This window comes from Trichoplusia ni, chromosome 1 (assembly GCF_003590095.1).
Source record: "Trichoplusia ni isolate ovarian cell line Hi5 chromosome 1, tn1, whole genome shotgun sequence".
NCBI lineage: Eukaryota > Metazoa > Arthropoda > Insecta > Lepidoptera > Noctuidae > Trichoplusia > Trichoplusia ni.
The window spans coordinates 21449451-21577656 of NC_039478.1; the positions used below are offsets into that span (position 1 = coordinate 21449451).

Sequence of the window (128206 nt, forward strand, 5' to 3'; positions counted from 1 at the left end):
TTCGCCTTAGATTTTGAATTTGGAGAGTGCATTCGGTTGTGTGACGTAATTCTTTTATTGAATTTGGATATTTTTATTTAAGATATTATATTACAGGTTTATTAAAAAAAAGACAAATATTAACCTTTTCTTTTTTAAGTCAAATTAATAAACCTTTGGTGCAATAATAATTTGAAATATTTATAAATACGTATTGCTTCTTACGCTTTATTTCACACAAACATTAATTTTATAATACGATTGTATATTTTCAACCCTCTGTTCGGAATGGAAAACACGAGCGTCAATAAAACTCAACGTTTAGTACCTTTGAGGCCGCCATGTTTGTTGTTTCCCGCAAGGAGGTGGAACGTACTCACGGCTTTACAACCGTAGGATTAACAATGCCACTGCATTTTTTAAGAACTATTTGAATTTATGAAAACCGAAGCAGGTCGTGAATTTATTAGAATAAAAAAAGGATTTCTGTTCAAGATTTAATTGTTTAACCAGAAAGACCTCCCTTTGGGGTAAGACAATTAAAAAAAATATTAAAAAAGTAACTTTCTATATTACTGGCTTTGACACACAGTTTTAAACCTAAATAATAATTTAAAAACAATAATAATGCTTCGTCTATTTGTGTGCTGATCAATATTTATTAAGTATGGAATGACAATGGCAGCCGATTACGATCGCGTGCGGCTCATAAAACATTTATTGACAACTGGGAAATCAGTTGCTGGAAGTAACTTTGATAGTATTCACCAATTTTCCGTTTCATTTGAAAGTTTTGGATACATAACTAAATTGATAGCTAGGTTATGTTTGGACTTTTATTTAAATATTAATTTGTTGAAAAAAAAACTTTTAATTTATCTAGATAACAAATCAATTTAGTTGCATTTAAGAGAACGTAAAACACGCTTCTAATTAATTTAATTATTAGTTTGTTCCGAAATAAAAAAAATTATTGATCAAATACATTTACTCATAAGCTTGCTTAATTTACATATCTGCTAAGCAAAAATAAACTTCACAGCGAACGTAGAATAGCTACTCACACATCAGTTAACAACTAATTAACAATCATAAAACTAAAGTTTCATAGCCAAGTTACCCCTAAAAGCCTTCAGAACACCTTTAAACCTTCGCTGTAACTGGATAATACCGGTTACAATAAAATCAATGTGAAGTGCTCTTGACGTGACGCCGTATTGCTGGTTCCGTGGGTACGGTTGTGTGCGGTGATTGAGTACATGTTTTCATGTAGACTAGAATTGAGTTTAGATCTAGAGTTTGATGTGTTTTGATAGTAACTGTCGTGAGAATGATTCATTATTCAATGATGTAACGGTTTACTCACGCGACACGTTCGACTCGCGATCCCGCCGCGTCTGCTCATGATTAAGGACTCCGGTTGGGTCCGAAAGTAGTCGGGCTACCCCGATAAATACGCGTGAGTAAACCGTTACATCATTTAATAGTTTGATGTTTGTTCCTTGTTTTGAGATTTCTTTCGCCAAAGGGTGAATAAGGAACTCTATAGCTAAGGCTCTGTTGTCTTTCCGTCTGTAGGTAGGTATCTAATCTTGTTGCTAGACAGTTCAAATTTTCACAGACTACATATTCACATTGCTGCTAAAATGGCGCATAATTTAAATATAAATATTTGAACGGAACCCTCAGTCTTGCAAGTAAAACTCGCGTTTGACTGTTTTTCTTGGCGCTGTTTCTTGCAAACTTAAGTATTTCGTTAACTTGTATACATGTAAAGAGTGGCAGGTGCTATGCTGTGGAGTTTGTTGCGTGTTGTCTTTTTAATCAACTTTCAAAAAATGCTAATAAATACCTAAAATTGTTGTATTTCGATTTTTCATGACTCTATTTTCAGACCTTACTCGTTACTAATGCGTGTCCCGCTATCACAAATACAACAAGCTCTCGAATAAGATAGAAACGACAAAACATTAATAAAAACGTAGTGTAAAGATCGAAAAGTTTTCTTTACAGCAGTCGGACTGAGATCATTAGACTGTAAAATGTAAAATTCCACATAATAGTTAAATAGCGTATTACAACCTCTTTTCTAATAAAGAGGTACAGAAAACTAAAACACCTGTACCGATCCAGCATTAGAATTTATACTGGCCATTTCTAGCTTTTCACTGAAGAGCAAAGGCCCCACTCCTCCAATTGATCCTAGTCTATGGCTAATAGGAGCCAATTTTGCGAGGAGGAATCGAACACGTCCCGCCATCTCATTATGGGCCTACCGCAGCCAGTAAGGATTTAAGTAGATATCATATAGAAAGCCAATATTTAGATTTTCCTACGTTTTTATACACTCACTTTCTTGTTTCTTTGTCGTTTCGGTTGGATTTTTGTAACTCAAATTTGAGGGATTTCCCGATAAGCTAGCAGGCTGAAATATTTGGTAGCTTTAAACCCGATTACAATGCAATTTACAACTATAAATACACACGCACAATATACACATGTACTTATCAAGACTAACACAAATAGCCTTAGAATTTAGTTCAAAATTTTTACTTTTAACTCACTCAATAAGACGACGAAAATGTATATCGTATACTAGTTGTTGCCCGCGACTTCGTCCGCGTGGTTAGAAGATATAAGTTAGGAATTTTTGAACGAAAGCCCCCGAAGATTAATATTTTTCCCGTTTTTGCCACATTTTCCACTGTATCTTCGCTCCTTTTAGTTGCAGCGTGATGTTATACAGCCTGAAACCTTCCTCGATTAACGGTCTATTGGACGCAAAAAGATTTTTTCAATTTGAACCCTTAGTTCCTGAGATTATCGCGTTCAAACAAACAATCAAACAAACAAATTCTTCAGCCTTATATATTAGTATAGATAAAGTTCCTACACGATACGTGCAATCATTACTGCCTATAATAGTTTATTATTTACGAAAAGGCTCCACCATACGCCATAACAACCACATATTTACTAATAATAGGGTAATAAATACCTTTTTACGGCTAACGGGTGATATTATACTCTACATTACAGCACAAGGTTAGAAGAAAACCATTTTATGTTTCATAAATCTTTGGTAAGAGCCAGTGAGCTTCGTAGCTCGGGAAATCCGGGTTACGATCGTAGACTCGTAGACAACTGCTACGGATGCTACGAGAACGTTACAGAGCTTTTCGTGACTTACGTAAAAGTTTTAAAGAATAGTTCATTTTGTGCTTAGATTATAATATGGCTATAGTTTTCAATATCAGTTTTTGTTAAATAATATGATTTTTATTTACCGTAAGTTACATTTTTTTATTACAGTTCACAGTTTTTTGCATTTCATTTTCAAGCGACGTCAAAAACTAGGTTGTTCTCAAATCGTCTGTTTTTTTTTTGTTGTTTGTTTTTAATTGAGAACTTCTGACTTGATGCACTGATTTTATTGATTCTTTTTTCATTTAAAATGTGATTGCTGTAATTAGGTACTGTAAAAATTCAGTCTTTTATTGGAAGTCGGTTGTAAATTATTGTTAAATAAATAGAAGTAAGTTACTAAAGCGTTTGTGTTATGGAATTCAGATACAACGAAGGTACCACAAACACCTAGACCCGAGACAATGTAGAAATGTGATTTTTTACATTGACCCGACCGGGGATCGAACCCGGGACCTCGGAGCTAGCGACACCTTGAAACCGGTGCGTACGACACTCGACCACGGAGGTCGAGTGTGTGTTGTCAAAACAATATATATATAGAAACAATTACCTATTTAGTTTCATGATTCACACCCAAAAGCCAAGCCAAACATGTGAAATAGGCACATGAAACTTAAAAAAGGACCGTGACCTTTGACACGGCATACTATGACGTCATCATGTTAATATAAAACACAGTCAATTAGTCAGTCAGTATACAGGAGCTTTCATATACAGTGGAGTGCCAACTTAACCTAAATTCCGCCAATCTAGGTCTCAAGGCTTCGACACAGTTAGATTTTGATCAAGTTTCTACAAATTCAGGTCATTTAATTAGATTACGTCTATCATTGCACCCAGACTTTGGACGGGTTAATGAACTATTTTTAATTGCTGGCAAAAAAATATACTTTTAAAACTAGATGAGCAGAAGATCCTTTACATTTAAATAGGCTGCTGGTAGGAAAATATGTTAGCAATGTTAGTGCAGTTGTATTTTCTTTAGTTTTTTTTTAAACTATTGTAGGACAAGTTTATAATGAAAGATTTAAAAAAGGTTTACTCACGTGTATTATACGAGATCGCAAAACTAGTTGGTTTCACGACGCCGCGGCCGCTTCATCTCATGACTCCCGTCGCGCGCTTAGGATCAAAACTGTCTGAAAATCCGGTTAAATACGCGTGACTTCATCATTTTCAAATAATTATAATAACATTCTATTACAGTAAACATTTTGTCGTAGCTGCTTTACAACCAACTTCACATCACTATGGACTATTAAACTAACTCATTCTGTCCAATGTCACTCGGCAAAAGTCCAAAGAAATATAGGCAACCTTTCACTACTTTATATAAGTATATTTTTAAAGCACTTGCCAATTAAACTTCTACAACCTAAGCCTCGGAAGTTTACATTAAAAATGTATGGACAACCATCATGGCGGGCAAACGTCATTAATCACTAATGAATTAGAAATTATATTTTCAAAAGCCTGGTCATTTCTCTTGCTGTTGCTGAGAGTTGCTGGATTGTTATAATTACTTAAGAGCGGTTTATTATCGTATGTTTACTAAAATCGTTCGACTAGTTTCGGATTAAGTTTGTAATCATGAGTCAAACTAGTCGACCGTTCCCAATGATACGTGTGAGTAAACCGTTTTGATGTAATTATGAATCTGACTCACGAAAGTTGTTGTAATAATGTTGGAATATTGTTTCTATATTGGTTTTCTACTACTTCAAGGTAAACTTAACAATTGGTTCTTTCTTTTGTGAAGGCAGTTTGAGGTGATTAACATTACAGCATTATTACGAATAATGTTCGGTCAGTTACGTACCATTGAGGTCGGAATGTTTCATGAGTCATGTGAAAATGTGAAAATAAGTGGTTGGTGGAAATCAAAAAGTTGGTGGAGAAAGGTTATTTTAATGTGAATGGTTGTTTTTTCAATAGATATATTTTTAATAGACTCATTTATTTAAACTTACTAATATTATAAACCCACTAACATCATGAACGTGAAAGTTTATATATATGGAAGGATTTTGTTAGACTTTCAAGCAAAAACCGTTAAGGGATTTGTACGAAATTTGGTACACACATAGTTTATAACCTAGTGAATACATGGGATAATTATTTTATGTTTCCGTGGGATCATATTCGATTTGTAGCGGGCGGAGCCGCCGGCAACAACTAGATTATAATACTGTACGTTAACCTAGAAATAAGTGAAACTCCCCGTGACATAAGGATTGAATTCTTTAGTGTGGGAGATTAAAAAGAAGTTGTAAATAAGATACATTTAGAGCCGAGAGGAAAATATTCTACGTTTGTTTACTTTTACTTCGTTCTGACATACTGTAACGATAACATTGACCTGTTCATCGACATTATCCTAATTTAATCTCTATTTATAAACATAATATTACGCCACCACTAATTTGCTACGAGTCTTTACAAATTCATGAGGAAATACCGTTTATTTTCGGTAAATCAATAACGCTACGGATACCGTAGCACCGTAGCGCCTGACTCATTCGTAGTCCATTTTGGTAAAACATTGGAATGAATCAACTTGTATGTTCTGGTTAAGCAAACCTTTTTTTTATGGATTACTCATTACTCTAGCCTTTTTATTTATTTATTTATTTACACTTCTATACATTAAATGTACAATGGCGGACTTAATGCCTGAGGCATTCTCTGCCAGTCAACCATAGGGTAATGCAGAGATATCAAGAGGTAGGTGTGCCTATAAATAAAGGTAAGGTAATATATATATATCCTAATTAGACATACATACATTTTGCCGGTGAGGTGTAGGTGTTGGTTAAATTAGGTCCAGGTTGATAGAGGTAATAGGTCGCGTCCTCTTTTAAAGTAAAAGTTGGCAAATTAAATACTTCCACTTATAATATACTGGCTGTTTTGACTGCCAGTTTTATGAGTTTGATCAAAGTTCTTAATTGCAGTTTCCCAGAAATGGTTCCGTCGACATGCTTGTCTATTTTAGAAGTCAGTGTCATGGTCACTGGAAAGAGGCGTATGAATAGGGAACGAATAATAAGTAGTTTCGTTCCTATATTTGACATGGACATAAAATTCGAGATCTTTACAAAGGTATTATTAAGGTAAGACAGTTCAAAACATAGATTTACGGAAAAAACATACATTCCAATTTCATCTGCTTTGAACATTTTGACGTTAGCTGAAAAGGCTTTATTCTTTAACTACTTGAACTTAATTTTGCTGTTATTACCCTTGTTGCCTGAGCTCATGTGATCCGACTGAAAGTCATCTATACCTAAAAGTCCATAAGATTTTCATCAATAAATCCCGCCGCGTCAGCTCATGATTAAGGACTCCGGTTGGGTCCGAAACTAGTCGAGAACCCCCGATAAATACGCGTGAGTAAACCGTTACATCATTGAATAATGAATCAGTCTCACGATAGTTATTATAAAAATAAGTGGAGAGTATAAGACAAAAAATTACTCACAGATAAAGCCTCTAGTGCAAAGTCACGTGCAAAATACATCACCTTGACCGTAACTTTCGAGAAGGATTATATTACATACATTATTAACCGTTAAGCAGTGTACTTACATGCAAAACCGAACATAGGATACATCGATGACATTGTCAAGTAAATATCATCCCTATGACAACGGAATAAGGTGGTAAGGTATAGTGTATCATACATGGTATTAAATGTTAGTAACCCTGAAACTTGTAAGGAATCGGCATTGATGAGATCGATAGCTACCTATGAGTCATGGTAAATTACCCAGGCTTTATACGGACCTACTGCCCCAAGTGTAAATATAATTTCTCTCTCGACTTACTTCATTTAATTTTTTGCCTTTTCAGCTGCTAATGGGAACCAGAAAATGGGCTGAGCAACAGTGGGTCGGAGGATTGGTTTTAAATGATCATCCTTATGTTTATTGTTATCCACAAATAATGTCTGGTTTGGAATTCCCTAGGTCCATGTACAAAATTGTGCTATAAAATCGACCATTTTCTTACTATAATTAAGAATGAAGGTCGGGAGATGGCTTTCTCACGAAATTATGCATTTTAATAAATTATTTATGCTTAAAATTATGAAATACTTGTCTCAAAAATGACAGTCTTCTTGTAAACAATATCGTAATGTATTTTTGTCGTGTGTTTCCAGGACGTGGCGTTCATAAACCCAGCGAACGTGGTGTTCGTGTACATGCTGGTGCGCGAGCTGGTGGACGGCGAGCGGATAGCGCGCCCGCAGGAGCTGCAGGCCGTGGTCCTCACCTGCCTCTACCTCTCCTACTCCTACATGGGCAACGAGATCTCCTACCCGCTCAAACCCTTCCTAGTCGAAGACTCTAAAGATAAGTTCTGGGACCGGTGCCTCCTCATCGTGGACCGCCTCTCGTTCAACATGCTCAGGATCAACTCGGAGCCGGGCTTCTTCACTGAAGTGTTCACGGAGCTGAAGGCGTGCGGCAGCGTGGAGAGCCCGGCGGGCGCGCCCCCCGCGCCCCCGCACCCCGCGCCCGCGCCCCCGCTCGCGCTCTCCGCCGCCTGACACACGGAGGTGGCCGTCCTCCGCCTGGCGCTCGCGGACCGCCCCACTCGTGTTTGATGTCGGCTCCTGACAGTCGAAGCTCTTGGTCAATCGTCCTCGGTTTAGCGTTATGAGTAGCGGCACGTATCTCTATACATTTAAACTGCAGAATATGGTTTGAAGTGCGCACTGTTGTTCAACAGTCCACATTTTAAATTCAATCTGATAACATTATGTATGTTACACGTTGCTGTAGTTATTTCCGGCCATAGTGTTAACTTGAGGAGCAACGTAAATATGTTTTCACGTGAATGCATTGTAACTTCCTAGTCATTATTTCACTATTATTTTAAGTAACTTAGTCATTATCTTAGGTGTGAAACCTAAATATCTCATTAGTCATTATATTTTTCATTAACAGCATCTAAGGTGTGGTTGCTCAAAATACGCAAACTAATGAAAATAGTAAAATAATAAAGCCACGATTGACCAAGACTTAAAATGTCATTGCAATAGATTGATGAGTGTCAGGTTTTGTTTATGAATTATGTATTTACTTACATAATTCAGTCTCGAGACGTTGAATTAATCTCGACGGGAGAATGTGATATCTAGAGGCAAACATTTTATTTCAAGACATTTTAGGGTTTGGCAACATCTGATCGACTGTGACTGACTAAAACTGACTAATATATTGTTGAGGACAGCATGACTATATGAAGTTAATGTAGTTTGGAAGGCGCTGTGGTGGAGGACGGCGCAGCTGGCAGGAGGCCGCACCGAGCGCGCCCGCCCCCTCTCGCCCGAGCCAGCGTCGGGACTGTGAGCCGCGGGCCGCCGCGCGACTCGCGACCTAGTTTACGCTGCACTTTATTGTATGTTCGTAATGTTTACGTAGGTAATTGTCTGGTAACGTTAATTTCTCGAGCCGCTGGACCAAGCGGCGATCTAGTCCAATAGAACAGCGGTTAGCTAGTAAGTTAAGAGTTTCGTAACGTAGTGAAATGAACGTATTGCCATATAGTTAGATGATATTAGAGAAATGTCTGGCAGGCGGGAGGGTGCAATAAAGCGGGAACTCCGTCATAATGTAATCCGGTTTAAGCCTTCTATGAAGTGTACGTATTAAATATTGGCCGGCTGTAAGCGGGACGACTCGATTGTTTTATTGAGCCGATGAAATGTATTAATAACAAATAGGTCAAATTTTGCGAAGGAATAAGCGTTTTGTACAGTAAAATTGAGTAAAATAATACAACTAAGTCTTAACCGTTAGAATAGTTTAGACAAATGGACGGCAGGCTTTAGCCTGAGTGGCACTCGGTCCGAGAGACGACGCGAAAACGTTTTCCTGGATGCCAGTCATGTAAGAGATGCCAGAAATGGAAGTGTTGCCAGTATACTTCAATATTGATCGCGAACGAAACTCAAGTTACGATGTTTTTGAGCTTAGTTAACTATTCAAATACAAATCCGGATAATTTTGAGCCCTCGAGGGAAGTCAGGTTCATAATAGGACAGCCTAATCAACGCAACTAGGTAGAGGCCGCAAGGCCACGCCGCCACCGGCCGCACCGAGTGCCGTAGTTAAGATAAATTGTTTAGTCGAGTGAATATCTGAGGGTGTTCAACTGTAAGTATTTAATAATATAAAAAAAAGAAATCTCATAATACGTTCCAAGTCATTAACGATTAGATAAAGGTAGTTGTCTGTGATGTTAATTGAATCTTAGATTTGTGTTTAGTGATGTTCCGTTGTTTTATTTCGTCACAATTGTTGTGTTATTTATTATTATTAATAAGGAAGTTACTAAAGGCAATAATTTATTTTGTTTGGATATTCCTTGAATCTAAGAAGCACGATACGACCGTCTGTATGATATACAAAGTAAAAGAAGTAAACACTAGTATAATATATAATTGGATTGAAATGCTTTTTAAGAGTCGAGTTTTTAAATGGGAAATAATTTGTTGTTGTTTTAAGTTGTTTAAGCATTGCAGTAGACATTACTTTTTTGATCTCTATTACATATAAAGGGTTGAAGTACATTCCAATTACTAGGTACATTTAAGTCAGATAAGGCCAGTAACAATTTAATATCGAATTTCGATGATCTCTCCTAAGATATTAATAGCGTAACTTTGGTATTTGAAGTGTGGATGTGCGTAACATTACTCTGATGGTATACCTGGTCATATACCTCTTCTAACATTATTCATGTAACTCACGTTTGTTAATTAATCTATTGTAAATATACCCAATTATTAAAAAAACTTTCGTATATATAAAATGGTTCTTTTATTTCTTGTGAATATTTTTTTTATCTTGTAAGTTTATAAAGCTTTCCAGTGCCCGGAGCTAGGGTCTTTTTGACCCCAAGCAAAAGGAGAGGTGTTACAAATTTGAAGTGACAGTCTGTTAGTCTGTCTGTGGCATCATAGCTCCCGAGTGGTTTAAGCTATTTTAAGTTTGCTCAAGTGTCCTTAGTCATGTTTCATAAAAATCGGTTGAGCAGTTTAAAAGTTATGGGGTTCAAAGTTGGCAAGAAATAAAAAATGCCTGCAAATATTATGAGATTCTTATGTGACGGAAAAATAAAATGGTTCGAGTTCTACGACCTTTGCATCGTCACCAAATGTGTTAAATTGTGTCTCTCCTTCGAAAGGTATTCCGAAACTTATAGAATATAAATAGATTTGTAATGTAATGGATAAACACTTATTTCAGAGCTCGCACTGCTTTTGGTGAGTATCCTTACAAAAGCGAGCAATCACTTCTGTAGAGTGTGAGAAAGGACGGTGGGAGAGCAATTAAAGTGCTGCTTTTAATGAGGAACAGTTCAAAGCAATTCAGAAGATGAATTATGGTCTGCGGGTAGATAAGTTTAAATTTTACCGCAGATACGAAATGTAAATATGTGAGGAATTTAAAGACTATTTGAGGAGGGTAGGTATTGGATGCCAAATTGAAGCGTACAGTGTAATTTAGGGTATTTGCTGTCAAAAGAAATATAAATTTTAGAAGTAACCTTTCAAAAATATTTAGGTTCCTAAAATAAACCAAAAACCAAAAACAAAACCTGCTGTTAGACTCATAGAAAAGAAGTTGTCTTATTGATTGGCTAACCATATTGTATCCCTCGAATGTTGCTAGAATGATGGAAAATCTACATTTCATCTAAGTTATTTTTACAAAGCTAATTTCTACTCTATTTACAGTTTTACGTCTTACCGTTTCTTTAAAACCTCATATTAGGTTTTGGAACCTAAAAGACAGGAAGGCCAAGCCAACTTGAAACGAGTTTTCTTGATACTGACAAGTGGCATTTGACAATCCGTTGTCAATTTGACACAAAATTGGTTTGCGTTTTCAAATTGTGTATTTTGTTTATTTTTATGAACTTTATTGTATTATAGGTTGAAAAGTAATTAATAATAAGCAGGCGTTTTCAGTCTAACTTAATTTCAAGTCAAGCAGTTATAATTGTAGTAGATATTCTTTATTTTTTTCATATCCTTTTATTTTGCCGGCAAAATGAGTGATTATCCGGACCCCGAGGAAGAATATGAGCTTATGTACGCTGATGAACTGGAAATGCTCAATGAAGACGAAGAACATAATGGTAAAATAACAAATAATTTATTAAGAACAACCAAAAGTACAAACACAAATGGTTTAGGTTACCTATTGCAACTAACTAGATTCAAGTATAACCAACTTGTCATGTATAAACAATCTAAAAATATGCAATTAATTTGCTTTCAATATAGACTATTTTGGGACAGTGCCCAAGAAATATATTTTATTAGTGGAAGGAGTTGACAAACCAAGTTCTGAATCAACTGTTGCTTGAACAACATTAACATGATAAATTATAGAAATTTGCGTGTGAAGCAACAACACCTTTAGGTTCTTTATTAATTTTTGGAATCCTTTATTTCAGAACCAAATATAATCAAGAAAAAGCCCTTACCAGCAAAACGGAGCCTTGATTTCTCAAGTCCAATAGCCAAGAAACCTATACCCAGCAAAATCACTAGCCAACCTACAGAAACTAACCTTACTCCCGACATATCTCTCACTCCAAACTTGCAACCTTTAGAAACTATAGAGGATATACAACCTCCTTCAAGTAAAAGAACAGCAGAGGAACTCTTTGGTGACATCGATGACATAGATTTCAATGAACAGTTGCCAAGTAAAAAACAAAAAACGGACGAAGAAAATGATTTAGACCTTATAGAGAAAATCCTTGAGGGAAGGCGGTTGAAACAGATGTTATTGGAGCCAACTGGAAGAAGTCTTGGTTTCAGGTCTAGTTACAATGCTAAAGAAAATTTGTCATTAGATATACCAAGGTAAGTTTAACATCTGTTCAATTAAGACTATACAGATATGCAAGTAAAAGTGCTAAAGAATAGCTCAAAACTCAGTTGAATCCGCAATGTAACCAATAAATTGCAAATGTATTAATTGCAATTTCTAAAAAAAAAATCTTTTAGGTTGTAAGGCAACTTGAGAGTGGCAACTTGATGGCCATGTATATTAATTTCATTCTGTTATCACCATTCACCACTGAGCTGGTCAAAATTGTCCACTAGCACCACATAAGTCAGAAACCTGCAGAACCCATACTCTAAAAGCAAGATGCAACATTCAAGCTATTCATATAAAATTCCAGATGGGCATTTCTGCCTCTAACAAATGCTGATGGTGACAGAGTGTATGTGAAGCTGGAATCCGAGGAGTCTTGGGACAGTTCTCTAGATATGACTACTGATCAGATCTCCTTGCAGTCAACATATGCCAGTACTTGGGATGAGGCTAGGAAAATTGTAAGTACATATGTTACAAACAATAGTAAATTGTTTGATTATTGAGTAATTATCTAGGAATGAAAGGCAATAAATTTCTGTCTAAAAAGCCAATTAAAATGTAAGTTTTAAAAAGAAACAACTTGTTAAATTGCACATTATTATTATTACTCATAAATATTAATACCTAGTTTAGAACACATATTAGCCAGTATAGCTATAGTTAACACTAAAACCTTTATAATTCCAGTTGGAAACCAAACAAGAGAGACAGTTGGGTCTAGTAGATGATCTCACCCAACCCCTACCTGGTATTAACACCGATATCAATGGTAATGTCTTGTGGGTTGAGAAGTATAAGCCTAAGTCATATGTGGACCTGCTGTCTGACGAGCCAGTTAATAGAGCACTGCTGCATTGGCTACATTTGTGGGATAAGGTAAGAATTATGATTAAAACATAATATTGTTTTAACAAAATAATAAAACTAACTTCAAATCAAAAACTACTTAGTCAAACATGATGAAATTTTAAGGTAAATCTGTAGTGATAAAACTTTTCATAAAAATGTTATTATTATTACTATTTATAGCGAAAGTTTGTCCTAAAAGTTTATAACATTTTCTCACTCTGCCAATGGCGATACCAATTTTCAGATAAAGTAAAATCAAGTCTGCGTTTTGCCAAGTGGCCTGTCCAGCTCCACTGCAATTATCTATACTTGTCATAAATTTGAGTTGAATTTTGGAATGTATTGTATAAGACAAAAAAATCTAAACCAAAATTATTGAAAGACTAAAAACACATTTTCAACAATCCCCAGATAGTATTCAAGAAGGAAGTGAAGACTCTTGAACCGCAGCAGCGTACGACCTTCAGCAAGCGCGCGGGACAGTTCCAGCTCACCAACAAGTGGAGGGGTAAGAAGGAGGCCGAAGTGGAACTGGATGAGGACGGCCGCCCTCACCACAAGGTGGCGCTGCTGTGCGGACCGCCAGGCGTCGGGAAGACTACCTTAGCGCATCTGCTGGCGAAGGTTGCTGGTGAGATGTTATCACGCATATTAGTTACACACAGATGTTAAATATGAATGTTGACAGTATGATAGTCGTATTAAAGAATAAGGAGATGCAGATTGTGTCTTGTTGTCTTTGAATATTAAAAATCGTGCTTTGATGTCGTGTCCTGTTTGAATATGGACATTTTATATTTGAATATGGCTGTTGATGAATTCTGTCTGTGAGTTATAACGTTAAACTAAATTTTTGCGTTTTGCCTTCATTTGATCAATAAAATTGATTAAGTGCTTCTAAATTCAAGCTTGGGGCTATTGGCGTTTTACTATGGTAAAAAAGTTTATTCGTTCTCCATGTAATAATAATATAATCATCAAAGTTACTTCAATATGTGTCTTATGCTTGTCCTCTAGGCTATAGACCGGTGGAGCTGAACGCGTCTGACGAGCGCAGTGCGGACGCCTTCCGCAACGCGCTGCAGAGTGCCACGCTCATGCGCTCTGTACTGGACGCCGAGAAACGACCCAACTGCTTGATACTAGGTTACTGTATTCTATTATTGTTTATTTATTACTTAAAAAAGGTACATTGTATAATGTTTAATCTGGTTTAATGTCTATGAAAACTTTTCGCAGATGTTTTAATTTAGTAGGCTGTAGTAGCCAAGAAGGGAAAGACAAAAAACAGAAATCTTTCGGAAGATGGCAAGCTGGTATGGCTAAATTGCTAGGGGTTTGAGAAAGCCTTAGCTAAAGAGCACACAGTATAGGAATAAGACTATATACAGGGTGTCCTAAAACTCAATGATAATCTGAGACCGGATGAAAGGCCAAGTGATAACAGATCAGGGAAAAATATAAAAAAAAAACCATATCACTCAGTTCAGCGATAAGAGACATTTAAAAAGTTGAAATTCGACATCCCTCGTCGCATTTTTAAGTCCTGTGATCACCAATGTGACAATTTCGCTGTGAGTATTTTAATTCCGGGATCTTCATTAACGATTCTATTATTCGAAACTATAAATTAATGCAATGAAAAAATTTTTTTTTTTTTTATTTCAAGAAATAGAAACAGATTTTTTTCCCTGATCTGTTATCACTTGGCCTTTCATCCGGTCTCAGATTATCGTTGAGTTTTGGGACACCCTGTATAGGAACAAATAAGTTAAACAGATATTGTAAACAAATAAATGCGCATAACGTAAGTCGTTTTTACAAATAAACTAGCTGTTGCCCCCGACTTCGTCCGCGTGGTTAGAAGATATAAGTTATGATTTATATGTTCCCTGTTTTTTCCACATTTTACATTGTATCTTCGCTCCTATTAGTCGTAGCGTGACGGTAAAACCTTTCTCGATGAATGGTCTATTCAACACAAAAAAGATAAAAGATAAAAGACATTTATTTGTAAAACATGAGTATACACAACACAAAAAGAATTTTTCAATTTGAACCAGTAGTTCCTGAGATTAGCGCGTTCATACAAACAGACAAACTCTTCAGCTTTATATATTAGTATAGATAAATATACAGTGTGTCGAAATACCTGAGCCATGCTATAGCTGTAAAATATTACGTGATAGCAAATATTAAAGAATTTCTTTTTATGTTTATGCTAACAGGACGTTCAGTAAGGTATGTGGTGTATTGTATATGGAACTTAATAGTATCTAAGAAATTTTCAGTTTTTTAAGCCGCTACCATTAGAGTATTGTGTACTAATCATTAAGGTCGCATCTTATTTATCACACATAAGGTTTTAATCAAGATTTAATGACCAATTCTCTTGTTCATGCAACCCTTATGCAAATTAATTCTAAAGGGTAAGTGTTAACGAAACGCTAAACCGTTTGTATCTTAATTCCAGATGAAATAGACGGTGCTCCACTACCAACTGTAGAGTTATTGGTCAGATGGTGCACAGCTACTGTGCCTGAAGGCAAGAAGAAAGCTAAGACCCAGCCGCTGAAGAGGCCCATCATCGCGATATGTAATGATTTGTATGCACCTTCACTGAGGCCGCTGAGGTTAGTCAATTGTGAATCTAAATTTTCTTTGATGTAAGAACTGAATTCCGCATTAAGGAATTTAATCCTACTGTCGCGGGCATGCAAGCCACAAGTGCAAAACATCTAAACTCAGGATATGGATTCGTGATTACACAAATTCTTCAGCTACTCGGGGATCGAACCTGCGAAGCGTGCACTGTTCTGGTGACGTTATTCTATTATCGATTAGTTAATATAATATTTGTTGGAAAAAATCTTAAAGTATTTGAAGGTTACATGCAAATTAGATCAATTATGTGTTTTTTGTATGAGTTCCCTACTAATTTTTATTTATATTATTAATGTGAAAGGTTATGTTTATGGATGCATGGATTTTTGTTCCTTTCTTACGCAAAAAATAGTGAATTGAGTTAGTTGGCCATATGTATGGTGGCTATACGTCGTGTTCAGTGGGTTTTGGCGTCGTGACCTCAACCATTCGGCTATCAGTGCAGTCTGATTCGAGTTTTAACATCTACGGCTTTTGCTTACTATTAAAACATCCTTATTGCTGAAGATTATGGTCTATCTACGTTCATGTGGTTGTGTCGTAATGTTCCCAGAGCGGTATCCCTGACGGTCCTGGTGGGCGGCGTGTCCCCGGCGCGGCTGTCGCTGCGCCTGCAGCAGGTGTGCGGCGCGGAGCGGCTGCGGCTGGCGGCGCGCGCGGCGGCGGCGCTGGCGGCGCGCGCGGCGGGGGACGTGCGGGCCGCCATACTGCTGCTCAGCTTCCTCAAGGCCAGGGATAAGGCACAGGTAGCACAAGATTAACACTCTGGCTATACGCTGTGATGACGAAGATAGTGTGATAATGTAGTCAAGAACGGGAACACGTTGCCGAAAGTCGCGAAAATTTAGAGGATTTTGAAAAAAATGTAGGTCACTGGGGTTCAATAAAAGTGTTAATAAGTTGTTTTTGTAAGAGTACGTCTTCATTGTCATCATTGTACCTTGAAGCAAACTTCATTTCCTTTATTTTTTTTTTTGGATCTAGCAAATTAACTAACCCTTGTATATCTTACAAATATATTTTCCTAAACAATAAAGATAATTAAAAAAAAATACTGGTATCATCACCACACCACAGTACATTGCATGACATGTCGCGAGTTCGATCCCCGCGTTCACAACTTTTGTGTCATCTACAAATGCCTGGTCATGTACCTTGAATGTTTGAGGAAATCCTTGTGACATAATGAATTAATTCCATGACAATTCAAAGACTCCAAGAATTTAAAAATATAATTTAAATTTAATCCGCCGCACTATTCACCACATAATTATTGAACCTAATTTCCTCTTACCTGTTTTAGATAACCATGGAAGACGTAGAAAACGCAGCGATAGGCACTAAGGACTGCCACAAGAGCCTCCTACAAGCATTGCAAAGTATATTCACGACCAACGACAGCGATCCGAGCGCCGCGCTCAAAACTATACAGGCTGCTGGCGAATACGACAGGTAAGCTTACATGAGTTAAGAACAAAGTGTGATGATCTAGATTCAGAAATTGCGTAAGATAGAGAGGTCTGGAAGAGAAGGGGGAGGCCTTTGCCCAGCAGTGAGATCTAAAACAAGCTCTATTAAAAAAAGAAGTCAGAACATCATTATGACGGTAAACCTGCCGTGGATTTTAATATGCTGAGATGATGAACATCATTATCCTCGCCACATTTTAAATTCAAAACAAACTAAATTGAAAATTAAAAAGCTATGATCCACAAACAGACAGTCAGACTCACAGCCAGACATATCAATTGAAATTCGTCACTAAAAATGAGTTAAGTAAACATATTGCCTGATCAGTGATCATAACTTAATATAGATTTTTACCAAGTGATATATGTTTTTTTCTCTCCCCAGACTAGCTGACGGTATCTTCGAGAACTACCTGTCGTCCCGCTCGGACGGGCGCCTGCGCGTGTCGTGCGAGGTGTCCTCGTGGCTGCTGCTGCACGACGCGCTGAGCAGCTGGGTGCAGCGACACCAGAACTACAGCGTGTACGCCGCGCTGCCGCTCGTGTTGGCTCGCTGCAGTACACTGCTAGCCTCTAGGACACCTATTAGAGTGAAATTCCCGTTTCAGGCACAAGAGGTTCGTTTTATACGAATATTGTTAGTGTAAAATGTCTAATTAAAAATAGTGCAGTTCGCTAACTCACAACATTAAATAATTTGCTGTTATTTTGTGATATATGTATGCGCTCCAAATAAGCTTAAAAAAGTAACATATCGCACTACAACTTGTGATAAAAAAAAACGATTATCCTACTAAAATTATAAACGCGAAACTTTGGATGTATAGATGTTTGTCATCTTTCACGCAAAAGCCACTGAACGGATTTAGACAAAACTTAGTGAACTAAAATACTTTATATCCAAAATGGGATATTGGGATTTTAACCCCAGTTTTATGTTCACGTGTGATCATTTTCGATTTGTAGCAGGCTATCTTTAATGTCTTCGTTATAGATGTACCGTAAGAAGTTAGAGCTAGAGGGCATAGTGCAGTCGGTCCTGAGCGGCAGTACGCCGTCAGTGTGCAACAACCGCAACGCGCTGCTACTGGATGTGTTGCCGCTGCTGCCGTATCTACTGGCTCCTAATCTCAGAACTGCTAACGTACAGGTATATATTTAAATATTAAGTAAACATTTTGTGGGAATTATACACATTGTATGTAACAAATGTAAATTTGTCTGAGCCCCAATTCTGCTATTTACAATCGCCAATGAATGAATGGGAATTGGATTAAATTGGCACTATTCGTGTTATTCGAAGGGTTTTTCTATCACAATAATTTCAAATTCAATACGGGTCGGAACGCTCACTGTCAAAAAAATGAATGTTCAAGTATTGTGTTGGCAAAACGCTTAAGAGAATAGGAATAGTATCAAATTTAATACCATTACCATCGAAGCCATTGTAAATAGCAGAACCCGGGACTCTGTTATATGTTTTTGAAACATTGATCATGTTCTGGTCAAATTTAAGTAGGTTTAATTTAAGGTGTATTTGATGCATTGATGCATGATGAATGCCTATGCATTGCTGCGCTCCTAATAAATGTGTGAGACGTAAAACGGCGGTTCGGGTTAAGTCTTTAAGATTCTTACACTACTCTCTTCCTTATCCAAGGAGGTGGGTGTCTACATTGGCCCATTACACTTGTAAGGGTCATAATAAAGAGATAGTTGAATTAAAATCATCAAAAAAAAAAGATATCTAAAGTCTTGCCAGGTTTTTAACGACTTACCAACTTCCAATCTGTTCATCATCTACAAGCCCTATAATATTCTAGATTTGCCAACAATAAACCCTGTCGAAAGTTTGTTTGTAAGAGACCTTAAATTACAAATCATGGTGGTTTAAAGACCTTTCTTCATATAATATATTTTGTCCCAGTTATGTAGTGAGAACGAGCGCAAGTCGTTACGCGCGACGGCGGGCGCCATGTGTGACTACGGGCTGCAGTACGTGCAACAGCGGACGCCCGACGGACTGTACGCCTTCGTATTGGAACCACCCATATATAAGGTGGCCTTCTATGGTACGTATGAGAAGTATACTCATGTAAAAATAACTGTAATTGTCTGGTGAAGGAGTTAAATATTACGCAGAAGTCAACATTTGACGAGTACATTGCTTAATTTTTTATGTTTAATTCAGTTCTTTTGAAAATCTGTGTTGTTTCCTGACAAGTATAGTATCGCAGTAGAAACAGGGCTTTAACGGTCTGAGGGCTCAGGATGACACAGTTTTGCATTAAATAAAGTCGTGATATTTGGTATTCGAAATGTCAATAATAAACAAGTGTAACATTTTTCTGACGCTCGATTTAAGAAAATCCATTCACTGTATTCTATCTTCCCTACCCTACCTACCATTTATTTAACTACGCCAACAGTTATATCAATATCATTATAAATGAAATCACGTCTCAAAATACTATTATAAACAATTACATTTGTTTACCAGGTACTGAGGAAAAAGTGCGTCCACCGCCAGCGATAAGGCAGGCAATATCTCGCGAACAACAACTTGAAGTCATCAGACGGAATGAGGAGATGGTAAGTAGTATGAGATGGCTATGGTATAGTTTGTTCATTTCATTATGTCACAAGTGAAATTGGATGGTATTGTCGTGTCATAAGCTTGAAATTTGTGCTACAGGCGGAAACACTGTTAATGATATCGAAGATCAAAATAACTTATTGCATAGTTTAGATACTTAAAAAAGGGAAACAAACTTACATATTTAAGAAATAAACGAATTTTAATACTTATTTTGGTAATCTTTATTGTTTTACATTTGTTTTTAGTCGAGTTTTATTGTAATACAGAGTGTTTACTCAAAAGCAACAAGATTGTTTACCTTTTGTTGGCAGCTCAACAAATGCAGTACAGTCATGTAGAATATAGTTTAAAGTCCTAAGCTAAATAAAATCATTTTCATATTCCTTGAAATAAATACCTACACTGTAAAGTCTAATAGTATAATAATATCGCGTAGCAGTCAGCTACGAAAGCGTAGCACGTCCTTTCGTAGCGCACGCGTAGCTTACAGTATTTATAGGCTACGTCGTTTTTGAGCGATGTGATTGTAACTACTATTTATGTAATATATTTACACATATGTTTTTTTCTGTAGGCTAGCAGAGTACCGAATAAAGGCAAGGCTAGTGACACTCTAAAAGCGACAGTCGATAAGAAGACAGAGTCTACCAGCAAAGATAAAGAAGTTGCGCTACCAAACCATTTACAACGGTTACAGCCCAAAGCCGTAGTCAGAAGTGCACCACAGGTAAGATCATTTTATTATTTTACCTCATTAAGTAAATATTTCATGTACATATTTATTAACTAGCTGTTGCCCGCGACTTCGTCCCCGTGGTTAGAAGATATACCTAAGTTATGATTTATACCTGCCCTGTTTTTTCACATTTTCCATTGTATCTTCGCTCCTATTAGTCGCAGCGTGATGGTTTATAGCCTAAAGCCTTCCTCGATGAATGGTCTATTCAACACAAAAATATTTTTTCGATTTGGACCAGTAGTTCCTGAGATTAGCGCGTTCAAACAAACAAACTCTTCAGCTTTATATATTAGTAAGTATAGAAGTATAGATTCTTCACCAGAAACGGAAATTATTTTCACATAAGTTTTGTACCATTTTTTTTTAATTACCCAATTTAGTCGTATTAGATATACGACTTAATAACCCTGTTTTCAACAGAATGCATTAAAAAAGAGACATTCAGAAATAGAATAAATGACAATTCTATTGTTGAAAATAGAATTGTTATTTACAACGATAATTTATTTGAACATATACATTATCATATAGCGTCAAAAAATTATCATTACACATCTCATCGAATATATTAAACTAGCAATAATAATCACAAACATTTTAATCGAAACCACACCTCAAAAACAAACATCGGCAGAAAAGACGTGTTTAAAGTTCCATTAAGATGCAAAAACAAGTCGACATTCATATCGCAAATCAAAATATCACTCACAATGTCGCGCCTAAGCGAGTTGCGGCTAAAGAACTCGTTACAGTCTGAATAGAGCCCGCGATGAGTTTACACATGCGATGGAATAAATTAGCAGTGTGTGCTCAACGCGATTTGATACTGCTGTAATTGAAAAGACTAGGTTTTAGCCACAAAGATGGGTTTTAGGGAGCTTTTATTATACGTTGTTTAGGGTTTCGTACTCGAAAGGAAAAATGGAACCTTTTTAGGGAGTCCGCTGTCTGTTGGTCCGTTCGTTGCTGTATCGCTTGATACGTGATAGATAGTAGACATTTTCGCAGATAATTGTGTTTTTGCCTTCGATATAACGACTTAAAGTTAAGGTTAGAAGTTAAGCAACGTTTCAAATTTGAGGGTGGGTACTGAAAGAAATATTTGTCACACAGCGCAACGTCAATTTGTTTTTCTCGTTTGTACAGAACCCTCAGAGCCTCAAGTCGGACTCGCACTTAACTATTTGTAGGTGGCTATCCAAGTTAGGTATGTTAGTTTGGTTACCCCAATCTTACAAGATGAATATGAGCTAGTTTGATAGACAATTTTTACTTAGTTTTTTTAATAGTACGCGTGAATAAATCCAACGATAAGTATTACTTATTATGAATATATTATTATTTTGTATTTACTGCCTTTTGCGGTTGTATCAGAAATTGTAAGTTTTAGCAATTTTGGTAAACAATAAACGAGTCTTAATCGCAATATTTCTATTAATCATTACCAAATCAACAATGACTTGAAAATTCTTAAATCATAAAAATAACTCGAAAAACTTTTCAGTCACTTCTCTAAAACACTATTTCTCAAAAATATTTAAATACAACATATTTCTACTACTTACATCTAGCATACAAATACGTTGAATTTGTTGATAGCAAGTAATAGACAGAAGACGGCGCTGGTAGGTGGGAGCTCTCCGCGAATCTCGCTAATTAAAACTGTGTTTGCTAAATCCGCGTCGCGTATTGTGAGAGCGTGAAAGCGCTTCAGACCAACTCGGCATAGACTAGGTGACGGAGAATGGACAGCTTTGGACTCTGTCCAAATGGTAACCCTGAGTGCATCTTAAATTCAATTGTTTGTATTTCGAGAACACATTCAAATCGGACCAGTCGTTTCGAAGGTTTTCAGTATCATACATAACTATAAACTATTATGCATTTTGGTGAATTGAAGACGTCTATTTTATAAGATTTTGACTTTCTAAAGTTTAGAAAAAGAGTATGGAGACACTTGAACTCGGTATGATCTATTGAAACGGTTACCTTAATACTTTACTTTAATTAATGTTATTTATTAATTTATTATAAATAATAAATAAGGAAAACAGTAAGAAACTTCCTACTCGTCTTTTATTCTCACACAAAACTGTTGTTATCCCCATAACTCATTTTAAGAGTCTCCTAGTATTTCACAGGACTGTTTATCGGATATCAAAGTTAAAAGAAACAATACCGATAGTACTAGAATATTTTTAGTTATTTAGAAATCTATCCCACTGTCACGTCTACCCAACCTGTTCACTTTTAAACACGTTCGCAGCGCGAAGTCACGTAATCACAGCAATCTCGGAGCGAGGGCTCGCACAAAAAGAAATAATTAACCCATCCGCGTCGCTGCACTTGTCACGCCGTGTCACGGCTTTTAATGTTGCCCAGTGTCACGCCAGAGGGCTTATATCGCCCATGCATGGTTAGATTAGTTTGGCTGGCTGTATTTGATGTTTGTATAGAGTCCAGATTTATTTACATACAAAACTGGGTGGGTATTTGACTAAAAATACGAATTAGTTCATCAGATAGAATTTCAAAAAATATTTAAAAAGTATTGGAAATAAAAATGAAGATGTTACATTTACGTGTTATATCTTGTGACGTCACTTACCAGTACGCTTTTTACTGACCAGTGACGTTGCTAGTCCCCTCTACAATATGTTTCACTTTCTTATATCTTTAATGCATTTTATCTTCGTATTTTTTAGATATTTTAAATTGAAAATACGTAACCAGTATTTATAGAAACCTGACGGAATAATTCGATTTTTATTAGTCGTATACCCCTTGCGAAAAAAAATGAAGGTCTCTGCAAAAAAATTGAAAATTGAGAAAGGAGCTTACACATTCAGTATACATCATACTCATGTACCTACATACAGTTAAGTTTGTCATGTATATACTTTCATGTATCTCTAAATTAGGACCCTATTTTTTATTTGGCCACACACGGACCTAAACAAGGAAATATCTGTTTTTTTTATAAATAAATAACAAGTACGTTATTTCTTCAGAAAAGTGATAGAAACTTTCAACATTCATCATTCATTCCCCTGCCCTTATCCCAATTATTTTATTTGGGGTCGGCGCAACATGTCATCTTCTTCCATACCTTCCTATCGGCCGTCATCTCACAAGAAACACACTTTACAGCCATATCGTCTTCCACACAATCATTTAAAATGTTTTACTAAATTGTTATTCCGTGAAACCTGGTCGCTACCAAATAACTTGACAATTTCTTTAAAGGCAAAGAATATAATTATGTATTGTGTTAAATACGACCGAAGTTAACGTCATAACTTTTCGAATATTCCTTAAATAACATCCCTCTCGTAAAAGATAGACAAGTTGTTTTCTAATTACGAACCGTCCATTATTTAAAAAGCCCATCACGAAAGAAGCGTAAATCAAAAATTTCATAAGTCCTCAGTGTCAAACAAAAGAGTTGTGTTTTTTATTTGGAGCCACCAAACTAGAGAACTCTTGTTTTGTTATTCGAATTAAAACTACGTGCCAAACTTGATGGTTTTATGGGACCAAATGACAACTGTTGAACTTTTGAATTAAAAAGAATCAACAAAATCAGTTGATCCAGTTCGAAGTTACGTAAATACAAAATTATAAAAACAAAATACAGAAAAAATGAGATCACCTTTTTGAAGTCGGTTAAAAATTAAAGTTTAATATAAGTAGCTGCGGACATATTATTATTTTAATTTGTCATGGACTGTATTAGCTCAGTTGCTTTTCATTTTACCACATGCGTTTCATTCATTAGCCATATCGCACCTCCTTCCTATTAAACACCCCAATCTAAACTAACTGAAGACTGCCTAGCGTCTGACTACCCGTAACGACAGTCACGTGCCTCCCGAAATTCGGCGGAGCTCGTTGTGATAAAGATGGTCATCCATCTACGGACCAACCGCGTCTAACTTAGCTTAACCTGAGATCGATTCACTTATGCGGTTATAGCTTAGCCACGAGCTCCTCAAAACCAAATATACTAAATTAAAAGGTTTTTACCTATCTCCCGTCTTTTTTTAGACTCTACCGCTTTTCTCGTGGCCCCACAATAATGCCCATCATAGTCTGCAGCAAGTTACGTCGATAGCGGCCCGGACAGCCTCCCTTTCGTAAATACAATAACTAATCACAATAAAAGGGTTGCGGCCGTCTCTATTAAAAACTCGCTAAGAATTACATTGAGGGGTCGGTAAAGACTAGCGGATACTTGGATAGAGTTGTTTTTGTTTTAAGTCCATATCGGATAACCGTAAAACGTAAAAAAGCATAATGATTTTGTCTTTGAACTCTTCATACTGCACAGAGATTGAGTTTTCATTGAAAACGTGTCAAATAACGAAAATTTAATTAGTAAGTAAGTGGTAAGTTAGTAGTAAGTGGTTTTTATGTAGCCTAAAAGAATTGCTCAAAACAAACATACAAAGGAAGACAAGCGATGGTTTGTTCAAACTAGAATGTGTTCCAGACGCTAAACTTGTATTTTTAACTAATGCTTGTTCTGAGTCTGGGTGTCTTTGTGCATGTGAACTGTATGTTTGTAAAACCCCCGCGAAACAAGGATTAAATTCCTTATTGCGGGCGTTCTTTAAACAAAAAAAAACTCGCAGTGTACGTTGAACATAATTATTATGATTTCCTTTTGGCTTTCTCTTCGCTAATGGTCTTGCGATTCCGTCGGGGCACGGAATCATTGCATCATTTGCTGTCTATCAGTAAATTAATTATCATTTATTTAAGGCTTTGTTGTCGATCGTATGTTAAGTAATATATTTTCTTATATATTTGCGCATATTCGGAAAACGGTGTTTCCGAATATTTTACCTTTATTATACGTCTTATTACAGGTAGCCGAGTATGCACACATAAACCACTGTGCGCGATATGTCGTGCGATTTATTTTTGTTTAAGTGCTTTAAATATTTGAAAGCCCCAGTGACACATATATTTAATTCCTTATTGCAAAAGTCTTAGTAAAAACGTTGTTGATTATTAGGAGCGACAAATCGTTATCTTTAAGTGATTTTGAAAATACATCAAAGTATTTTTTACATAAGTAAATGTAGTTTTTCAAGTTTAAGTTGTTTATATTGATGCTTTATAGTCTCATTTCCTTTTAAATTCCTGTATTAAATTGCACACACAGAGACAGTTCATTCAGAAAACCTAAAAAAGCTCTATCAAAACCTACCTGGTACTTACGAGCGATCTCTTCTACAATAACAATAAAAATAAAACGCCTTACCTTTTTTAATATAAAAAGCATTTGATTCTCATCCATTTACTGAGCGTAACTGCGCAATAAATACGTTGGCATTAGGCGCCGCGGCGGCTAAGTGCCGCGGTACGTCTGCCCGTACTAATTGCTAACTATCGCTCTTACCCACTTTTGTGGACCTACCTCCATACTGCGAGAACGGGGTAACGGGTAAACTCTCCACTTATTTTAGCTAAAATTGTTCTGCATTTAGAAATGGTATCATTAAGACTTTCGGATTGCATTGGGGCTTTGTCTAGGATCCAATTGTTGAGATTAGGCGATGGTGAAAATATTAAGGTTCTAAATTTTTGCCCGCTGTAAAATTATCTCAAATTGCTGACGTTAGTCTGAAAGCTGTTCAAGCTTAAAATGACCAACTAGCCACGTTTCTCTCCCGCCCACTATGCGGGTTCCATCCAATATAGAGTAGCGATGTAGACGACCTGAGTACGGTTTGATGATGAGACAAACTGAATATACCCCACAACGCCTGGGCAGAAGAAACAATAGGCCTTACAGAAAAACAACAAAAAAGTCAGCTGACACGGCCACATTTGAAAGAATTCCACTAAGAGAAAATTAAGAATGATAAAGGCGAAAATCTAAGTAAGCGCTAAACACTTACAAAATATTTTCCTGTTTGATTTGCTAAACACCGAACATAATAGAGGAACATATAATCCAAAAAATCCCATCCGACTAACGCTTACAACAGCAAGATCCAGCCCATTACAGTGGCGAGCACAAAAATGTGTAACGCCCACCTAATAAATTTACCGGCAGTTAAATCGCGCACGCGACCCAAAGTGGATGGTTAGCCGGGCCGCTGAGTGCTTTGTACGGGTTTATGTTCCGCGATTAGGGCATTTGATGCGATACAATTGTAGCTGCGACAATTAAATGGCATGAAGTATACTCGCTGATTTTAGTTTGTTAGTCTTTGGTTTATGATTTGATTGGACTTCTTTGTTCCTGTTTCAACTTTATGCTTTTGTTTTTTTAGTAGATAGAGATCTTATTGGGTCGCGTGGTCTGAAACTATTTGATTTTACTAATTTAGTATTCAAAAACTTCTAACGAGAATGCATAGCTACCCTCGCCAAAGACTCGGATTAAATTTGTCTAAAACGGTAAAATAAAGGTATTGCGAAGATGTGGTTTTGACATCAAAAGTATCTTTTTTTAAATTCTCTTCTTAAACAAAGAGACAAGCTTTACCCAAAAACTAATCAAAGTAAAGTATAATCCCTATAACAAAATAATCACCATATAACCAGATTCCATTCCCGACTAAAACACAAAAAAATCGCGTTACATTACGTCTGATAACTTATGTCAGACATTAAGCACTCGACTCGGTCGTAATAAAAGCAATAACACTCTGAATAGGAAAGAGTGCCTCTATAATGCGTCGGGTAAACGAATATGCGGGGAAATTGCTCTGGAGCGAACGTAGATGCGATTGAGAGAGGCCGGATACTGGCAATCATCAATCTAACCCCCTAGCCCCGGGTAGATCGTAAATCACGCGTACAATAGCCGAGGGAAGTTCTTAACAAGAAAAACTATAGGTTTATATCCTTCCGGAGCGCGGCCAATCGGAAGCCGGCGAGTGCCCCCCCTCGTAGGGAAGGGTTAGCCCTGGATCGCGTTAGGGAGAGATTCTTTGTAATTGGCCGGTGATCATAGATATGGATTCGTGATGAGGTCATTTTAGATATGATATACTTGATCATGTTAGTCAATCTTGGTTTTAAAGGACGTTGCTGGTTTTGTAGCTAACCAGCTTTGAGTATTTTGGTATAGTATTGGGAATGTAAGTTTTCGTTTTGCGTGTATTTAATCGAAAAAATAATTAAGCATAAAAAAGATGTAATAATAAAAAAATAGTACCGACTACTTTTCACTGCGACTTGTTTCATTATACAACTAAAAAACGTTTTTAAATAAATTTTGTCAAGGATTATAATCAATTTTCGAATAAAAATCAGCAAAAACGGTCGCCATCAATATTTGGTGTCGTATCATTCATGACCGAGGTCACCACGATTACATATAGAAGATTATATTACATATCTCATTTTCCAGTTTCAAAAACATACCAAAGTCAAATTCCTCACCGTAGTCCTTCGATCCGGGTACATTAACATCACCTTATCCCTATTTTCCATCTGTAAACCGGTTAGGGTGAGATATCACCACGTCTGTCCATCTCACGCACACCGTCCGTCATTCTCGGCTTAGCGTAATCCTGGATGATAAGAAAATGGCTGAGGTGTGATTCCAATTATTTATTACATTTATATTGATAAGGTTTTCTATGAATTTTCTATTGTTTTTTTTTGGTTTTAACTTATTGGGTTGGCTGGTATGTAAGTTGAAAATTGAAATTTTTCTACAGTCTGTTATGGCGTTTGGTATATGCCTTTCTTTTGGTTTAGGGTATGACTTCAATTAAAAAGATATGACGATATAATTAAATGTAAAACGGAGTATGTATTCCAATAAAAGTTAATCTAATCGTATAACCTAAACAACAATATACTGATTGATTGAACCCAATTCTAAAACACATAATAAAATGCCTAAACTACATTTTCCCAAAGCATGTAATATTTGAACACAATTTACTTTTTCGACCGAATTCATTTGCGGCTGGCAACACGTTGGAAAATTTGAATTTAGAACGCGTTCGGGGAGCGCGGGCCGCCGCGGCAAATTGTGAATTAGACCGCCGCGGGCGCACCGCGCCACCGCTTGTTAGCTAGTTTTTACGCTGGCAACCCCTTTGTCAGGGAAATTGCATCAATGCCGTATTGCACTGTGTACTTGTGTAGTCAGTTATTTAGACCGCGCGGAAAGATTGCTATGATATTCTTTTTATTGCAGTTTTTCGCAATTCGCAATTTTGCGGTCGTGTTTTGTGAATATTCTGTATGTATTTTTAAGGCTTAGAGAGTTTTATGGAGAAATGTCAGGCTATTGAATTTAAGCTTGCTTTAACTTGTATTAGCAACTATTTGTAAATCTACCAAATTAGAACAAGCCTTAAGAAATTAAAACTATAAGGGTTTATAATTTTATCGAATTCGAAAGAAAATCTCTTATTTAAAGGCTATTCTAGCAATAAAGAACTTTCACTAGTGCAGACACCCTGCTTATTTTTAACCTCAAAGCAATTACAGACAAAACCCAGCATATAATGCATTCATAAAGAAAACACTCATTTTATGAACTATTATAAAAAAAAACATCACTTAATAAACACGATACTCTGTTTTTTTTCCCATCTACATTACAATCACAATTACAGCGGCGACAATGTGCACGACTAATTGCCCTTAAGGGTGGGCGTTCGTTTTCAAAATTCAAATGATTGTAATATAATGTAACGCGCCCGGCGAGGGCGGTGGTGCCCTGCCGCGATGCAATCGTAACGCTAATGATTGCCTCGCTCCCACTGTGATGGGACTTTATTAGTGTAAGGAATATTGTTTGCAGATGTAATTGGCAAGTGCTTGACAATGAGTTGCGATGATTTAGTGTTGGTTATTTAAAGTATGGATAGACGCCTTTTAAAAAGACCCTGATCATAATTGAATGCCATAGATTTTTTTTATATAGAATACCTTATATCTTTCTTAAATGAAGTTTTGAATTATCCTGATGAAGAATAAATGTTAAACATATAACCGGAGTGTGTTTAATCACGTGCGTTGTATTATTAGAATCGACTGTAAAATAAATAAGTAAAATTGGTATTGTTGGTTAATATTAATATGTCATTTTCTTAAGACTTATCTTACAAGGCATTGCTAAATCCAACAGCGTTGTTATGATATAGGATGGAAATACTTCATAAGCTTAATTAATGAATATTGTGAAGTGAAATCAGCCAAAGCGATCCAGTTATAATCGAATTTTATTGAGAGGAAAAAGAGACAACTTTGATGTCATAGAGAATTTATACAACAGACCATGATCTAGAACACCGCGTAATAGAAAATAAAACCTAGATAGTTTTATAGTTTTCTAAATTCAGACTCTTGTTTTCAAATCTTTACAATTTAGTTTATTTTCAGCTTATTTATTTTCCTCATTTAATTTACTTTCCTGCTCAGAACCCGCGCTTATTGATCTGCCTCACTTCCTTCATTATTCAACAGAACCATAAATAACACAGTAATTTTCATTTCACTCCGCATTACAAGGATTACAATCTCGATTTCCCAACGCCCCCACTCTATTATTGTAACTAATCTTGTCACTAAACCCTAGTCCGATTACCGAACGCGGCAAATAGGCTCAAATAATGCGGTTCCAAAATTTAAACACGCGTATAATTTTCAAAATTGGAGAAGTGGATGCCATATGCGTTGCCTGAGGCCTTTATTTTTTTTTTGGCGCCGCAAAGTCGCACCCGTTCGGATACGCGCTACTGACACCCGTTAAACGACCATTAAGAACACAAATGTATTCACGAGTGGGGTGAGCGGATAATAAACGGTTTTATTGGCTTTATCCCGTTGTGTCTGAGCCTGAGCCAACATTGTTACTCGGTTTCTTTTTTGGTAAAGTAATTTGAATATTTTATTAGTAAAATTTGGCTGCTGAAGTGTTCGTTTCGATTTTTTTTCGGGTTTTGATTGTGTGAGTGTTGTGTACGCTGTATACTCAAATATGTCTTCGTAATGAATCTTATTATTAGAGTTTTTTTAATTATTTCAAGCACTACAATTATAGTTACCTAATTCGTCATTAATACTGGAACATATAAGCTGATATACTTTTACTACAAGTAAATTACGAAATCATAAAAATGAAGACTTATTTACTCTTTGAGCCAAAAGCCCCAACATACCTCTTCACTATTAACGCCCCTTAAACAAACACTAACCTCGGGCTAAAAGTAAACTGCGATGAAAAGCTTAACATTTGTGTAAAGCTGTGCGGTAATCATCTTTTGTGAGCTGTGTCAACATATGGCATATTGCGGGGCATTGCCGGGCCCTATCTGATTAAGGCAAACAATTTGCGGACCTGCCTCCATGAAGCTGGGATTCTCTAGAAAAGAGTAACAATCTATGAGGAACGTATAACTACTATTACGTTGTTAATTGTGCAGTTAAGAAATGGACTTTAATTTTTTTAAATCACCTTTTACAATTCTGTGCTTTTTGATATACAACATAGTGCTGAAACATTTAATCACCTCAGCTACGTAAACAATTCGGTGAGGTTTTTATTCCTTACAAACAGAGAAGGAAAACATCGTGAAAAACCTGGAATCCAAGTATTAGAATCTGAAATCGCAGTAAGCTAGCCTCTGTGTTTTAACCTTGTGTATAAGGGAAGAGGCCTGTGCCCAGTGTGATGTCACAGTGCGACAAGTAACTACAGGCGCACTAGCTGGTATTATTATGATGGTTTCTGCTATAAGGTATTTGACTCAATCTAATAATAGATATCTGCAAAAAATATTGAATACGTATTTTCCATTTTATCACATCACTTAAAAGTAGATAAGGATACTAAAGGAAAAAGAAAAAAAATACGCCCCTTATATTTTTTGTAAATATATCTGATGAAATAAACTGTTTTTTTTTTGTCATATCCTATTATAGCTTTTTTTTTCTCGTTGAATCACCCAGTTTCCGCTGAGGTCACATGCGGCCCCATAGCTTTCACTCCGCCAGCCCGCGAGCTACTCGCTCGACGCATGTAAAGGGTTAATTCCGATGCGTTTTAGATTGTACACACTGTTTCATAGGTTCTTCTTTCAGCGTAAATTGATGTTTTGTGTTGGTGGTCAATTTTAAGATGGTTTTTAGTTGTTTATGTTCCATAGAGCTGGATATGGAGTTGTGTCGCTTCGTTTTATTCAGTTTAGAAATGACTAGGTACAAAAAAGGATACAAAATATTTTTCTGTTATAAGTAGGTTCTTAGGCTTAAATTGTGGTTACTTTTTTGTCAATAAATATGGAAACTCTTGGATACATAGACATACTAGCTGTTGCCAGCGGCTTCGCCAGTTACAAATAGAAAATGATGACACAAAACATAAAAACGAGAAATTACTATCCTATGTAATAATCTAGGTTATTAACTTTCTATGTTACAAATGTCCAAAATATGTACAGTGGTTTTCGCGTGAAAGAGTAACGAACATCCATCCATTCTTACAAACTTTCACGTTTATAATATTAGTAGGATTCAAATATAAAACGTCAAGTTTTCAAGAATGATATCACACTACCCAAATTATATTTCACAACAAAATTATTTGTATAAAAAAAACGGACCTTCAGCAAAAATGAAAACAATACCCCTCGTTTTATTTTAAATTCCAATTACGTTATATAAATCTACCTGAACGCGTAACACGTCTTAATCCATGTTATTGACAGTGATAGGTCGATCGATCACGGTCCCCGTAGAGTATCGATATAATTTGCGTTTAACTTTAACAAATCGTTCGCCGCTGAATGTAATTTGTGTGAGAGCATTGCCTTGCCATCGTTTATTATGTATTAAGTTACCGTAGTTTTTGGTAGAGCCGTTTTTTAAAGGTAAATTTGTCTTAAAAGTGTTAAAAAATAATTGGTATTTCGATATAGGTTTAGCTGTGTTCGATTTTACGAAATAATCTGTTGATTAATGGTAAATGTTGTTTAAAAGTTGTAAGAAAAACTTTGGAACGAAACGTTTCATTTTTTTTATAATCGATACATTTATTTATTTCGGGCTTTTTAAGAGGCTTTTTTCAGCAGTGGACTGTATTCAGTTAATAATTATGTTGATGATATTTATTTAAGCAATCAAATCATTTTTTCACAATGAAAACGAAACCGTTTATGAAAATATCAATACATAACTGTAGGAACCTATGCAATAACTTAAAACACAACCTTTTTTAATATAACAACTAAAAACCGCAATATAAAAATCTATTATACATATTGAAATAAGGTAGCACACACTATAAAAATAAAACACGATCATTTAAAAACCAAATACGTTTAAAGAGGAGAATAAAGTAGTATCTGTTCCCCGTGCTGGCGGCTCCCTGAATACTTTATGATAAAGGCTATTTATTCCTTCTGACAACTGCCTTATTGTCCTCCCACTAAATAAAACTATTGTAACAATATCAATAAGGCTTTTCTTAGAACAAAGAGAATGTTATGTGAGCTATTATAGGGTTCAGCGTAAGATTTCGTATTTTGGAGATATGGTTTGAGAATTGGTTTTTGTGATTTTGAAACTTAGTAGGGCAGAAATTTATTGTTTTTTCCCTAATGTCTGCCAACAATTTCAGAGCTCTCTTTTCTATTCTGATTTGTTGGTGTAAGTTTAAAATAATATAGGATATGGTACCCCGGACTAATTAATGCATTATGGTAGTTTATAAATTATCGACTTACAAAAACGAGATTTTTTAAACAGCATATATTTTTACCACAATTGTTCAATATAACTCTTGTCAGTATAAATCACTTGTACCTACTGAAAATACTTAACTAAATCATTAAAGTATCTTGTAAGAAAACTAAACATCTCCCACCACATAACGTAGTTTCGTATCGACTCTCGTTTATGTGTGCCATTAAATAAATATCGAATAGGTTAGCGTTGCCCGACGATGTATGGCCGGCATTACCAAATAAATGGGCAATTTGTACATAAATATATATCGTAACGTGAAATATTAGGCTGCTATGTATCGCGTTATAGCGGTACAATAATAAGCCTTCGTAAATGGGAGCAGTTTTGATAGCTACATGATCGGCAATTCGATATATTGTTTGTTTTTTGTGTTAGTCGTATACTAGGTCATAGGTATCAGTTTAAATAGTATGAACAAAATGTAGAACGCTCAAGTTGGTTAAATGATTTTCATTTAAAATCAGTTTTTCTTTCTAGTTGTCATTTCTAGTTGTATATTGTCACCAATTTCACAAATCACCAATACCCAGGCAATCATATTCAAATACAACAATGCATAACATCTAAAAGTGTTACAAAAAACACCCAAAAAATAAACAGTAAACTTGAGTATCGCAATCTAACAAGCAATCATAAGATAAAGCCGCACAAACTCTTTCCCATCTCGCGTCGTATCGTAAAGACAAGTTCCACAGCTATCCGCGCTCTATTTACGATACAGAACAAATAAGTATCGGGGTGGGGCCCCGGGACTCGAAACAATGAGAAATGACCGGCGGAAAATTGCGCGGATTGTGAACGGAATCCGAGCGGAGACGATCGCTGCTTAAGATCCTACAGGGATGGAGTGCCGTTTTTGAATAGTTTTTACTATCTGAAAAAAAGAAAATGTGGTTTCTTAGGTTTACGCGAATGTTAGACATTGAAATGAAACTACTTTTACGGATTTTATCGCGGTTTAATTTTAGATTTTAGTTCCCGACGTTTCGAAACCTTTGCAGGTATCATGGTCACGGGCAGACTGAGATGGCGTTCGTCTTGACAGAAGATGTTGCTCGTTCTACCTTCATATTTTAATTAATTATTTGTGGTCCGACCTACGCAGTATGAGCTCACTGTGTCTTGATGTCTTGCAGCGCTGCTCTTGGGTTTGGCCTTGAGTTTATTATTGGATCCCAAGTAGGTGATATCTTCCAGCCATCTTCTCTATTGAAATTAGGGTGTTTTTTAATCTCAATAGCCTCGCGAAACATCCTAGGTAAGAATTTGGATTCTTTAGCGAGGATCTGTGGTTGGTCAAACCTAATATAATGAAATAAAATATAATACACCGCCGCTCAACGAAGTCTGCAGTCGCCGAACATGCTGAAGGTTCCAGCCATTATATTAGATGCTGAAGGCAAACTGCAATTTATGTATTTTTATTTATAAGTGATGTTAATAGAACGGTTAATGATTTTTTGCGTGTCAGTCAAACATTCGGTCAGCAAACAATGGTATCTTCATTAAACAATATGAAGAAAGGTTGAAAGAATGGAAGGATGACCATGATGGTCTTTCATCAGGTTTCAGTTTTCACATGATAAAATTAGACATAATATAAGCCTTTGTAACTAAATAACTTGCAAACCCAAAGTATGTAGACGTATCAAATTGAATCATCATAACGCAAAAATCTACGTAACCCGATATGGATTCGACTGATTGATAGGCGACTTCATCAATTTTCCAAAGTAACGAAATTTTCGATTCCCTGATTAAGGTGCAACTAAGTTACCCTGTTCCATTGAATCACGCTCGCGTCTCCATGGCTAGGGCCCAGTGCACGTCTGGCGGTAGCCCGAGGCGGCCCTGTGTTGGCGCGCACTCTATTTTCCTATTTGCGCGGCAGATTGGCTCTGATTGTATTGTTTGCGGCGGGGCGGGGCATTGATACCAGGACCCCTCCCCGCGCCCCGCACACCTCCCCCCCGCCATCCCCACAGGGTGCAGCCGAGCGGAAAAATGTTATCTACTACGTGAAATATCGCATGTTTGCGATAAATATTTGATAGGAGAATGGATTTTTAAATTTGTTTCGTGCGGACATTCGTTTTGCGGAGTCCCGAGTTCTTGGGAGGTATATAAATGGTTCTGTCTTACATATATTATTACGTAAGCTTGTATGGTTTGAATACCTACATCAGTTAGATTTGTTTACAAGCATTTTTAGTATCAAGTTTTCTTCTTATCATTTTATAACATGTATCAGTGAGTTATAAAAGTAAGTAAGCAACCCTTAAAATAAACTTTCCTGCAGCCCCTATTGTAAAAAAAATCCCGAACCTATCAAAACGATATCAAGTCATGAAAACAATGTACCCTTCAGCCACTGAACAGTAATTGACAATATCGGCACATCTGCGGGTAAAGCGCGACGTATAACGTATAAGGTGACACCGGTAACTTTTATGAGTGCGAAATTGTGTTTATGCGGTGCCGCGGCGCGATTTACCGCCGCCGAGCCGCGTCGAGCCGCGCGCCCGCCGCGTAATCGGAAATATTGCACGGGAACGAAGTTAGGATGCGGTGCGAGGGAAAAGGAATTAGCGTTTTAGAGCAATGTTGTCTAAGAATATATTTTCTGATGCTTTTCTTTCTTGATTTATTGGAGGGCTACTGTTTTGATTGTCTACTGTATCAAAGTTTTAAAATATTCTTTATTTTGTAATATGAAATGAAACAGTATTATAAATTTGCTTTAGAGTTTAACTTTTTATTTTATTTGTCATTTAATTTCTAATGCTGTGTCATTCAAATTCTGGTTAGTTTTAGGTTATTTTATTTTTTCGAGATGGTCTGGTGAAGACTACCGCTTTTGACTTAAAGCCTTGCCTATGGCGATGGCCGCATCTGGTGTTATTGTCAATAGTTTCACTACGACTCGCTGAAATAAACTAGTAATTGGTTTGCTATTGATGCTTCCTATTTGTTACAATATTGTGTATATCGTAAATATGTATCACATTCTTTATTTATACGATGACTTAATTGTTTTGGAGTATAGTTTATTCAATGTTTCATTAAAATATACACTTTTTTTCGAACCAATGTAATCACTTATTCGTTTATTTTCACTACATCCAATTGTAAAAGCTACGACAACTTGCTACGAGTGTTCGTAGCGCTACGCCAGGAGCTACGAAGTCTATCGATCCACAGTTTTCTTGCATCCAACCATGTAACAACATGTAGTACTTGCTACACTCACTTATAACATTATTTTTTGTAGTATTATTGACAGATTCTGTATTATATTTAAATCTTCATTTTTGTCTACCTAGCAACAGTTCTAAGAACAAAGATAATGACGTATCATCGTGTAGGTCGACTCGGTCGCATCGCACGCAGCTCGTTAACGACGTCGCCGTGTTAACAACACTCGTCTCTCACTAACGCGGAAACTGACGCCTTTCTTGCTCACGAACTTAAGCTGCACATATAACAAGAGTCATACTCTTTTCATGTAAAAACTCGTTTTATTTTAATCGACTATCATTTATTTCCTTCAAACCATTTATTGAATAATCTTAGTTCGGTGTCATGGAAAGATGCATATTAGTATTTGATATGATCCATTGCATGATAAGCATTCGAAGTAAAACTGCCCCAACATGGATTGGGAAAAGACTTAATAAGGTTTTTGATTGTGTCTCTATAAAAAATATGAAAATTACGAGAGCAACTGCATTTCACCTATAACATAATATATATATATATATATCTGATAATAAAGCCTATAATCGCAAACTATCGCATTGTTGTCTCTAATTGGAAGTGCTGGAGAGAGTGACATCTCAACAAATGCAGTTTTATTTTTTTAATTGTGCCTGAAGAGGCTCGGGTAACGACGCCTGTTAACGTGCCGTCAGACAAAGAAAGCCTGCCTAAGTGCCGTTACAATTACTTTTGTGGCAACTTTCGTTATATTGTGGAGCTTATGTGGTGGATACACCTGCCGCGTCTAAGCTTGGATCTTAATATATTATAAGCTGTATATTATTTTTCACAAAAATAGCGATGTACAAAATATGCGAAAGAAACAATAAAACTGAAATTGTGGCCACACTATTGAATTCGGGAGTTCCTGTAAGGATAGTGATGATGAATAAAGAAATAAATAAATTTTGTAGTGTATATAAATATACATTACAAAGATTTGATATTTTTTAAACCTAAAATCCTTTTTTCATAATTACATTAGTAGAGATTGGTATAATATACTTTTTTAAAGCACAATATTTGTTACAGGTACATAAAGACTTTTTCGGACGAATTGTTCCTCTGTCACAAGTGCAACGAAATGGTGAGTATTTGTCTGTTTAACCAACATATAAATTAAGAGAATAATGTGTCACAAGTGATTCCGCCGTCGGCATTTTTTGCTACGACTAGCTTCTACTGGTTTCACCGTCGGTCATGAACGCTTGAAAATCGTCGGTTACTGAAAAATCCTATGTTGTAAATAATCCATGTTAGATTATTTCATAGCATTTCTTAATTTGTCTTTTCTTTAAAGCGTAATAGGTAAATACACACACACAAACTTTTGTTTACGATTTTTATGCCCACAAACATATTACAATCAATAAAAAACAATATAATGACGTAGATACTACTAAACAATGTTTAATAATAATATTCCAAATCTACAAAAAGCATTAATGTTCCTAACAATCCTAATTTCACATCACACCACCCAAGTACAGCAAACCAACTCGAAAACAGCTCTACCCATTTAATACGTCATAACGAACGTCCCACATAGTCCAGGCGCCTGATCACATAACGTTAATCATACGTTGGCTCTATTATTTTCAATTACAACCCATCTCTAAAGGGTTGTTAATATTCGTTTGGTAGACACGCGAACATCCGACCACCTGAACCCAAATGTAACAAGCTTACCGATTCTCTGACATTTTGATATTAATAACTGTAATTTCGTTCTGATGGGAAAATTTTAATAGATTGAGAATTTCTCAGTTTAGTTGGTTTAAGGGGGTGGTACATTTGGGGGTTATGATCATTTGGTTTGGTTTTTGGATATTCAATTCTTGTTTTATGTTGATTGGGGAAACTTTTTGTTTACTGAAAATGAAGCCTAGGTTTCTCATTAGAGTATTTAGTGGAAAAATAGAATCACGATTAAATGTAAGTCAATAACATCAATGTGCATAAACTGTTAAAGTAAGTTTAACTTGTAAAGTAATGATTCCTGTTTACTATTTTAAAACTTTATCGATGTATTCCAGTCCTATTTTTCACCTAGAACCTAGAATATCCTTAACACAAATCTTTCTAAATAAATAAATCATTTTCAGATACAATTCAAATCGGATTTTAAAAGGCGAGCCATTGTGTATTCATCCTAAAGTAGGATCATCTTTATCCCCCTCCCCCTGCCCCGCTCTCCCCCTTATTCCCCCGCCGTCACAATTCTCGTTAAGGTGACTGTTTAATAATCTCAACGCGATTTCTAATGGGATTGAGCTGAAATTCGCCGGAGACCTCCCTAAAGCTATATTATTGTTTCTCCAACTGAGTACCGTCGGTGAATTTGATTTTACATTATTCAAATTTGCCTTTAAAATGGATAGACGGTTTGAGTTTTAGACGATGTGATGATATTTTAATAGATTTAATGTTTGAAACTATGTTTTACTTTCGTGCAATTTTCGTATCAATAATATTACTGCGTCGTGTAATATGAACTTTCCAGCTAAGCAAAATACTTAAAAGAGCTTGCAATAAAATAAACAAGCCATTTGTTTCTTTTCCTTATTTTCCGCAAGAAAAATAACTTAAAGCTAACTTCGTATTTAATTCATTGTAAGCGCTACGAAGTCTACGTGCATCCGTAGACTTTGCTACGGAATCTGCTACGGTTTACAACTTGCTACGATTTATTGTCGAGATGTTAACTTCTTTTCCTTAAATAATCGTTAAATGTTTGCCTGGGGTTTAAATAGATTTTATCAATTCGGTCTTTAGGATTTTATTCCTAAGATATTTTGGATAAATATGATGTAAGGTTACGTATTTTTTTCTCTACCAATATAGAGCAATCAAAAATGTGATTGAATATGAAATATATATAAACCATTACCTACTTTTTGAAAATAAGAATTCAGTATTTTGTAATGTACTGAAAAAAATACGACACGAAAAATTGTTCTGTACTTTCAACACACATGAATTTAATTTCTATATCTTAAACTTTGTCATTTAACTATAACATAATCGTCTGTCGGTACAGCACAGCAACTTATAATGAGGTACTATATAAATTAATTGTTCAGTGTGTGCCCAGCGAGGCGTGGGATCGACTCGGCGCGGCTGTTTGATTTGAACGCGCTTGTTAAATCTCCGACAATGCTAACCGGAGCAAAGCTGTGTTCATTGTTACTAATTAGTTTGGTATTACGTTTTTGCTATGGTTATTGAATCCGATAGTATTAATTTTATGGATTTTGGGTTGTGTGAAATTTGTGAAAAAGGTATTTTATTTTTTTTATTTCCTTTTTTTTTATTTGATGGGTTTATTTTGGTGCGTTGTATAGGACATATTTAAAAACGTAAGACAAACGGTTTCCTTTTGAAAAAATGTTGCAGACGGATACTGATATTCTTGTTGCAAATTGTAAATATGCAATAAAATTTACTTTTTGGTACAAGAGATTAAATATAAGAAATTTCCAAATAATTTCAAAGTTTAATGTAACAGCCTATATATCCCTTTAGCAAACAATTTAAAGTGGATCTTATACCACATTTTAAACACCTTATCGTTTCCAAATGTATATAAGTTGACATCAACAAACGTCACACACTTATATATTTATATATATAGTTACATAAACTTTAATTAGTCGGTGGGCGTTGTCTAGACACAGTAATTATGAACAAATACACCGCCGCCGTCTTAAGCGTCGTCTGTGGTCTCCGTCTCGTATTCCTAATTATTTCTACTACTATTACTAATTTCTAGGCATTAACTACTTAGTCGATGTCTAGGTTTTATTCTTAATTAAGTAATTTAGTTTGGTTTTTAATGTTGGTGAAAGAATTGTATCAATGTTTTTGTTTCTCAAAAAATGGCATGTCCACGTAAGTGATGGAGTGGATGTCATATAGGTTATTTTTACGTAATAAGGAGAATAAAACTGTTTTCTGCCGTCTGAATGAAATATTTGAGGCCTATTATACAAGCATTCGTCTGTATGGTTTTTACCATTTCATGCTTACATAGATTAAAATTTGTCCAAGTTTAGTATGAAGCTGACAAGCACCCAGAATTAACACATATGCTAGTATTTAATAAATATTTAATTGATGACATTTCTAAGATAAATTGTCCAAAACCGACTTAACTTTGATTCATTTACTTATTCTCTTAGATCCACTACTACCTATCTTATGTCAGGCAATTTAGTCTTAGTTCTGTAACTCACTCTTTTAAAACTCATTGAAAACCACGCCCCTTAAAAAAACCTACACACATTTTAATTACAGTCGCCCATACATAGACGGTTACTCGTACATGTAATAAGCGGGGAGGCGGCGTCGTAATTACCTGCGGCGGATACCGCTATTGTCTCCAGCCTCCCCGCTGTGCTGTGTACTCTTATATTAGAATACCTTCACTTAATAATGAGGGTATGTCTGGACTATGCTAGACTGGTTTCGTAGGCGAATATTAGCATTACATAAATGTTGAAAACTATTATTTTCCAAACATTATTTTATGAAAAAATAATTAGTAAAACAACAAGGTACGAAATAAGATCTAAAATGAGCTGCTGATCCTATAAGATATCACTGCCAGCACTCCTGCGATAACAGAAGTGGTTTATATACTTTTATTTTTATTTTTAACTGTTGTTAATTAGTTGTCCGTCTATCAAACATGACAGTTAGCTGATCGGTTTGTAGAGCTACATGTCTAAAGGAGTTCCACCAAAAACACCATCGAATTAACATTTATTTCAATTGTCGTTTAGAAAATTTTAATTCCAAAATAAGACAAAAATCTTTTTTTTTAATTTGCCTATTTTTGCTGATAAGTCATTGAATTGCATTATTCACTTTGTCATGCACAGACCCGGTGGCCGACGTGATATCATCAAGCAGTGTGTTCTACCAGTACCAAGAAGGTTTCAACAACGCTGTGCGGAGAAATGTACGCGTTCGTGATTTACTATAGAAAATAACGTATTAAGATAAGTTTAGAATATATATATGTAAAGTTTTTTTTTATATTTGTATGTAATAGTCGAGTTAAGGTCTTAGTAATGGAGAAACGTTTATGTCAAAACCGATCAAAATACTTTTTCATTAATCTGTTGGTTGCTTCCAATAATTACTTTGTTATGATTGTAAACAACCACATTACTGTATTTTTTTAGAAGTTAGCCTTTAAGTTAAACTGTTCGTATAATTGTAATTGATTCGTTGTACAGCATAAGTATGTAGTTATCGGCAAGTAGACAGTAGGGTCGACGAGCGGCTTTTCAGAGAATGCAACTGATTTTAAATGTATAACTCAGTTTTATTTAGTAAGGGCTGGCCCATTCAAACTAAGTTCGGAATAAAGTCTGAATTATAAGAAACTGGATTGCAGGCGTTGTGCCCCAAACTTATTAATTACTTGAAATAACAAAACTTGCTCAGCTATTCCTGAAGTTGTGTTGTATGTTCACCTGCGATGATAACTTTGAACATAAATACTTATTTAATGTAGCTATACGTTACTTTAAATAATCATCACATAAAATACAGGGAATTTTCTTTCAGGGGATTATCATTAGCGTTCTTTCAATTGTAAATTACGATCTAGTTCAGAGAAACTAGGTCGTAATTTTGTTCATTATAATCTATACTTCTATACTAAGCTGAAGAGTTTGTTTGTTTGAACGCGCTAATCTCAGAAACTTCTAGGTCAAATTGAAAAATTCTTTTTGTGTTCAATAGACCATTCATCGGGGAAGGTTTAAGACTATATAACATCACGTTGCAACTAATAGGTGCGAAGATGCAAAGGAAAATGTGGCGAAAACGGGGAAAAATGGTCACCTTCGAGGGCATCCGTTCAAAAATTCCTAACTTATATCTTCTAACCACGCGGACGAAGTGGGGGGCAACAGCTAGTATATTGATACATTTGCCCAAAAAGCTGCCGCAATTTTGAAACGATCACTTGTCAATACTCAAGTCCATCGCTTTATTTGGTAGTTACTTATTTTGTTTATAAACACTGAAAGCGCAATAACAATGATCAGTCGCAAAAATCTGCAACTTTTCTAATTAATGTCTACTAATTTAATATCGGCTTATTCACGCGTATTTACAGGGATATCCCGACTAGTTTCGCATTTGCGATCCCACAGCCGCGTCAACTCATGATGAAGTTCTCCAGTCGGTCTCGAAACTAGTCGGGCTATCTCGTTGAATAAGCTTGACTAAACCGTTATAAAATAAATTATAAAGTTATTATTAGAAAAGTGTGTATTGTGAAATTTTACAAATATTGCATCTTAATACTTCTTTACTATATATAACAGACTAGCTGTTGCCCGCGACTTCGTCCCCGTGGGTAGAAGATATAAGTTATGATTTATACCTGCCCGGTATTTTCACATTTTCCATTGTATCTTCGCTCCTATTAGTCGCAGCGTGATGGTTTATAGCCTAAAGCCTGCCTCGAAGAATGGTCTATTCAACACATAAAGATTTTTTCAATTTGGACAAGTAGTTCCTGAGATTAGCGCGTTCAAACAAACAAACAAACTCTTCAGCTTTATATATTAGTATAGATATAGATATTACTTTCCAAGTATTTACATGCTTTCAGAGTATATTAATAAAGTCCTTAAGACAGTCTTTAAAAGCCATTCCGTTAAAACTTGATTCATAAATACATCAAGAAGATAATTTACGATTGTTGTAAGCGTTTTGTTGTCAAATGCGATGATTAAGTATAAAAGTTTGCTTCGTTGTCATCTTATGAAATGTGGGTAGCGAGGAAATGTTTTAATCACTGTGAAATGTATGGTGAAATGAGAGTTTTGGATTTGTTTCGAGTATTATTTATATTATATGTATATTTGTATTTCAATCCGTGTTGTTGTTTATAGTTTAAGATCTGTAGTATATGTGTATTGGAATCCTGCTAATGTTAAACGCGAGTTTGTAAGTTCGAATGGATGTTTGTTACTCCTTCACGTTGAATTGCTGAGTGGATTTGAATGAAACTTAACAATAATATAGCTTGTACAGAAAAACGTAGGATACAATTTATAAAGATATTCTGCGAATTATCTGAAACATCAAGGAAATACAAAATTATCTGTATACTGCCACTGTGACATCTTGTATGTAATTAAAATGCGACACAACAGCTATTTATCTGATTATTTTAATGACATAATTTCAGTCCGTTTCTACGCCATGCTACACGAAACACTTATTTTGTTTAGGCGGAACCGCGGGCACCAGCTATTAGTAGTTTCTGTAACTTCAATTTATTACGGTTACGAAGATCGAAATATGTCAACAACTCTACGTGCACCAAATTTCCACGCTTTTTTTAATTTGAAAATTGACTGAAATGTTTGTGTATCACTTTTGAAACCAGGTTTTATTTTGATAGGTACATTTTTAAGATTTGTAGATAATACTTTTATATGTAAATAGGTAATGTAAGTTAAATTATGTAATAACATTTGCACAAGCTATGTCGTACTTGATAAAATAATACTTACAAGTCTACTTTTGTTATTTTATTATTTCCTTTTTTATTTCGCCTCAAGTACGTCTTAATTTAACAGCTATTTTGTCTAAAGACAGATATTCACATCACACAGAAAGCACTAGCAATTGGTCCCGACTTTTATACGTCTTTGGCTGGAAGATATCACCTACTTGGACCCAGTAATACATAAACTCAAGGCCAAACTCAAGAGCAGCGCTGCAAGACATAGTAGTATCAAGGCATAGTAAGCTCATACTGCGTAGGTCGGATCGCAAATAATTAGTTAAAATATGAAGGTAGAACGAGCAACATCTTCTGTCAAGACGAACGCCATATCAGTCTGGCCGTGCAAATGTCCAATCATACCTGCAAATGACGAAACGGGGGGAACTAAATCTAAAATTAAACCGCGATAAAATCCGTAAAAGTAGTTTTATTTCAATTCCTATTATTTTAATTTTGTCAAATATGCTTTGCAATGAACATTGGTCGTAATGATATGACATTCCGTCAAACTATGCAAGTTACGGTAACTAAATCCTACTAGAAGCAAACCCTAGAACGATTGCTAATAAAAGATCCCGTAGAAGATCTTCACATATTCTTTACGTAGATAACTTTAGGGCAGTTTGTTTGATAAGATTCCTTATTATGCTCTATTAAACGTCGAAAATTATTTCTGACGTCCTTGTTGGCATCGTGTTTATTTTACATCAATAATGATCACAGCAGCAATGAACACTGATCACCAAATTCATCTCTCTGCGTGACGATGCAGTTTCGTTTATGTTGTATATGTGTAGAGTCTAATTCTGTCCAAATGAAACTGTAACGTTGTACGTTTTTATACTCTAATTTCTTTTAATCTATAGATACTTACGAGTGTATCGAGTTGAAATTCTATAAAACACTCGTCTTTATATTGGAACGCGCCGCACGCCCGAACTCACGTCTCGGAAACCGGTTCCGTTGGCCGAACCCCTTCCACCGTTCGAACTGCGAGCGACGCGTCACGCGAGTCACCGATGCCAGTGCGACCGGGGAAAGGATTATTACCGACCTACCGCGAACAGCTGAGCGCGTACTCTCGAGTTCTATTTTTTCACAGTGAGGCCCTAATACCGGCCACTTAAAATATAAAACTTTAAATATATCTACTAATTAAATTCAGTGAACCCCATATCGGGTGAGTGTTGCAAAACGTTTACAAATAATCGCTAGATTTAAGTAATGCATGACTTGCTAAAATTATCATTGTGCTACGATTAATTGCTTTTAATACTTTCACCATCATAGTGTTGCAAACCTTTAGTAGATATTTAAACTGTTATCTGTCGTGTTCTAAAATGTAATTGACCTATAGCTTTAAATATTGTGTTTACCGACTTTACAATTTGCATTGACCTTTGGAACGGTTAACCTTGGCCGTGTCATGACGGTCAACCATTTTAAACTTACAACGACATTTTTATTATAGCATATCCTTCTCTTAAATCCGAAATCTAATAACACTGCTATTAATTTATTGCATAAGATGTATTAATTATGAAACTACTTTCATAATAGCTGCTATTCATCTTACAATTAACAACGTCATGTAGTTTTGCTAGCTAATGTACCACGCTGCCTAGACTGCCCCATCTCGATAGCTACTTAGTGCTGGATCACCGCTTTCCATTTTAGTATGTTGTGTTGCTAACGGGATGCCGCAGTAACAGACTGGATTCGGTCAATTTCTAAAGTTACCAATTACCGAATTCCAGGGTTCAAGTTCAAGTCCAAGTTTGAGTCTCCAGCTTCAAGCCTCAAGTTCCAGCTCAAGTACTTGTAAGCCACCGAGGCTGCGTTTTCTACTCTTCTTCTTCCTCTCCGTTCCTGCCTAATGTCCTTGACGCCGTCATCTATCGACCGTCAGGATTAGAAACGTTCCTGCCGAAGACCTTGCCTGCCCTTGAGTCTCCGTCGGTCAGCTGCTACCCGGAAAGGAGACCGCGGACCCCTACACATCCGGATACTGAGGCAGGATAGTGGTGTTCTCTTGCGAACTTCAATTCCTCGCGCGCTCGATATTTTAAAACCACCCCCATCTCAACCGACTATTTGTTTTTTTCTCAAGAATAAATTGTTAATCTAATTGTAACCATTTTTTTTCTCACAAGCCTATCTGCCTAGAACCTACGTTACAGTGGCGCCCAGGAAGGTAGAATATCGAGCCGTGTTGAGTTTTTGTGAGCTTATCATTTTGTAGTATTTCTTGGTGTCGGCTTTCTTACAGTTGTGCTAAAATTAATCACAGGCTACCAATTGTGAATTTTTTGAGTACCTACCCTCATTATATTTTTATTGTATATTTTAATTTTTCACATATTGGTAGACTGCCTAACTACTGATTTTGCATTTATTTTTGTGTTGTCCTATTTTTTTAATTTTGTTGTAACTGTGTATCGTGTTTTATACGTTTTGCAACACACATTCCGCGGCGTTTTTTTTATAAGATGTCTTATCCTATTAAGTTTCTGTCGCTACAAAAAGCTGAACTAGACTACGAGGTATCTGTTCGTGGTGGTACTGGTGGTGACTCCGTTAGCGAACTTAGGAAACAAATAGTTAAATTATCCTTAACATTACCCTCTGAGGACATCTTAGAGTCACATTTAGATCCAATTTCAGATTTGAAAGCGGTTAATGAGTCCTTGTTAAAATCTCACAATAATTTGGTATCGTTAAAATCCAAATTCGATAAAAACTTATTTTTTCGCACGGAAACCTTACTTCACCATATCTACCATCGCTTGAATCGGATTAATCACTCGACTTCCGATGTAGCAGAGACATACAAAGTATGTTGTACTAATTTTAACTCACAATATAAGGAGATAACTTCACTAAAACCAAAATCTCAAACTACCCACATTGCTAGTCCGACACAGGCGGTACCTGAACTGAGTAACGTGATTGTCACTTGTGAGCGCAGGATTCATTCCGAGTTAAGTAAATTAAAATACTCCGGAAAAACCTGCGTTAGAGCATTCATTCAAAAAGTGGATGAATTTATAGTAAGTAGGGGTATCCCTCAAGAAAATATTGTGTCGTACTTATTTGAAATTTTTACCGATGACGCTCTGCATTGGTATAGGTGTATTAAAAATGACACTAAAACTTGGGATGAGATCGTAGTTTTACTAAAGCAGGATTTTAGTCAAAACGACTACGACTATAGGTTGCTTGCCGAAATACGTGCTCGTACGCAGGGTGAACTAGAAAACATAACGATATATATTTCTATTATGCGTGGTATGTTTTCGAGACTGAGCAAATCTTTATCTGAAGAGGATCAGTTAGAGATCTTACTGCACAATATTAGGCCCTGTTATGCAAGTACTCTAGCGTCTTCATCTGATATCACTGATATTAGAAGCTTGCAGAAACTATGTAGGAATTATGAAAATATACAGTCTAGGCTTAAACAGTTTTGCGAACCTCCCAAGGTTACACCTGACACTTTAGTACCTGAGTTTGCCTATACAAAGTACGCTAGTTCTAAAAATTCTAGTAATAATAATTTTAATAATAAATTTAATAAACCTAACTACTCTAATAACTATAATTATAATAAACCTAAAACTACTTTTGAACCAAATAAATCATTTAACAATCATATACAAGTTAACGAAATAGGACAAGAGTCTGAGAACATGAATAAGCATAGATATTGTCCAAGGTGTAGATCTAATTCACACTCTTTAGGTTCATGTAAACAGCCACACTTTGTTATATGTTTCAAATGTGGGAAGAAAGGCGTTAAGTTTCCAGATTGTCCTAATTGCCAGACTGATCAAAAAAACTAAGTATCAAGGGTTGTAGTAAAGGTAATAATAGCACGAATTTTGATAAGACTGATTGGGATAATTGGCTTAGTACTATTTCTAAATTCTTTTCTTGCTATACCGTTTCTACAATCCATAACAATAATATAGACTTTACACGCCCTTACGTTTCAGTTAGCGTTAAAGGTAAAACTATTACTGGACTACTTGACACAGGTTCCGCCGTCACTATAATGGGAAACGACGCCCATAAGAGTTTTCTAGCTTCTACTACCACATGGAACATTAGCCAACCTTTAACATTCGCGGCAGCAGGTGGACAAAAACTTGCGTCTATAGGTTTTATTGCATTACCTTTCACTTTTGAAAAACAGACTCATAATTTGGATGTACACATTATACCAGAAGTTAAAAATTCGTTAATTCTAGGCATGGACTTTTGGCGTAAATTTGGTTTATTTCCTAGTTACTTAAACTCAATTTTATTCCTAAACCCATCAGAGGCTCAATTAGCTGAATTGGCATCAGAGAGATCGGAATACCTACAGTCTTATGTTCACCTGTCGGAAGACCAGAAAGTAACAGCAGATAATATCATCTCTCAATTCCGGGAAATTTCATACGAGGAACGAGGTCTAGGTCGTACTGCCTTAATAACACATTCCATTGACACTGGGGATGCTGCTCCCATTCGTCAAAGGTACTATAGAATGTCCCCGGAAAAGCAACGCATATTAGTGGATCAACTTGATGAGATGCTAAAAGATGATGTAGTTGAGCCTGCTGAAAGCCCATGGTCATCTCCTGTACTACTAACACCTAAGAAGAATGGTGAGCTTAGGTTTTGCCTTGACAGTAGGAAATTAAATGCCGTCACTAAAAAAGATGCCTACAATTTGCCCTATATATCCGAGATACTCGACAACCTACGCGACGCCAAATACCTATCAAGTCTAGACCTGTCAAAAAGTTTTTGGCAAATTCTAATTAAGCAGGAAGACAGGTGTAAGACCGCGTTTTACATTCCGTCGCGAGGCACTTATCAATTTAAGTCTATGCCGTTCGGTCTCACTAACGCACCGGCTACCCAACAGCGCTTGGTAGATGCTTTGTTCTATGGACCGGAATTTGAGCATAGGGTCTTCGTCTTCATAGATGATATAATTATTGTCTCGTCTTCCTTTGAGCAACATATTTCTCTATTACTACTTGTGTTAAATAAACTAAAAACTGCGAATCTAACTATAAATCTAAAGAAAAGTCAGTTTTTCAGAGATAAACTGAAATATCTAGGTTATATAGTGGATGCTAACGGCTTACACGCTGACCCTGAAAAAGTAGAAGCTATTAAAAATTATCCTACCCCGACTAATAGAAAGGAAGTTCGTCTCTTCTTAGGCGCAGCTTCTTGGTACCGCAGGTTCATTCCCAACTTCAGTTCCTTGGCCTCACCATTGAACAAATTAACCTCACAAAGCAAGAAAGCTCCCCCATTTTTATGGTCTACGGAAGCTCACATTGCCTTTACTAAACTAAAGGACTGCTTAGTGTCCGCGTCTGTTCTTTCATGCCCAGATTATTCCCAACCCTTTCAAATTCACACCGACGCGAGTGACTACGGTATCGGTGCAGTTCTGACTCAGGACATAAAAGGCGAGGAAAGAGTCATAGCATACATGAGCAAGTCATTGTCCAAACAAGAACGCAACTATAGTGCAACAGAGCGCGAAGCCCTTGCAGTTCTTTTAGCAGTTGAACATTGGCGTTGCTATGTAGAAAATGGCCAAAAGCTGACGGTATACACGGATCATTCTGCCCTTAAATGGTTTTTAAAATTAAATAATCCTACAGGTCGTTTGGCTCGCTGGGGTGTTCGACTGTCGGCATATAATTTAGAAATAAAACACCGTCGTGGTTCAGAAAATGTCGTACCTGATTTTCTATCGCGTTCAACTCCCGTATCAGCCATTGATAGTGACCATTCTACAATAATGCTATACCCAAAACTTCAGATTCGTGGTATCTAAGTGTTTATAATGGTTGCTTAAATTCTCCAACTTCCTTTCTTGATTATCAGGTATCAGAAAATAAACTTTTTCGTTTTAAAAAGAGTCTTAATCCACTAACCAAAGAATTTGAATGGAAAGAAGTGGTACCTCTTGAGAATAGAACTAACATTATAATTAAAAATCACGCTGAGCCAATCTGTGGCCATCTTGGTATTTTTAAAACTTTTAAACGACTATCACTAAAATATTACTGGCCCGGTATGTATGCGGATGTGGTCAAAGCAGTAACTTCTTGCGACACTTGCATAGCCCACAAACACCAAAATCACGCAACGCTTGGACACATGGGTAAACCCAAATCTTGTTACAGACCTTTTCAGATGCTTAGTATTGATCTTGTTGGACCTCTACCGGTTACCAAGAAACAAAATTCTTACATATTTGTCGTAACCTGTTGTTTTTCAAAATACTGTTTGCTTTTCCCTATTAAACGAGCTAATGCTGACATAATCTCCAGAATTCTTGAAGATAACGTATTTTTGGTGCACGGTATCCCATTTACTATCATACTCGATAACGGCAAACAATTCGTTAGCGCTACTCTAAAGAACTTAATAGCTAAGTACAACATACCAAACTTACACTTTACACCGAAATACTCGCCTCACATAAATACCGTTGAAAGGTATAACAAAACTATAATGACTGCTCTGTCAACTTTCATAAATAACGATCAGCGTACTTGGGATTTAATTATACCTAAAATCCAATTTGCTATTAACAGCTCCGTGAATGAAGTAACTGGTTTCACGCCTTCCTTTCTAGTATATGGTCGTGAACTGGTTAGTTGTGGTACTCATTACAGGGACTGTAAATTCGACAGCGATATCATATTTGAACCCCGTGATTCGTATGCTGAAAATCTAGGTTATTTAGCTACTATCTTCAACAAAGTACAAGGAGCTCTTTTGCAAGCTCATACTAGAAACTGTCAGTCATTCAATTTACGAAGAAAACCTGCCGAATACAATTTAGGTGATATTGTCTGGAAGCGAACTTTCTACCAAAGCGACAAAGACAAATATTTTAATAAAAAATTACCCCTAAATTCATTAAATGTAAGGTAGTCAATAAAAAATCACCACTAGTTTATGAATTAGCTGATATGTCTGGAAAATCTATCGGAGAATGGCATATTAAAGATCTGAAACAAATTAACTACAAAGAATGACAAAACTTAGCTATATATGGTACATTGCTTGGAACAACTGAAAACTAAAATATTTTAAATAATTTAATTTAAACTAAAACTACTTTTTACATAACTTATCCCTAAAATAAATAAAAATCTAAATCTAATGTCGCCTATCTAGTGCCTAAAATTGGGCTAAAATGGATTACTACCTTAACTATATACAATACAGATACAGTTACCTATACACTGCCACTACATATGAACCATTCCTTCTTTTTACTATTTCCTTATTTACACTGTTGGTCTACCCCAATTGTCTTATAAGACGATGGTCTACCCCATTCATGCTTCTATATTATTACTATCGGCCCTACAGCCATAGTAAGAAAGCAATCTTGGTTCTACCCCAATGATTTCTTTTATTGGTATCATGGCCCTACACCATTGATAACTTATACACATCTTCCTACACATTACACTCTACACAGCGGTTTGCAACTGTTTAAATAAGCCTATGCAGGAGCGGCTGGTGACTCCAAAAGTAAGCCAAAACCATACACTTCCTATCTATATTAATATCTGCCATTATATTTATCTATGTTCCATTGGTTATATGTAGACTGCACTGCATAATAAACTCTCATAAGATCTACGTTCGGTTCGCGTGGGTGTTTTGCGTTATATGCAGAATACTCTGAATGATAGCGTGCGGAAGGCATAGGATCTAAAGTGTCAGCTGCTGATTAAAAGATGAATGAATAAAAGAGGATGGGTGAAAGGGATAGGAATGATAGTGTAGCGTGAACCAAATGCTTTCAGTAGCAGTAGCAGCGGATTTTCCCTAGGAAAAATCCTACCCTAAAGAGGGGGGTACTGTAACGTTGTACGTTTTTATACTCTAATTTCTTTTAATCTATAGATACTTACGAGTGTATCGAGTTGAAATTCTATAAAACACTCGTCTTTATATTGGAACGCGCCGCACGCCCGAACTCACGTCTCGGAAACCGGTTCCGTTGGCCGAACCCCTTCCACCGTTCAAACTGCGAGCGACGCGTCACGCGAGTCACCGATGCCAGTGCGACCGGGGAAAGGATTACCGACCTACCGCGAACAGCTGAGCGCGTACTCTCGAGTTCTATTTTTTCACAGTGAGGCCCTAATACCGGCCACTTAAAATATAAAACTTTAAATATATCTACTAATTAAATTCAGTGAACCCCATATCGGGTGAGTGTTGCAAAACGTTTACAAATAATCGCTAGATTTAAGTAATGCATGACTTGCTAAAATTATCATTGTGCTACGATTAATTGCTTTTAATACTTTCACCATCATAGTGTTGCAAACCTTTAATAGATATTTAAACTGTTATCTGTCGTGTTCTAAAATGTAATTGACCTATAGTTTTAAATATTGTGTTTACCGACTTTACAATTTGCATTGACCTTTGGAACGGTTAACCTTGGCCGTGTCATGACGGTCAACCATTTTAAACTTACAACGACATTTTTATTATAGCATATCCTTCTCTTAAATCCGAAATCTAATAACACTGCTATTAATTTATTGCATAAGATGTATTAATTATGAAACTACTTTCATAATAGCTGTTATTCATCTTACAATTAACAACGTCATGTAGTTTTGCTAGCTAATGTACCACGCTGCCTAGACTGCCCCATCTCGATAGCTACTTAGTGCTGGATCACCGCTTTCCATTTTAGTATGTTGTGTTGCTAACGGGATGCCGCAGTAACAGACTGGATTCGTTCAATTTCTAAAGTTACCAATTACCGAATTCCAGGGTTCAAGTTCAAGTTCAAGTCCAAGTTGAGTCTCCAGCTTCAAGCCTCCAGTTCCAGCTCAAGTACTTGTAAGCCACCGAGGCTGCGTTTTCTACTCTTCTTCTCCCTCTTCGTTCCTGCCTAATGTCCTTGACGCCGTCATCTATCGACCGTCAGGATTAGAAACGTTCCTGCCGAAGACCTTGCCTGCCCTTGAGTCTCCGTCGGTCAGCTGCTACCCGGGAAGGAGACCGCGGACCCCTATACATCCGGATACTGAGGCAGGATAGTGGTGTTTCTCTTGCGACCTTCAATTCCTCGCGCGCTCGATATTTTAAAACCACCCCCAGCTCAACCGACTATTTGTTTTTTTTTAAGAATAAATTGTTAATCTATTTGTAACCATTTTTTTTCTCACAAGCCTATCTGCCTAGAACCTACGTTACAAAACATACTTACCATGTCTACAACTTATGGACTGATGCAAAGTGATTCAACACGAAATATTTTGTCATTAAGAACTGATTGTATTGCGTGAAATCAGGGCCCCGATTCTGCTATTATACGATGGCCGATGGATGAATGGCAATTGGATTAAATTTGAAATCATACCTATTCTCTTAACCATTTTGCCAATACAATTATTGGAAGTTAATTGTATTGACTTTGAGTGTACCGCCCCATACAGAATTTACAATTATTGAGTAGAAAAATGCTTAAGATATTACGAAAATTGTCATTTTAAGCCAAATTTCATTCATTTATCGGCCGTTGTAAATAGCAGAATTGGGGCCCAGTTTTCATGTTGGGTAATCATCTTCATGTCTTTTCTGAGTTTGACTTGTATCTGAACTATTTATCTCTAAGTAATGTCAAAAGGCTAAAGGGCTTTAGAAGCACTAAAATACTTCTGAAAAAGGTCAAATATTTACTTCTCTTTTTCTCTAGTCCGTCTGGTTGTTCCTGCGAGGATCGAACCCGCTACTTTCATATTTCACATATGCTTATTGCATATTTCGCAGCCCATTAGCTTAATTAATCGTTGACTCAACGGTCTAGCACTTTTGCTGCAGGCCGTCAACAGCCAAGGTTCGCGAAATTTTACTTGATCTATGTGACGGGTGTGATGATTACGTTACGACCATAAAAAAATAAATACAGAAGAAGTCGCGACGATAATAAATATCTAATCTGGGCTCTTGTACAATGACTAGGTTAGGCTAAGTTAGAACGGTGTCCATCAACGCACGTAAACAGAACTGTATAAATCATTTTCACGGCAGCGGCCGCCGAGCGTCAGACTTCTTAACCATCGTGCTATATTTATCAAATTATAGCAGTTTGACAAATATGATTCAGGAAGTTAGCTAAATGCACTGTATACTAAAGAATCTGTTGATTAAACGGAGAATCGAATCAATTTGTTGCGACACATATACATATAAGGAAAAGCAAGCTTTGAAGTCGCTCAATTAAGACATTTTGAAATAAATCGAATTATTTATTCGGGAGGTTGGGATAAAAAATAAACACCACAAAATCATTACGCATTATTAGGTATATTTTGTAATAATTAAAACAACTAATGGTACATTACTAAGTGGTATATATTTATAACGCATGTACACGCCCGCGCCGGCAATTCCCCTCATGGTGCATACTGCAGTATCGACTCACAATGTTTATCTACAGGCTTGGCGCGGGCACTTATAACTAGGTACTATTATATCTATGAGTGAATGGGTATAAGAGCAAAGTGGCTTTCTGTGTCAGATTAAGACTTAATAAATATATTCTAATACTGAATGTGTAATGAGAGAAATCAATGATTTTTATTCATGATATAAACAAGTATTGCATTTGTAGATTTTTGCGAGACTACTTTTTCATTGATTTAATAGGGACAAAAGGCATTTATTTAAAACTGGAAGTTGGCTAGCGGTAAATTAAGGATTGCTTTATATGGATCAAAGTAATTTTGAATGCTTACATTTATTTTTCATATTATAATCCTTGAAAATAATGTGGTAGGTGTTTCCCAAGTGCAGTTACTAGGTACTTTAATGTAACATTTCTTATGTTTCGTTCGGAAACTTTAATAATAATGTACTTAGTATTTATGTGTCTTACAGTTTCAATGTTTGACAAAGCAATGAATATCTGTGTTATTATAATGCCTTAATTATTTAACAAATGGTTTCCATTCTTTCCTTATTCTTAGCTACATGTAAACCGTGAACTATATACAATCTGTGACCTACGGACAACGTACGAACATCGAATTACTGTCTAATTAATTAAGTTCATAATTATTTACAATTTTCTTAAAACTAAATTATAATAAAAACGAAATATTCACAACAGTTGGTCGAATACTGTGGTAGTGTAGGTTTTAATTATTCTAATACATAAATACATTTTTTTTATGTTTTTAAAATATGGCAACAACAAAAATAAACTGTCTACACCTTAATAAAAAAGAAACAAAATTAAAACAATTGAATACTGTTGCCGGTAAAATAAGATTCAGGTATTTTATTTTAACAAGAATATCACTGGTGAAATAGGTACTTAAAACTAGATTTTTATTATAATTTAAAATATTTTTATAAACGAAAAATGTACAATGTTGTACTAAACTATTTTATAAAATAATACTTGAGTTAAATATTTCTACATTGGCACATAATTATGGCAATCGACTTTCGAAAGACATGGCACTTTGAATTCACGAGTGATGCGATGATACAAGTTTACAATTAGATAGTTACTTGTCTGTAATATTTATTATTATTAATCTAAATAATATTGAACGTAGACATCGTAATTTTATTTCGTCCTATTCATAATCCAGTTACGAAAAGAACACTATTCAGCTGAATTCGTTGAGACTTGAGAATATACCCCAATATTCCGAAGAACAGAATACTCCTCAAGTCCTCATATTGCAATTTATTACATACAATGGCAATACTATAGAATGAAACAATATTGTATACATTCCTCAACTCTATACAACTTATTCGTGATGTTTCTGCGTTTCATGCGCAGGCGCCGGTTGTTGGGATTCATGTGGGAGTAGCGGTAGGGGGGGGAGTGGTAGCGGGAGCGGCAAGGGGAGGAGGGCGCGAGACTGGAAGCTGGCGAGGGAGTGCAGGAGTGCGGCGGAGTGCTCGTGAGCCTTCCGCCGGAGTTCTGCCACGCTGGAGGACCGAGCCTCCTCCTTAGGGCAACAAGGGCAAGGTGCACCCCAACCTGAGAAAGAATTGACATAGTTAATGTTTGCAAAATATTAATAAGAGTATTTATTTTAAGTGTCAAGGTCTAGAAGTATAGTGGGTATTTTTATTCGTTTTAGGAACAACGACTCTCGCATTAAGGAATTTAATCCTTGTATCGAGGAACTGGGGTGTTTCACAAATGTTCAAGTCGCATGGACACGTCACGTCAAGTCCCGATCGTGGAGTAAACAAATGCTTGTCGTATGTGGGGATCGAACCCACGACTCGGTTTTGACATTATATTATTTTGCAACTTCGACTTATGCTTTATTGGTTTTCTTTTTTTCAGAGTAGGTAATTGCCTACATTTTGGAACAGAACAACGATAATCATTGAAACACCTTGATACTAGTTGACCACTTTGGACTTGAAATCTTTTTTCCTGGCATTTAATTAAAAAAAGATACCCTTGATGTTTGATCAAATAATCACACAGAGAGCTTTAAATCCTTACCTTTTAGCGGGAAGAAGGGCTGCGACAGATGGTTCAGGTGTTGTGAGAGATGTGACAAGTGTGGCGGCAGGAACAGGGGCGGCGGCGGCGCTGGTGGCGGCTCGCCCGCGCCAGGGGAGGTGCGGAACGCGCCCGTACTGCAAAGAAACGTGGATGTAAGGACATGCTCGTACTATATGAGGTGTCTTTATCGTTGCTAGATTTGTGATGTGGGTAAAGAATGTAAAAAATAATCAAAGTCGTTACTTATGATGATGAGAACCACAGATTAAAAATGAATCAAAAATGTTATTTGTGTCGTCTGTTTCCGTTGTACGGGCTGATCTATGGAAATCAAGTGTATGCTGTTGTGATAACAAGAACAAACCTTTTTTAGTTCAGAACACTTTGGTTTATAAGTTGAATAACATTAAGCTAACGTAAAATGCAAACTTAGTAAATATTTGGCAATAGAGATGTAATTTTTTTCCAATGCCCTTTTTCTGTGTGCCTATAGTAGTTTACTAAATAATAATGAATACTTTTCTTAGCCAACATGAATCGATCAAAAGAGAACTTGCAAGTGACGTCACTTGTGGGTATTATTTTTTTTCATTCTAATATTTTATTTTATTTTATTTTATTTTATTAGGGAAACAAACAGATATTATATATAAACAATTACAATCATAATAAACTAAACATAATCCAAAACAGTTTCCACACTTAAACAATACATTCGCGCCAAGAATGTTAAACAGGTATGAAAAAGAGGAGAAAAAAAAAAATATTTCAGTATCAAAAATAAATAAAAATAAAATTCTTCCTTGCATCAAACTAAATTGTTGAAGTTAAAAAAATCTCAAATGCTGATGGGAACCAAACAATCGTGAATGGCTCTTTTAAATTTAGGAAACGAAATGTTAAAAAACATCTATGAAAAAATACAATATTTCAGTATTCAAAATAAAAATTATTTGTATCTTACAGATGTCTTCAACACCCCGCCTCCCAAATCCAAAAAAAATAAAAAAATAAAAAATCACCCACGCCCGCCCGGCCCCTCCCAACACCCGAGACCCCTCCCAGCCCGATACAAAGAAGAATTCCCATCCCCGACACCGAAACACTGCACTTCCTCATAGATGCTTTCAAACTTCCGTTGTTTAAAAACATCCATGAGAAAAATACAACACCTCAGCACCAAGAACAAAAACTCCTCCCCGCACCAAGCCAAAAAATCCCAAATGCTGAGAGGAACCAAACAAACGTGAATGACTTCCCCAATTCTAGGAAACGAAATGCTAAAAACATCCATGAAAAAATACAATACTTCAGCATCAAAAATTTCAATACAATATTTCAGTATCAAAAATAAAAATAAAAATAACAAATCTTCTTTGTATCAAACTAAAAAAAAAATCTCAAATGCTGAGAGGAACCAAACAATCGTGAATGATTTTTTTATATTTAGGAAACGACAGGTTAAAAACATCTATGAGGGTATCACTATTTCCGTTATTTATAATATCATTATACAGCCGGCATGCTCTTGAAATAAATACATTTTTTCCATAATTAGTTCTTGCAGTAGGAATGAAGAATAAAGATTTCTTTCGAGAATTAATACGTGGACATCTCAAACCTATCCTATTTAAGAGGTAAGGAGAGTCAGCTTGACTTCTTAATATTTTATATAAAAATAAAGGTCACGTTCCTTTCGTCTTGTCTCTAACGAAGGTATATGAGGTATTTTTTCAGAATAATTATTTTTATGACTTCTCCATATTATATGCTTATTCAATTTATCTTGGATCCATTGTATTTGCTCAATATATACTTTGTATTGTGGGTTCCATACCACAGATGCATATTCCAGAATTGGCCTGATGATCGTCTTATACAACAACAATATTGTCGACAAACGCTTAAAATCTTTAGTAGCTCTCAGCACAAAACCTAACATACGATAAGCCCTACTAACAATGGACGTGATGTGCCTATCAAAGATCAGTCTACTATCTAATTGGACTCCCAAATCTCGCACTTCAGACACCCTATTGATATATTCATTATTTAATTTATAACTATACTCAATATATTTTTTCTTTCTTGTATATGTAATTATATGACATTTTTTTACATTGAGGTAAAGCATATTATTAGTACAATAGTTAGATAAATTATTTATATCATTTTGTAGTCCTCGACAATCATCTATATTTTTTATAATTTTATAAACCTTCTTATCATCAGCATATAACAAGAAATTTGAATTATTAAATACTGAATGAACATCATTAATATATATATTAAATAAGAGGGGTCCTAGATGCGAGCCTTGTGGTACGCCTGATGTAATCGGTATAAATGTTGAACAGAAACCTTTAATAGTAACAGCCTGACTACGATCTCGCAGGTAAGACTCCAACCACCTAAGCAAGTCGCCATGTATACCGATGCTCTCGAGCTTACGTATAAGTATTCTATGGGAAATTTTATCAAAGGCCTTTGAGTAATCGGTATACACGACGTCTACTTGATAGCCCTCATCCATAGCCAAGGTCACATTATCAATAAAGTCACACAAGTTAGTTTCAGTAGATTTTTTACTAATGAAGCCATGTTGCTGAGGTATCAATAAGGGCTTAACAAGCGGCGTAATCATATCACACACAATTCTCTCAAACAGTTTAGGTATTACACTAAGCTTAGAAATGGGACGGTAGTTCTTAATATCGTGTTTGTCACCACTTTTAAAGATGGGGACAACAAATGACCGTTTCCATAATATTGGCATGACACCTGATCGTAAGGATGCATTGAATAATTTATGTAAAGGGGTTGACAGAGCTTTATGACACTTTTGCAGAAATAAAGGAGGTATGCCGTCAGGACCACATCCCTTTTCAGTGTTTAGTTTTTTAAGGTAATTCAAAACAGTATTTAAGGGAATACTAATTCCACTAAGATTTAAAGACGTCTGGTTTTGACAAACAAAACTTGAGTTAGTTGGACAATTCATAGTATCTTTTTCAAAAGCAGAGCTGAAATAAGTGTTAAAGAGATCTGCTATGTGTTTACCGTCTGAGGATGCAGCATCATCCAGGTGTAGACTGTCGGGGAGGTAATTTGATTTTTTTTTACTCTCAATAAAAGCCCAGAATTGTTTACTATTTTTTGATATATTATTTTCAATTTTTTTTATATAATTATCATAACATTGCTTAGCAACTCTTTTTTGTCTATCCCTTAAAAGAACAAAGGTTGAATAATCCTTATATTGACCATAACACTTCCATTTCTTGTGAAACTTTAATTTTTCTTTAATAATTTTAGTTAATGCTGTGGAGTACCATACTGGATATTTATTTTTGTTATATATAGTTTTACTTGGAACATGAGCACTTATCACTTCCTCTAGAACACTATAAAATCTTAATAAAGATTCATTAATGTTATCCTCATCTATGACAGTCTCCCAATCTATACAACAAAGAAGAGAAATAATAGCATCATAGTCGGCACTACCAAACATACGAGTAACTTTCGGTGGGGAATGTAAAGTGTTTAATTTTATGTATCTAATAATAACATCCAACGCTGGATGGTGAGGATCTTCAGTGACTAATGGGAATGTAGATTTGGCAACTGTGCAATTAACATTACTTAATATTAGATCGAGTTGTCTGTTATTAATATTTGCAATCAGATTATATTGTGAAAAATCATTAAGTGACAAAAAGTTTGACAAAGCATTAACTAAGGGATCTGTTCCTATTGAGTTTAAAACAGCCTGGTTATTCTGTCCTGTTGATAGCCAGTCTGCATTTCTTATATTAAAATCACCTGTTATGAAGAATAGATCATTTGGATAAGTTACTACAGATTGGGAAACTTGTTCATAGAATAAAACTTCTTCATTAAGCTGAGAATTAGTCTGCGGAAAATAGCAACAATACAACCTTAGTTTGGAATTTAAAGTTGGTTTTTTAACACAAACATTCAAAGATAAAATATCTGCTGACATTGAGTCATTTGAAGGTTTGATGCTGACATCCTCAACTGATAAACCCTTCCTTATTGCAATAAGAACCCCTCCACCCTTCTTATCTGATCTAGAACTGTAATCCCTATCACATCTGTAAACACTAAACCTGTCATCAAACAATTCTGAATTAAATATCCCAGGCAACAGCCAAGTCTCACTCAAACAAATCACATCATATGAGCAGAGCAACAAATTTTTGAGAAATAAATTTGTCTTTGTGCGTAATCCCCTAACATTTTGGTAATAAATACTTATTTGAGAGAATGTGAGATATTAGTAATATAACATTTTGTGACAATTAAATAAAAGGTACCTTTTAACATCAAGAGATAAGAACAAGACGAATCCACAGTGCCAATTATGGAATATGCATCATAGTTTACCAATTTAATCAATAACTTCCTCATTCTTCCTGCTGTAACAAATAATGCTATAATTAATATATACAATATATAGTTAAGTAAATAGTTCCACTCAAGAACAAAACAAAAATTGAATTTCCTTACTCTAAGCATTGAGCCAATTATGGAATGTATGTAATATTTTACCAACTGAATTAATAATGCTGTAACAAACAATGACATAATTAATATATTGTTAAGTATTTGGTTCCGTTCAAAACAAAAACAAAAAACAAGTTTCCTTACATTAAGAATTATAACAAACAGAGATACAATTAATATATTACTTAGAATTAGGTTCTGCTTATGAATAAACTTGAGAATAAGCATAAAGACTACAATGATAAACTCGGCTAAAATTAACAGTTGACAATAAAGAACAATAGTATATCTTCCTAAATTAACTTTTTTAAGTCATCCTCGGTCAAAATATGAATTGCTGAACCTGAGTCGAATTTACGTACTAGTATAGTGTAGTTTTTTACCCATACATATTTGTATTGCTTTTCTTCAGCTAACTTCTTCACTTTGCTTAATAACATCTTTTTGGAACTTGTTAGGTGTTCATTAAAATAAATCCGAGATGTTTTATCAGTATAGCCAATGTCACAGGCTTTTAGATCTTTTTGATCTCTCAAGTGGGATAAAAACTCATCTTTCTTATACCTGGACAGAAAGCGGACTACCACTGGCTTTGGTTTTTTGAGATCCTTGTTTAGGTGAGCCACTCTAGTCACAAAATCGATGTCAGTCTGCGCGTTGAAAGGACATTTAGCATATGTAGCTAGCTTAGAGAGGGTTTCAATCAAGTTTTCACCATTTTTTTCTGGTAGACCTATAATTTCAATGTTGGACCGCCTTCCCCATTGCTCTTGTTTTTCAATACTTTCATTAAGCACTTTCAAGTGACCTTTCAAGTCATTTACTTCCATCTCGAGTGTATTTATTATCTTGGTCTTTACTTCTACACAGGATATTCGTTCAATAATAGAATCATACTTTTCAGTCATGAACTTAACACTATTTTGCAACACAGTTACTTCGGTCTTCAGTTCCATAAGTGTATTATTAATATTGGAGAAAGCCGAGTTAATTTCCTCTTGAATAATACTGCGTAAAGTTTCCTTCGACGTAGAAATCAACTCCTCCTTTCTTACAGCAGAGCCTTTTCTCGTCGTAACATTATGTGATGCTGAGGATCGCACTTCCACCTTATTATCATTCTTGATGGACTTAGCTGGCAGAGGGGTCTCACTTTCTTTTATTTTACCATTACTTCTATTACTATCTTCCATTTTTTTTTCCGTACGTTAGGGCTATGATGATATATGTATTTTATGATGATGTACAATAAAGATTATTCTAATCGAATCTAATATTATGCAACTCAATAACCCCGTACTACTTAAATGTAATTTTAAAGTTTCTCTACAGAGAATGTTTTATTTAAAATCTGTCGTGCAAAGTGTTGCATATCGAGTGAGCTGGCTTTGATCTCGCAAACGTTATTTGTGGGCAGTCAACCGAGACTCGAGACGAACGAGACAAGCGCCATGTCTTAGGGTGATCTGCGCTTTAAAAAATGGTGTAATACAATTTGTGTTTTTTTTTAGGTTATGTGTGGACGTTTGCGATTTGAATAGTGGTTTCGTTTGTAAATTGTGCGGTAGTTTGAAATTCAGGAAAATTATTTCCCTATTGTCTTTTTCAATGTTTAAGTTACAATTATAAATCCAATTGTTGATGTGCCTATAAACTTCTGTCTTGTGCGTGTTTAAATTCAGAAGCAACAATTTTAATAACTCTTTGTTAGTAGCTGTTTTAAGAAAAATGTTAATTTACAACTTATTGTCTAACTTATGCTTCTAACAGGCCAAACATCAGCTACGATATCAAAGAATACTATATAATATATGAAACAATGAGTAACTCTAAATATCCTTAAAGAAAACAGTTACAAAGTAAATAAGGTTTATACAAATATTTATCCAATTAACAACAACACTAAAACACATCGTTATGCTGAAACTATTACAAAATTCAGCGCTAGATGGCGTTGGGACAGACAATGAAATGAACGCTGGGCCGAGGTGTCGCGCTGTTCTCGCATTCCCTCAGTGCATACTTGATGTGCCGCGACGGAGACCATATCAAGTCATGAGCGGTAGCGGGTTCGTTCAGGCCACCTTGTCTATTCTGGACAGTCTCACTAAACAACTCCTTGTCACTGAGTGACTTTGAATTATCAGTTTTATCGTATGTTGTAATGGAAATTTTAGAACAGATCGAAACGCTAAACGGTATGGCTATTAGATTCCGTCACGTGACTCGATCGTTAGCGCTCCAAAAAATGTTAAGCTTCATTTCTTTTGGTAATGAGACATGAGGTTGTTTCATATAAACGAACTATTTGGCTTTTTCCGGGAAACCGAAATGCTTTGGTGATGAGAAAAGGTTGTTTTATTATGCAATGTTTAACAAGGAAAAGTTTGTTGCATAGCGTCCAAGCAGTATTAATAATGCAATTTACTATAGGGCGAAATTCAAATACCAACAATTGCAAACTTTTTGCCTGAGGCATTCTCTACCAGTTAACCATTTGTACCTTATTCTGTCTACTTACAGGTAAACACAAAATCGCTCATGGGTGTATGAGCGATTACGCTTACGATTACGACTCGCACCACCCCCCACAAATTCCCTCTGGCACTCGTTCAATGGAATCAAAGGATTTGCGTTCATTACCGGCGCTAATAATTGATGGGCGGCCGCGACACTAACGCGCTTCCAGGCGTCTACACCAACACACCTCACTCATCGGTATCGGTATCGGGAGTTTTATTTAAAGGCTTTGAGGATGCTGATATTGGAAAGGATAAATAGTTTTGTAGTGTTGAAGGTTTAATGATATGTTATGTAATGAAGTGGTTAAAAGAATTTGTATGCTGGTATGTGGTGATTAACTAATTTAAGTAATCTTGATAAGATTTTTTTATAGTTCGGGGAATGTGTGATAATATTCAGGGAGTAAAGGGTTTTTTATTTAGAATACTTCTTATTTAGAATTATTTCGGAAAGCTACAAACCAATATCTCATTAAGGTTTCCGCTAACCTAACGTCTGCGACCACATTTGGAATAAAACTTTCCACATAAAACCATCCTTTAAAAATCTTACTCCCTCCTATATCAATGATTCTCTTGCAGTCTGAAATTCCATTATGTATAGCAGGGGTCAAGTTAGGATTGTGTAACGAAGCGCGCCTCTATTAATTGATTTTAGAGGGAGCGGGGTGGAGGAGGGGGGGGGCATTTGAAAATGTCCTCCTTGAGTCCCGACTAATATGAATATTCAACCAGAGAGCACTGTCGGGTAGTACGAACAAAGAGAATTAATATTACGCTTAACAGCGTTAATGTTTTGATTAGGACAAGGCTGGTGAAATTGAGTGGCATGTAATATTCATAAACGATGTAAAGTAGTTATTTGTAGCTGGCGGCTGACGTCACTCGCTCAACTTAGTTTGGCGGAGGAATTTGTGTCTTGAACGTAACGCGATAGCGATTATCAACGGTTTTGAATAGACCATGGTCTTGTATCTGTCTATGGATGGGAACGTCTTCCTAAAACTGACAATTTGGAAAGAAAGTGATGGTCTGTGACTGTTAAAGAGCACGTTTAAAATGTGATCGTTGACCTATCAGGTTGTAAGATTTAGACACACATAACTGTGCTGAACCACATGATTGTGCTCTATGTACCGAATAGCTGGCTGGTTGCGCTCTGGACATATCTCATTCACTAGGTATTTGAATATTGTGTGAAACGGAAACATCTTTTTTGGGTAAAGTGAGGGAATCCTCATGGACAGTGTTACTCTTACCGAGTAGGTAAACATAAACCGCCGTGTACCGTCTCCTGCGTTTACCAACAACATACCAGCTGTACCTGTGTAGCAAGCATACAAATTTTCCACAAAATGTATAAGCCATACTGCACATTATATACTATAAACAATTATAATTAAGCACAGTATATAAAGCTACAGTCAAATCAAGTCTCATGTAATCAGTCGCGTCTCAAAATGCGGTCTGATAAGAGACAGGACCCGAGATCACAACTAATCTGACGCTATATGCTAAGCCCGCGGCTTACGCTGTGACACCCTCTAATTATGCATCGCTCTTGTAAACATGTATCACTTTGGTGTAATTGTTAATTATATACAGTTTGAATTTAGAATGAATTTTAGTTTAAAAAGTTAAACGTTAAAGATTAAGAATTATAGTTTTGAAATCTCTGTGTTGCAACATAAAAAATATGACACTAATAAACACATTTAGGAATGGCAATCTTTAAGTAAATAAACATTATCCTTAACCTTATTTCTTCTCTATATACAAAGAAACATTTTCTTAATGTACTACAAACAAGTAAATATAAAGACACGATTAATAATAATCTCCTACGAACCAAAAACACAAAACAAAAACTTAACAAATTCTCAAATTAATTTAAGAACATAATTAACAGCTTAATTTCCCCGCACCCTGTACCCAGTAATACCTCTCCTGTTCCCTGTACTTCGTGTACCATGTTCCCTGTCCAGCCTGTACTGACTGTAGTCCATGTACAGGAATTCGTCCTCTAACCTATATTTAGTTGGGTGTAACGGCGGCGCGGTCGACGCGGCTAATGACTGCGTTCAATTATTCATGCAATTAACTGATTATAGCGACACTCTGCCCGCCTCTCCCCTCGCTGATGTCGTAGTTTGTGTGTTAGTTATACGGTATGTAGGTATTCGCTATTGGGAAGGAGGTTATATTACAGATGGAAACTTAAATAAAGGTTTTGGTATTGTTTTTTGTTATAACGTGAATGAAAATATGTTTCCGTATCTAATGTGTAACCATCTACCTAGTATTTAAATTCTATTTATATTATAAACGCGAAACTTTTAAGACATGGATGAATGTTTTTTTACTCTATCGTGCAAAAGCCTGAACGGATTTGGAGTAAACTTGGTACACAGATAGGTTATAACCTGGATTAAGACAATTTTATCTCGACTTTATGTTTCAGTGGGATCATTTTCGATTTTATCGGGCGAAGCCGCTGGCAATAGCTAATAACACGTACCTACATGAATAAATAATTATCAGGTTTAACTTAGTTCTAAAATCAGACTATTCGTGATTAATTCTTATCACTAAGGCGCTAAAAGTACTGAATTGAAAATTGTTTACTTTCGTTCAAAATTCCAACACAATACAAACACGTCCTATTTAGATATACGATATTTAAATATTAAACTAAAATAGTTTTTAGTTTGTAATTAAGAAACCCTACGCAATAAGCCTCACAAATAATATATCACCCATCCAAATAGGTAAGTATATATTCTAAGCACAATAATTTAAATAGCGTATGAAAGTTCAATTCAAATTTGAAAAAATAGTTTACATTATAAACAACAGTAATTAATGAAAATTTCTATCTGCTAGAACACCGTAGAATTTCTAGAATATTGTTACCAAGAAGTGCCGTCGCCACTGTATCAACAGAATTACTGTCAATTTATAATGTTGCATTATTAATTTTCATTTGTGCAGCGGCGGGCGAGGCAAGTGTGGATTCAGTTAGCGGCTCAACTATAAATCGATAATTTATTCATAGAGACGTGTCAGGCACTTCATGAGGTTGAATATCAAAGGCATAGACAATCAAATAATAGAGACGCGGGTAATTTGCTGTAATGTCAGGATTTGTTTAAGCTGTTTGGAGATTTTCGAAATTGTTGTCTGCGTTGTGATGAGAGTGATAAACACAACGTAGATATTATTGAAAATCGATGTAATGTTATAACTTTTGAATGGCAGATTCATTTATCGGGGTCCTTTCACCAATTTCAGAACAAAACGAAGTCGAAGCTACTCATGATTACACTCAAAATCAAAATCAAAAAGTTTTTATTTCGAATAGGCCGTTTCTCAGGCGCTTTTAAAACGTGACATTACTGACTCTAGTTGCACGGTTCCAAAGTTTCATTCATAAGGAGAAGCACCGGCAAGAAACTCCATAAGTTATTTTTTTCAAAATAAAATATTATAGTGACATTTGACACTGATGACATTAAATTATGTCAAATAGTTTTTATAAATTATAACAACTAAATTAGTTTTGCGGTATTTCGATCATATTTCTTGGCCACCGAGTAAATTTCTCCTTAATATTTAAACTATAAAAACAGGTTAATTAAGATTCTCTTAAAAAACACTAATCACACAAGCCGATATAAATATAAATTAGCTAATTCCCAACATAATTTCCAAAAGGAAAATATTAAAGCGTCCTAACACTCAATTTATGTATATCTTTAAGAAGCAAATTTAATTCTTGTGCGAAGGTGGGTGGCGGCTAGGGGAGAGAGGGTCTAATTGCCAATTTTCTCTTTACGCCATTTTTTCAGCTTTTAAGGAGAAAAATTCGTTAATGCATATTTAATAGCTGTAATCGTCTCTACCTCTCAAGATATTAGCAGCCACCGAGTCCCGTTTTAAATACAGCGGTATGTTTTTTTAATACACAATTTGTTTATTTAGTCATTTGTAATCTGCTTGGCGGTTTGTGAGTTTGTGACGGTCAGTTTTATAATGGCCGCCGTTTAGACGGTTATGTTCGACAAGATAATGGAAAAATTGTGGTTAATTGTCACGAATAGTTACGGGTAGGTATCAAAAGAAAGGAAAAACAAAAGGACAATCAAATTAACTATTAAAAAATACTCCCTTATAACAATAGAGTATTATATTTTTGAACCGATTTTAAAAAGGAGAAGGATCCTATTCGTCTGTATTTTGTTACCTCAGAACTTCAGACTGGATCTTGTTGGTTATATTTTCATCGTCGTGAAATAGCCCTAATTAGTTCCAATAGAACGTCATCAAGTTATTGTCAACAGTTAATAGGCTTTATTTTAAGTAGCTTGTATGTTTCTGTTGCTAAAAAATAAAATAGTATTTAAATTTTTCAACAATACAGGGTTCATATGTAAACCTGCCATGAACAGGCATGGTCATAAATTTCTTTCCTATTTACTTTGTCAGTAGTAGTTGGTCGCTGTTATTTGCACACAGGCAAACAGCGGTTGTCATATATTATTTAGGCAATGACAACAAATATGACGGGTTCCATCATCATAGTTTGATGCAGGTCAGAAAGGGTAGATTAGGTAATGTGTGATCTAATCATATTAATACAATTTAATATTAATCCTAATTTTGATAAAGATAAGTTAAAGATATAATCTATACTATTATATAAAGCTGAAGAGTTTGTTTGTTTGTTTGAACGCGCTAATCTCAAGAACTACTCGTCCAAATTGATTGAAAAATTATTTTGGTGTTGAATAGACCATTCATCGAGGAAGGTTTTAGGCTATATACCATCACGCTGCGACTAATAGGAGCGAAGATACAATGGAAAATGTGAAAAAAAAAACAGGCAGGTCATAAATCATAACTTATATCTTCTACCCACGGGGACGAAGTCGCGGGCAGCAGCTAACTAGTATGGTAATAAAGATGTTACATACATTGCGCAGCGTAATATTCTGCTGTTTCTGTCACGTAAATATTTGAATTGGTACAAATAATTATTATATCTACTATAAAACAAATTAGAAAACTATAAAAAAGACATCTAATATCACTTATATTTAAATAGGGAACACTTATATTGAAAGCGTTATAGATAACTTTGACAGATTGAAATCACATTCGTAATTCGACTGACTTTTTTTAAGGTGATGGCTGCCGTGTGGTTAATGCCATTAAAATTTCAGCCAGATCTAGAAAGTAGTTTTAGCGTTATGACGACGACCTGACGAAGCATTTTCATTGATAAGTTCTATTTATACTAATCTCGCTTAGACACATATCCAACCTGAAATAATCCTGTCGTTTTCGACTTTTAATGAAACTAACCTACAATAATTATTTTTACACTGCCGTACTCATTCAAATGACTACGAAAAACGCACTTATTGGAGTCACCCAGTGTATGTCAAGAGGAGAACTGTAAAGGGTTCTAAGTGGTATCGATATCCCGGATTTATCCCAATGGCCCTTCAGATAAATTGCCTGTATTACTGGATCAATAATTGTTTTAAATGTGGTTTGTTCACACGCTAGGATAGACGTCACTTATTTTCTTTTTGACACTTCGTTAATTGACTATCTAATTAGTTATTATTCGATGCTCATTCTATAATTCTTGGGTTTTAGAAGGAAATGTGTGAAGGGAACGGGAAACAGAACTTATGTGACCGCAAACTATTGATGCATATGACCTTTGTCATCTATACTTCTATACTAATATATAAAGCTGAAGAGTTTTTTTTTGTTTGAACGCGCTAATCTCAGAACTACTGGTCAATTGATTTTTTTTTTTTTTTTTTTTTTATCTTAAATTATTATAGGAGCGAGATAATACAATGAAAATGTGAAAAAACAGGCAGTATAAATCATAATATAACTTCTACCCACGGGAACGAAGTCGCGGACAACAGCTAGTAAGAAAATAAAACTTGTAACCAACAGCTGGATAACACACCGCAAGAAAACCTCCCGAACTGTTATTTAAATTTCAAAGGGGTGTAAAAAGCCTAGAATGATGATCAAATATTGCCAATAATCTAAAATAACAACCCTTAGACGTCATCCCTCTGCCCCGCGTCTCCAGGGCCCGCGCGGTCCGCGACTGCCTTCAGCTCGCCATAATCCCACTCATACATAATACGCACATATAAATTTCAATTTTAAACCCGGTTCAAGTTACAGCCATTTGCAGAATTACGCGTAGGGTCGGTAACGCGGGTAGACCGGGGTAATCTGGTAATGTGTTTGCGACGCGACCTTATAAATAAACAAGGTTTCTTTGCACTCGTCTTGTCTTCTTGAATTTTTGCACGGTTTTTTATTATTTTTGGCGGGCTTCCTCTATTATGTAGAGGTGCAATACAAGATGCGAGCACTCACATAAATTAAAGCTTGAATAGTAATATAAACTGTTTTGTTGCAAATTATGGGTGCTGCATTAAATAAGCTGATTTAATATTTATATTTTTTAAATCTATTGAAGTATTCAATGTACATACACTCTTGCCCCTGCACCTTTATTTACTAATAGTTATTTTGCAGTATTTTCCAATTTGTTCTCTACCTAAAAACGATTATAGTATAAACGATTATAAATAGTATTTTAGAACGCAACTATTAAAAAAAAAACAGCCCTTCGCTATCATTGTATCAAACCAAAATAAAAATACCGTACAACATATTTGTAAATAAAGTTTAATAAAAATAAATACGCGTTAATTAAACAAATATTTCTACAGCCAACGGGAATAGGAGCCGGCGGAGCAGTAACCCCACTTGATTGCAACAGTTGTAGCAAACCGCATCCAACCCTCAACCGCCGGGGGTCACGTCAAGTCTATAAGTCCGGTACGCGAGGGTTCAGAATACCCCCGTGTTGTATTGATGATCGCGAGCGGGTTGAGATATACTTTTTGTATTTGAACTTTTTTGTGGTAGAACTTTTGCTATTCTTTTTGTCCAAATACCGAATTTAATATTTTTTTGTTCGGTTTCCTTTCTACAGTATATTGTAAGAATTTAGGTTTTTTAGTCGAAACTGATTTTTTGGTTTTAATAATAAATTGAAAGCTGTTTCTTTAACTTAAGTACTAACAGTAAGTTGAGCTACAAAAATTTTAGTGGCATGCAATATTAAATAAATATTAAAGTGGAGGATTTTTTAAAAGCAAGGGTTCAAAATAACACAAAATGACACTGAGAAAATGAAGTAAACCCGTGTTAATAAAATAAACAGAAACGCAAAATATCTGTTAAAAGAGTTCACTTCCCCGGAGTTTGGCATCAGCCGTCAATCGGCGCTAATCCGTCAACACAAATAATAACATTTGCTCAAATCCGCCGCAGCTAATGTAGCCGCATCTCCCCGCGGACTTTAAACTGCTTACATTTGGTTTAAAAATCCCCGACCTCCCCAATAGAGCTTATAAGCCGTTCGGTAAGAGTCTCCCGAAACAATAAGGATATGTGACTTAAAAATCTACTCTTTATTATTTATTTATTGTATTGGAACAATGGAAATGGTTTAGGGGAAACTCGGGTTTGATCTTAAATTTCCTTTTTATTATACTTAATGTGGTTTTCAATGTGGACGGTCTTTTGTTTTTGTATCTAATATGACTATTCCTAGTTTAAAAAAAACCACATGTTAATAGAATAAAATGAAAAATAAGAATTATCAATGAAAATATGTACCTACATATTTAGATGGATTTTCTAGATCGTTAATAAAAGCAATAAATAGCAAAAAACTTAAACACAAAAATAATTCACATTTTCAGTAACTCTTCTCTCCTCGCCAACACCCGTTCAAACGAACCGCAGCCGATCAGAATAAAGTCCAAACATCAATCTAATAGAGGCTTATTCTCAAACGAAGTGTGGGCTATTCTCATAAAACTAAATCGAAACACATTCGTTCAAATTACGCATATAAATTGAGACAGCATTGTCGCCAGCGTCATAAATTTCAATGACTACACTGAGTTATCAAATTAGAAAAATTAAAAGTGATAAATAAAGTCCAATTAAGCGTTATTGCGTAAAAAAGGCATAAATTAATGCGTTAGTCGAGCGGCGGGGAAACATGCGGAGCTATGTCAAGTGGTCTAGTGATGGGACATCGAGTGATTTTGCGAATCGAGTGTTTTAATACAGGTATCTGTTTTGTAAAACAGGTTTTAAATATTGTGTGCTTTAATGTTTATTTTAAGTGTAGGTTGCTATTTTGGAAATACGGTTATTTTTGAGTAGTTTAGAGTTGTAATTTTTTTCTAGCATAATTCGGTACTACAATTCAATTTATTAATACGATGAACCTGTATAGTTTGGGTCGACTCGCTAATCACAACAGAACCTCTCATAATGATGAGATAAAAACTGTTTGTGTTTGGATATGGGCTACATAACATCAAAGTCATGTGATGTTATTGGTGTACGTACCATTTTTAAATAAATACATACAGGTCCAATAGGACCAACAAGAACCCTTTTAAACTGGCAAGATTCATATCCATCATAAACCTATGGACCTAGGTTAAAACAATACAGCACTCATCAATAATTCTAACTTTATAACATAATATCTCCTATCTATTTCACAAGTTAAATAAGGAGCTAGGTAACGAGAGCTTGGTATGCACAAAGTAAGTGGACATTACTCAGTCCAGTCATAAAATTAGGTTTAATAAAATGCACATCTAGCCACTTATATAACGCCATTATGTCGCGAACAACGTCAGCTAGTTTTGTTCAATAATACTCGTGTTAGATTCTAATGTGAGCACATTCTAATTGGTCACTTGAATTCAGTTATAATAGGTATGTTGAATGCTGTCGCGGTAGTTTGCATCGTGTCCCCGTGGTAAATAGTACAAGGGAAGGATGAAGCTCTCCAGTTTTGGCCGGTAAGAGTCCGTCATTCTCGCTGCCTTTTGGTGAAAGTATATGAGGATTTCTCCGGCTAAAAACCAGGTATTTTGAATGCCGTCTTTAACTGGCTTCAGAAAAGAAGAATATAGGTCTCAAATCGGCTGTGTTTTTCTCATGAGCTTTAGGGGAGCGGTCAAGAGGCCTTCCACCACGTCTTAAAGTACATTTTTGTGGGTGAGGATAAAATACGGCTTTATGCTGTATATTGCGCTGTCACATATCAACTAGAATATTTTTTATAAAAAAAATATGATTTTTTCAGTAAACGAAACCTACAAAAAACTTATAATTCCTGATTGCAATGTGTAAATTCCAAATTATGTTTTTAATTGTAAATTTGAATAACATCGATACACTGCCCCATCACTAGCGCTCATCACACGTGTTCTCTAATTACGCGCTTAAATTGTATTAATTAGTGCGCGACTGAAAGGGTTCCGTCAATTAACTGGTGTTTTAGCTGTACGGAACCCGCCGCCATTGTTCTTGCATGTGGGTCATTAACATAATTCTAATTATGTTTGTTAATTACACACGTGTATGATATCGTATTAATAAGTGTTGATAGTTATTTGAGGCGTTTTGGTGTCTTATTTGTACACTGTATTTGTATTGGATGTCTTATTACTGTTTTACGAATATACATTTTCCATCATAAATAAATAAATAATAAATGTCACTCTACGATGACAAGCAAGTTTGTTTGATGAAAATTCAAAATTGTAGAAAGTATTATTTCAGAAATTGTATGACATTGTTGTTTTTCGCAGCAAAAAAAATTAAATACTTTTTTTCATATTTTTGTCGGATTGTTTGTGCAATGCACTTGGTTACACCATATCTGATTCAATTAGGGTAATTTAGGATTTAAGTCTTATTTCACGTCATTTTAAATTATCAAATAATCATCAATAATCTTTTTTTGAAAAGCATTAGTTATTATTATTGTACGTTAGTTTAAGGATAGCGACAAAAAAAATACAGAAAACTACTTTGATAAACCATCCATGGTCGAATAAAGAAACTCGTCTTATATTTTTGTTTTGTCTTAACCAGACCGCCTCTTGCCCATCGTTGCAACACCTGAAAGCCAGGACCTTCAAAGAAAGCAACGAAACGCTTAACCTCGGTGTGTCCCAGGGGAAACAATTAACAGTCTTGGAAACCGCAACGAAATAACCAAAAATAGTAAAATATAAAATAAGAAAAAGTCGTCACTCATGTAAAACGTTATATTGTACTCAAATTCTATAACTTAAAGAGCCTTCCGTCACCACTAAAGGCCCACAAATTCCCAAACCAATTTATTCAAAAACGAGAATATAAAAATAAAACTAAATTGCATCGCATAAAACTTGAATTATTCGTGAAGGAAACTCGGGCTCGCTAACATCAAAAGAGGGCTATTATGAAAAATCGTAACACGTTTACGGGGCGGACTCTCGTACATAATGCATGAGTGAAATTGCTGCTTCCTTATACCTTGGAGTTATTCACACTCGTTCAGAATAACCGTTATTGGGGGGTAGGCCACGCCCTCGGGAACATAGGTAGAGACGTTATTTATCACTTGTTTATAGACTATTTGTAAGGTTATTTTCGTAGTTTTAAAGGTTTTATTGAACGTTAGTTGTGGGGGGATAGTTTGGTCATTTTTGAAGTTAACTACTGGGGATAGAGAATTAAGTAATTGGAACCCAAAGTTTCCAAATCGTAAGTGACAATGGAGTTGGTTCCTTCTCTGTTTGGAAGAGACTTTGTAACCTTGCTTTGGGATGATGGTGAAATTAGAATCTAGAGAATGGTTTCTTTAAGATAAGAAGGAAAGTCCAAAACATTTAGTAATCTAGGCGATAGATAATTGGACCCCACGAAAAAGCAACCAGATATCAAATACCAAATTAAATGAAGACACAAATTCAAAAAGCATCTTAAATCAAAATTCCCAAATTCCTTTACCAGCAAAGAACTACAAATATCAACTTTATTACCTTCTTATAAGAGCTATACAAATGTCAACTAGATCCCACGTTACAAGCGCCTTGTGAATCGAGTCACGAGTGTCGACAGTCGCCGGTCTAACCTGCTTACGTCACAAACAGTCGTGATTGCTAACGACACCGACTGCGCGGCGCGGCGACACGGGAAATTGAATCCCGTGTTTTTTCTCTTAGGAGCATTAGTTTGCTTTATAGAGGCTGTATGATCTCGTGATTTGACGGTGTTTATGTAGTTTTGTATTGTACGAAAAGTTGGATATCTGATTTTAAGTGGTGCGAATTGGAATTCTTGTTTTCATGGTACACGGGCTTCGTATACGCTGCGCTTACATAAACCTATCTTTTTAATCTACCTTATACTATTTAAATTTCACAAAGGATTGTTGTTACTAGAGAAAGTTGGTATTATCACACAAACAATGAAATCACTTAGAATTTTGACATCGGTAACACAAGAAAACGTGAAAGTTCTCCACTCATCTCCTAGCAAGCTCTATCTCAAGTTAATTACCCAGCCTTTTTATCTGACTATTGAATTACAATAAGTTGACAAATCGTAAGCGACAAAAACAGCTTTGATACGTAGTTGAATAAGTAGAGCGGAGAGCAAACGAGATGATCCTAGGTGTTCGCAGTAAGAGGCGGCGACGCGCAGCCGCCGACGCGCCGCTGACGTGCCGCCGACGCCGCGCCGCCGTCTCGCGCTCACAGTAAGCAAAAACTCAATTATCATATTTTATACCTCATAATACTTACGAAAAGATATTCAATTATATAATTTTTCCTCTGAAAAGGGAATCCCTTTTCATTTCTCATTTGGATTTTTCTCTTAAGCAATTACGACATAGCCCCGGGGAGCGAGAGATTGGCTCGGCGAATACATTTCCACGCCGGACGCGCCCGCTCTAATTTATCTTTTAACAAGGAATGGAATGTTATGTTAACTTATGCGCAGACCGCGTTAGCTCTGTTTTCGTTTAATAAAAGTGTGTTTCGCGGATGATTTTATGAGTTTCGGTGAGTTATGAATTTGTTTGCGCGCGGAATAGAAATGAGCTCATTTCATGCTCCCCGCCCAATCTAGTGTGGAGATTATTTATCTAATATTTATGCAGCAGCTGTATGTATTTATGTGGAAACTGACAAGGTAGGTATGGATACAAGGTACTAGAGATAATCCCGCTGGCTCAGGCCTTTGACAAACTCGTCCAAATATAATTTGCGATCGGAGGACATTATGTTTGTAACAAACGAAGTTCTCGCTCGGCGGCTCGCTCAAGCGGCTCGGCACAATTCGATTGCTGGAAGCGGCGGATCGGATTCGGGCGAAACTCGCGTAATCGCATCGCGCGGCCGGGAACACAAATTATTCGTGCGCCGAAACTGGCTAACTTCGTCAACCCTATAAAGGAGGTAAAGAACAAAGCGGAACCACAATTGGCCGTGGATCCTCTACCTGAGTAGATGGAACTTTTAAAAATGGCGGCTCTTTGAGCGCAAACTCGATAAGGGCAGGCCGCCCGCGCCCGCGGGACGCGTAAATACAATTTGCAAGGAATCGTTCGTAGCTTTGACGTGAGTCGCGAGGCTCCGTTTGAAGGTTCTATTTGGGCCACTCCCGCCGCGTGAGTACGTGTGTCTGTCTGCGACTGTAAGTGAACAATCTAATAAACCCTCGATGAATATTGAGCGTGATCCATAAAACTAGACTAATGCGATGTACGTTTTTATTAAGTTACATAAGTCTATTGTCGATTTAACTTCAATCAAAGTAATAATTATTACCATTTCGGAGCTTTTTCCAACCGCCTTAAGTCCTTTAATAATTGGTGTAAATATAAAATCTGTACTAATCAGCTAAACTGATCTACTAAACATATTTGTTATATAATCCTCCCTTATCTCCTAAATTATAAACGGATAACAAATTATCTATTCCTTATGATGCTATGATAAATAACCGCGGTGGAAGCGAGACACAGCACTACAGTACATAATGCCATCTCTTTCCCTCACAGCAACATTAAGCAAGACCCGCTATCCCCCCCCTCTCCCCCTCCTAACGATGAGTTGCAAGAATTATGCTCATCTATTTATAACTTTTATCATTAAATTTCGCAAAGTTTGTATTTATTTCATCGCATACAGTAGGGGTGTTAACTTTTTGTATGTTTCATTTATATTGATGTTTTTTGGAGAAGCAGAAAAATACGATCGCCTACTTAAACTGTATTGATAAGAAGTACAATTTTAAAGAAGTTTAATTACTACTGCCACTGCTTATCTACACAAAAAAAGAATTAAAATTGATTTTTCAGTTAATTATATGGATTGACTGTTTTTACAGAAATTATTTCGTCCGTTCCTCATATTCACTATTTCCAACTTTTATTCTGACTTCAAATAATAAGAAATAATTTAAAAAATATCAATTGCCTATACGCTATTATTTTAGTTCGGTTTCTAACATACAATACCTAGAAACCATCCCAAACCCCTTTCTGCCTACAGTCAACGCGTAGGTATTGACAAGTTGCCATGGCAACGTTTACACCCCTTCGCCTCCAACCACACGAATTTTAACCTTGATGCCCAGGTTATACAGTAACTATTCCTTTAATTAAGTTATCAAAGAGAGTTGCTTAACAAAAAAAGAAATTTAGATAGTGTTGGCATCGTTTTCCGTTAGTTTCGTTATCGTAACGAGTGACTGTGAACTCGGTTAAAATTTAACGTTTTACCAATTTGGCAGTTTCAAGTGTAGACATTTTATTCTAGTCAACTAAGGTGGTTCTTAGGTTGTATTTTTATTTCTTTAATGATTCGGGGTGTCGTGGTGTCCTTGCGATTTTATGCATGAGGTGTAGGTTTGATCCCGGGCACAGTAAAGCTATAATATGTACATCCTTAATATAATATTATTCTAAGACACCACTGAAAAGCGGTGAAGGAAAGCATCGTTAAGAAAACTAGATTACAAATATTGGATTCGGAAATCGCCAACTCGCAGTGAGCTAGCGTGGTCATCAATGTTAAAACCTTCCCTATACGGGAAGAGGTCTATGCCCAGCGGTGGGTCGTATATAAGCTAAGCAACGCATAAGCAGGTATTTGAATTTAAAATGTAGTATTTTATTTTAACAGACTAACGTCATATTTAAGCGCCGCTTAAGATCATGGTAAAAAATTAGTAAGTTCTTAAAAAAAAAAAACAAAGTAAATTTCAGACAAAATTATTATAAATATTGAAACGTGATACCAAATTAATCTCTACTAACATTTTGACTGGCCTTCAAATATTAAACTAAAAAAAAATGTTTTTTTTTGTTCATAATTACCCCTGATTCGCCCGCATTGCCCCGTGCCGGCCGCTGAAGGGTTGACGGAATCTCAACCCGTTCAATAGACTATTTGATTTATTTTTTATGACCACTTAAACATAGCTCGTGTATGCAGGCGTTACTAATCTCTGTAAATTGTTTATGGTTCATTGAATTGTTTAATTGCGGGTATTTTTGACCAATAGAGCGGAGCTTTGATTATTTTTTGAAAAGGGGTTTTTTTCTTTTAGCCATGGAAATATGGTACTCATTACGGTAAATATGGTAGACACAGGTCTATTTTCGTTAACTGTGTCTGTATTTAATTAAAACAATTAGCTTAAAATCAAAACCAATTTAAGGTCGATTGCACAAGTTATACTAATACATTTAACTCTATCTATCCTATTATTTTGATATTCCTGTATCGAATATTTCGTGTTTACTATAACATCAGCACAAATAAAAATATCAGTTACAAAATATTTTCCGTATTACCATTATAAAGGGCACTTCACACTGTCGCTGCGGCACGCGCGCGCTATCGCTAAATATTGTCAATTGCCCGCAGCGCGCAGCGGGCGGCTTTATTGTTGTGCAATGGATAATGAGAAAAACTTTAAGATTATTATAAAAATACTAAATATATAATACAATGCATACTGACTTTAAATATTGTATCATTGAAAAGTTTTTTTTTGCGTTTTGCGTGTCAAAACGACTTTTACAAAACTATTGACGGAAGTATTTAAAATGGTAAAAAAGTAACACTGCGCCGTCTAATTAGAGGCTTTTGAGAACTGGCAATAATAAGCAGTGGCAGTAACTGGCAGTAAAGTTATAAATTACTATTTGGTAGGTACTCAATATTAGGTAATCCTGTACTCGCAAGCAAGCCGAATCTTTAAAGGTTGAACGATACTCGCAATTCACTCTCAGATGACTCTATCAAGACGTATCTTTACAACATTAAATGAGTCATTAAACCTAATTCAGTGTTCACAACTAAATCAAGATCCAATTACGCTACATTGAACACGAATGGGTCCACTAGAGCTCGCGCCGGTCACGTGGCAAGCGCGCTTGTTTTGTTTATCCACCAGATTCTACCAAATTTAGCGTTAAGTGATCGCCTACTCCGACAGAGGGACACACCCTCGACATGCCGCTTTTTTAATCGCGTCGCGACGGGTCGCCGCGATTTATTACGGCTAGTGTGAATGCTCCCTATTGTCCGAGAGATTTTTGGGATTTGATTGAGATCGGTTCCGGTGTTAAATCGTTGTTTGTGTGACATTATTTTTATAGCATCGTTTTGGGCGAGCGTGGCATGTTGATTTATAAACGACGCTGTGATAAATGAACTATTAGTGTTAATAGTTTTTTAAAATACTTCCAATAAAGATCATGCTTTCAATATGAGCTTTTTTGTTGTTGACTTTTAAATGTACTTATTGATAAGTATGGGAAAATATTTTTTAAGGTCTTTAGTGATATTTTTTTTGGTATTGAGTCAAACAACATTTTTGTTTTCAGTTAAAGTTAACGAATACGAATTATCCACCTCTACTTATTGTTATATAATATAAATCTATTATTATTTTAAATGTCACCAACCGGATATCGAACAGAGTAGCGAAGCATTGGAGAGGAGTCTGCCCAACGGTGGGCGACTGTCCGCTGATAAAGAAACAAATTAAGTGCATTACATACAAAAATCAAATAAGCACCCGTGAGAAAATAGAATAATAGTAAATAAATCAGACAGAATCAGGAAAATGTTAACAGACTTAAAGCTTTTATTTTTGAAATGATAATGTTGTATCGTATCGTTAAAAAACACTTAAATAATCAGCTAATTTCAGTCGTATAAAAGTCGGGTGAGGCTTTTTAAAGGAAATTAAAAACAAATTTGTTTATTTTTTTATATGAAAGTAATGGTTGCTGAACATAATTGTAAACTCTCCAAACATTCCAAATAAGTAACTACCCAACATCACCCACAAAACAGAACTATAATAACTCAAAAAATAGTCAACAAACTCACACTCGCGCGTTCTGACTCAACGCAGAACAATAGAACGGCTCAGTGTTCATTAATGGTATTAATTAATGTTTAATTGAGCCAAATAGAGTATCAATTTAGCGGACGGCAATTGGATCATGCAGCTCGGATGCCGACGTACTCGCTACAGTACGTATGACTATGTGAGCCTGTGGCAGTTTAAAACGCGGTGGTGACGCGGAACGATGCGGTATTTGGCAGGAACTTGGTATAGAAGTTGAGGTACTATACATAATAATATAATCTGGAATCTATTGCTTCTGTTACTAATATATAAAGCTGAAGAGTTTGTTTGTTTGTTTGAACGCGCTAATCTAAGGAACTACTGGTCCAAATTGAAAAAGATTTTTGTGTTGAATAGACCATTCATCGAGGAAGGCTTTAGGCTATAAACCATCACGCTGCGACTAATAGGAGCGAAGATACACGGGAAAATGTGAAAAAAACAGAGCAGGTATAAATCATAACTTATATCTTCTACCCACGGGGACGAAGTCGCGGGCAACAGCTAGTAATATTATAAATGTGAATGTAAGTTTGTTTGTTACGCTTTCACATGAAAAATAGTTGACCGATGATCGTGACATGTATCTTTGTTGTACAAATGGTTTTGGAGGGGTTAGAAGAAACGTAGAGTTCATTTTAATCGACTTAAACTAAAAAGGATTTTGTTCACAGCACTAATTAACGACGTTAGTTAAAATGATAGTGAATGATGATGATGATGAAATTATTAATCATTTATTTTTACGCTACTAAAAGCACTAAGGCCAAGATACATACATATCTTACAGACTAACTTAGATGTTAATACAAATGTTGTTCGTATAGCTTAAAAACAAGTTAGTTATTTTCCTTGCATAGGAGCTATTTATCTAAAATGATACTACATTTAGAAACATATAAGCAAGATTTTGACTAGTTATCATCATACAAGCTTTGCTTAGATGGCATTGTATGAAAAGTTGAGAAATATTATCTATTTAGTTTGTTATTAGGTTAATTGTGAAGTAATATACATAAATTAAAATTAAAATAAAAGCAATACCATCTTCGTACCTCATTGTAAAGTAGGGTACATGGGAGTGCGTCTCAACGTTTCATTACGACGTTAATTAGCGTCGAATTGACTTAAATAGACATGCGATTAACGCGACAATCGACGCCGCGTTGTGGGCGAGGCTTTATCATTAACCAAGGGTTAAAGGTGCAAGGACGAGTTAAATGGTAGTTTTGAACATAAATGGTTTATATTATTGTTAATATCTTAATAAAGTAGCGTCGTAGATGTATCCGCTAGAAGTTTAAGAACTATGTGTTAATGTTAAAAGCCGATGTTTAATTGCCAGATATGTTTTATCTAAAGAAAATGCTTGGCGTTTAGTCAATAAAGCCTTCATTTCGATTTTTATTTAATGTTATAGCTACCACAAGAATACTTCATATTTGAATATTTCAACTAGCTATCACAGTTCATGATTTGCAGCCTGGTGACAAACTGATGGACAGACGAACAGAGAGCGGAGCCTTAGCGATAGGGTTCCGATTTTAGCCTTTAAAATGAGAGATACGGATTTATTTATTCGTAAGAATATGGTAATTAAAGTTCCTTTCCTTCCTATAGGTCTCAAAAAACTAAGCTTAAAAATTGACTTTATTGATAGATTTATTACTCAAGATCAATGATACTGGTTTCAAACATGCATAAATATCACAAATCCATATGCTACATATCTCTACACAATTAAAATGGCACTCTAACCCCCAACAGGCCGTAGGCGTCAAACACAAACGGACTATTAGTCGCATGACGTCGCGTCAAACAAGGCGAGTTAGACGCGTCGAGAACGCAGAGGCGGGAAATATCGCGTAAGTTGTAATACATTGCCTCGCCACGTAGTACTGATATCAAAAGTGATGTGACATCGCCTGCAATGTATGTAGTCGAGAGATGTTTCTCACAACAGACTGTTAGGCGTGCCTCGAAATACGCACTAACGGTAAAAGTCGCGGACGTCTAGTACATTGCGATGCCGGTTATTACCGGTGCTAAAACTTGGGAGACATCGCCGGCATTGTACATATTACAATTCGAAAGATTTTTTTCTCAAAATAGAACGAGCTTTTAGGCGCACCTCGAGAAACGCAGTAAGCGAAAATCTCGTGCTAGTTATTATACATTGCGTAGCCAGCCAGTAGTAGTATCAGAAGTGATATATCATTGCCGGCAGTGTATGTACTCAAACAATAATTTTCGAATTTACTCGGTGATCCCTTAGGCACGCGTCGACAAACGCAGTAACGAACTTATGTCGACACTCGACGTCAATCGCATTGTGTGATGAATAAACTATAGATATAAATTATTTATTTATGGTTGGGCTGGCCTATTAAAAATATATTTGACTCTAGATTCTTTGTACGCAAGTTAGTATACCGAATTAATGATGTCACAAAAATTTAAAAGAGGGGTTTCTAGCGATGGTTCTTAAACATGTTCTGCCATAATCGGTACAGTTTTCACGTTTTCAGTTCATGAGCTCTATGTGTGGCATCGTAGCTCATAAACCCGTAGACCGATATAAAGGCGGTATTGTTGTTGACAGAGGCTTTTCATATTCACCTTGTAATATCATCTTAAGCAGGTCTTCCTAGAGATTGATTAACTAACTATGGTTCAATCACCAAGTTTGACTTTTGAATCTCTAATATTAATATAATCAGTATGACTCGAACACCAAAACCACAGTTCGCTGCATTCAACGTAAACCTATTTGTCATATTAATGTGGACAATTAGAGAGGCATGCGGGTCGCACAACCCTTGCGCGAAACGCGTTCATACAAGGCACAGTTGCACTGTGTACAACCATGACTATACACTAGGTAGGAAGAACAGAACAACAATGTGCAACAAATGTGAATAGAGTAGAAGGGTTATGAAGAGTTTTAGGAATCGATTTTCTGAATGTGTATTTAGTATAAGTTGGGTAAGTTGTTCATCTCAATAAATACGAAAAGATTCCTTTTAATTTATACTTTTATACTAATATATAAAGCTGAAGAGTTTGTTTGTTTGTTTGAACGCGCTAATCTCAGGAACTACTGGTTCAAATTGAAAAATTCTTTTTGTGTTCAACAGATCATTAATTGAGGAAGGTTTTAGGCTATAAACCATCACGCTAATAGGAGCGAAGATACAATGGAAAATGTGGAAAAAACAGGATAGATATAAATCATAACTCATATCTTCTAACCACGCGGACGGAGTCGCGGGCAACAGCTAGTTTTAAATAAAGGTGTGACCTTAATTTTGAGACAAGTTTGTGTTATTTGTTATATGCCATCGTTATAACTTAGAAACCAGAGCAAAGCGCGGGAAAACCGAGGCTTTTAGAGTCCAGAACCCATAAATATCAATAGGATTTTAAATAAATACAGTTCTTCGATTAATCTCGATGTAGACTACAGTAAATTTTTAGCAGGCGTTTCAATTCCTTAAATTTTTAAACCCGTACTACAAAAACACCCCTAGACCCTCTCCGGATGCCTTGTATAGTATGAGAAATCTGGAAATGCCCGAAAAGATAGCAACCCTACCTACTACATCACATATGTTTAAATCTTGAAAGTTAAATACTTAACCGGTATTTTTTCAACAATATATTACTACTTTTAACAACAGTGTAGCTCTATCATACGAGTATCTATTTAACTGCACCTTCTGTACTATCTCTGCTCTCTGCCCGAACTGATGGGGTTATAATCGCTCCTAATTAAATATCACGATGATGACGTTTTAAAAAAATAATATAATAAAACCGGGTGTAATTCCTGTGCCATTGTTCACTTGTTTTAATTTGGTTAGACGCGTAGCGGCCCAATTACTGGACATGACTCACGTCCTCGATAGGATTTTAGCACTATTTGTAACAGCCGGAATAAGTTTGACTAACAGACGCTGTGACGCGACGAATTTAAAAAGAAACGGGTCCCGCAGAAATAAATTTAATCCTTGTAACACGGGAGTTTCTCAAACATTCAAGTGATATGCACAAAGATGCCCAAAGAACACACAAATACTTCTAGACACGTCGCGCGTGTTTTTGGCGTTTTAGCGTGGACCTCAACCACTCGCCTATCCGTACCATCAAGAAGAGTCGAACAAACATAAAAATACCAAAGGTAAAACTGTTTAAAATTCTCTATTCTAGAGAATGGATTTACAAATTATATTTTTTCTTATCGGCGGCAAGAAAAATACACCTGTGAAGATTTGAACTGTCTAACTATAATTAAATATACAGCTTGGTGACACACAGATAAACAGACAGCGAAGTCTTAGCAATATTTTTAAATTTTTAGCCTTTGGCTAACTTACCCTGAAAAGCTTATCAAGTAAGTACAATTTAAATATTTTAAGTAAACAATAACATCTCTTTTTAAGACTTTTATCACCAACAGAAAACATCCACACTGCAACAAACAGTGAGAGAATATAATATGTAATTGAATACAAGTAAACACAATTGATTCAGCGCCGCGTTCACGTTGATACATTTATTATGATAATTCATCGCGCGTGTGAATTCTCTGTGTAATTGAACGGGCTGGTGGACGTGAATCGGTAATGTTTGGATGTGGTATACTTTATATCACGGAGATTCTTTTTAGAACTTTTTTCGCAGTGCCACCTAGCCTTAAAGCAAAGCTTGTTTTATGTGCAGGGACTAGGTAAACACACTTACTTGTATACTACTAAATACGATATTATTTGAGTTACATTATACCTAGAAGCAAAAAAATGGTCGTATTTATTACAGAAATATTTATTTAAAGTAGGAATCAAACTTTCAAGTATATTTCAATTTGCAAGGTAGGTCGAATCTGGTTATGGCTTTTGACTTGCTGAAGTGCTACATAGTGCCCTAATTTAAATAATTAACTGTTTATTTTCATTCGAGAACGAATTGCACTCAGGTTTCGTTCAATATATGAACGTTACAACTAATTTAAATTTTCAAATTCCATTCAGTTCACAAAATTTCAAATAAAGAACTCCTACAATCTCGACATCTCCATCATACATCGTTGTCGCATCTCCACTAAATAATTGATCGTGATGCGCACGCGCCGGCCGCCATTCGTTCGAAATTTAAATAATAGCCGTTATAAGTGATAGGAGAGGAACGTATTGTTATTAGGGTTATACTCACAAAGGTCACTGACACTAACTTTTAGAGGAACTATATTACTGGAAGTGGTACACAATTGATTTAGTACTGGGACAGATAATTTTTGGCATATATTGATTATGATGTTGATGCTGACTGATTGAAAATATAAAAATCTTCCTCTGAAATTGTCATCGAAGAAAATTTGTTAATTTTGCAATTAGAACTTAATTAATTACACCGACTCGGAACATCCTGGTTGTCTACTTCTATGGTGAGCGTTAGTTATATTATATTCTATTCCAATCCAAGCGGATGAGAAAGAAAATAATATCCCTTTGATTTTTACTGTAGGACAGAGATTGTCAGGAAGAAATATTGCGTTTGACTGCACGGTTTGCTGATTTGAATTTGGTCACCACGCTAAACCTAGTGGGCGCGACAAGTTGCTTGATCGATCTCCACATAGCATAGGAGAAGCAGATGTGCGATACGCGAAAGCTTATACTGAGAACATGTCTTGAATATTTGTGAAACCCGTCACATCACGAGGATTAAAATGAACGAAGTAGTTTTTTAAAAGAAAAAAAAATGTTCCTAATTTACATATCATCACAACAATGAATTTTGTCAATAGTGTATTCAATGACTATACAGCCAAAAACTCAAAAACCAGCAGTTAGCACAACAAATCTCTTCCCAAAAAATCACGGAATCCCAGAAAAATACGGAAACTGGGAATCACGAAGATTGGGAACAGCTTGGAACAAGTGAGATAACACCGCTGGCGCTATAAGCTCGCTACATATCGCATTAGAGAGCGTCCGGTCCGACCGGATGCTGGGAGAGGCTTGTGTGAGGGAGAGAGGAGGCTAAACGAATGTAGAAAGAGAGAAAGCAGTTTTTATTTGTATGACAAAACTGTAGTAAGTATTAATAAATCAAATGATTTGCTAGAATCTTCCACACTGGAAAACGCTTTAAATGAATGAAAATTCCAAAGTCTCGTCACTTATCAAATTCAAAAATAATTTCCGTACATTTGAGCGATGGTTGTTTTAAGGTTTGTAGAAATATCACTTGGTCTACAGGGACAAAAGTTACTAAGCACATCGATACCCATCGACTTCCTAAGCTATGTTCACATCATCATCGGCCTAGCCTATTCCCAACTATGTTGGGGTCGGCTACCAGTCCAACCGGTTTCAGCTGAGTACCAGTGTTTTACAAGGAGCGACTGCCTATCTGACCTCCTCAACCCAGTTACCTGGGCAACACGATACCCCTTGGTTAGACTGGCTGTCAGACTTTCAAGCTATGTTCATATCTACTTCTAAATTGTTTAGAAAGAAATCGTCAGGAGAAGAAGACAAATAAGTAATATTTATTTAAGTTTTATAGATGCGGGAAATAACAAGCTTCGTATGAATGGTAGTTTATTACTAAGTGTTACTTAAGTGGCGAGTGTACGTTAATTTTTCTTCTAACAATATAAAATTTTGTATATGGAAAAACACATCATTCAAGCATACCTAAATAAGGACCATGTTAACCAAAATCCATTACATACCTACCTTACTTAATAACGGATGAATTGAATTTACAGAACAGTATCCTACACAGTATAATATCAATCTTAATAACACCTAATTAAGTTAATCGATACTTAACAAATTAAGTCGTGAACTTTCCAAGTTAATTTCTCAAGTGAAACCGAGTTAGGCCGAGATGATTATTAATTAATATTGACAATTAAACTCCTACTGATTGGATTAAACTCAATCTTTAGAGTTCGACGGGACCGCGGCGAAGTTGTGCTGTGACGCGAGTTATTGGAGACAGGAGTTGAATTATGAATGAAAATAAGGTGAATTAAGTGTAAGTTCAAGTTTCTTAAACATTGGTGAGATGTTTGAGTTTTGTAGTGTTATTCTGTATAGCTAGATGTTTGAATACATTCAATATTGCAGCCTTAGTGGTTACTTAGAAATACCGAAATAATACAAAAGTTTACCCACGCGTATTTATAATGATTCAACCGGAGTTTTTAATTATAAGCTGACGGGCCTGCGGATTTGCGAGTCGTAAAAAACTCAGAAAGTTTGATATAATATCTAGCGTATTTTATAAAGAGCGTGTAATATATCAAAACCTGGCATTAAGTTATCTTACAAAAAAATACCTCATCGGCCACCGGTGGCCGAGGCCTTCACAGACTTCAAAACAATTAGACCAGACTTCGACACGTTTGGAACTGGACTCGTGTGCCTGTCTGTGGCCTACATACCGCCGGCAACTTGTTGTTACAACAAATTAATTTAAATTGGTCGACGTTGAATCAATGTCAATCAGTCACTGATGCCCGCTTTACATGGTTTGTATCATTGCACTTCGATGAGATTGTTGCTGTTTGTGGAGACAGATAAATCTACTTCGCTGTTTCTTTAGTGTAAATTTCCTTATTAGTTTCGAGCTCTTGGAATGTTAAGCGGTAAAGTCATCGTTATAACAACGCGTAAAAAATGCTTGTCCCAAGATACTGAATACTCAATCATTTATTGCGATACCTAGACTCAGGACAAGACGTGAATGTTTGTTAAACTCCCCGCGACATATCTATACTTCTATACTTACTAATATATGTAGCTGAAGAGTTTGTTTGTTTGAACGTGCTAATCTCAGGAACTACTGGTCCAAATTGAAAAAATCTTTTTGTGTTGAATAGACCATTAATCGAGGAACGCTGCGACTAATAGGAGCGAAGTTGCAAAGGAAAATGTGAAAAAAAAATAGGACAGGTATAAATCATAACTTATATCTTCTTCCCACGGGGACGAAGTCGCGGGCAACAGCTAGTTTTTTATATGTGCCAATGAAGAGTTTTCTTTCAACGTATCTTTGATTGGGCACTAATAATACTAGTGATCTTTTTTACTATGCTGCAGTCACAAACACCATAAACTATACACTACATTGTAGTGACCTCTCAAACTCCTTCTCAAATAACCTTCCAATAAAAAGGGGTAAAACACATGAAACGTCCTGAAGCACAGAGTCTTCTAAAAGTCAACAGTTTCATTCGCCTCGTAATAGTTCAGTTTGAAGGCGCAATATAATTACGGTTGATTAGTGCGGGGCGGGCAGCTCGCTCTTAATCGAGTAATTGCCTTCATAAACCTAGCTCGTCATAAGACCACCGATGGTGCACTGTGATAAGTAAAACAGAAGTTTCAATTGGAAAGAAATGCGAAGTTAAAGTTTAATTGGCAGAATTTGATTAAGCTAGCCACAGACAAAATCTTTAATCAAAGATTTAGGATGCGCTTTAGAATTGTTAATTGTAAGTCTTTTGACCCCTGGAGTGCGAATTAAATAGAAATTCACATATATTATAAAAAAGCACAAGTAATAAACTCTAAAGGTAGTTTATTTAATTAAATAATGTACTCAAGACTAATAGCTGTCCTCACCCTCGAAACCCCTTAAAATATTCATGTTGGTGAATTTCATTTTTGAATTTATTTAAATTAGAACTTTGTATGTCTTGAAGGTTACCGATGACCGGTGACCGACGAACAATACATACATGACAGTCAATATGTAAATAGGAAATCTTTGTCATATGTTCCTCTGTTATATTAGACCGTATCTTATATGACATAAGATAGTTATTCCAATAGACAATTTCTCCAGAAATTCACGTTTTAAAAACACCAACAATCCATAAAAAAAATATTCATCAAGACTTCTGCTTCCACCGGTATCGTGTAACATAACACACACGCTTACACTTGTCATAACCGCTCGTAACTTTTGTGTATTTAAATAAAGCATTACGTTGATTGGTTAATTAAAACGGATCAGCAAAGTTTGTTGGATAATAGTCCTATTAATTAGGACTAACGAACGTCGTGGTATTGTGCTACAGTGGTGTTGTTAGGAAGTTTATAGTAAGTGTGGCTAAGAATATCTTTGTAGTGGATGAGTCTTATAACTTTTTTATGGTACACGATAAGTTCCGTTCTTACATATGACGAATGTTTTCCATGTTATTATCTAAACTAATGTTATAAAACTGAGGAGTTTATTAGTTTGAACGCGATAATCTCAGGAAGTAGTGATCCGATTTGAAAAAATATTTCTGTGTTACATTCAGTGTTAAATATGTTATAAAAATTGGGGAAAGTTTTGAAACTCCTAAATTACATCTTCATCACTACGCGGACAAAGTCGCGTGCAACAGATAGTCTATTTAAAGAAAACATTCGGATAAAGTCTTAATTTTTTGTCCCTTTTTTAGTTCGTATATTAACACTCTTCATAAAAGTGTGTTTACTTGGTATCGCTGATATGTATGTAAAGAAACTATCACTTTTTCTCTCTCGTGTTGTATAATAATATATGACCAGAATATAATACTCACTGGTCGAAGGGTGAGAAGATATGGTGAGGAGGGCGCTGCTCCATGGCGGCATCTCTCGAGCTGGCGCTGCCCACCGACGGCGCTGGTGACGGACAGCTGGCTTCAGACCTGGTCACGAATGAGGAATAGGTACAGGTTTCATTCAAGTAGTACTGTACGGTATCAATTATAATTTTCTGAACGAAATTTGAGACCAAGTGAAGCCATTACTACTGAAATACTTCTGTTTACGAGATTTGTGTGAGAAAAATATGAGTAGGTAAGTTTAAAAAGTCATTTTTTTGTGAGTCAATCTTTGAATATATTTTTATACATTTTCCAAGCGATGTATAATATTAAGAAATGTATGTAATTAAATAATGATTAAAGTTAAATAAACAGAAAAAAACAGTCCATCAATAAGATAAATGTATCATCATCATATCTTGAAAAGGAAAGATTTTATGTTGTGAATGATTATTTTTTTACAAACTTCCTTTACTCCTTCGAGGTGAAACATGGGTAATAGACTTTATCGACTAAAACCCAAAAGAGTTTTTTATTTCCTTTTACGAATACGAAATATCTGATGAAGATTTCTGATGACCCCTCTTTCTTTACCTTTCATGTCTCGGCGATCTGTTGGGCGATCGGTTCGGCGACCGCAGTGGTGAGCGGCGCGGTGAGCCCGGCGTGACGGGGGACGAGGCGCGAGGAGAGCCCGCCGCGCCGGACACCGGGGAGGCCTCCGCCGAACCGCGAGACATACCACATTCAGATGAGCCCTGATTTGCGAAAAAATAATATTGGTATAAAGTAACCTGTACTATAGGTAAGACTGTTTTTAAGATTCCTTTTTTTCAATTACACTTTCATATTGATATAACAGGACTAGACTGAACGTGTTAAAAAAAAAACCCCGACGGTAAATCTTTCACCTCCACATCTTTAAAAAGCTCGACCAATTTTTATGAAATATGTTCCTGACTAACACTTACAAACAAAATGAAAATCTTGCAATCCATTTGGGAGCTACAATAGCGCTGACAGAGACTACAAACTTATAATCTCCATCTTTCATGTTTTTTCCAATAGGTTCTCTACAATCAGCACAACTCCAGTACCTTATCATCGGCGGGATCCCGTTTGGTGAGCACATCCCCTTCCCTCTTCCGTTGTTCCTCTTTCAGGCGTTCTGCCTTCCTCCACTTCGCTCTTCGGTTCTGGAACCACACCTGATGACAAGGGGGCAGCATGTTAATGTAAGTAGGTATAAAGATCGGGGTAATCTTCTCAATTGGTCAGAAGTTAGAGAGGTTGCAAAAAGTCTTTACCCAAATGTAATGATAATATGTGGCCTTTTTATACGCTCACCGGTCAAGAGCGAGTAAGATTTACAACACTGAAGGATCCACACAACTCGACTCATCTTAACCTAAACTTTTTAAAAGTAATGCATGATTCCGTCCTCAGACTTACCCATTATCCGTCCATCTAACAATTTTTATATCCCAATAATGTGATGACAAGACTTTTCTGTAAAAACCAACATAAACCTAATAAAATTTTATTCCAACCATAAATATAGCTAAATATAATTTATAGTCCATTGTCGGGGTAATCCTCAATAGGCGGGCTGTCAACACTGTATCCAGTAACAGCACATCATTACCACCCTATTTTGTACTTATAACTCCAAGATTACAGATCATCGCATAAGGGGCACGTTAAAAACCAACTCACAAGACCTTCCAACTTACACACTTAACTTGCTACGAAAGGTCTCGATAAACTGGTCGACTCATAATAAAGCCCAGATTAACAAGATACCGGTTGTCAAGCTAAATGTAAGCTTCGGCAGATCTTGTTATAATGGGGTATGTAAGCCGGTTAGCAAAATACGTCAGGGCCACATTTGCACTGCAATTTTCGCAATTTAGTTTTAATAAGCCCGGTTGGGTGAGTGCTACAAAATCTAGAGGCAGATGGGGAGAACGGCGAGAGTAGGCATTAAACTGTGTGAACATCAAATTATGATGGCATTTTAAATTCTTTATTTTTGTAACTGTTTCAATACTTACTTATTACGTAGTTTCTCATCGCATTCCATATGTTTACAGAGATAGTAAGACAAGCTATCGATAAGTTGTTTGTTATTAATAGTGGAATAGAAGATGATTTTTTCTATTGTTAGGTTTTTTTCTAACGCTGGAATTTAAGTTATCCGAATAGTACTCAATTCATATAAAGATAAAGTTAACTACATCAGATATTAAACTATGCCAACAGGCAATTTCAAATCTCAAGATACCTCATCTAGGCAAAATATTCTGCAGTTACGAAAGCCGAGTCTACAATTTAGTCTTTGGACCAAAGAGCACGAGAGTCCCTTAACGGCAGTAAGCTAATTTCGTTAAAATAATAATCTGGCCATAATCCGAGGCCCGCCCTAATAGTTTTTATCTTACGAGGGTTGAATTAATATTTGAACGTGTCGAACCCTCCGGACCCTTATTCTGATGATTTCAACTTTATTGTTATAGAATGAGTATTAGAAGTTCTTTGTGGTTCTTTTAAAATATTTTTTAGATGTACGTTGTGTGTGTGTAGTTTTGACATGTATAATTCGCTTTTAAGTACTCAGATTAGGTTCAGCAAATATAGCCCTAACTTTGCTTGTAGTACAAGTTATTTCATGAAAATTATTCCTATTTTCGAATTTAAGTCTCTAAATTTCGTTTGAAAATTACAAAGAAGGCTTGATACAAATGGACGACTCTTCGACATGAAACGCTTTGGAATACGATTACGCTGTAGATCAATGTGAATTAATGGATTTTTTTTGCAGATTCTTCAAAATAGTATTGTCATTTTGGACCCGTGCATCGTGTCATTAAGTCTATGACGTTTTAAAAGTTCCGTGAAAACGACCTACATGAAATAAAAACTTGATTTTGTTTTGATTTATAAAAATGCCTTTTCGATCATCTACGATAATTGAAAGGGTTCCTATCGTAATTGCATGCAGAAATACTATTTATAAATGGGGTAGGACTTATAAACAAGTAACGAGTGACTCATTAGCACCTACAAACAATTCCTGAGTACTTTTCAACGCTAAATTACCGACGTCATGATTTACAAACCAAGCCACCCTATAGCACCATTGTGATACGAAAACACATGTCATTGGACAAAAACCACTGTTAGTGGACCCGCCAATTTGTGCTACGTGAAAAACGTCGAAGAATACATAACCGTTTCTTTTTTTGGTTACGTGAATATAGCCTATGGAATTTTATGGTTAAATACTTTTCAAGGCTTTCATGGTTTCAAATAACATGTTATGATAATCATATATAATTATTTTCGATTACGGCTTAGGACTTACGGCTACACTTAGACTGAAAAGGAAAAATAAAATAAAATATGAAAACTGAAATGAAACTGTCAAGAAAAACAGCGCCAATCAACTTACAATAATTATAGTTCCAAAAGACATTTGAACGAAATAATAATAGTCTTTCAATTTATATGCAAAAAAAAATTATCATCTTTATGCCTTTTTTCTATACGAGCAGACATTATTAGGCCTGTTTTTTATTATAATATTTTTTTTACAAAGCAATGTAACTCATGCACACAGGGGTCAACACAAATTGGTCGGTTCATCATTAGGGGTCCTACACACTGGGGGAGCGGTAATTACCTTCTGTTAGCAAGTGTGAATTGTTTGTCGTTTAAACAGCACATTGAGTTCTCTTAAATAATAACAAATATCGTGTATTGTGTGGAACGCCAGTTTAATTACACCCTTTGTTGCAAGACACTTTAAGTGGACTTTGAATATTAGATTAGGTTTACTTTGTTGGCTGAAGTACCACGGGAAGTGTTTGTCGATCGAAGTTTTTTTATTCAAATAGTGTATTTCATTTTTTATGTAATTTGTTAGTTTTTCTTTTAAAAATATTAATGTTTGTTTTACTCCAAAATTAGCTACTGGGTTATAAGTTGCTAATTAAATCGCGAATAAATGCTGTCTGTAGAGTTTGAAAAACTATGTTTTCTGTATACTTACAGTATAGTACTTCATGAAAATCATGTTTCTAATAAATAATGAAATTTCCGTTTAAAGAGCTAGATTGCTGGCCATTATATTATTTCAAGGTTCATTGCGTTGCGTACTTACCACATAGGCACAAAGTATCCATTTTAAAGTGAGTGACGTATGTTAAAATAAATGACGACATGTGATTTAATTTCTCAGCCAGCAAGCAGGTAAAACGTCCATTAAATTATTAAAAAGTTACTACTTATAAAACAAACTTCAAAGCGCAGACAGGTTGAGAGGAAATTTAATTTCAAACCAAAAAAGTTTAACTCAAACTCGCCACTTAAAATATAACCCCCATGCATCACCTACTTAAACGAAACTTCTCCTTAATTGCGTCACCGCAGTAATGTTTTAAAACACTTCATACGAGGAGTTAACGTGAAAGTTAACGTTAAAGACTCATGGAAATATGTTAAGAAACCGCGGCGAAACTGTTTAAGTAGCGGGGAATGTTTTCGCGACTCGTTTTAAGTGACAGCTCGTATGTTAAGGGGGGGTTACGTTAAGTGATTATACGGTACGCTGGTTTGTTTTGGTTGATGAACGTTCGAGTTTTACGGGAGTGTTAAAAATGTATGTTTTTTTGTGTATGTTATTTATTGTTAAGTTAATAGGAGCTTGTTGTGTATTATGTGTGTGTACGGTTATGTTTTTAAGCATGTTGAGCATTTTATATTTATTTTTATTTATCGAACGTATGATAGAAAATTTGTGCATATAGGATACTCTATATACCTTTAAGGTAATTTACTCGTTGTAAAACAAACTTCGATAAAAATTGTTATAACAATAAAATTCACCCAAAATTAAGACACAAGGACTAAGTTTAACCCAAAAATACCGAGACGTAACATCATAATCCCGTACACGCTAAAATTATCATAATAAATTACCGAGCATATTCCCAAAACTGATTAGATAGAATCTTCACGAACCATAATCGTTGTAATGTCGGTACCGCTAAGTTTTTCATCACATGATTAGGGGCAAATTGCTCCCCTACACCCCCCCCCCCTCTCGGGATCCGGCAAATCTAACGTTATCCCCACTAAGACGCGAGAAGCTTTCTTAGGTACCGATGAAGGAAAAGGCGATGTGGTATTAAATAAAATCAGTATTTTATTTTGGTTTTGTTGAAGGAATGGTTGTTAAGTATATAAGAGTAAATGTTTAATGATATACCTATTTTAATAGTGGAAATTGTTCTCTATTCTGATATATTTTATAGATAGCTAGCGCTGGTTTCGCCTGCATTTCCTATGACAGTTATCGTGTTCAAAGTTTAACCAACGTGTGTTTTCCTTATTAGCTTTTAATGCTACAATTAGCAGAAAACTTTAGAAATTAGACCGACTATCTCCAATCTCCATACATAATCGATATAAATACTTTTTCATAGCATTATATTTAGGTACAGTTCTGGAGATAAATTGCAATTTTTTAAACTGTAACACAAACAAATCTCTTTATTATATCGAACTAACAAGTCAAAGTCACGACTTGCCGAAAACAAATACCATTCCCTTTTTTTTCTAGCCTACTGTGTCCCACTGCTGGGCAAAGGCATCCCCCAAATCCTTCCACGATTTTCCGTTCGTTCCCATAAATTTTAATTTTTCTTTCCAATATCACAGAATTTTGTATAAGCCCTCTAAGTTCACGAAAACGCTTACCGACATACCGCATCCGAATTTCGTAACTCTAAGAAACCGCTATAAGTAATTAGATTCCGCTGGAGTGGTGTAATTCGTGCAAAATGGAAGATGTATCGGAGTTAACGTGTTTACTGACGAATTATCTCTGTATCGGCATTCGGCAGGCTTCTGTTGCACTCAGCGATGACACGCGACTGTAACTCGGTATTTAGGAGTTTCTTAACTAATTTTGTGGAGGATATATTATGATATTTGGTTAACCTTTACAGGGTTGGGTGGAGGTATTTAGAGTTTTTAGTAATATTATGATCAGAAATGGTTTTAGAAGTATTTGCAAAATCAGTGTTATGGAAATGTTACATAAAAATGTGAACTCTATAAATTTCGAACTGTTCTACCTTTTTGTGTTTAAAGCCTTTCTTTTTCTACTTTCTTAATATCAAATTGTCTTAAACTCTTCTTCCTAGCTTCTTCATTTCCATATGTCCTTCCTATTCCATAAAGCCAATCTTTTCTTTATTGAGTCTCGATTAAAGCCAATTCATCAAAAACTTTTACAAACCTAATACAATGACTTCAATTTAACAAACACAACTAATCACAAAAACACCGCCATCAAACCCTCATAATGACAACCTGAATTTAACTGTTCTTATAAACCAATTACCATCACTGTCATAATTGTATATCATACACCAAATATTTGTCACTGTTAATTTTTGATGCACGCGCCGCGGAAGGGTTAGGGCGAGGGCTGCACTAGTGTCACGTGACGTCACACGAGGATAGTGTTGCGACAAATTGTATTTAATTTTTCGCTGTTGTTGTGACACGTGTCTGAGAGTTTGGCTGGTGGTGTTTGATTGGCCTTAGGTTATTGGTAAGGTTTGTTCTATGACCACAATGGTAAAGTAAGTCAAGAAGAAGGTAGGTTGTTTAAGGATATGGATGCTTTAGTTAATCCCGTAATTTGGTTTAAAGTTGGCATATATGGAGAGTATTTTTTTGGCTTGTGAGACATGTTCATTTTTGACCATATCAGTGAGTGATCGATTGCTATGCATTAGGTACTGCGCACAGACGGAATGCGGCAGACGTTGCACGGCGGTACAGGTTTAGTTAGTGAGAGTCTGACACTGCCCACTTCCATCCCCAAGGCGGTGTGTGTCAATGAGGATCCCTCTGACTAAATAAAAAAGAAGAGCAAATACTTTCTTGCTTCCCACTCTAAACTGTCTCCTACTAACCCAATTTACCATATCTTGGCACTGTCATATATTCATTGCCGGGCCTGTTGGTCTAGTGGTTAGCGACCCTGACTGCTATACCGGAGGTCGTGGGTTCGATTCCCGCCCAGGACAAATCTTGTGTGATGAGCATGATTATTTGTTCTGGTGTCTGGGTGTAATTTATCTATAATATGTATGTATTTAGAAACATATAAGTAAGTTTATCAGTTGTCTGGTTACCATAACACAAGCTCTGCTTAGCTTGGGATCAGATAACCGTGTGTGAGTTGTCCCAGGATATATTATATTATTCACTGTTCTTTACATTCAATTGACTTGCGATATTGATCTACCTAGAATAGATCGGCCTATTTATAGATTTGATCTGTAAAAAGGTCAAAAGCCGTTTCATTTGAGAACAGACCCAGACACTTTCACGAAAATAGAAATCGGACAGGTATTAAAGATGGGTAATATTTATTTCTAAATTCCATTTACTAGTGAAGAAACTTCAACAGTATCAAAAATTATCCGAACACTTGCTTTGTTCTTTTTTCTCTAGGTATATCAAAAGACGCTTTTGCCTAACACTGGGACATTAATTTACAAGCCAATATTATTGCAATGTAAGCTCTAAAAGAACTTCTAAACTGCTACAATCCTGATGGAAACTGTTTAATTCGGTTACGGCTTGAAATAAATATAACAAAAAGAAAAATAAACTCATGACTGCACGGATAGCCAAGTGGTTGTAGTGGCTGTACGCCACTTGTCGTGGGTTCGATCTTTGCGTTGAACAATCGTTTATGTGATCCAGAAATACTTGTCCTGAGCCTGGATATCTCTGTGCTTGTGACCTGTGTTTGAGAAAGAACCGCGGCACAAGCATTAAATACCTTACTGCGGTAGTCGCTTTTTTAAGAAAAACTTTTAAATGTAATATAAAATTTACATTACATTTAAAAGACATATTGTTAAGATGCTCTTCATCACAGGAACGTGCCCAATCAAGCAGCATTTAATCCAACCTCCTTGGAAATGGAATGCGACGTGTTTTCACCCCTGATTTGATTTGAGGAGGAAAATGATTGATGAAGTACAGCAGTCGGAGTGCCGCCGCGTCAAGTGTCAAAAATACAAAAATAAAGATGTGGAGACGTACTGTGAAGTGTTCGGAGCGGTAACGCTTTTAAAGTCAGGGTTAAAACGTTCAAATTCAAAAGTATTTATGGGAACAATATGATGTATGACGGTATTTTTGTGAATAAACTTGAAATTGTCGATAAAAATATATATTTTGTGTAGATAAAAGCATCTCCCTGCCGTTATAGAAAGTTATTTGTCTTTTTTAATAAAAAATGTTTCTATGACATAAACCAGAATAATGTTGACATTATGTTTGAAATTTGGTATTTATCAGCAATTCAAAACTACAATCTTTCATAGATAAATTAATTCAATCATGCAACACGTTCTGTACGTATTGTTAATATACTATAGATTGTCTAAGCTGCCATAGTTTACTTGTTGTGTCTACATCCAGACCAACCATTAACCTAGTTACTGAAAAATAATAAACAGTCGTAACCTCATCGTGCCTGTCCACAATACATCCCCGTGTATTTCCCCAATTTGTGTACAACTGTAGACAAAAGTTCGATACGCCGCGCCGTTAGACCGGGTCGCACGCCGGTAGGGTTGCCCCCTCGGGATTCCGGTTAATTGGCTTCATTATATACACAACACTATTCGGGACTTTAGTCAACTTGAAAGTTTTAAGTGTTATTTTATAGTGATTGTAATTAATACAGCATGTGTAAGAATAATTATCTTGTGTGTTTTACTAAAACTTAAGACGCAGACAACCATTTTTAAAAAGAAAACCATTTTGAAGGCAATGTAATCTATAAGACTGAAATTATTATCTATTTCAATCCATATCTATCGAATTCGTTTGCTTGTTTTTTTTTACAAATAAACAAATTTTCATCAAATAAAATGTAAATAATGTTTAAACTTACAACAATCTTTACAAAATAATCGCAACATTTAACACACCACTTGAACCAACACAATAATAATTAAGTACTCATTGACAACCCTACTCGTGCCTCGCCAATTCAAGTGGCATTGTGTCGCTGTGTTGTTTACACGCCTGACAACCCTATTGTTTTACACAAGTGCCCTACACGCCAATGGGGGAGCTATAATTTTTTTTCAAGTGAATTCTTTTGTTTTTGTGACTAAATATTGATATACTTTTTGTTTGAGGAGATTTTTTTTGATGTGCCATCTTTTATTTAATTGAGCTGTTGTTTATTTTTTGTGAGTATTTTTTTTAAGTATCATTACTTTTCTTTAGCTTTTTCTCTGCTGTATCAAATGCGATACTTAGTGAAAATCCAGGAATCCAGGTTATGAAGTTTCTATAGACAATCGCTTTTTGCGAAATGTTTTTTGCAGCTGAATCCTTAAGGCCAGGTATCTATAATTCTATTTATACCAATCATATAACTACATATATAAAAATAAGCTTTTTAGTTTGTTTGCTTTTTGCGTTTTCTGATAAAAGGTGATAAGCCATCAAGCGTGTCTCTCATGAATTGAGGAGTACTCAAAACGAATGAAACGACTCCAAAACGATTGTCATTTTAAAATCAGTGCAGCTTCATGTCATCACATTTTATTTGCAGCAGCAGCACACATTAACTTTCACGATTTGCTTACAAACAAAGGGACAGGTACCTAAATAAAGCTTTTAAAAAAATGAACCTTATCAGAAATAATATTAGAATAAATGCTTAAAACAAAGCTCTTGATAAGGGCTCCAGTATCGTCCATAACTAATCAGGCGTTCCCGAAAAATACGGGTAATAAAACCGCTCTTTAACATTTTTATTTATAGTTTTTGGTCTTACTTAAACAATTATTATTAATAAACAATAGCAGAATAACCCAATCAGAAGTTATGTAGGTAGGTATTGGCGGCGCGTTCTCACCCACCTCGCTGTAATCCAATATGTCGGACAGCTGCTCCCAAAAGCTTCCTTTTTATATTTTTCGGGCGAATTATCACCGACACTCTGCAGCCGGGCGAGGATGCGAATCAAATTGAAAGCCGACTCAATTATATTACCAAGCTCTTATAGGGCTGCCGCGGTAGGTATTGTTGTGGCCTGTGGTCGTTTGGAGAAAACTTCTTGAGAAATTTGTGAATACCTAAGATAACCTTTTTTTTTTTAAGTTTTTTATAAACAAATGTGATAAAAAATACTGAATACTACCGTTACATGTATTGTTTTGTTTTGAAATTGATGTAAGTATTTGTAAGAATACTTATTAATTCTGTTTGGTAGTCCATTGATATTGAATGGGATTGGACCATTTGCTACAAACCCAATTAAAAATTCTAATTAGACTGCTTGAATCTCACTTTAACTACCGCCACATACTTCTGACCTAACTAAACGATATTCGTTTAAAACAAACAGAATCCTCCAATCACAAATTCCTAAAGATATTTCAAGGCTGATCTGACATTCAATTAGCTAAAGCCACCACTATCGCAATGCATCAAATGCCTCCACAGTGTTTGTACGAGCGACAACCCTTAATCCGAACAGCACGTGCCACTAGGTGCGCGCGGGGCACGCGGGGCGGGGGGGCTAGCGGGGCGCGGGTAACAGCCTCATACCGTAATACCATTCCGAGATGAGCGACTTAAACGCGTTACAGACCACCAGCCCCACCTGACCTCCCACACCCCCCGCAACACTTACACCTACACCGATAACCGAACAAACCAATGAACTATCGAAGACCAATCTTAAATGGACATACATGTTCAATTCTCAACTGTTTTGGTGGTTTTGGGAACGAACTAGAGTAGAGTGGGTTTTGACAATGGCAGTTAACTAATGGAAGTGGATGTTCGACGCGACGGTAGAACGAAATTGGATATTGTCTTAGTTCGGTAGTTACGCCGATTGGCTGTGTTACCGGGATGGGCCGGTCAATTCTGGCGTTTGATGTGACCGTTATTACATTGGAACTTTAGAATTACTGCCACTCGTGTGGAGGGACAGGTTATTGATGCTGTAAGGCCGCGAATAGAACTCTAATTTATACTAATAGGTTTTCATTTGGAGGTTGTTTTCCGGGAATTGTGTCACAACGGGTATTTTCAGATTTTATTGTAGCTAAAGATTTTGTTTTTTGTATACATAGATTTAGAAATATTATGGAATGAAGTTATTATATTGAGGTAAGTAACTAAGAAACTATTAGAAATTACGCTTCTTAGGTAAGTAATTCTTAATAAGTACTCCGCTTACACAAACGTGATGTTAAAAGTAACCATGGGGTGCAATAGTCACGTCTTGCATATCTAGCATCTATCTCATACGTTGTTTTCTGAACAGTATTAAACTAACCTTAACAACTCCTCCAGGTTATTTAATTCTCAAAATCGTAATAATAAAAACGCGAATTACACTTAATATGTATTATCATTCAGCACATACAGCACAGCACTCGGTCCCAAGTGACGGAGCCTCTAAATTGTGGTACAACCGCCGGAATTGGGCAATTTTTATTTCGACATAAATAAAACAGGGTTGCGCGGAGCAATTTGCCTAAAACCGGGCTTCGTTCTGCCTGCTGCTGCGACCCGCTTGTTTTATACATATGAACTAGGAGCCTTGAGGCAGCTGAATTAGATAAAGTGCTTTACATGGCAAGACAGGAATAGGAAATTAAAATATTTTGGGGTTACATGACAAGAATTTAATTTGTCATTCGAGTGATGAAGCAATGTTTAAAAAAATCGCACATTTGGACGTAACACATACCCCAAAATACCGGTTCCACTTGCACTATAACCGTTTTTACTCCACCAGGAGATGAATGATAATTTGGCAGATACTTAGAACTTTATGTTTATGTATGTATCTAACCTTAAAGTTTAAAATTAAAATGCAACTCAATATTAAAGAAAAATATCATTGCTAACCTCAATTTCTCAAAAAGGCTTTCTGACCCGATAGCATCATCATTCGTGCCGAGCCACTCGCATTACATTCATACGTTCATAGATTCGGTCTCTATTTCAATATCATTCACTCCCCGCATTGCACGTTATGCGAAAAAATAAATCGAAAATGAATTTCGGTTTGCAAACTCTATATTGAATCTAAATTGATTTTTATACTGAATTTGAACTTTATAAATGGAACGTGGTTGTTCGTTCATACATTACTTTTTTATGGGTGTTTTTTTTTTTAATTTCGATGAATTTTAAAAAAGATCATGGTAGACTGACTTCTGGAATGGTATTAACTAATATATTATGCTACCTTTGATAGATGAGGTAGCGAAAGGATCAATTACCAACTACTATTCAATTAAGTGCTTCTTTTTTATATAAAAATTTCGCGTTAAGGAATTGCAGCCTTGTGCCGCGGAGGTTTACCAAACATTCACAAATGATTTCAAGTCACATGCACAAAGACATCCAGAATTAGGTCAAGCATTTGTAGATCACACAAACGCTTTCCTACACGGGGATCGAACTCGTACTACTTTAACATCTTTACCGTTTGAAGCAATTGAAAAATTGCAGTCCCTCAGAAACGATTTCTCATAATTACTGAACTATAAAAATACTTAATAAAAATATGAAAACCTCAATCCCACATCTAGCAAAGCTCAAACCGTATTAAAGTACCAAAAATCTTAACTGCGGATCTCGTAACTGTAAAAATATATGACATATGAAAATTTTAAGGCTCTTGACGTTAAACGTGATAAGGCGTGTTTTACGAGGCTACGTTACGTGGACGTTATTGGAGCGGACGCGGCTACGTGACGCGGCGGGACGCAAGACGTAAATCCAACTCTTTATGTTGCTTGCTTGACATCGTAAATGATTGAGTGAATAGAATTAGGATGTTATTTTTAAAGGATCATGTATTTTGGTTTATGAAGTGGTTGTCTGATAGTTCCATGCTATGCAGCTGCATTTTCGAAATCAATGCCGAGAAAATAGTACTTTTTATAAATATTATTGTTCTTACTGAATTATTCTCAGATTGACAAACGGTACAAAATATCGCGAGGATAACTATAGGTCATCAAAATCAAAATCCATTTATTTAAGTGAGATTAACAAGTGAGTTTTATTAAGAAGAGTAAGAGAGGACCACTTTTTGAAAGTCTAACAATAATAACTATTGACAACACCCCGTAGGCTGTGAAGCAAAGGCTCAACTAACTGCACAGCATAGTATCTGGTCACTTTTTTACAATATACCTAACTCAGAGTAATTTCATACATACGTACATACATTTCTAATCAAGGAAACGCAGCAAACTAGGACAGTATTTATCAACCAGTAAAAAAGCAAGTTCATGAAGAAGCCATGTTCAGACAGTAAGACATTTATATACCCGTATTTATATTACAAAAGCAATCGTATCAACTGACCTGCACCCTAGCCTCGGTGAGGTTGATCTTAAGCGCGAGGTCCTCTCTTGTGAACACGTCGGGGTAGTGCGTCTGCGCAAACGCCGTCTCCAGCTCCTCCAACTGAAACAAATTAGTATTTATAATTAACTGATCCACCTATAATTGTGATTAATAATAATCACTGCTGTAATTCCATGGTGTACAATAAAGAATATTCTAATCTAACCTAATCTAATACGACCGCAAAAAATCTGAAGGGAATCTCGCTTCCTTAATTCCGATTTTCAATTCCATTTTTTTTTTCAAAACATGTAAGTATTCTAAAATTTTTCCTTTGTTATCCGTAAATCCAAATGAGAATTTTAAGTATATTTTTGACATGTGCTTGTCAACAGCTACTTAATGCAATCTAGTGGAATCGACAAACGATTAAATATGAATCCGTGTTTTGACAGTAACTATCGTGAGAAAGATTAATTATTAAATTATGCAACGGTTTACTCACGCGTATTTATCGGGATTGCCCGACTAGTCTCGGGCCCAACCGGAGTCCTTAATCATGAGCTGATTAAGTACTCCAAAAACCGTGTTTTTCATGAATTTTCCGTCGCCGTAATACTACTAGTTACACACAGTGTTAGTTACCTGTTGTAGTGTGAAGGTGGTGCGGTTTCGTCTCTGCTTCCGACGCACGAACGTGTCATCGTGTATCGCCGGGTGGTACGAGTAGCTTGTATCTGGCACACAAACAATAACATACAATATTAAAAATAATACTGGCATTTTTAGAGACACAATGGGTAAATAATAATCAGAGATTTAAATTCAATTGTACTAAGGAACTAGTGAAGTGAGAGTCGCGCTTCCAAAACTGAGTGTTCCGTGCAAATATGAGGTTAAGCAACGCTATGTTTATGTTGCTGCGGTGAAAAATTTGATGGGTGACAAGTTTTTTTGCGGACTTGGTCTATTTGTGCTGAATCCTCAGTGTCGCCAGTCCGACTATTCCGATAAGTTCCTTACAATTCTTCCTTCCTACAATTACTTCTTAACTTTATTATTTAAGCCCAAAATAAACGAAATATATTCAATCAAGCATAAGTCTTTCCAGACATTGTCTCAAATCTGGCAATCGAAGGGACAATCAGTGGTACCGGAAGTACCGCGCCATTACATCGAGAGTACCAACCTCCCCCGCGTTTATTATAGCTATCCGAACATGTCCGCGCCAATTGATGAGGTGGAGACCCTATGTGTGGTGACCAGGATTTAGCAAGGAATGGGACAAATGACTATCACAATTATAGAAAACACACTTTTAATTAAATTATTTCTAGTAAAAAGTATTTAAGTACTTAATTTATTGATACTAATTTATCGCTGCATTTATTATTACCTACGGATTTAAGTCATATTATTCGTGGATGGTATTTATGGTAAGTTACTTATATAATCATTACTTAATCTCAAAATATGCGAGCTTAAACAGTAAACAATAGTCATCTGTAAGTTAAACCAAAAATAAAACATAAGCTTACTCGCTACGGATTTTTGTAGCTTCGTAACTTGTCTGTAACTTCAACAGACATGTTCATTTTCATCACTCATCAATCAAAATGTAATAAGACATACAGTTTTGTCACGTTTATAATTATGTGCATTACCGACGGCATGTAATAAGTCATACTTTTTATCACGTTTATCATTACGTGCCTTATCGACGGCATATCTGTCTTGAAATTCAGCGTAATCTCACTACAAACAATTAAAATGTGAACTACATCCAAAACCCATGGTCACCCTACAATGACGCAATATATCGGGTGCCAATCGCTAGGGCTGTCACCCTAATGTTTCTATTATTCTTGTGATAATGTTGTTGGGAACATTACTTGACGAGACCTACCCTAATAGCCGTATTACTGCATGACTCTACTTTTATTGTTCAGTAGAATCTTATTCGAATAATTACGGGTTGAGGGTGAACTTAGAGCAGTGGATCGAAAGTAAACGATATATTTGTTGATGATAGCTATCGTTAATAAGTAAAGTATACAATAGAAAATTTGGAAATAATAAAATTGTTTTTCCAAAGTTTTACTGAAGGATTTTTTGTCACATCACTTCCACTCTTCCGTTAATTGTTCTTCAAAAATTGACCAAGAGAGGAGTATGAAAATGTAATCGTCAAATGTTTTTCTTTCTCTTGTATATGAAATAAATTATTTTGTAAATCTAAATCTCTTTAAAAATAGTTAACAGATACATGTCAATTCAAGCTCTATATCACGATCCTGATCCTGATTGATTCCTGAATATAATTACATTACCTTCTACATTTTCAAAAGCAATCTATTGGATATAGGATAAAAAGGCACATGTTCTAGTTATATTGTTTTTCAAAGCGACTCGGCGACCTAATGGACCGAATTAATTGGAGCCATTTGTACGAGCGATTCACTCGGCAAATTAATTTTGTTATTCGCTTAAAGTCGCTGTGTGCCTGTTTTAATTATTATTGACTTAGCTTTTATTATTTCTTTGATATTTATTGTTTTATTTTGTTGAATTATTGTCTTGTCTTTAATTTAATAACATTGTATTTAATCCGAACTCAAGTCTGCTTTTTAGAAAGTTCATTTCAATATCAAGAATATCGAAGGTATATCGTATAAATATTTGAAGACACCAATTTTAATTTAGAAAAAAGTATTAAAATCCTATACCTAATCTCTTTTAACAATAAAAGAGAAAATAATTCGTCAAAACTACAAAAATAGCGAAACTCTCAATAAAAAAAATACATTTAAATTTTTACAAATAAAATAACCCTATTGCCATTCAAAACAAGATTCCGCCAGCGGCAGCGTCCAGATAACAGATTATAAATAAACATTAATTGAATGTTAATAATTGAGTGCCCATCAACTTGGCGGGATAAAAATCTGAAAGTCCGGAAATTAAAAAGTGTTTCATCCCGGGCTCGAGTGCAGCGGAAAAAGTTGGACAAAACCGGGAGGATTAACTAGCTCGCCAGTAATGGAACGCTGTAGTAAAAAATAATTCGATATTTATAAGTTTTATGAATATTTTTGTACGTTCGTAGAGGCAAATTGCTTTTGTTTCGGGATCCGTTTTATTTTGGTGACCACGCTTTTCTGTTTTTGTAATTTGTTTAATGGGTTTTATTTTGGGCGTTTTTTTTTTGTGATGTTTTTATTTTGTTTTTCAATTGAAATTATGTGTGTTAAACAATGTTCGGGCGCATTGTAAACTCTATAAATAAAACCGGCCAAGTGCAAGACGACATCTGGACTCTGAGGGTTGAGTTCAAATAGGTAAAAAAAAAAACAAATCAGTTTGGTGACAAAATATATTACATATAACCGTAACAGCCGTTGCTTAATTTCGATCTTTATTTTTGATATTTATTACTTTAGCGGCAAATGAATTTCATCATCTCACAAATTTAAACTTTCTAGCTACTACAGTTCATGAGAAACAGCCTAGTGACAGACATACTGCATTTTCTGAGAAAGTTGGAAGCGTTTGTTGAAAAATGAGGGGTCCGTTTTTACCCTTTTCTTAGGGATCCCTGAAAATGAAGACAATTTCATGATCTAGTTATTTTTAACCGACTTTCTAAAAAGAGGCTTTCTTCCACACAGTATCCCATAGTAATAAATTTTGTTTATAAATTAGTGTCTAGCTCATTAACTAAATAATTAAAAGTAGTTCGCTTACCATGTTGAAACTAGGTGTATGTTACAATTTACATTTTAAACAGTATTGCGACAAAGCTTCGGAGAAACATGAAAATTAGTTTATTTCATATGAAATGTAGAAACACTTAATTTATTGAAATTAATTGTAGTAGTGTACTTAACGTAGATAATTATAAATTCACATATCATATGTAATGCAATAATTTATTCTATAAATGTTATCACTTATAGATGTTATTTTTTAAGCGAGTTGTATCTATTTCCTAACAGGCTATCCTGAACAGAAATGTTGAAACAGAGGTCGTAGCCTCTTTTAAATTCCAAACATGTTATATAAATGATGTTTTGCCATAATTAGTAAATAAATGATATTTCCTTCTTGGAAATGTATTATATGTGCTAGCAAGCAGTAAGCATCGATCAGCTTATTAAGCTGAACCATTTTTGAGAGAGCTGCACAACCCGACACAACGATAACGCCAGTGACACGAGAATATGTAGGAAATTATACAAATCTTACGGTTTAATTATTTTTAACTTTTTTTCATTTTTTTTTGTTTTGCTTTATTTCTTTCATCTAAGTATTCCTTATCCAGTTATACACAACACACGAATAATTTAATGTTTGACCACTTCAGATGAGATATCAAATTTTTTAATATACAAAAGCTCTCGCGGTGCAAATGACCCTTAACCCATTGTAAGGTAATTAAACACACATTCGTGCTTGTAGAATTAATAAAGGTGATCGCAGACCGCGGCGGCGCGGCGCGGCGGTGTGATTGCGCGCTAATGAGAACCCCGCTCCGACAGCGCGCTCCAAATTGCCTTATACATTTTTAATAGATTCGTTTAAGCCGCTTTTTTATCTAGCAGCATTTTATCTTCACCGCTTTAAAACTTCCAGCCTTCCACCCGAACGGGGAGAGCAACGAACGGAGAGCGGAGAACCACCCGCAATACGTTAATAGATTTTAAAAATTAATACTTTTACGCAATTACAAACGGACAGACTGTCAGTTTCGACGGTCCTAATGAAATAACGCTGCTTCATAACTTTATTAAGGATCCTTTGATCGGTGTTGTGTTAAGTAAAAAAATTACGCTAAGGGAGTAATCAAAAGTGACATGATACTTATTAAGTTAAAATAAGTGAGTTAAAGCGACCGGCGGCGCGACTCAAAAACTATTTTATGAATAATAGATGGCGCCGGCGGCGACCAATCCCGGGGGAGCACCGCCCACTGCGCCCCCAGCCCGCGCCCCGCGCCCCCCCCCCGCGCCCCCCGCGCATTCCGCGCGCCCCCCGCCCTGCCTTCTCTATTCATTAGCACATTACCACCCCTTAGGCACGCGAGTCAGTTGGGGTAAGAAACTGATTTTTGCCTTTTGAGGAGTTTTTTTTAACTCTTTCATGTAGTTTTGTTAACTGCTTAATTGTTGTTAGTTGTTTGTAAGATTTCATTTACGAACAAACGTAGTTGGATTACTTATTAGTTGGTAGTTGGATCGTAATTTGTTTCTGAACCATATTTGTTACGATCAATGTAAGCTTAAAACTTAATAAAGAAAATACGCTAAAATATATCTATAAAATACATTTCAGAACAGTAACACACATCAAACATAAGAAAGGAACTTGGTTACCTAGTTATAAAACAACGATCTATTACGAGTATCGATAACATCTTTATCGAATCGAATAACATAATCGAGTCGTAAATCGTTAAGAGACAAGAGCTTTAACTAAGAATAACATCATTAGGCCGAGAGCCGGCCAAGTAATTGCGTTACTCAAGTTTGTGCCGATAAGTGGAATCGACGCGACGCGACTCCTGGACTAGGCGGTCATGTTGACGATACAAACTTCGGATCATAAGTCGATTTATGGATGGTAAACAATCGGTTTTAGACGACTATGCTGTTGTTATGGAAAATAGTAATCAAAGAGCTGACTGAAACTAACGAAACTCTTGCTTATATAACATCTCCGTTTTTTTGTATTAAAAAATAACTAGGTAACCATCAGGTAATTTCGCGGTTATTACACCAAAACTAAAGAAGGGGGTAAAGTCGTTGTTTGTCCAGTTTAATTTTCTTCCTGTAAAATTCTTCCGTATTATGTAATCCGGTGCGATCGTCGCAAGTGCGACATTTATGGCTTTTAGCTAGAAAATATATATAGATAGCAAGTTCCATAATATATGCAAGAAAAAGGAATACGAGATCTAAATGGGTGAATTTCAACAGGTCCAAAAAAATCTTCATTTCCGTGGATTTTTTATTCTTCAACTTTAGAACAATAAAAAATAGTGTTTTCTCAAGTTTTCGATCAGATATGCAGTTTTGCTTAATATCTAGCAGATAGCTTAAAAAACTAACGAGATATACAAGATTGAAAATTCCGTGCCACGGCGATGAAACATGCATGCACGGCAATGAAACAGGCGTCCATGGCAATGAAATGTTATTATAGTGTACAAGAATATTTAAATGATAAAGTTAATCATTGAAACAAAAATAAATACTATTAATTTATACGCAATAATAATAGAATATAATGTGTAAAAATCCAGTCACACATGATATTATTTTTATAATATAACTATAAATAGATACATTCCTGTCTAGTGGCGAAACAAACATAAGTCACGGAAATGAAACACGTGGCCACGGCAATGAAAGGAAACTGTTTTACAAGGCACGGCGATGATATTTTTTTCATTCCCGTGTATTTTTTTTCATTGCCATAGCAAATTTTGTCCACGGAAACCACGGAAATGAGAGCACGGCAATGAAAATCAAGGGGTATAATTCAATTTACTAAAAAACTGGTAATAATTCACAGTAATGAACACTTTACAAATAAGCTAAATATAAATGGCATTGTATTGAATGCTCAATCGAGATTAAAAACTTATTGAAATAGAAGTTAGACCTATCCACGGCGATGAAAGAAAAAATGTCCAGTACCAAAAAAATTGAATACTTTTAATTATAGCTCGAAAACGCAGGCACGTACACACGTCGTTCCTTGTCTAGCCTTTCGACGTTACTTATATGCAACGTTTAACGCAAAACGGGAGCGACGCAAAACGTTAGAATATGCAATATTCTCAAATATGTTTAGGACATGGCGATGAAAGGTAGTTCTGGGACAAATGGTTTTTTATTAACCATACGTTGTATTGTGTAAATATTTGAATAAATGTATTCCGAGTCAATACTCTAACTATTCACGAACCAAATAAAACTAAGTTTTAATATAAATAACGATACATTTTTGATCAATGATGACTTTAATACATCAAGGTGAGTCGTGGACAAACACGGCGATGAAAGATTATGTGGTTTAACTTTTTTTTTTGGAAAACCTATTAATTATATTAATAAAATATTTAGTGCTACAGATAGATTTTTATGTCATCTACCTAAAAAAAAATGTTAGAACATTATAACAATGCTTTTTAGTACCGATTTCATCGATGCCACGCAATTTTTGGGTCCGGGAAATTCACCCAAATGCTACTAGTTACATTGAACCTTAGTATTGTTGGTCCACTTACAAGGATGTGAGGCTGTGAAGGGATACTCGAGGGTCGGCAGCCGGTGCTGGTGCGGCGGCAGGCTCGGCGGGCAGTGGTAGCAGAACAGCCCGCGCCCGCCACCGCCACCGCTCGCCAGCTGGAACAACACAAACGAGATATAGCGAGGTGTGACCAAACATCTATAGTCTAATTGGAAGAATCTTCAGATTCATTAGGTTAACAGGGTAAGGGTAAAAATAAATCTAACACTATTGTTTGTCTCCCTAGTCACCTAATATAGTTATAGAGGTGTCAAACTGTGAGTGAACTCTTATTAATAAGCCGACACGGGTTCCGGCTGACTTCTTTATTTAACTTAGTGGGAACCCATCAACGTCTAGCCATGATGCATAAGCTGTGAAGTATAATTACAAAATTGATTATTACGAGAACAATTCACTATGCGTCCCTTTGATTTGATTGAGTATAAAATACTAATTATTAAATATATATATATTGTTATTATCATAGTTACTATTTAGAATAAGTTTAATTGTAAAATTGTTAGTTAATAAGATTAATTCATTACGCCCACAGACAAACTGTGCAAACAGTTTTGTGGGGTTTATACGCATACGTTATTTTTTACGCAGAAGCCAAAAATTGGAATCGCATTAAGGGATGAAAGAAGTGTTCTTCCTAACAGTAGGGTATAAGTGTTAAAATATTATCAATATTCATCACCATTCGTAACAATTACACGAATCACAACCGTCATAAAACGGATTGTATCACGACTTTTAAACTGCAAATAATAACTTGACATCGAAAGTCAAACGCACCGACAAAACATAAGACAATCAGTAATCTAACACAAAATTAACATAGGAATGACGCCGCTTAATAATAAGGCGATCGAATCCTTGCAATGTGCGCGTGCGCAATGAATTTAAATTATTTTAAGTTCACACATCTACGGTGCGCCGGCGCACCCTTGTGATCATAGACGATTACTAAACTCTTTGATTGTGGATTGAATTGTGTCAAGAAGAAAATGGAATTTTAATGGTAGTGCGTGTTATTATGCGCTTTGGAGAGCGGTGAGTGGAGCTGATGGTGTCTTTAAAAGATCTATAGATGATGTTATGTAGTAATAATAAAGATAAAACTGTGACAAGATGCTGGGGAATAGAGACTGAGAAAGCCCAGTTACATTAATTTGTAGTCTTCGTCATTATAAGTTTGATGTAAATTATATCTTACAAAAATGTTCCCTTTTTGAAAATGGAATCATAAAATACGTCTTAATCTACTCCAAATTCCCATAAAATTCTGGAACAAACGCTGCTCAACTAGCAAATAAAATGGCTTTATTATGGCCTATGATTTTATTAAACTGCCGCTCTGAAGAGCGCACTGTGCGACAGTTGTAAGGACACGTTGGTCATAAATCAATTAATTTCGATGAATAAATTGCTAGATTGCATGCAGCGTGCGACATCCAGACCACTGTGCAGTCCACACAGGTTTTTCGTGTAGGTATAACTGTGATTTATATTTATGGAATGGGGATAAAATGATAAAATTAGCTTTCACGAAGTTTTGGTAGTCTTGCACATATTTAACTGAATTTTAGGTGATTGTTTATTTACGTGATAATTTCCTTTTTAAGTGATTTCTTACAGAAAATCTTAATTCAGAATTAACTCATTTATACTGGTGTATTGCTACTTCTCATGGTAAATTATGGACTTTAGTCATTAGACACTATTCACATTAAGATGGTCGAATTAGATTTTTCGAAGACTATTTATGTAATTATAAGTCAATTACTTCACACTTTTAATTTATAATTTTATTATAAGACAATGCCTATAATTATAACCATTTAATTATATTTAATACTAAACAACTATGTATATCATTTTTATAATAACTATCGTGAGACTGATTCATTATTAAATGATGTAACAGTTTACTCACGCGTATTTATCGGGGTAGCCCGACTAGTTTCGGACCCAACCGGAGTCCTTAATCATGAGCAGACGCGGCGGGATCGCGAGTTCGACTCAGTAAACCGTTACATCATTTAATTATGTATATCATATCCATGCAAAATATTGGCAATATTTACTTAAGTAAGTAACCCCACCTTTGTATGAAAAATCATTATTCGTGACCCACAACTAAATTTTTAATGACAATAATCGAACACTTCACATATTAAAATTAAAACAAATAAAAACATATTTAAAAAGTAACTTTAAATATTAAAAAAAATCTTTATTTATGAAAAAAAAAATCCGCGCACTGACATAACTTTATTTGCAAGAGGAAAATGGCAATGAAATCCAATTGCAATATAACTAGTACCCACGTGTGGACGAGACGTCGGTATAAATGACATTAATGGAGCCATGAGGCGGCTAAACGATGCGCGGGCGCTTTCGATGCACTGACGTCAGCACACTGCGCCAAAATACAGGACAATTTGGACAAAAAAGAATAATTTACTAACCTAATGCCCAATTGTTGAAGTCGAGAAATGTGTTTGACAATAAAAACACTATAAGCATAATTAAAACTATAAGTAGATCTTTGACACATGATGAGATGAGAGAAGATCTTACCTTCTCATCTCAACGCCATCTAGTCTCAAGCTAAGAAAAGTTTGTATGTATTATTTCTAAATACATACCTACATAATATAGATAAAAACGACCAAATAGAACAAATGATCGTGCTCATCACACAAAGATTGTCTCGGGTAGAAAATGAACCTACGACCAAAGGTTATTAACCACTAGACCAAATTGCCAGTTAATTATTCTATTTAAAATTGTTGTATTAAAACATTAATAAAAACCTCGCAAATGAAAAAAAAACTCCGCAAAACTCGTACAAAACTAACATAAACCCATTAACGTGGTAATGTTTAACTAATTTTGTTAACACTAAAGCGAAGGATCGTATTTATAATACATTCGTGAACTTTCTGCTATAATCCGGGTCGGATTATAAAACTGGCGGGCAATCTACTTAACGGTTACACGTTTTCATTAAGGGATCATATAAGTGTCTGCGTTCGCACTGGCTGGCTAATGAACGGAATTACACTTTTTTTTTGTTTTGGAGATGGTGCGTATGCAGATATTAGCTGTTTTTTAATGAAGCTAGTTTTAGATGAAATTTGTTTGAAAGTATCCTATTTTAGCTGTTTAAATAACTTATAGGACTGCTTATAAGAGGTTTAGAGTGACTGTTATAATTCCTTTTTTTTTTAATCACAAAATTGTGCTGGCACGTTAGTATAGTCTATTAAATGATTCTATTTGTAGTGCTTACTCGTTTGAACTTTAAAGTCAAATTAACCGTATACTAAAATTAACTAACTATTAATAAAATAAAAAATATTTCAAATTTGGACATTTTTTTTTCCATACAACGGGTTGTCTGGAAAGCGAAGCTGTAGCCTGTAGATTAGCTACGAAGGCACTTTGCGCTAGACCTAATTCATTCAAAAAATAATAATAATGAAATGCGGATCCGATCACCAAAAAGTTTCACAAATTTTTCGTCCCGAAAAATAAAGATTTTCGGTTCTAAATTTTTTCCAGCATATTTTAAATGCGGCCCACAGTGTTGTACGAGTATTGGCTCGTCCTGTCTGCGCGCGTGGGGTCCTGCCTCCTGATACACTAATCCTATTTATATTGTCGTGTCATTACCGTATTACACCCACCGCCGCCACCGCCGGCCGCATCCGCGATACCCGGTGCATAACCTTAGCGGATATTTTTTTAACATTTTTTTTTAATAATTTAGGTTGTATGGTATGTAGTTGAATTTTAAATGTCGAATATTTTCTTGATCTTGTTTTTTTTGTTATTTTGTTGGCTTTTTTATTGTATGTTTAGGTATTGGTATTTTTAATACAAAAAAGGCAACGAACAAGAAAATAGGGGAATTAAATTTTCTTTGACAGTGATATGCAACCTTGGTGCTTGCAACTCGTGATTACGCGATATCTTAATTCCTATTATACTTTTATAAACAATTGGTATAATATGAAATACGGGCATTCATTACTATATCAATTCTAGGCTTTTCTCTTATAACCCTAAGTTTTATTTTAAACATTTATTCACAATATAAAACTCCTTTCATAGGACATCCAATAGTGCTAGATAAATCGCGAACACCGATTACCTTGTGCAGATTAAACCGACTGGATCCGCTATCCGCATTGAGAAACGAGAAAACAGCTAAACGAGATTTAAATCACACGATATTATTTAATAACGCTTGTTGACGCTTCATTTATTGCACTAACTATAAACTCGGTACGGTTTTGTTATAATTTTACGTCATAACGCCATTAGACGAGTCAGATTTTGAAAAACATGCGCTGATTTACACATAGACCCGTGAATTTTCGGTAGGGAATGTCAATTTCATACATTTGAGCAATACAGCGAAACTTGTCAACCGAACAAGACTCTACTATGACAGACTGTAGATATTATATTTTTTTTTAAATCAAATTGCCAGAGCATAAGTACAAAATTTCAATTATAAAAAAGTCTTAACACTTCTAGAACTCATTTAAAAACCGAACACCACGATTACCATCGCAAGTACCTACAAATGTCTTTGCTTTAAAAATAAATCCCAAACAGCCACTTAAGTCATTATAAATAATAGAATTAAAATAAAACCAAAGGAATTAGCATTCGGATTTCAAAAGGATGTTTTTTTCTTTATTGCAGGCAAAGGCACTTCATTTCACATTCCCGTGTTGCGGAGGTGAGATTATCGTCACTTGTGTCACGCAAAAGAGGAAAAGAGGGCCGCGGGCCCATTGTCAGTCCCGTCAAATGTGGGAACTGATGATTTATCTCGTAAACCTTTTCGTATTTATTATATTAAGAGCTTATTTGATTCTGGTTGGCTGATAATGGAAGGCCTTGTTTATGTTTAAGAATGAATGCTTGTTATTCTGAACAAGTAGGTCACTAAAAACTAAAAAGTTTTTTATTATGATTAGATTCAAAAACGTAAATGTAAATAGCAAACGTGCAAGCATTGATGCCATTAAAACAAAGTGGATTAAAACGTCAAACATTTCATTCCACGTTCGATATTTAAAAATTATCAAGTGATTTTTCACTATGGCGTCCTCATATATTAAGCTTATAATATTAATGTCATAGTGTCGCCTTTAACGACGTTAATTAGGATACGTTACTGAAAAAGAAATAAAATCAGAATCAAATAACGACGTAAAGTTCTACTCCTACCTATAATTGCAACAGTAACGCATACAAAACGTTTCGAAACTGCTTCAGATCCACCAGAATAAGTACGCATATTGGAATGGCTTTACTCTGCAACGTAAACATGAGTACAGCAATATCGTTTGCAAACACAATTTGCTGCGAAATTGTATTTGTATCGTTTAATTTGGAATCGACTACGATTTAATCAATTAACCAACTCAAATCGAGTAATTAAGTATCGGTATACCTTTAGCTGTTAATGTATTAATTAGTCTTTAGTAAAATGTATTTATGTTTTATGTGTGCATGTGTGTGTGTGTGTGGTTTTTTATGTGAATGTTGTTAGTTTTAATCTCCAATTAAAGAAGATTATAATAAGAGTTGTATCAGTAAAGGTGTTATGTGTGGGCTGTGAATGGAATGGTGTGTAATATTTATAACGTATGTGTTTGTGTTGTACATAACACATGACTGTTTTTGTCCTTGATTAAAAAGAATGTTACACATTGCGCGCCTATGTTAGCATTTATTAACCAGAACTAAATTATTTCATAGTAATTCATATTCAAAATAATCTAAACGATGAATAAAAATCGTTTTTAACGTTTTACCTAACGAACTGTGATTCGAGGAGTACTTTACAAAATATCAATAATAAATGTTAATTAGTAAATACGGAAAGCGAAATTCATTGAAGTACACTTTATTGAATTTTAGTTATATTCATCCGCACGCAGGGCTGTCACGAAGTACAAAACTGTATTTTAATTAAATAAATTTTAAAATATTCGTTAGTTTTCATTGTTACCTTTTAACGTTGTTTAGTCATTGTTCAATTAACACAGATATAACAAGAAGTTTCTACCTCTTCTACACAAATAAATTTATGAATATGATTTTCAGAGATAATATGATCTATTAAATGATAAAAACATTGGACTTACTTGTAATCATTCATACGAAAGAGACAAAAATAAGCGAAAACAAAACAAATTAAAAAAATATATTCAAATACCAAATAACATTAAAATCAAAATAAACAACACACAGCAAACAAATTTAAAAAATCAAATCAATTGAAACAAATTATTTTACGATTCGAACCCGCTTCTCTAACTAACAATCAATAATATTTAATCACTGTGCATGCGGATCGTCCATTTAATATCAAACTTTTACGAGTGTAATGGAGATCAATTGAGCAGTTTAAATTAACTATTAATGGCGGCCAATGGTTCAATCGGAGCGACAATCCGATCCACGAATAAAATACTTAATGATGAAACGAATGAAGGATTTTAAAATTAAGTTCCTTTGATAAATGAGGTTTTAATCTAATGTTAAACTATTTTAATGGGTGTTTTTTTTTTGTTTGTTTGACAATTGTGGCCTATTGTGACAAATATGGTCTATTGGGTTAATTTTAAAAAGAGGTTCGGTTTATTTTGTTTATAGATTCTAGAAAATAGATCAGAATATTATGTATAGAATGGCATCAGTGTAATTAATTAGGTACTATACAGTGTAAGGGTGCAACGGTGCTCTTATTGATAATAGCGATATCTTTCAGACTGCCTTTGGGTGGACTGGATATAGAGTAATATTGAAAGATAGAGTTCTCTCCTGCTTGCCGATGCAATGTAAAATACGTTTTCAATTGTGGTACGATTCTTGTTAATTAATTGCTGAATCGAATCAAGGTTACAGGACTTTATATTTTTAATTTTTTACATGAATTAGATCAGTCAGATATGATCAGTCAGAGCCATTAAAAGCGTTACCTACGAGGCTACGACTTACGACTACAGATCTCCAGAAATTTTCATTTCGGGAAACCTACAAAGAAATTGGTCAAAGTGTGAGTCCGTTCTAATAACTAAGGTAACAATGTGCCCCAAACTTAATTTATCACCAAATAAGTTTAGCACTGTAATAACGCTTAACGCAAGCTTATCTTTTATGTTATAATTAGTTATTATCAAAAAGACATCATCCATTGCCTCATCTGTCTAACTATCACGGTTCATGAGATAAAGCCTGGTAGCGTACAGACAGACAGCGGGGCCTCAGTAATAGTTTCCTTTCCTTCACTTTATTTAGCTTTACGGAACCTTTAAAAAGACTTAATTTAATTAAAACAATTTCAAAGTATAAATTAATATTATTTTAAGTCGACCCTGCATATTCGGGCACAGCCCTACGATCAGCTGTCACTCATCATTTGCGTAACCCGGTCTATCTGGCCTTTAATCGGTTTAAGCGACGATACACTCGCAACTTCATGCTTTTGATTCAATTTGTATTTTTATTTGTTACTTTAATACCGGTTGCTGTGTTTTTATAACATTTTTAAGGTTAATTCAGTTAAAATTCGCGATAAAGTACAATGACAGCTGACAATTACTTCTCCAATTTCTTTTCGACAAGTCAGGTGACCTAAAACTGATCAGTTTCAAAATATTCAAGCAATTTCTAGAACCGGTAACAGTAAGAATTCAACAGTTGAATGTTTTGAGTTACACCAAACTAACTGTTTACGGCGTTACTGTAACCAACGTCGTTTTTGAATAGGTGTAGAGCGATTGGATTACTTTCAATTTCTACTATTAGTAAAGGACCAGGAGGAGCTCGTGGCTAAGCTATAACTGCATAAGTGAAACGATCACAGGTTAAGCTATGCTTGACGCGGTTGGTCCGTAGATGGGTGACCATCTTTGTCATAACGATTTCCTCCGCGTTTCGGAAGGCACGTTAAATTGTGGGTCCCTGCTGTTATTCCTACATCTTTGACAGTCGTGACAGGTAGTCAGAAGCTTGAAAAGTCTGACAACCAGTCTAGCCAAGGAGTACCGTGTTGCCCAGGCAACTGGGTTGAGGAGGTCAGATAGGCAGTCGCTCCTTGTTAAACACTGATACTTAGACTGAAACCGGTGAGACTGGTAGCCGACCCCAACATAGTTGGGAAAAGGCTAGGCCAATGATGATATCAGTAAAGCACCAAATAACAATTTATAAAACCGAGGCAACTACAATTTTTACAAGTAATACTTTGACTTTAGGTATTTATATACTTATTAATTATTCATTTAAATTGATTTAGAACAAACAAACAACGAAGACTTTACCGTCGCGTCTCATGATAAAGGACTCCGGTTGAGTCCAAAACTAGTCGGGCAATCTAGAAGAAACTAGTTGTATCGTACTCATAATACAAGCTTTCCTTAGTTTGAGACTACATGGCGTTGTGTGAAAATTGAGGAATATTTTATTATATTAAACCAAACAAATACGCCTGAATCAAACCGGTATATAAATAAATATTTTTTAATTTCCGTACTTGATGCAGATATTATCATAACTTAGGTACATAATTTACCTCTTTATTAGATTTTTTTGTAATTTTACTTCACCCATCCATCTATAAAACCCTCATAATCCTACCACACACTATAAGGAGTAAGAATAATTCGTACCATGTACCCTTTGGTCAAGCAATTACGCACAATTATCGTGAGGACGAGCGGCGCGCGGCGTCGCGACTCAATTGACGTCGCTACTCGATACTATATCGAATCAACTCGAATTGCTCGATATTTGTCGATATTTTGCTGAAATTTTACTGTTAACGACCCTAGAGAAAACGACCTAATATAAAAAGCTTTCGAGTGATTTTTGCTTAACAGTCAGAGTACTCGAAAAGATGATCTAAATGAATCTAAAGTCGATGGTGGTTTTTAGCGGAACTCCTATAGCCACCTTCCAGATCCAGCATAAGATCAGTTCTGGCATGACTTAATATTGTATTGACACAAAATACATAATTATGTTGTTAGAATTTCAGCTCAATCGGAAACTAGAAAGTGGATTAATTTACAGACAGATAAAATCTTGCAATAAGAGAAATGGGAAAGGCGAATCCAGATTAAAACTCATTTAATCTGGATTAATTGATCTTGAGACTTGCTTTGCCTATAAGTATATCAAGTAGTTTTTTAACGTTAAAAAAAAGAAAAATAATATTTCAAACAAAAATCAAGCAAAATTACCCTCTCTCTTTATACCTTCGAACGAGTAAAAGAGACAGAAACAGGTACTCTAAAAGCAAACAGAACTACAAAGTTAAAACAACCAAAGTCCTACCTCCAACTAAGTTATACGTCGAAATGGCTCTAAACTGTACAAATTTAGTTAACCAATCTCACTAACTGGTCGGTAAATCTGAAAATTTACTCGAAACTAATGATGGTTAACGGTTCAAATCGATCGCGTTCGACCGTCGAGCTCACAATCCAATTATAACTGATTATGTACCATTAGCGGACTGTGCATTGAGTATTCAATTTGTTTTGGTGACATGTGCTAGCTGGCAGCTGTAGGATGAGGTGTATGGTGAACGATTGGTGAATTGTTGTGATGTATGCTAGTGAAGGTTAGAGATAGGAGAAGCCGTTTAACACCAGTCAAGTACTGGTCGGATTCGTGGCTCTTAGGGTCCCGTTTAAATAGGTTTTGTGCATGTGACTTGAATGTTTGGGAAGGCCCCTGCGACACAAGGATTAAATTCCTTAAAGCTTGTATTTTTTTTTAAAAGTAAAAAAACAGGCTTAGTGACATATCAGACAACAGAAATACATTATTGTGAGAACTTCAAGTGTCTAGCTATGGCGTTACATGAGATACAGCTAGGAGATAGACGGATGGACAGACGGACAATTGGATATACAGCGGTATCTCAGGGTTGTAGGTAATGTTTAACCCTTTGGTTATGGAAACCCTAATAACGTAGGTACTTAAGTAAATCTGGATTCACTAATAAGAATGGCATTAGGTAAGGTCAACATTCAATGCTGCCTTCTTGAAGTTTTAGTTTTATCCACTTAAAAAAATTTTAGCAATTCGATTTGGTAAAAAAATGCTCAACCTAGAATTAAATTATGTATTGTAATTAGTACTTTATCTATTGAGGTTATAACAAATAAATAATCACAGCTTTATAGCACGTTTTTCATTTCGTGCGTTGAAAGATTTTAATTCGAGTTAATAACTGAAGTCGATTAAAGCATTGCTTTGTCTTTGAAGGTTGTAAACGACACGAAACTATGCAACTGGCATTTATTTCTGTCCTAGAACAGTTCTAATAGTACCTACTTGAAGAACCTTTAAGTTTAAGTTTACTTTGCTTTAAAACTGGTCCATTCGCAAAACCGGAATTAGAAAGAGCAGTAAATCAAAATTTCATTTGAAATACTACAAAATATTATGTTGCAAATATAATTACTATTTATTTTGTAATATGAATTAAAAATAATATATATATTGACTGGCAGTACACTTATTTAGTTTTTAGTATTGATAGTTACGATTTTCGTTTCTCGTAGCAGTTTCGTAGACATTCCGTAGCACCGTTGTAGCTAATAAATTAGAGTGATTCTTATATTATTTTTTTCAGTAATTCATTTCTATAACATTAATTTACTTTTAATCTAATTGAAATTTCATAAATGCATCATAATATATTTAAAAAATAATAACTTAAAATTCTGCAGAATTTATGGTTCAGTTATGGTTCGGGTACTCCACAAAGTTAGAAAAACCTACATGTATATTTAATATAACACGTGTCATTTTCTCCTGAAAATACAGTCCCCACAATATTAGTTCTATTAAAATATGTCTTCTTAGAAGATATTAGGCACCTTTCATCACCCATTACCATCCATAAAATAAAAACCACATTCTAATCATCTAAAAAGCCTTTCTGAAACTCCTAAAGTATTCCAGCATAACGATTGACGTCTCAATAAGCAACATACAACGCAGTATATGATACATAGCGCCACAATAATTGCTGCGGGCGCCGTCCGCGATTGCATATCAATACAATTCTCATATTTGCTAGTAATTGAGCTTATTGGTCAGGCGTTATTGGTCTTTATTGTATTATGTAGCCCACTGATTGAGACGAGCGCCTTGCAGCACTGACGCAGACCACCAATTGATTGTTTTATTAATATTTCTAAGTATTGTGGGACGAGTTGCTTTGATTTTTGATCTAGTGCGTCCTATTCTTGGTCTTTATTTGCTGTTGTATTCTGAAGGTTGGTTTTTAATTGTAGAGTTCCGTAAAGGTAATAAATAAACTCTATTAATGAGGCCTCGCTGATTGCTGGACCGTATTTCAAGAAACGGTGTAGCTAGACGGCTGAAATGTTCACTGATAAGAAATAATGAAAATCAAATCGTTGTTGGTGGAATTTTAATAAATTTGATGGGTGTTTTAACTATCTCTTGAAAATTGTTTTTTTTTTATGAGTTTATGGAAGCCTCTTTTCAAATGGTTTCTAATAACGGGATATGACAAAACGACCGTAAACATTTTGCATGATTAGTTACATGTTAAGAAATTGACCAATCTTATTCTCGAAAGTTGGTACTTAAATAGTCATACTACCATTTAAATTAAAGCGTAAATTGACGATGATTTTTTATTATCCCTAAAAATGTGTTTTATTAGGCAACAAGAGTAAAAGTTGTGTGTCATTAAGTATGTGTCGGTTATGTATTAATGATATCTCCACAAAAGAAGTCTCCTTTTCACATACATATATGTATTTTTCATTTCGTATGTTACGAGTTGTATAATGAGTAGAAGAAACTTATTTTAAATGGCTGTTTTATTTTCGAGCATGGATCTTCAATCGATACTTTGCCGGTATGTAAAAACGTTATATACTCATTACCCTTACAAGTTTAAAAAGCCTTGAAAGCCTTTTTATCTTATATTATTTTATCAATTTCTTTCTCTTATTTGCTGTAATTATCAGTACCCAATTGAATTATGGAATCCTTCATTTAAAATAAATTACAATAGAATATCCATGTTAATTGATAGTAGAAGCTTAAATTATTTTCTTTCTCTTTTTTGAAACTGTTGAATACTTCACGCAATCACATCACGTTTAAAGGGCATTGTAAGCTATTTATTTTAACGGCTGAAAATGTAAGCACAATAATGTTATATTTTTGTTACCAAAAAAAATTACCGTTTCAGTATTTTTCTTTATAGAAATGTGTTATTTATATGTAAGGTTTAATCACAGTATTTCTTGTTGCTATTATAAGTAATCATTTGGTAAAATTCGTGAAGAATTTCAGCAAAGAACTAAAGTAGAGCCTTATTAACGGCCATTGAAAGATCACCTTTTTGGTCGCTACGTGAATTGTGCCTTATTTTGTTATACTATAAGGTGGGTTGTAGTTCCGTGTTACATCCGTAGTGAAATCAAATAAAGAATTTAATGATTTTTTAGGTGAACTAGAATTAATTAGCCATGCAACTAATGAATACCTTTTTTAGTTCAAAATCACTGTAACAAGAGCTGGTGCCTGAACATTTCCTGTTGATGCATATTTAAATGATATAAAACGGCTTTGGAAAACCAATTTAATTAATTAAAATGATTTCAGGTATGAATCAAAAAGTGATTTCGTTGTCAATCACCTTCGAAAAATATTTTGAAACTTTAACCGTCGGAAAAAAAGTTTTCAAAAGTATAAATTAACTTTAAAACCCTATATTTGAGTACGACAAAACAATAATAAAACTTTAATTACCTTATTAGCGTCCGAAAATATGTTGCCTTATTGTGGGCGGGAACTTTTCCCGCCTTACTCCGCGTGTGAGAAAGCGCGGTCACCGCGCTGACACTGACATGACGAGGTTACGAGCAACACGAGCACACGCGAGCAGCGCCGCGCACCAACTGACGCCTGGCACCGCACTCGCCGCGGACACAACTGCGAGTAATCGCTCTGAAACCGCCCTCGGCAAACAAAACCCCACCCGCCATAAAGAGCATTTTAGCACGCGCGCCTCCCCGCTCCCGCGCCCTGATTTAATAGCGAGCGCGGGCACTGATTCACTTAACCGAACGCAACTACCGACTGCCTCTCTCTCGCTCCCGCTCAAAACAGTAATCCAGTATAGGTGCTCTCTCCCGCTCGCGCGCGCTCCTCCGCTCGGCGGGCGAGCGAGACGGCGTCGCGGTCGCGGACACTTCTTTCTTTCAACTCGATTTGCATGCGAGCGGGGGTCGCTCCGCAAACTTTATGTCCTCGTTTCGTAAATTATTTATACGTTTGGAAATACTTTTAACGGTATGCTCAGGCTGCTGAAAAAGATTGCTTTAAAACGAGCCGAATTAAGTGAGTGACCGGTGGCGCCGCGCCGCGGGACCCGCCACGCTAATCGCTTTAATCTCGTTCACTCAAACGCTCATGATATTAGTTTGACGATTTTTCATGAAAAAATTCGCATTAAAATTTGGATGAACTTTGTATTTTTTTACTGTAGAATGGTTTGTCGACTACTTATTAAAAACTAGCTTGTGCCCGCGACTTCGTCCGCGTGGAATAGTGACTTCCGGCAGAAAAGTATAGATAGCTGTGTCCGCGACTCCGTCAGCGTGTAACTCCTTGTGTATTAAGTTAATGTATTGGTAATATTTATTATTATTATTTATATTGGTAATATTGTTTAGATCACGTTCACATAAGGCTTAACCCTTTATAAGACACAGAACTTAAAAATATTTATAGCTTTTAAACTTTATAATAATGTGTTAAGGTTCAAATTCTGGTGGCAATATAAGTACCACTGCCTTATAAAGGTAAGGTAAAGGTACCTATAAAACGAAAATACTTTAGTGCAAAGCTTCCGGGTAAACTATATTGAAAGTTGACCCGTCCGGCACGTGAACATAAAGACTTTTAGAACTGCTAACACGGGAAAGAGCAACATACAACTGACCATGTGAGAAACAACTGACACTGAGATCTACTCCAGCAACACGAAAAGTCTGCCCTTGAGCCTTGTTAATTGTCATTGCATAACACACCGATACTGGGAATTGCGTCCTTTTAAATTGGAATGGAAAATTATTTGGTATTAAGGGTATTCTGGGAATAAAGACGGTTTCTCCTGCACCGCAACCTGTTAAAATTTGAGCCTCGATTATATTTTGTTGCAACTGGGTTACTTTTAGTCGAGTTCCATTGCAAAGTTGTGGTGGTTTTAAATTTCGGAGCATAATAATCGGTATCCCAATTTTTAAACAAATTTCATGAGAGGGAAGTCCGGGCATATTTAAAGAATTTAAAAATTCTATCGGGTAATTAGTGGCTTCTTGTTCATCGACCATTCTATTTATTGATCTATAAACTTTGCTTTCCCCCTGTATATTCGACAGTATTTTGTTATTGATCTCAGATGCCTGGTCATTGCGAGGAGTTAAAATAGATCTTTCGCATAGCCAAGAATTGTCCCTATTTAATATATTTGTTACGTCACCGTAAACCGACGATATAAGATGTGGTTGAGATTGCACCATACAACATAATTCAGGCGTCAGTATAAGTTTTCCTTGGTGTAGTTGTGGATAGGTACCTTCACCAATCTTTAATAATGTGTCAGAAAATTGACTATCATCCGGGTTATCTCCAGTTCTCACTCGCATATTTATAGTCAAATGCACCGATTGTATATCTCGCCATAAATAAGAGCTTTTCAGGCAAGCCCTAACCTCATCAGCTCGGGTTCCCCGTGGTATTACCGGTAAGGTTTGTCGGAAATCACCACAAAATAAAACCGTGATACCGCCCATTGGTCGATCATTTTGTCTTATATCCCTTAAAGTTCTGTCTACCGCTTCTACTCCTTTTCGATGGGCCATCGTACATTCATCCCATATGATTAAACTACACTCGCGTAATACCTTAGCTTTGTCGCTATTTCTTGAAATACTACAGGTTGGATTTTCCGTGCGATCTAAATCAATTGGTATTTTAAACATACTGTGAGCAGTTTTACCTCCTGGTAGCAATGTTGCAGCTATCCCTGATGAAGCTACGGCAAGCGCAATTTTACGCTGATTTCGAACATAAGCCAATATTAATTTAGTCAAAAAGGTTTTTCCAGTTCCTCCAGGTGCATCTAAAAACCATATTGTTCCCAAATTATTTTGAACACTATTGCACACGCGGTCATAAACTGAACGTTGTTCTGCAGTCATCATTGGGACACCGTTTTCTAATGTTGTCAGCAGTTCCGTTAAATTGTAACCAATCTCTGCGGAATATTCCCTATTAGTTACCTCTCCGACTGAGGTTGGTGTTGGCAAACCATATTCACAGAGTGATTTACCGCCTACTGCTGTTAAGTCATCCTGAAGAGCTAATAAGCACTGATTTATGGCAAGATCACGGAAATTATCATTAGTTGTGCCTTCATCATTGTTAGGTATATTTCTAAGAAAGTCTTCTGAAATTTTTTCTTTATATTTTTCCCATAATGTTACAGTATCTGACAAATTACAAAATGTGAGTAATGTTACAAATAAATGGCGTAACCGTCGTGGATTATCACTAACACAGGATTCTGCTAAAGCGTCATCCCAATGCTGATCATTTTCAAGCAAATGACGCGCTTGGCAAGCTGCTTGATAAGTGGGATAAACAACATCGTCTACTTTTCTCAAATCTATAAATGAGGTTGGTCCTCGCACGGTATGTAATAATAATCGCAAATAGAAACACTCAGCGTTGTTAGGATGAACGGTGTACACTCTACCAAGAACATGTTCTTTAAAAATACCTGACTCGCCATCTACAGGCCTGCCACGGCGTCTTCGATTAAAGACACCCCGTTGCTTATCGTAGGTATAATACGATGGAACTTCCTCATACAAAAGAGATTTTGCAAAATCATCAGTTTGGCAAAGTCGAAAGAATGCTAATAAACTTGTTTGTCTAGGGTTCTCTAACCGTTCTGTGACATTTTCGGCGTTGAAATATATACGTTGGCCGCCTTCAAGATGAACATCCAGATGAGTCACAGGTGGATATCTTTCGTGAATGTTGAAACTTAAGATCCGCCACACAGCTTCTGAAGAACTTATATATCTGCCTGACTGAAATCTTGTAACTTCATCATGTTCATTTCTCAAAGCAAATGTAGCTTGGTCACTGCCCTTATTAATATACTTACAAATATATTTTATTGACTCTACACTATTACACATTTCAACATTTATGTGAGCTTGAAATGCTCTGGACAACACAGGAGAATACGGAACGACCCACCTATTATCTAAAGTAACTTGTTGTCCAGACACTCGCTTTTCAACAGTAAAACCATCATTATCTCTTGAACGGCGACGATATAATGGGTATCCATCATGTCCTGTTACAGTGCCATCCACTAAGGCTTTTGGATATCTTTTAGTGCAACGACCGTCTTGCATGCAAGGAGAATTCCCGTTAAACGAACCACATGGACCATGTATCATATGAGTTTTAACAATGTCGTATAACACGGGATCTGCAATCGGACTTGGAATTTCAGCACTGATTAAACTGTCTACATCATTAGGTCGAACCTTATCTTTTAACCAAAGCAGGATATGTGCGTGAGGTAAGCCGCGTTTTTGCCATTCAATACTATACATATAACACAATACTTCTCCAAAAATTTTATCTTTGGTAAGTAGATCTATCATTGATTTTAATTTTAAATAAAAAACTCTTGCTATGATATCATGGCGGTCATGCGGTGCTTGACCCTCAAGAAGCTCCCGAGTAATTTCATCCCACTTAGGATTGGTAGTTACAGTAATAAATAAGTCGGGACGTCCATATTTTCTTACGTAACAAAAAGCATCTTGAGTACGTTCGTGCATGTATCGTGGACCACCAGTAAAAGAAGAGGGCAAAATAACTAAACGACCCATATTCACCGTATCGTTATCTTGCTGCATGGCGTCGCGAAGGTGCACGTATTCTTCAACGCGCAGCTGCCTTTGATTAGATCGTATATAAACTAATCTTTCGGTTTCAATTTTTGCGTACATGTCTACAATAAACTGATTGAATAAGCCACGAAAACGTTGAAAGTATACAAACCTATTCCGTCTTACTTGCAAGTGGTAACAGTAAAATTGAAGGCATGAAATCTTTTTATTATAATTAGGTGCGCCTGTACGCGGATCAGTTTGGTATAAAGCAAAATTATAACCATCTTCCCCTCGACAGTATATCAAAGGATATTGCAAACTGTCGTAAGCCCTGTGGGTTTCATAAATACGTTGCAAACGATTATCTCTGGAACGGATAACGATATCACGCCTATCACATTCCTGGTCGACCAATACCACAGCAACTTCATTCGTGGATGGAGCATTATAACGCCCAGGGTGTTCCTGAGTTGGACGCCTATCGGCATTTATAATTGTTATCATCATCTCGAGGAAGAGCTTCTAATGCCGATTTAAAACTGCATACATACGAATTAACCTGATGCAACATGTTCTGAAGTTGTGATATGAGTTCAGTATTTAAATTCGGGAAATATTGATTTCTTATATTCGACTGTTCGTTGTAGTCGGATACAAAATATATTTGAAGAAACTTAGGTTGGTTTTCAGGCAAAAGGGATCCTATCAAATGGTAAACCTGACCTTGTATCTTAAAAGTAGGCATGAAATGACCTTCTGAGATTTGTTGAGCGCCAAAGGATGTCATTTGAAATGCACTATTATAAGTGCGAATATTATCTAAAAACTGTTTAGATTGTATATGTTCCCCTAAAAGTAGTGATTTCAAAGGTTCCGGTGGGTCTTCGAATGAAGGCAAATTTATTTTACCTGTAGAACAACAGAAACCAGCTGACTCCTTACTCCACT

At 35.8% G+C, this 128206-nt stretch overlaps 2 protein-coding genes across 2 annotated transcripts; one reads left to right on the forward strand and one right to left on the reverse strand.

Moving 5' to 3' along the window:
- The first annotated feature begins 10804 nt into the window (after window positions 1-10804).
- Window positions 10805-42108, forward strand: LOC113499165 (chromosome transmission fidelity protein 18 homolog). The gene is made up of 16 exons (XM_026879521.1): window positions 10805-11340; window positions 11662-12076; window positions 12400-12553; window positions 12783-12971; window positions 13356-13575; window positions 13962-14090; window positions 15418-15577; window positions 16162-16354; window positions 16912-17060; window positions 17463-17694; window positions 18072-18227; window positions 19005-19149; window positions 19578-19669; window positions 20251-20403; window positions 37438-37492; window positions 41289-42108. The coding sequence occupies exons 1-16, from the start codon at window positions 11253-11255 to the stop codon at window positions 41390-41392; spliced, it is 2634 nt and encodes an 877-aa protein (XP_026735322.1). The 5' UTR covers window positions 10805-11252; the 3' UTR covers window positions 41393-42108.
- Window positions 42109-55681: 13573 nt separating this feature from the next.
- On the reverse strand, window positions 55682-112849 carry LOC113499170 (dorsal root ganglia homeobox protein-like). Its single transcript, XM_026879535.1, has 9 exons — window positions 112343-112849; window positions 110230-110347; window positions 103584-103675; window positions 102957-103058; window positions 90599-90709; window positions 90096-90259; window positions 89496-89603; window positions 56493-56629; window positions 55682-56012 (listed from the first exon to the last, which is right to left on the reverse strand). Exons 1-9 carry the CDS (start codon window positions 112358-112360, stop codon window positions 55777-55779), a joined length of 1086 nt encoding a protein of 361 aa, XP_026735336.1. The 5' UTR covers window positions 112361-112849; the 3' UTR covers window positions 55682-55776.
- Between the last annotated feature and the right edge of the window lie 15357 nt (window positions 112850-128206).

Bases quoted from the DNA above. Each gene is read 5' to 3' on its own strand.
- LOC113499165 (XM_026879521.1), top strand. From the start codon at position 11,253: ATGAGTGATTATCCGGACCCCGAGGAAGAATATGAGCTTATGTACGCT. The intron at 17,061-17,462 runs GTAAGCTTACAT...TTCTCTCCCCAG, and splicing joins GCTGCTGGCGAATACGACAG to ACTAGCTGACGGTATCTTCG. The intron at 37,493-41,288 runs GTGAGTATTTGT...TGTCATGCACAG, and splicing joins GTCACAAGTGCAACGAAATG to ACCCGGTGGCCGACGTGATA.
- LOC113499170 (XM_026879535.1), bottom strand. The intron at 103,676-110,229 runs GTAAGTGGACCA...TTTGTGTGCCAG, and splicing joins CTTCACAGCCTCACATCCTT to ATACAAGCTACTCGTACCAC. The intron at 90,710-102,956 runs GTCAGTTGATAC...CCTTGTCATCAG, and splicing joins TCACCGAGGCTAGGGTGCAG to GTGTGGTTCCAGAACCGAAG.